Here is a 144,179-nt window from a genome sequence, read left to right on the forward strand (position 1 = left end):
ATTGGACCAAGGTTAGAGTTACAATGTATGGCTTCGGTACGGACTTGCGTAGTGCGTAGCACGTCGAGTCGTAGCAACAGAGCCTCGAAATATGGAAAAAAATAACAAAACCGTTAAGTGGATGCTGACACGCAATAATGTGTTATCCCACATGCATTTTGCAATAAGATGTCAACTCAAAAATTTGACGATTAAAGTTGACATTTTATTGCAAAACTGATGTGGAATAAGACATTATTGCGTATCACGTAATAGGTATGTTTTCAATTAAGATCATTTACTTACTTACTCGTAAATTATTTAATTTTCAGTTATTACTCTCCAGCTTATACCTCTAGAGTTTCATGGAATCGCCTTATTGCATGTAGCTTAATAGGGCGATTAAATGAAATGATTTTCTTTAATAATTGATACGGTTTCTTTTCCTTTGCGATAGTTTGGAAAACTTCTTCGTTTCTTTTCCTTTGCGATAGTTTAGAGAACTTCTTCGTTTCTTTTCTTTGCGATAGTTTAGAGAACTTCTTCGTTTCTTTTCTTTGCGATAGTTTAGAGAACTTCTTCGTTTCTTTTCCTTTGCGATAGTTTAGAGAACTTCTTCGTCTCTTTTCTTTGCGATAGTTTAGAGAACTTCTTCGTTTCTTTTCTTTGCGATAGTTTAGAGAACTTCTTCGTTTCTTTTCTTTGCGATAGTTTAGAGAACTTCGTCGTTTCTTTTCCTTTGCGATAGTTTAGAGAACTTCTTCGTTTCTTTTCCTTTGCGATAGTTTAGAGAACTTCTTCGTTTCTTTTCTTTGCGATAGTTTAGAGAACTTCTTCGTTTCTTTTCTTTGCGATAGTTTAGAGAACTTCTTCGTTTCTTTTCCTTTGCGATAGTTTAGAGAACTTCTTCGTTTCTTTTCCTTTGCGATAGTTTAGAGAACTTCTTCGTTTCTTTTCCTTTGCGATAGTTTAGAGAACTACTTCGTTTCTTTTCCTTTGCGATAGTTTAGAGAACTTCTTCGTTTCTTTTCCTTTGCGATAGTTTAGAGAACTTTTTCGTTTCTTTTCCTTTGCGATAGTTTAATGAACTTCTTCGTTTCTTTTCCTTTGCGATAGTTTAGAGAACTTCTTCGTTTCTTTCTTTGCGATAGTTTAGAGAACTTCTTCGTAGAACGGTGCACCGTTGGTACCACAATATTTATATCCGATTACCTAGTTTGCCGTCGTTTTATAGTTTACCTCCCCGCTTACGATGCGATGCGACGCGGCCACCTAGATTCCGGCGTTGAGCGCGCGATGCTCTTGCTCGCTACTGGAACGTTGAACGTCGCTAAATTCCTTCTTTGTGCATTGTTAGTCTGCTATTATGTACTTACTTAGTTAGTCTGCTATTATTACATGTACTATTTTCTAGAAATTTTCGTAGTCGATAACTGCATGGTTCCTTCCGTTTTAATGTAGATATTTGAAATTATGTTTTTCTTACTTTGGTACTTATTAGTTTTATAAGCAAAATGGTGATCTTGTTGATTCCACAAGCGCGTAAGTAGCGAGTGGTACGATTGTTTGAAAATAACAAGAAACACAATTTTTGATAGTAGATTACATACTTGGGTCAGTAAAGTAAGAACATTTCTCAGATCAATGATCACATGTAATTGTCGGCTGAGGCGGAGCCAAGGGCAACAAACGTGTGATCCGAGCCTTTTATATTTACTGGCCAAGCTGTTCGATTAACCTGGGAAGCGGTAGCTTCGTTTAGCGCAGCGGCCTTAAATTTGACGCTTTTCGACCGGAGGACTCAAAATTAATTAAACACTATTTTTTTTTATTAGTGCGTTTTCACATTATACGATCCGATATCGGATGCAGGAAGGATTTCAAAGGCAAAAATCAAAGATGGCGGTTTTAATATATGGGATATCTGTCTTACATCCGATATCGGATCGGATAATGTGAAAACGCACTTAGGGTTCAGTACCAAAAAGTTACAAAAGGAACCCTTACGGCGCCGCTCTGTCCGTTTGTCTGTCTGTCACATCTCTAAATATCTCGAGAACTACTTATGCTATCGACTTGAAATTTGGAATAGTTATGAACATTGTTAACCTGTATAAATTGAAAGTATTATTTTTTAAATTTATTAATATACATTTTAGAATATGGCCAAAATGAAAGGGGGGCAAATATCAAGTTACCTAGGTCATGTGGGGTATCGTTAGAAAGAGCTCAAACTGTACATATCAAAACTATTTTTTATATTTTTTTAGTGAAAAAAAAAAGAATTATGAACGAAAATGTAAAAATAAATACCGCCCCTCCCCCTTTCTTTCCAAAGTTTACCAACGAAAAATCTTAATCAAGAAGGGTATCAAGAACGGTGTGTAAACTGTGCAATTCATTAACTTTTAACCGCCGCACCCAAATCTCAAGGAAGGTGGTTCTCAATTCGTCTGTATTTTTAACCGCCTTCCAAATCTCAAAGGAAGGGGTTATCAAGTCGTCTGTATGTTTTTTTTTTTTTAATGTTTGTTCCTCGATATCTCCGTCGTTACTGCACCGATTTTGAAAATTTTTTTTTTGATTGAATGTATATGCATACAGATTGGTCCCATTTTTCTCAGAATCCAGTTCTGATGATGGGATCCTGGAGAAATCGAGGGAACTTCTCAAATCTGAAAGGCATACATATGGTGATTTTTGTGTTTTTAAAGGAACAGCATGCATTTACGTACGGAACAGTGACATTTGGTGCAGTGGAACTCCTGATGATGGTCAGAATGGAACTACTCAAATCTGAACGGCACACTTATAGTGACTTTGGTATTTTTATAAGAACAGCATGCACTTACGTCCAGAACAGTGATATTTGGTGCAGTGGAATTGCTGATGATGGTCAGAACGGAACTCCTCAAATCTGAACGGCACACTTATAGTGACTTTGGTATTTTTATAAGAACAGCATGCACTTACGTCCAGAACAGTGACATTTGGTGCAGTGGAACTGCTGATGAAGAGTGAGCCGCCCCTGGTTAGAGTTCCGTTCTGATAATCATTCTCATCTGTAAGTACTTCAGAATCATCCAGATTTCAAAATTGGTTCAGAAATGACGGAGATATCGAATAACAAACATTAAAAAATATACCTCAGACGAATTGATAACATAATCCAACATTTGAAAGTATTTATCACCAGAACCCCAAAGGAAGGCGGTTTTTTTTTCTTAAAAATTATTTTTTTGTTTTTTATTTTATTTTTGTTAATGTTTGTTCCTCGATATCTCCGTCATTACTGCACCGATTTTGAAATTTTTTTTTTGATTGAATGTATATGCATACAGATTGGTCCCATTTTTCTCAGAATCCAGTTCTGATGATGGGATCCTGGAGAAATCGAGGGAACTCCTCAAATCTGAAAGGCATACATATGGTGATTTTTGTGTTTTTAAAGGAACAGCATGCATTTACGTACGGAACAGTGACATTTGGTGCAGTGGAACTCCTGATGATGGTCATAATGGAACTCCTCAAATCTGAACGGCACACTTATAGTGACTTTGGTATTTTTATAAGAACAGCATGCACTTACGTCCAGAACAGTGACATTTGGTGCAGTGGAACTGCTGATGATGGTCAGAACGGAACTCCTCAAATCTGAACGGCACACTTATAGTGACTTTGGTATTTTTATAAGAACAGCATGCACTTACGTCCAGAACAGTGACATTTGATGCAGTGGATCTGCTGATGGAGAGTGAGCCGCCCCGGTTAGAGTTCCGTTCTGATAATCATTCTCATCTGTAAGTACTTCAGAATCATCCAAATTTCAAAATTGGTTCAGAAATGACGGAGATATCGAATAACAAACATTAAAAAATATACAGACGAATTGATAACATAATCCAACGTTTGAAAGTATTTATCACCAGAAGCCCAAAGGAAGGCGGTTTTTTTTTCTTAAAAATTATTTTTATGCTTGTTCCACGATACGAGGTGCGGTCCAAGTGTCTCCGGCCCGACAAATATGGCGAAAGAGTTTAAAAAAAGTATGGATATCATTGTGTTCGTCATTTATTCCACTTTTTTGGTGTATAGTTTCTTTAGGTGTCTGTTGGCTGTAGGCTTTTTTTACGGTGTTTAGTGCTAGTTTAGTGCCCAAACTTTTATCGTGCTTACAGCGAGATGAGTGAAAAACCGTGAGTTCATGAAACTTGAGACCAGCATAAGGTAACTGTCCCATATTACGGGAACTTAAGACGTTTCCTACTTTGAGTGAGGATTGTAAAAAAAATGCGAAGTTTCTAGTCGTGTTAATTATTTTATTTTAAGGATAAGTCTTCTACGATGGATTTAAGACACAATTTTGTATCGTAACTTCTAATTTATAAAAATTACCGTTGTTTTACTTAACCCTTAGTTTGCCCATTATTCCGGGATACAATTTTGGTATGGCTTCAATTCCGGGAGTCGTTGTACGTAATTACGGGATACCTTTAAAGTCCACGTTGTTGAAGCATAATGTAAAAAAACGAATTCAAAATATTGTTTACATAAATATATAAATGCACATATCGTTTTGATAGTTGCTTATACAGAGTGTATTTTTTATAATTGGCAAATGTTTTCATGGGTTGGGGTGGGATGGGAAATATGATATTTTACGGTATAACTATTTATTGTATGATATAATGACAGGGTGTTATAAGTTTTACTGTCTGTCTAAGGCGTCGCTTTCGAATGGATGTACCGATTTAGATTAGTTTTTTTCGTTTGAAAGCTGAATTAGTCGAGAGTGTTCTTAGGCATGTTTGGTGAAAAACGCTTTACAATGTCGGGTTTTTTTTTCAAAATTTAATTTTAATCCAGAAGCTATTGCCGGTTATAAAACTTGCACGGTACTCGTGAAAATTTCAGTTTTTTGGTACTGGTGATCACTGAGCTACACCGTATACATATATGGTGGTGATACGTTATTCAAGTATGTATATATAAATAACTAGTACTCAATAAATAAATATTATAGGCCGTTCTTACACAGATTGACTGTCCGACGAATTTGTACTATTTTATATTTATATATGTCTATCCTATTATATATTATCCTCATCTAAATTTTAGCTTTATAGTACTAATAATAATTGAGCTAAATCGTAGATGGACAGACTGACTTACGGACAAACCAATATGCGGTGTAAAGATTTTTAGCTAACTAAGGAAGTTTAAAAACATAATAGTCGGGTCTCTATACCTTATTTTGTTTTTATATTTTAATACACTTTATATAGGCATACCGGAATAAGATACACTCATATAAAGTCGTGTACTTAATTACGGCAGTCAAAACGAAGGCTATATTAAAAGACAAACAAGATTTTTTTCTTAGTACATTGGAAGATTATATAACAATTATACTCAAAACATCGAAATAAGTAACCTTTGTGCTTTAATTTTGTGAAATAAAACAAATTTAATGTCGATGTCACACTCCAATATTTCGCACGTATTACTCAACGAGTATACATTTCGTACTCAATTATGAGACTAAAATCTAAAAAATATATGTACCGTAATTATGTCACTATAATCTGTAATCTTTACTCAATATAAATACATCAAATATATAAATATACTTCACCGCAAATAGTAATAAAACATAAAAACATTGCGGACTGTGTTTCCGTTATTCCGTGATACTCCCGCAATTATGTACACCGCGTCAAAATGGTGTACATTATTCCGGGAGCGGGTATTTTTATTAAAATATGCTTTAAATTAATTTGAAAAGATGATATAAATGTATTTTAATAACTATAAGACAATTATGATACAAATTTAATATAAATAAACTTACCCGCATCACAGTAAACCCTTAAGAAGTTCCGCTGCCGCGTTAAGCTCACCGTCAAACACGCCCATAGAAACCACTGCGTGATTACGACTGACGCGTTTGGAGGTACCTCACGGCTTCAAAAGATACGACAGATATTCGAAAATCGACTTTTTCGGTTCTATTTGATCTATAGTTAATAAAATACTGCCTTAAATTAAGATTTTACTGATAGTTTCCTTATTTTGCGACAAAAACCAAAGTATCCCGGAATAATGTACCACATTTTACTATCCCGGAATAGTGTACAGTTACCTTACACACCGCGTAGCGAGTTTTATGAATGCAATTGCTACTGTAGATGAAACCATGGTTATGTAAGACGATACTCTATACAAAAGAAAATTAATGGAGTGACAACGTCATGGTGAAAAGGCGCCTAGAACCACCTCGGTCACAAAATGCACGAAAAAAGATAAAGGCTACGGTATTCTAGGGTTATCACGAAATTCTAACGATTTACATAAAAGAAGGGTAGACTACGGTAAATAGCAGATACTACGCAATATTTTTTGTCCACTTACGATAGGAGATTATGCAGAATAGTCTTTAAAAACTTAGCAGAGGCACAAAGGCATCTCCGCGACGATTTCCCCGTTCACGCTGCTTCATTTTACAAGGTTGCTATGACTAAAAGTGTTTTCAAAAAATTCGGCACCTACCTTATATTCGAGATGTGACCCCAAGTGATTTACATATGGTGATTTTTGTGTTTTTATAAGAACAGCATGCATTTACGTACGGAACAGTGACATTTGTTGCAGTGGAACTGCTGATGATGGTCAGAACGGAACTCCTCAAATCTGAACGGCACGCTTATAGTGACTTTGGTATTTTTATAAGAACAGCATGCACTTACATCCAGAACAGTGACATTAGGTGCAGTGGAACTGCTGATGAAGATCAGAACGGAACTCCTCAAATCTGAACGGCACGCTTATAATTACTTTGGTATTTTTATAAGAACAGCTTGCGTTTACTTTCAGAACAGTGACATTTGGTGCAGTGGAACTTCTGATGATGATCAGAACGGAACTCCTCAAATCTGAACGGCATACTTATAGTGACTTTCGTATTATTATAATAACAACATGCATTTACGTATGTTCAGAATAGTGACATTTTTTTGTTAGGAGATTTGTTATATAGTTATTTGTTTTACAAGGGGGCAAAGTTGTTGTATAACCGCACGTGTCAAAATTGAAACCCAAGCTAGCGAAAGATTCCAATATTAATAGTGGAATCTTGAGCGTTGTGAGGGTTTCAAGGCACGAAGGTTAAACAAACTTTGCCACCGAGTGAAACACAAAATTTTCACTACACCAACACGAACAAAATACAGACTATGAAACATCAAACTAAAATCGATGTATTCAATATTTATAATTCAAAAACATCATGTACAGGTAAATTTTACCAGCCAGCAGCCAGCTCAAGATATCAAGTTAAAATTTATATGAAATTACTTTGCACTCTTGTGGATAAAATGAAATTTTGCTATCTGTTTTCGAATAGCAAAGTAAGCCTGTACCAGTTGGTGTGGTGAAAATATCTTTGTTATGCTTTACATATTGAGTTTTCAAGTCAAATTCTGTCAAGCTCGATTTCTTTATATATGTAATCAGATATCGGATTCATAAGGAATTGAGGAAACTCCTCAAACCTTAACGGTATACGTATATTCATTAAATTTGTGTTTCCATCAAATAATCAAAGATTTATATTAAAAGCAGTTTTAAAAATTACCTACACATTTCTACATAATCCAACATTCGCAAGTACCTTTCACCAGAACCCCAAAAGCGGCGGTTTTTTTTCTTAAAAATTATCTTAATAAAGCCTGTACATAATGTTGCAGCTTTTAATACTCATCGCCGTGTCTATGATTGTTTTCATTGCCTTCAACTTTTCGATATTTGAACCGAACAACAGGATTTCGTCATGGAAACAACTAAAATTTGACACACTCCATATTTGTTTACCGTCGGTCGTTTAGGTACCGCGAGAGCCCGACAATGACGCGACAGTTGCCTGCTACTTCCTACCTACCACAGTAAGTGTTCATTTCCTCACCGAGCGAAAATAATCTGATGTCATGAAGATTAGCTTAATGTGACATACAATAACCACATTGTTTTAGGTTTTCTACTAATAGATTACGAATTAATACTTACTTTGGTGAGAGAGTAAGTAGGTTGTATCTAATTATTTATTGTATTTAAAGTTATCAATTCGACATACTTAACTAATACGATTAATCCGCTATTTATTACTACCTCTATGCATTGGGTCAATCAATTAAAGTCGCGTTCATATCTGATCGATGCTTACCCCGCGTGACGTCATACAGCACTCATATTGATTTTTCACCCCTACTTTTCTCTCCGCTGTGGTCCTGGTGCGTGTGATGGAGGAGAAAAGCGCGCGTCCGCGAAAAACTCGATACGAGTCGGGAAAGCGAGTACCCGGCACGTAACCTTTGATTGAGTTTGATGAAATATTTATAGTTTAGGTCTACTTGTCTAGGTAGGTAGGAAAGTAATTTGTATTTTAGAAATATAAATTATAAAGTGGCTGCGGTTAGAGCCGTTAGGATTTGTCTCGAATCGAATGTCAGTGCAGCTATAGAATGTACAAAATAGTAGACTAAGTAAGTAGAGTGCACGCTATTTGTATACTTTTTTCACTGTTTCTAATTTACTAGAACACCTTGCCCGCTCCTTGTCAATTAATATTTTAGCCCGTCCGCCTACGAGCTGAGCCGGCTCGCTCGTCACCATTTTCCTTCCTCGAGTTAATCTGTCCGCTACCGCCCGCCGAGTTTGGTCGCCTGGTAGATCAACTCCACATTATCCGACATTATCCCACTCACTTAATAAGCCAAATGGAAAATAAAAAAATAATAATCGTACTATCCGTATGTCTATCATACGCTTTGGGTTACAATTATAATTTAAATTACTATCCTTACTTTCCAAATAATAATTTCTGCAATGATTTGTCCCCTTATTACGGAAATATAAGTTTGGATTTTATTTCCGGAGTTTGGTATGGTGTCGAAAAAATACCTCATAATAAAGGTGAATACAAAATAGACTACACTAAAGAGTGTTTCTACATTGATATAAAGGAGGAGAATGTACAGGTCAGTAAATATTACTATATACCTACACTTTATGTTCTTCCTTGTTTGCATGGACAGCATTACTTATACCTGCATGTAAACAACTCATATCACATGACATATTCACAACACATGTGAACTATAAATACCGTTTCATCACACTCGCGCAGTAAATGTTCAATTGCACACATGCGGAGCGGGAGTTATAGAATAACCTTTTTTCCGAGGGAGTTATGAAATCGTACGTTACGTCGTGTACGTTAGCAATATTTAAGTTCCGCCCCACGTTGCACAATTTACTATTATCCAAGCAACTTTAAAAAGTTTAGCCATTCATACTACATGACATGACACATGACATGAGACACTGCGAATACCTATTTTTTAGTAGGTAGTAACCTAACATGACTGTAATATTCTGTCAGCACTATAATGTATCGAGTAAGTTGATTAGGTATTGATATATTTGTTATTAACGATACAAGTACGGAAAGTAGGATGTTGCAACAACTGGTGATAAGTAATTAAATCTAAAATGAGCCGAGAGTAATAATGTTCTAAATCGACACGAGTCGCGAAAAGTGCGTGATCACTAGTGCAGAAAAGTAGCATCATATCATATGAACTTTACTATGTACCAGCTATTTACTGTGCTGTGTAATAATATCATTATAATTCCATATTAGCAAATCGTTTTGACAGTAAAAATATTCTGATTTGATTAGTATTCAGGAAAGTAGCCTAAGATTTAAATTAACAATTTAGGTAAAAGTATCGATACTATGAAACGGGGGAGTTAAAGACTGTATCGTTAAGTATGAGGACAACTTTGAGTAGCCGTATTTATTTGCTATTATATTTTTTTCTTAAAACAAGACATAGGCTTAATAAGGCACATAATAAGGGTCACATTTTGTCCTAGAAACTCGACGTAAAGCAAGTGGTTTAGACAGTAGGTATTGACTTAATCCTCCCGAGTAACAATTACGATTCCGGACAAATGCTACTAGAAAATTCACAAAGTGCGTAAAAAACGATACGATTGCGAAAAAAAATTGTACTGTGTGAACATGATCCACAAAGCAGAATATCTGGACATAGTCTAGCCATAGTTATTTTTAAGAAATAAAGTTCAGGATCTGTGTATGGCGGCCATTTAGAGAATGTGGCATGGTGCTTCCTCTAACTCCGACTTTGATGTCGAATTTAACTATCATACACTGTTTATATCGATTTGGTTTAGGCACTGTTCAAACACCGTGAATGTCAATTAGACTTTGGCCTATGGCTAATTTTTTTATCTGTTTCTCTCATCCTGCTTGCATCAAAAATTTACGACAATCCGGAACGTTGCTCAAAATAGCGTTTTTTTTAATTATATAAATTCACCGCATTTATTCTGCAAGTACCCAATTGAAAAACCATGAAGAGGACTCTTAAAGAATATATTTTGGCAGCATATTAACCTTTGTTTGTTGAAATCGTGCAAACAGTCATTGAAATATTCTCAAATTAAGCCAGATAGGGGTTGTCCGAAATTTATTTGCTAGACCTTAATGAAAGTACCATAAAGTCTCTAAAATAAAATAAAAATTAGACCTTCTTATATCAAATAGTGCTTACCAATACCTTCAGATCATACTCTCGGAACATAATAATATAAAATTATGCACATGTCAACATTTAGACGAGGTTTGTTTTGTCCTTATACTTATCGATACAGTCCTTAAATACAATAAATGAATTTAAACATCAAATCTTAAGACGATACAGGAGGGGTCAATTCTCCATACAAACGCTCTCGACTATTGCCTCCCTGGTTTTTGAAGATAGAGCAATGATTTTTTCAACACAGATTAATATTATTTTTATCTGTGTCGATGTCGGACCGTTTTGATTGTTTTTGATATTCTTATTTTTTTCACAGAATATATAATAGTACAAGTACAGAAGGCTCACTCCTTTGATGTTCACAAAACGCCGCCATTCTAAATTCTTACCTAAATTAACAAACGGACCGCACGCGTGCAGACGACATTGAATTCTATTGCGCCGCGCGAAGGTCGTCGCCACTGAATGGGCCGCGAATTCGCGGCCGCCGGCATGTACTTGTAGCGTGGCGAAAGGATCGCGGAGTGAGCCGCCCCTGTTTTTTTCTACTCCCAAACTGTTATTCATCATTTACAGGGTCGTGCATAGAGCCAGCGTCCGCCGGCTTTCCGCGCATGCGCACAGTATCGAAAAAACTGAAAACGTATTGTTTGGCTCTGTAACCATGGCAACGCATTGTTATAACGATACTGCGCGCGTGCGCGGTAAGGCTTTGGGCAGCTGAGCTGACAGTGCAAACCTTTGCGTCAAGATACAGGAAACAGTGTAAATTTTTCACGAAAGTTATTCAAGAAAACTATTACCTACCCAGGATTCATAAACGTTAATTAAAGTTATCAAGCCGATAAAGTTCGTTTGTCCCTTTCTATCACACCAATACGTCGGAAAGGGACAAACGAACTTTATCGGCTTGATAACTTTAGTGAACGTTTATGAATAAGGGGGTTAAAAACTAAGTGCATGGTCGTAGAAAAAGTATTGTATGCAACGGTGTTTAACTGAGTCAAAAAATACTCGTGGCTTTTCGGCTTCGCCTCAAATTGTTACCCACGCCACTCGTCTTTTTTAACCTCCTTTAAACGCTCGTTGCATGAAATACTATTAAAGACGCTAGAACCCATCAAAAATTTCCAAAAAACGGCGTTTCAATAACGCTATGGCGCAAAAAAGGTGTGGTATTCAAAATTGGTGACAATTAGCCAAAAAAACTCCGACACAGATTATTTCATTGTTATTCAGATTCTCAAATTTCGTTACGATACGAGAGCGGATCCTCGATTTTAAAGATTTTTTTCGCAAAATCTTTTAACTTAGTTGTTCTTAATGGACATTTTTTTCGATAAATCTAGTTAATAACACTAGTATATTAAACTAGAATTGCCAAATTGAAAGGGGGGCTCCTTTCTATTTTAGCATCCTAGTAAGTTGCATTTTATCCACATTTGGGGCAACTTTTGATTTGTTTGGGCTGGTAGAGTTGACTTTTGGAAAACCGACCAAGATGGTTCTGTATGCCATCCATGCAAGATTGTATTATAAGTCAAGTACAATTCTAATGGTCACGGACCATAGCCACGAACAGATAGACAATAATGGTTTTTTTTCGACCTCCTTGACTAAGGAAACCTAAAATCAGGGTTTACCAGAGCAAATATACTCGTAAATCTTAGAAGCACTGAGTTAAATAACTGAGTAGGTAACTAGTAATGTAGACCAATTTACATAAATATTTGAAGTCACTTATTTTGTTTTGCACCCTTAGTTAAGTATATAGGACATATCGTCACTACTTTGAAAAAATCTCGTATCTCACTGCTACTCAAAGTCGAAACGCAGTAAATCTATATGCATCCGCATATATAGTTACTACATTTGTCTTTTCACTGACAGACTAATACGAGGATACGAGTCTTTTTCAAAGTAGTGATGATGTAGGTATTTAGGATTATGGAAATCGGCTTCAGCTTAAAATATTCAAGGGGGTCTCACGATGTGCCAGTGAGTTAATCAGGACATGTGTGTTCGGGCCGGCTACCCTAATTACCGCCGGGGTCAGGAGTCAGGACATGCAGTTCACAGCCGGGCCTGCGGTGTCATCCTGGCCCGTGGGCGGTGTGTTAATTACCATCGCACAAATTACATTAACTACTCATTGTTCTACAAATTTTGTAAACCGCCTTGTGCCTATTATGTTCTTGTTAAATTCATAGAGCTCTTTGACTGCTTACGCCTATGCTTATGCTTGCGCAGCGAATGTAATACCATAGAATAGAACTCAATACATAGTTATTAAAGTCGACTTTACTTTATACGTATTAGGTAAGATAACTAAATAAGCTCTTTAATAAGCTTATAATAAGCTCTTTTTCCTGTGTGTTGTATTATTTTCTGGTACAATAAAGTGTTTTACTACTACTACTATAACTACTTGCACGATGAGGTTTACATTTTATGTACTTTGGTTGTAATATTTTATTTTATTTTATTATTTTATTATATTTTAGAAACATACAGTATTTGTAAATTTAAATGTTTTTGCATGAATGAATTACGTTTAGAGAATCCTATACACTATTCTTTTTTATATGATTCATTTCTTTAGTGGGTAAAAAACTATGCAGATATTTGTACTTAAATATTATTTTATAATTAGCACACCTATGTAATATTAGTACCTACCCGTCAGACCTACCTTCCAAATCTTCCAATCTACCCCTTTTCTAAAATAGGTACGAAATTAAATTCACAATGGATTTTCATATATATCTAACCTTAGTGCATATACTCATATGTAAAATTATTTAGTCTGGTATTGAGTAGTGTTAATTTGTCTTGTAGCCGACTCCTCCCACGTACCCGCCGCTGGCGTACCCGTACCTCAGCACGAGTTACGGGTTCAACCAGCCGGAGCCCTACCGCATGCGGTACTTCGTCGTCGAATGGCACGAGGGCCTGTTCCGCAGCGACTACCATGTCAAAGTCAACACTTCGCACATGGGCTTCTGGATATCGAATGTACCCAGCACAGGTAAGCTGTGTGGATGTAAAACGTGCCTTCCTAAGGGTGTACAGTAGGCCTGCACCTACTACATAGTTCCATTCGTTAGTTTACGGCCGTAAACGCAAACTGAGGTTACTACCGTTCCTCTGAAAATGATTAGGAATACATATTAGATTATACTAGTAGTATCACAGATACAATATTTTTTCATGTATTTTCCTACCCCCAGTCCCGCACTTCGCTCCCTTTCAATTGCATATAAATAGAAATTAATAGAATAGGTTGGCGTGCGAGATATTATATTACACACATACATGTTATACTTAAATAGTGACGTAATAGTTACAATTACTTAATAAGTACATGAACAGAAGTACATATGTACTTCAAGTTTCTAGCAAAGAGTAAAATGCCCTTTATCGTTCTATATGTTTTCTTAAATATGTATAACAAAATAATACATTACTGAAATGTCTAATAGCCAAGCATACTTTAAGACGATACGATACAGGTCAATTCTCCATACAAACGCTCTCGACTATTTCCTCCCTGGTTTTTGAAGATAGAGCAATGATTTTTTCAACACAGATTATTATTATTATTTGTATCTGTGTCGGACCGTTTTGATTTTTTTGCTATTTTTATTTTAAAAGACGCCAGAGCCAATCAAAAATTTCTAAAAACGGCCTTTTACAATATGGCTCAAAAAAGGTGTGATACTCAAGATCGGTAACAATTAGCCAAAAAATCTAAACGGTCCGACACAGATTATTTCATGGTTATTCAGATTCTCAACTTTCGTTCCGTTTAAATAAGTTTTGAAGGAGGAAACAGTCGAGAGCGGAACCTCGATTTTAAAGATTTTTTCGCAATATCTTTTAACTAAGTTGTATTTTAGCATTTTCGCTCCAGTAGCGTCTTAAAGCAGGTAGAGTTGTAAATCAATGTGTGATGGCATCATGGCACCGATGTCTGATTTCTCTAGGGTCCTAGCTGACGCGAAACATTTTCCACTGACTGACTTAAGTAGGGCTCAACCACGTAGTGATTAAGTGCGTCAGGCACTTGCAGGTGTAGACATGCGAATTAATCTCATAAACTAATTTAATCTAATTTCGCTTCGCTAAGTTAGCTTTATTAAATTATGCATATATTATGACAGTTTTCCTGTAAAAAATATGCTATTAATTGGATATTATTTTATTTATGATTAATATTTCCTTTATTTATCTCTTTTCTTAGATTAGGTTTTTTACAATATGAGTATAAAAGTAAAATAAAATAAAACACTTACAAAACAATATAAAACATATAAACACATTATAAAAAACCTAACCTAGGGTGCCGCCAGCAGCGGGGCAGGGCCCAAGCTGCCGGTGGTTAGGGCTGCAGAGAGAGGAACCGTCGGACTATCCGCGCTGTGTCCAAAATCACCGCCTTCTGCATCTGGCCCTTGATCCAACCACCGAGCGAGAGTCTCTTAAGATGTTGGTCGAGACTCTTCGCTATGAGACCGTTCGCTGAAACGACTATCGGGACAATGATCGTTGAATCAACATCCCACATGGTGGTTATCGCGTAAGTCTAGGTACTTACTGGACTTGTCCTTCTCGGCTTTCACGAGATTCTCATCATGGGGGATGGTGATGTCAACGAGCACGGCCCGGCGTTGCGGTCGATCTATTATCACAATGTCAGGCTTATTGGCTACAATAGTCCTGTCAGTGATAATAGATCGATCCCAATAGAGCGTGGCACGGCCATTTTCAAGAACTGGCGCAGGTAAGTACTTGTAGTACGGTACTTCGCGGTCCACAAGGCCGTATTGAAGAGCAAGCTGCTGGTGAATGATCCGGGCTACGAGATTATGCCTGTGCAAGTACTCACCGTTAGCAAGATGAGAACAACCGGAAATGATATGCCTGAGTGATTCTCCGGGACGGCGGCATGCCCGACAAATGTCTACCGTGCCGTCCTTCAGGATATATTTCCGGTAGTTGTTCGTCATCATAACTTCGTCCGCAATTGCACAGGCAAAACCCTCAGTTTCTCCGAAGAGGTCCCCGAATCGTAACCAGTTCACCGATGCGAGCAGGTCTACATCGGGTCCCGTGAGGGCCTTGTAGAACCGCCCGTGTAGCTGCTTGCTCTCCCATACCGCCTTGCGGTCCGCAGCACTTAGTACCACAGGTTTGCGCCAGTTCTCTTTCGCCAAGGAGAGCGGCGTGAGGTTTCCGTCCACTGCCACCACATCACGATGCATCCCACACTCGTTGTTAAGGAAGTAATTCCTGAGATTGTACACCTCACGGTTGTGGAGATATTAATACGATATGATTATTAACACGATCCTTCTTTTCCAGCCGTAGAAAACATGTACCGTTATTTCGGCGGAGTAATTCAGGTGCTAAAGGTGGCTAATAACCACTTGGTGCTGAACTTCTGCAAGACGATGCCCTATCGAGAGTTCTACAGCGTCGTGTTCTCGAGGAACGAGAACCAGCTCACGCCCGAGGACCTGTCCAGCATCCACAGCATCTTCACCACCAAACATCTGTCCACTTCGGCCTTGAAGCGAGTATGCGACAACTCAGGGACGATGATTCAATTCTCGGTGGTTATGTTACTATTTACCAGTTTGTTAATATGGAGGTCTGATGCATAGATAATGCCACTATATGTACCTACTATTATTGTCGTTGTACAGTCTGAGTCCAAGAATTTATATGAAGCATTTTGTATATCCCATGTATTTTTTTATACCTATCTATTTTACATATTCATTGCGGCCATTGCAATAGTCTTTTTGACAAAACAGTCAGATTGTGGCAGACTGTATGTTCGTTGGTTTAAGGAAAAGCTCTTAATGTAAGTACTAGTAAGTAGGTACTACTTTGCTCCAATAATTGCTCTAGTTGATGGAAAATATGAATATTAATAAACAGTTTTGAAACTCCAGTTGGTATGTATAAGTACTTACATACTACAAAAACATTTTTAGGTAATGTAAATTATTCATATATTTTGCGATTACATATATTTATAATTGTTTATAACAGATGTGTTTTATTTTGACTATTTTCCCAGTTAAATATTTAAAAAAACCTGATATATGAAATAGAATAAACTCGTGTTATTTCAGTTAAATATTTCTTACCTAGGTATTCAGTTTTATGCAGATACAAGTAGGTACTAAGTAGTTTGCAGCGTCTCAGCGCGACAGTAACGATGTAATTTCATTAGCCGAAATTCGAAGAATTGATTTCATGACTATTAGATCAAGAGCCCAGGGTGGCTAGACGAATGGCACAATCGCTCACGAAACGCTCACGAAACGAAGCGCTAGTAGATATCTATCTCTATCGCGCTTGCGTATTGGCGCGACAGAGCCAGCGGCGTATCGCTTTCGTTTGGCGTCGGAGAAATGCCATTCGGCTACGGGGCCAGGCCCGCCAGACCTTCCTCAAATTCTCAAGGATGAAACTTTGGGACAATGTAGAGTTCACATCGGCGTTTAATGTGTGCATATTTTCTAGTTCGGCCCATTGGCCAATTTTTTGCTATCAAGTGATGAAGGTGAAAAAAAAAGTGCTTACTTTCCTGAAATTCTCAAGGCTGATTTTTATATATGTGTTAGAGCACGTTGTTAGAAATTGGTAATCATCAATGCCAGACCGTTTCCGCCGGCCATAACTTTTACCAGACGCGACAAAGTTGGCAAAAAACGACTCTAACTTACCTCATTTTCTCAAGCCTGATTTTGATATATGATACGCAGGGACCTATAACTACTTAGACCGTTTGTAAGCAGCCAGACCAATCGGATGGACCCAACCATCCGCCAGACCGACTTAAAGTTTCGATATGAGCATTAGTAGAATTGAAATATTCCGGGTCTATAAAAGCTAAAAACTTGAATTTTCTACATTAAGCTACGTGTATATTGTATACTTGACGTAATAAGCGACTTTCAAAAATTTTACTTCTAAGGAAATAAAAAAATGAAAGTTTATATGTGGTGCAAGATTAATTTTAAGCTATGAATTTTATTTACACTGCGTAAGTAGGTACATGTGTATTTTATTATAAATATAACTTTTACCAGACGCGACAAAGTTGGCAAAAAACGACTCTAACTTACTTACCTCATTTTCTCAAGCCTGATTTTGGTATATGATACGCAGGGACCTGTAACCATACCGTTTGTAAGCAGCCAGACCGATCGGATGGACCCAACCATCCGCCAGACCGACTTAAAGTTTCGATATGAGCATTAGTAGAATTGAAATATTCCGGGTCATTAAGCTACGTGTATATTGTATACTTGACGTAATAAGCGACTTTCAAAAATTTTACTTCTAAGGAAATAAAAAAATGAAAGTTTATATGTGGTGCAAGATTAATTTTAAGCTATGAATTTTATTTACCCTGCGTAAGTACATGTGTATTTTATTATAAATTTAAAGAAGAAAAGTAAATTAAATTTTTTTTTTTCGGTCGTCGAACAAGGTGGTTTAAAATTAGTTTTAAGATCGATCCTTTTTAATTTGTGGGCGAGGGACCTCACACTATGTATAAAGGCACTATGTGTATGTTGCATATAATGTCAAATCCCTCGCATACTACAAAAGTTACTCAATTCAATTCTACTAATGCTCATATCGAAACTTTAAGTCGGTCTGGCGGATGGTTGGGTCCATCCGATTGGTCTGGCTGCTTACAAATTGACCGGTTACAGGTCACTGCGTATCATATACCAAAATCAGGCTTGAGAAAATGAGGTAAGTAAGTTAGAGTCGTTTTTTGCCAACTTTGTCGCGTCTGGTAAAAGTTATATTTATAATAAAATACACATGTACCTACTTACGCAGTGTAAATAAAAGTCATAGCTTAAAATTAATCTTGCACCACATATAAACTTTCATTTTTTTATTTCCTTAGAAGTAAAATTTTTGAAAGTCGCTTATTACGTCAAGTATATAATATACACGTAGCTTAATGTAGAAAATTCAAGTTTTTAGCTTTTATAGACCCGGAATATTTCAATTCTACTAATGCTCATATCGAAACTTTAAGTCGGTCTGGCGGATGGTTGGGTCCATCCGATTGGTCTGGCTGCTTACAAACGGTCTAGTTACAGGTCCCTGCGTATCATATATCAAAATCAGGCTTGAGAAAATGAGGTAAGTTAGAGTCGTTCTATGCCAACTTTGTCGCGTCTGGTAAAAGTTATGGCCGGCGGAAACGGTCTGGCATTGATGATAACCAATTTCTAACAACGTGCTCTAACACATATATAAAAATCAGCCTTGAGAATTTAAGGAAAGTAAGCACTTTTTTTTTCACCTTCATCACTTGATAGCAAAAAATTGGCCGATGGGCCGAACTAGAAAATATGCACACATTAACCGCCGATATGAACTCTACATTGTCCCAAAGTTTCATCCTTGAGAATTTGAGGAAGGTCTGGCGGGCCTGGGCTCTGGGTCTATATACATAATTGTACATATAAGGACTGTATCGTTAAGTATAAGGACAAAACAAACCTCGTCTAAATGTTGACATGTGCATAATTTTGTATTATTATGTTCCGAGAGTATGATCTTAAGGTATTGGTAAGTACTATTTGATATAAGAAGGTCTGATATTTTTTTTATTTTAGGGACTTTATGGTACTTTCATTAAGGTCTAGCAAATAAATTTCGGACAACCCCTATCTGGCTTAATTTGAGAATATTTCAATGACTCTTTGTACGATTTCAACAAACAAAGGTTAATATGCTGCCAAAATATATTCTTTAAGAGTCGTCTCCATGGTTTTTCCAATTGGGTACTTGTTGAATAAATGCGGCGAATTTATATAATTATAAAAAACGCAATTTTGAGCAACGTTCCGGATTGCCGTAAATTTTTGATGCTAGCAGGATGAGAGAAACAGATAAAAAAATTAGCCATAGGCCAAAGTCTAATTGACATTCATGGTGTTTGAACAGTGCTTAAACCAGATCGATATAAACAATGTATGATAGTCAAATTCGACATCAAAGTCGGAGTTAGAGTAAGCACCATGCCACATTCTCGAAATGGCCGCTATACACAGATCCTGAACTATATTTTTTTTAAATAACAGTGGCTAGACTATGTCCAGATATTCTGCTTTGTGGATCATGTGTCGTTGAGGTTCGCACCATACAATTTTTTTTCGCAATCGTATCGTCTTTTACGCACTTTGTGAATTTTCTAGTAGCATTTGTCCGGAATCGTAATTGGTACTCGGGAGGATTAAGTCAATACTGTCTAAACCATATGCTTTACGTCGAGTTTCTAGGACAAAATGTGTACCTTATTATGTGCCTTATTAAGCCCATGGCTTGTTATAAGAAAAAAATATAATAGCAAATAAATACGGCTACTCAAAGTTGTCTTCATACTTAACGATACAGTCTTTACCTACATATACAAATAATATCGTATCAGGATACGTAGCCGAATGGCACAAACGCTCACGAAACGAAACGCTAGTAGATATCTATCTCTATCGCTCTAGTTTGCATATTGGCGTGGCAGAGCCAGACTACCTTTCGCGGCGTTTCGTTTTCGTTTCGCGTCGCAGAAATGCCATTCGGCTACGGCACCAGATATGTAACATATTATTACAGGTGACCGTACATGATTCCCGAGTGAAGAGGATTACGTATAATTCTGAGGCTAATGAGATTAATGAGGAAATCAAATGTGAACTATCCTCCCAGGTGGAAATAATATTGCCATGTATGTAATACTCGTAATGCATGTCATGCATAATGTTTTCCACTGTATCTATGAGGACATTATTACATATATCAGTACCTATTATATAGTTATAAATATGAATTATGCAAAATGGTCTTAAAACAGAAAAGTGCAATTTCATATTTTCTAGCTGGGAAGAAATGATCATTTGGCGGGGAAGAAAAGTCCCGTTTCCGAATAATAAATAAACCGCCGCTTTTAGGGTTCTGGTGTAAGGGACTTGCGAATGTTGAATTATGTAGAGATGTAGATATTTCTTAAAACCCCACTTTCCTAAAATGGGGGGTGAAAGTGTGTATGGGGAATTCTATAATTTTCGAATTTAAAGCGAGCGAAGCCGCGGGCAAAAGCTAGTAGGTACATATAGGTAGGTACATTAAATAAAAAAAATTCAAAATCGATCCAGCAACGACGGAGATATCGAGTAACAAACATAAAAAAAAACAAAAAAAAAACTTCCTTGAGATTTATAGGCCCTTATTGGGACCGTGCGCGACGACAACGCCACGTGACAGGTGACCATTATGGACAATATTGTCGCCGCGGTCAAGCGAGAAGTAAGTAAATATTGTGAAAAAAATTTATGAAATCTTGTGTTATTTTACTATATTGGACAATTTTGGACGATGGTGGTTATAACATTATCGCCAATAACATTAAATTGTTATTTTCAGTGAGAAAGTAACAAACTGGTGACTAAAACGGGGTTTCGTGGGTCACTTACGAAATCATTTTCCAACCCGAGATGATGAATAATTGCAAGAAATTGGTGCTAGCTGGGCATTTTATAGATATTGAAGACATTATTCCACCACTTGTACTTATGTGCAATAAAGTATAAATAAATCATTGGCTTTTGAAATTGTTGATCAGTTCACTGTTATGCTATGTCATTTTCATAACTGTAGACCGTATTATTTTATAAATATCATTTACGGGGTACAGGGTTTATTGTAAAATAAAAACAAACTCTATAATAACATTGAATTACAATATACATTACAAAATTTGTTTCATTTACTTGAAAATATTGGAAGTTTACCAGATATCACATCAAATATGTAATCATCAATGCGATGAGATAAGTTATCAGGAATTTTATTTAAAATGTTATAAGCCCTCAGTGGATGGACTGCTTCTGCTTCTATTGCTCTCGTGCTTCTTCGTCCCATTGAAACCTCGATATTTACGCATTTTCGTCAATCCGTTTCGATTTGTACACAGGAGCACACATGAGAAAACAACTCAAATGATTTAGGAACATAACTGGGATTGGCAGAATTTTACGTTTATACTAATTTCTAATATTTGTATATATGTCGCAGGGAAATGGCCAAAACAGAGATTTGATCAAATCTCTAAGGGACATGATCAAATCACGCAAGATGCCAAAATAGCGAATCCATTTCATCATTTATCTAGAAAATTTCAGTCATTTGACTAAATCCCTGACTTTGTTTAGTGAAATCACAAAATCGGCCAATAGACATGGCACACATGTTCTATTATTTTAGGGAGATTAAACAATTCATCACTTTAAAGCAAAAATTAATCCTCCGTATAATTAGGTCCACCTTGTGTATAACCTCGTTCTGTACTAAGTTTATCCTCATTTGGTCTCATTTCATATGTAAGTTTTACACAATTAGTACATTTTAAGACGTGGCGTATTAACTTGCGTACGATGTAGTCAGCAATGTATGTACGATTGCATCGCGTCACAACGGTAACAGATTCGTTTTTGTGGTCTTTTTCTATTATCTTTGAAAATAGAAGCTTGATCCGACTCTGTTTTCTGCTAGATACCTACATGTAGGTCTGTGTCATACACGACGTCAAAAATGACGAAAATGTCCGTCATGTTAATGCATATTTTTCTACTAATAATATTTCGAAACTCGGTATATCTAACCCGTTTTATTGCCTTCAGTGAATATAACATAGGCAGTGTATATAATTGCTATCAGGCCAATTCTCTATCTGTGTTTACTAGTGGCTTCGGGTCAGTTTTACGCCAGAACGTTCTGCCGATGCCGGTTAATCCAATGGGTAATATTTATTCCGACATGATACGTTTAGCAAATAACAATGATGATGATAAATCAAATGGACAAGAAGCGGAAAAACAAGAAGAACAGGAACCCGAGCCTCAGCAGGAGGAAAGGAGTCGTATCCCGACGTATGACGAGTACGCGAGGTTCAGAGACTCGAGCCGGCCTCCGGACAGCCATTACGGGCCGAGTCCGTTCCGGCGGTCGCGGGGCTCTAGAGACGGGCTTAATGAGTACATTGTTCTGTATGAGATATGTATTTATCTTATCATAGCTTAGTATCTATTTGCTTATTTCTAAATTAACTAATAATGCTATTAAAGTAGGTAAGACAAGTCCTATGATATTGTTAACCATTGTATCGAACTGAGGATGGATGGATATTCTTTTTGCGAAGGTCTGTGGGCAAATGAGAGACTGGGTATATCCCAGGTGGCACTCAGGGACTCAGGTGGCAGCAAGCCCCATCCGTCGCCCAACTTATCATTTTAGGAAATTTAGGACATCAAAAAAAATAAGCTAAGTAGGTACATGGTTGATTTGACTACGGTTCGATTCATTGTTAAACAAGCACTTGGAACAGTTATAACTTATAGTTTTAATACTACGGCATACGAGTAATAAGTATTTTATTGTTAGGATAACTTTATAACAACCGTTTTAGTCAAGTATGATCATACATATCGTCACTACTTTAAAAAAAACTTGTATCTTCGTCTGTCAATGAAAAGAAAATTGTAGTAAGTATGTATGAAATGCATATAGACTTACTGCGTTTTAACTTTGAGGAGCAGCGTGAGATACGAGATTTTTTTAAAGTAGTGAAGATATATGTTCTATTTTATCGGACGGTTTATCTTAAACTAGTATATATATTTATAAATAAGCAAGCAACTATCTGCAATAAAAAGATACTGGAGCTGAAAGTATAATACTTACGTGTTTTTTTTTCTGGAATATGCACCTACAGTCTCATTTATTTATATAGATAATTATGCGTACTAAAAAAGACACAGTGTGCGTAACCGAATGCATAAACGCTCACGAAACGCTCACGATAATATCTCTTTCGTAGCTATCTATCTCTATCGCTCTTGCATATTGGCGCGACAGAGCCAGACTACGTTTCTGCGGCGTTTCGCATTGCAGAAATGCCATTCGCTACGGGGCCTGCGGGCCGATTTTTGAGTCTCACGCGTTCGAATTCAGAAAATTGTCACTGAAAATAATAGGCAAGTCACCGTTTTCAACCGGTATTTTAGTGACAAAATCCCGTATGCGAGATTCAAAAATCGCCCTCCGGGTCTGTTCATATCATACTTGCGAAGACGAAATTCGTAACTTGTGTTGATTTCGGTCGTGGTTTAATTCATCGCCACTCGTTCTTACTTAGATAATTACTTTACTTTTGTCCGCCTGTGTGTAGTGTAGGTGTAAGTTACCGAACGCGACTGTATCTTTAGTTAAGTAGACATCCTGGGAGAGGGTCTACCTCCCAACTCTAACTTCAAGATGAAATACGATGTTGAAATATATTATTTTCCTTTTCCATCAAATCTCAAAATATCCATATCACGAAAATACTCCATGTAACAACGAAGCAAACCGACTATTCCCTTCACGATTATCCAATATAAAATTTTACCGTAGTCACCAATTTAAATTGAAACGCAAGCAATAATTCGTGTCTAGACTCATCATTACGTGAATCATGGTGCTATTTTTCATTTAATTAAGTAGGAAATAGATCACGCATAAATGAGTCGGGTGCTGCACAAATTGCGTAATGACTAGAGTAGGCGGAGGACCACTACCTGTGGTACTAGAGTCTGGCTAATGAAAGTTGAACCCAGTATTTTTTTAAAACAGCAACTCTGGATGTCATATCATCGATTGTCATCTGTCAGTGTGACTGTCACTCTAACGAATTTCGGTAAAAGTTAACAGCGAAATCTATAAATAATAATGAATAACACCATAAAAATTAGTAAAATAAGTGCTGTAAATAAATTAGAAATAATAAAAAAGAAACCATGCTATCAATGTGTTGCCAGCTCCAATTTTTTTGAAATTGCCACGTTTTTTCGGGATCAACTTTCATTAGCCAGACTCTAGGTCGCTAATTGCTCCAGGCGTCCCGGATACTCGTCTCGCTCCACACGCTCACTGTGTCCCGCGAGATCATGTTCGGCTCACTGTTTTGCTTCGCTATACTAGCGCTAGCGGGAGCGGAATCCTTCTGTAGTGACAGCGTGCGGTGGTCGCACCGGGTGAACATAGTCAACGCTTACGGGGTGTGGCACGGCGTAGCCTTCGCGCAGCACACCCCTGACATGACGAATAAGCCCCTGGAAGTGGGCTGCGTCACCCTGTATATCAGCGATGCTACTGGCGATTACCAATTCGATTGGCTCGATTGGAGCGTGAGTACATTCTTGTTTTTAACACAATTCAGTACCTAATTTGTAAAAATTTAGCAAATTAATATAGCGATTGATGCCTACGGTCTTAATTGCTTAGTCAGCATCGTAGTTCTCAATATTTTTATAGATGTTTTTCTCGTGACCTCCATTTTGCTAATATTATGTATTGTTTCACATAATATTATAATAACAAACAGGTACGAGACGGTATCCAAGAATGTCTTTATTCTAATTAGGTACTTATTTATTTTAGCAAGAATTCGTAGAAGAAGTATTAAGTCCTATTCTGTTTTAATTGGTAATCTGAAAACGTATAATATAGCATCCTACACTCGAGAACTATTCCCAATCGACAGGCGAGGCAAAGGTACAACGCCAGCAACTGGTGGTCCCTCAACCCGTGGGGCTCCACGCCGGGCCCGTGGTACCAGTCGCGCCGGCGCCGGGACCTGTTCCAGCAGCGGCGCATCCGGGTGCTGTGGGACGAGGACGGCGAGACCATGGAGCAGACCTACGACTACTCGCCCGAGGACCCGGGCCTGTGGACCATCGAGCAGTGGAGGCCGGGGGAGAGGGAGCTCAGAGCCAGGGGTGTAGGTTAGTACTACTGGTGGTCTCTCAACCCGTGGACTTGTATGGTACCGGTCGAACCGACGCCGTGACCTGTTCCATTGTTAAAGAATGAACATCTAATAAAGGTTATGTCAGAGATGAGGATGTCCTCTAATTCACTACGCTCAGATACACATCGTGGTTTAATTAGCTGTTTTGTTTCTAAGTACTATCATGTATTATGAATGAAATTCATCTTTGTAGTTAGTGCTATTTATATGAATTACTAGCTTTTGCCCGCGGCTTCGTTCGCGTTAGAAAGAGACAAAAAGTAGCCTATCTCCACCCAAAAAATCACGTCGATTCGTCGCTCCGTTTTGTCGTGAAAGACGGTCAAACAAACAGACACACACACTTTCCCATTTATAATATTAGTATGGATAAAGCAATTGTATACAATAAAGACTGAACCGTGATTAGTTACAGGATAATTAGGATTGAGATAGCAGTCACTTCACCGAGCATCATACAAACTTTGATGTACCTACGAGTGGCAATGGCAAACCTTTCATTGCTAATCCCATTCTCATCACGATAGAGTTATACCTAAAGTACATAATGCGTATTTACAATTTAGGTTAGTTTACGCAGGGCAGGGAAGACATGCGCACGTTGGTAAACGTGACAGTTGTTTGCGTAGTTGGCACTTACTGCCTAGCGCCTAGTTAAGTAAGTACGTAGTATTAAAGTTCTTGAAGTTCATGTCAACATTGCTTACACGAGCAAATCGGACTGATTTGTTACTCGTACGTAATACTTAATGTAATTTATGTATGACCTTCTTGTCCCTACAGGTAAAGAGGCATGAACGTGGAAACCCACGCTAAATGCCGTTTAAATATTATAATAATAAAAAACTAACACTAGAAAATTATACAAATTTTGCGGGTTTACATGTTACGTTGAAGTGGTTCAGCCTACGTAGCTCAACATCAATTAATTAACGGTAATTAATTACTACAATTTGTTATTAAAGTTTTCCCTGAATTCAGGATTAGGCCTACATACCTAATATTAGGGTAGGGATATCATCATGATCGTTTAATCATCCATTTATAAGCAGATTTTACTTTTTTTCAGATTTATGGTATCCCGATGATCCCCCAAGGCACCCCGAAGTGATCCGCCTGTTAAAGTTAACCCCCGATGAGATGATAATCAACCACTGTACCGAGCTGGGGGTGGGTGGGATATTCTCGTTGATCCTGCGGAGGTTTCCAGTCAAAGTCAGGCACTGGGAGAGGGTCGAATGGCAAAAGTTCCTCATGAGCTACGGGCTTAGCGACCCGTATCGGTACTTATCGGTGTGTGCGGCTTGTACTCCTGTTACGTCTCTTCTTTGCTTCATTGCCGCTGCAACTTTGTTAAGATTACTTTAAGTTATTGTATTTGTGTTACTTGTATGACTGTAAAGTGGTCAAATACGTTGGATCAGTTGGCTCGTATTTCGATTCATAATATGAACACCAATTCTTACTGATATGTAATTGGCAAAGTGATACGTAACAGATTTTATTAGTTTGATCGATCGCGTCAATTGGCTTTTATGACCCACTGACCTGACGATGAAAATCAAAATAGGTTTGTAGTGGAGTCAGAACTTTGCAAAAATACGACCAGCAAAACCGATTCAATTATTATGAGTATTAAACTCTTGTAATAATCCGAGTATTAAGATTAAATACAAGAGTTTAAAAATTGCTCTTTTATTTTTCACCATACCAACTGATAATTGATAAAGACACTTTTCATTCTTCAAAAACGGATAGTAAACTACTTTTTGAATTCTTGTGGATAAAATGCAACTTTCTTATCCCTTTTACCAGTTGGGGTAATGGTAATAATTATTTTATTGATATAATCGTTGCATTAAATAATACATATATGTTTTGTCAGATAATTTGGAATGAGGAGGCACACTGACATTGTATCCCGCCAGGTGGCGCCTGTGCAAGTGCCTAGGCATGTCACTGTCATTCATATAATGTGAGAGACAGAAAAAAAGACAAAAACATCATCTTCTCGCTCTCACGTCTCATTCATTATCTGTGAAATGGACTAATAAGTGCGTTTTCACATTTATCCGATCCAATACCGGATGTCGGAAGGATTCCAAAGACAAAAATCAAAGATGGCGGCTTTAATGTATGGGATATCGGTCCTACATCCGATATCGGTATAATGTGAAAACCCACAAAGGTGGCGCCATCTGTCATAAGTCATAACTCATAACCTTTGAGTGTGCCTCCTCATTGTCGAAGTACAATACGGAGAGGGAGGCGATTATGGGGTAATCAACGTACTTTACCGAATTGCTACCAGACCTGGTAATGTTGACTAATATGAAGGTGTATCTAGTCCATAAGAAATAAATTATTAAATAGATTAAACAAAATGTTGTTATTTTATTTCAATTAATAGGTATAGGTACCTACTTTTCCCACTGATGAATTAAAATACCTAGTAAAAGTAGTAAAAAAATATTATATCGGTAAATTGTTCATGTACTTACAAAACAAATTATTTAATATAATCCATTTTTATCAATATTTCTCAAAAACAATCGCTAACAAGCACTTTCATCGTTTCATTGCACTTAGAGTACCTACGCTTTCATTATTTTTTAATTTTATTTTTCTATTTGGAAAAACCCAGATTATTAACAGGCAAATTATTAAAACTGCCTAGCTCGAATTTCTAATAGGAGATCTGTGTGCGTAGACGAATGCACAAACGTTCACGATATAATATATCTTTCGTACTTAGCAATCTATCTCTATCGCTCTTGCATATTGGCGCGACAGAGCCAGACTGAATTGCCATTCGGCTACGGGGCCTGTGAATTGTGATCGTGACCTTGATCGTGACAATCGCAAAGACGCGTGATTTACCTCGTAATGTCTTGTAATAAAGGTTAGATTTGACAAATCTACTCCATATGGGGCCAGTTACATCAACCACATGACAGACACATCATCGTCACGCAGCAGATGTCTATGGAGCTTCCCATACAATAAAATTTTACGAATGCTTTAACGGTGACAGACGGTTTGATGCAACCGGCCCAATAGTATGGTTATTTAGCATGATCAACTTATATGTATAAAATTTGTATGAAAATTGCATCCCAGTATGCAATGTTTCAACCCCCTGAACCCTCTCCCTCCCCGTCCCTGCTTCATTAATTTCAGATCGAGGGTAAGCCTTCTAAGGCCGTTTTCGCCGCGCAGCAGCAAGGGATCTAGTAGCTGCCCTCACTGACCCCAAAAGAAAATACAACTCTTAAAGACAGCCATGAAAGTAATGTTATTATATTTCCCTAATGATAAAAGTACCTGAAAAATGCAAATTATCATAAATAAACAACCTAATCTTCTATGAGGTAATCCATACTTCCATACTTATAATTATTATAAATAGGAAAGTATGTGTGTCTGTTTGTTTGTCCGTCTTTCACGGCAAAACGGAGCAACGAATTGACGTGATTTTTTAAGTGGAGATAGTTGAAGGGACGGAGAGTGACATAGGCTAATTTTCGTCTCTTTCTAAAGCGAGCGAAGCCGACGGCAAAAGCTAGTAAGTAATATAGGTGCATGAGGTATTTGTGTGGATTTAAAAAATCCTCTTCTAGGATTAATTAAAACATATTTATATTTCTCTTAAAAATAAGGGATGGTTCATGCCCTAAGTATCTACATTTTAGTATTTTAAATTATACATACATACTTATATAAAGCCTGACCAGGCAGGAAATTATGGTCGCGCGATAAATGATAAAACATCTGACCGTCCCTATCGCACTTACTAATAGTGCGATAGGGACGGCCTGATATTTTATCGTCTATCGCGCGACCATGCTACCCGTGCAGAAAGATATATGACAATTGTCAGGAGGGCGCTGTTATTCTGATGTATGGAGTGACAGTTCAGTTTAGTATAAAGAAAATAGTTCTAATGAAATTCCGCAACATGGCGAGTAGTCATATCGTCACTACTTTAAAAAAACCGGCCAAGAGCGTGTCGGGCCACGCTCAGTGTAGGGTTCCGTAGTTTTCCGTATTTTTCTCAAAAACTACTGAACCTATCAAGTTCAAAACAATTTTCCTAGAAAGTCTTTATAAAGTTCTACTTTTGTGATTTTTTTCATATTTTTTAAACATATGGTTCAAAAGTTAGAGGGGGGGGGGACGCACTTTTTTTTCTTTTAGGAGCGATTATTTCCGAAAATATTAATACTATCAAAAAACGATCTTAGTAAACCCTTATTCATTTTTAAATACCTATCCAACAACATATCACACGTTGGGGTTGGAATGAAAAAAAATATCAGCCCCCACTTTACATGTAGGGGGGGTACCCTAATAAAACATTTTTTTCAATTTTTTATTTTTGCACTTTGTTGGCGTGATTGATATACATATTGGTACCAAATTTCAGCTTTCTAGTGCTAACGGTTACTGAGATTATCCGCGGACGGACGGACGGACGGACGGACAGACAGACATGGCGAAACTATAAGGGTTCCTAGTTGACTACGGAACCCTAAAAAACTTGTATCTTCGTCTGTCAATGAAAAGAAAATTGTAGTAAGTATGTATGGAATGCATATAGACTTACTGCGTTTTAACTTTGAGGAACAGCGTGAGATACGAGATTTTTTAAAAGTAGTGACGATATACTTCTGTGTTTGTTTACGGCAGCGTTCTTGTGACTCACGTCTTACTATTATATATACTTGTGCAGTTCAAAGGTAAATACCTATTTATTCAAACCCGGTGTCGTAATGAACGTTAACAAGAGTGTTTATGAAGATGAACACGTGACCCCTGACTCTGCCACACCGGACACAGGGTCACTCGGACATCAGAGGATCATAGCTAACCAACTAATCATATTCAATTGTACCATTTAACAGTCTTAGTAATTATGGAGAGGCCTTAGTAAGCAAAATTACCACCTACATCCTGCTAAGCAGGTCACCCGGCTTGACCTCTAGCCTGGTTTCAAGATGTTGTTTCCGTGGCTAGGCGTATAGTCATCATATACCTACATACCTACTAAATATTTGTATTTTCTTATGCGAACTGCCAAGGAGTAAGGAGTGGGATTCCTTGTCTGCGGCTATATTAGCGAGCCCATCTTCTTCTTCTTCCTTCTATTAATGGCAGTATTATGGCCAAACGCCCATCTTCTGGGCGAGCTCACTCCATCGTAGGCCATGTCTTTGCCTTTGGCTAGTCTGTGGCCAAGCCCATTTATAATTTAAAAAAAAATCATTGTAATAAGTATCATCTTAAATTTGCTCTTATTGACTCAATTTTTTGACACAACTTGCTAAGCTAAATCCTAATTGCGTTTTCACATTATCCGATCCGATATCAGATGTAGGACCGATATCCCATATATTTAAGCCGCTATCTTTGATTTTGGCGTTTAAAATCCTTCTGTGAAATCGCACTGCGAGTGGTGCGGACGCTACTTAGATTTTACAAAAGCGCCTACCATGACTAGAATCTCGCTCCAAGGAAATTAATTATAGGGGCACAAGGTCTTGATAATTTATGACTTACCTACTTAATATTTTTTTATTTTTAACCTTTTTTAATTAACAACAGTAATTATCTAATTATGTTTGCGTACGCATAATTTATATTTATCTGCAGCTATTTTATCTGTTTGGATTGAGAACATTGTTTTTGTGATAAAACTGCGAACACGACGACCTTCTGAAAACTGTACGATTGCACATCAATAGTCAGCAGCGGCATTTACCTACAGTTATGTAATATTGTAATCTGCAACGTTTCTCAAATCATGTATTATGATATTTGTTATTAGATAAATTAATACAGTGTACCTATTTATAATTTATGTGACGTTTTCAAGTAATAAGCACCAAATTTTCCCTTACCATAAGGACGACATTTGCTTGTAGTGCTATACGCAAACTGTTTGAGCGTAGTGGGGTATCTTGTGCTTAAAACCGACACATATTATTTTCTTTATTTTATCGCATGACTGATAAGGTTTCACATAGACTGCGTAGTTTTTTGTTTTACAAGGGGGCAAAGTTGTTTAACCGCACGTGCCAATGATATTGATACCCGAGAGAAGATTCCACAATTAAGAATGTGGAAAATCTTGAGAGTTGCGAGGGTTTCAAGGCACGTAGGTTAAATTAATTTTGTCATCGAGTGAAACACAAAATTTTCACCGCACCAACACGAGGAAAATATGTATTACTTAACTGTAATTACGCTCGAATCACACATAATATAATCTAATTCATCAATTTAAATTCTACCAGACAGCTTTGGTCGTCAAGTTAAACTTTATATGAAATTACCTACTTTGCACTTTTGTAGACTAGTGACAACTTTATCACTCGTTTTTATAATAACTTTATTAAGTTGTTACTTATTAGTATCAAGAAAGTCTTTACCAGTTGGTGTGGTGAAATATTTTTTTATAATTTTAAAATATGTATGTTGAGTTGTCATTACAATACAGACAAATAATTAATTTGTTCTTAAATCGACGGTAATTTTTTGCCTATTTTCTTAAATAACTTGATGATTACCTAAGTACTTACTACTAAAAAATATTAAAAAAATATTTTTGAAATACTTATAATAAACTCTTTCATTTGATATGTAACACAATATAGTTCAAAAAACTCTGATTTTTAATTTTCACTTTTACCCCCCAAAAGTGGCCCCTATAATTAAATTTTCTTAATTTAAATTACATGTCCGTCTTTGGGTTTACCTACATATGCGTGCCAAATTTCAAGTTAATCGGTTCAGTAGTTTCGGAGAAAATTGGCTGTGACGACGGACAGACAGACGCACGAGTGATCCTCTAAGGGTTCCGTTTTTCCTTTTTGAGGTACGGAACCCTAATCATGTAAATAATTAAGAAACCTAATAGCATTTTTATTTAGGTAAGTATCCCTGTTTTTTTAGACAGCACCCTGGCTTACGCTTTGATGGCCAATTTGTTTGTAATTACATGCAATGTATAAAAAATTTTTTTTTTCCCCTTACTAGCTCGGAAACACGTGTTTTGTCCTTTAATACCAGCGGGTAAAAACGCATTTTATCCACTAGTGGGTAAAGTAATTTGACCTTGAATAAAGTCAAATTAACTGCTTTAAAATTGATAAAAGTAGGTGAATCTAGTAATAAAGATGATTTACCACCTGTGGAACTATGGAAGCGGTTATAAACTCATTTTTTGCCTATAGTGAGGGGAAAAGTTTTGTGTTACATCGGGTGCAAATGTTTCGCAAGTTCAGGATTACTCGCTTCGCTCGTGGTTCAACTATAGAATCCTTTCACAATGCTCGTTTTTCAATTCCACACTCGGCGTTAAAATACAACTTTGCCCCCTTGTATAACAAATAACTATTTCAATCTTCATGAGTATGTAATTAAATAAGTATGTGTCACTTATAGGTAGGATACTTATGCTTACATTTCCCAGATAGGCGGGCACGATCATTCAATACCAGGCTTAATTTATATTTTAAGAAGACTCATATCCGTGAATTACCGTGAGTTCCCGAGTTCGTTATTATCACTCCACCCACGACTGTCATCAAGCTTAGTTAATTTACATGCTACTCGGAGAGCGGTCTCATACAGTCACACATTATATTGACCACTAACTATCACGCGACGTGGTCCACGCGCCGAACATTTCTCAAATATTTTTGGAAAAAAAATGCTTTCCATATTAATAATTAGTGCATTACTTAGCGCAGTCAAATGCGCAAGCTACCAACGAGACGACAGCAGCTATTCAACTTACTCAACCGCCTCCAGTTTGTACGACGAATATGGACAGAGAAATTTAAATTTTGGAGATGATATAGCGGGGGTACCGGGCGGTACCAGGTACCCTAGTTCTTACCTAGATTCCTCCTCTCCCGGTTACAACGGTGTGCTTCAAGGGCCGAACAATAATCTGTACCCGGGGTATAGCACCCCGCGGTATGCGCCGGGCTATGATAATTACGGTCAAAGCTACGGCCAAAACTATGGACCTAGCTACGGACAGAACTACGGACAGAACTACGGACAGAACTACGGTCAAGGCTACGGACAGAGCTTCGGACAACAGGGATTCAGTTCGTATGAGTTTCCGTTTGTGAGGAACAACAGGGATTATTGCATAAATAGAGCGCCGCAGACCGGCATCTGGGTGGAGCGGCTGATGGGCATGTGGTACGGCGTGGAGCTGGTGCAGCACCTGGCCGGCGACACGAGGGTCGACTATGGCAGGACTTGCATCGTCATACACATTTCGGAGCCGAAAGACAGGGTAAGTCACCAATAGTCACCATAAGCCATCGTTGTCACATTTTTAGCGTAGTATCTTTAATAAAATTGTTCTGTTAAATGTTTACTTACAAATATTTTGGTAGTTTTGGTTATACCTACTCTTTTTTCATTTTGTGGCCTCTCAAGGCACGTACAATTTTAAAACAATAGTGGAAGCAGTCATTCTTCGAGACATTAGTGCTTATTTTCATATGCAAATCACAATGATTTTTCCAAATACATTAATTACAATTTAATCGAAAATTAGAACACCTGTTAATTTCCGATTTAAACATACAGTATGTACATTCAGAAAATTATTCCACAAGAAGTTCCTAAATATCATTGTAGTCGTATGTTACCATTATGATTCGAATTTTGACTCACCTCATTGAAATTAAGTAGTAGGAGCGTGAGGCCACCTCTTGACCCGAATGAATACAGAGCTAAAAACAAATTTTGGGCGTATACCTACCTACTGGTAAACGTTAAAATATTGAAAATACTGACCCAATTTTTCTCCTATATTTGTATTTCATTTAAGTATTCGGTACCAAATAATATTCAATATGGAACTGTATGTGTATGTGTAGGTACAGTACCGGCCAATAATACTTATATCTCATTTATGTTTTTCTGTCTAAATATATATATAAGTATCTACTACTTACTTTCACCTTTCACCTCACAAATTTTTAGGTAGATTAGTTTGTTCTTATTCTTACCGTAAAGGTAGCGATGAAAACAATTGGCCTCATGTGATGATTTATTGTATTATATTTTTTTTTACATTGCATATTGAAATGCTTTAGTAATATGCCGTGTTTTATATTTAATTGCATGATGAATTTAACAAAATTAATAGCAATACGTCGCTTTACATGCTCATACAAAAAAAAATCACATAATTATGTGATATAATGATAATTATTGGCCGGTACTGTAAACACGTACTTGTACCAAAATTGAAATAGCTTTTAATAAAGTAGCACTTTAAATGTAGGCCAGATAAATCTCTGAGTATTATGAAACAGAACGAAATATACAAGCGTACATGCATCGCAATTCGCAACACACGCTCACAAGTCGACGTGCGGCCAAATAGGGTAACAATGACAATTAGAATTCATTCACATCTTGATCATGCGAGCCGCTCATTGCTTGCACTGTAGACTTCAGAATGTCTCAGTAGGTACCTATACATCCCATTCCATAATAGTTCTACATTACCCTACAAGTGCGGAAAAGACGGAATTAGAAACGGGTAATAATAGTACATTGTGGATTCAGGGCAGAAAGTGACGGATTACGAATGAGAGGCTGTTTGAAGCCATCCGCCTTCGGCGTCGGGCTTTAATAACTCGAGTTTGTAATCCTTCAGTCGCCCGTGATATACACAATGTTTTTCATCACACTCGCAAAGTAATAACCAAATTTTAAACTGTATTGAAATACCTACGCTGACATTTCGAACATTCGTCCGCCATCTTGTAATTTCCTTTTTAAAATAAAAAAAATACAACCAAAGCGCGAACGATTTAAATTACATTCCTACTTCACGTATTCAGAATGTCCCAGCTTTCAAAATATATTTTTAGGAATCTGTTGGAGGTTTCAGTATGTACATACATATTTAGTTTCCCGTAATGTTCGTATTTTCCGGAACGTGCCATACTGAACATAACTAGGTAAGCCAAGCGGTAAAGATTCTCACTTCAGAGTTCTCTAGTCAATCGTAGGTAAATATTAATTATAGGAACCGTTGGGTGAGACGGTCTCACCCAACCAGTCATATTACTGCGGCGAATTAAAAAGGCACAAGGTACTTCTACATCTATTAAAGCGTCGTAGGGTCAAATGATAACATCAAATTGAGAGGAGCAGGCGCGCGCGCTTCGACTGTCAGTTGAGTTGCGATCGACGGACTTCAACCAGACATATGTTCGCGTACGCTAACACTTATAAAACTTCAACTGATTGTACCTACACCTGTATAGTATAACCGAGTGAATGATAAACAGTGATAGTGAAAAAAAATGAATTTTAATGTCGCTCTACAATTAGCGTCATTATTTTTAAATGTAGTGTTTATATTAGGTAATGAAACTAAAGAATTTGTTGTTACTTGTCATAACGAACACTTGTATGATGATTTAGACATAAGTGAGATATTAGGGAAGTGGTACGCGGTCGAAGTGTACCGGCATTTATCGCGACAGGGAGTTTACGTTTTGAATAAGTGTCCTGTGGTTACGATACTGAGGGTACGTAGAGTCTTACAGCGTAGCGTATGCTTTAATATAAAACATATTTATAAAACTATTTAATAACACTTCATTGCGTGAACACACTGTGAATTATTTAATTCATAAAGTCTCCATACTCTCCATGCATCTCATGCGTAATTTTAGAACAACACGGGATGTAATCGCGTAAACACTTACGTCTACCCGTGACCACGAACATAATGTGATGTTCGAAACGTCGGGCCAAATATAAATGTAAGTGTTTACGCGATTAAGTCCCGTTTTGTTCTAAAATTATGAGTGCAAATCGTGTTAGTCTAAATCAATATCTCATGCGTTTCGGTAAAGTTTACAAAACAAAATGAGATGAAGATTATTTACTAACTAAGTTGTAGGTACTCTGCTATTATACTTTATTGATTCAATATCATATATTTTTAAACGTCAATTCTACCTGTCAGCTTTAAGCATCCAGTTAAACTTTACACTCTTTTAGACAATAGTGTCAACTTTGTCATTCGATTTTAAAGTGGGTGTGTATGGGTGCAATTAGTTAATGTTCCGACGTTAAAGTATTTCCCTATAATTACCGCGCGCAGATCTATTTTGCCGCGCCGCAGCCGAGAGATGATAGGGATTGCAAGCCGGTCTTGCCGTCTTGCGGATCCGGTTAGCTGGCCGGATCTGGCACTTTTTAGGTGTTGCCGGTAAGGTAAGTATGCAAGAATGAAAAAGATGTAGATTTAGGATTTTATTGTAATGATTTAGATTTTAAATTTTGCTTTTACAGTGAGATTAATATGATAATGGTACGGTCAACCAATTTGAATCCTAGACCACTCTATGTAGAATCCTGAAATATAGACACCTTGTTTTATTTGCCATAGAAGTCACCTTGACGTTTACTGTGAAAAGGTTCTACAGTGCCCTAGGATTCAAATTAGTTGACTGTTCACTTACGCCGTGTCTTGCGTGGGCGACGGTCGCGCTACCGCCGCGCGACAGTCGCCGTCGCGTCTCATACTTCCATATCGATAAGGTTTGATTTCGTATGCGTCGCATCGCCGTCGCGCGACCATCGCGCGACCGTCGCCCACGCAAGTCACGGCATTATTATTATTGCATTGTTGAAATATTCAATAAAAAAAATTAAAAAAAATTAGAAAAATCTAACCTTTCTTTATCTTACCTACAAAAAACCGGATTATGACTAAAATCCGTCTAGAACCGAAACCGTTTGGGTTTTGAAAATCAGTCCGATTTGCAATCCCTAGTGTCGATACGTGTTCGGAGCGCGGGCGCGGCATCCGGGTGATTTGGCTAATCAACTCCCTGCTTCCCATCCGCTGCGCACTTGCTCAGACCGCGGGGCTTCCCTCGCATGTCTGCGGTTACAGGTGCAGTTACCATGAGTAGGGACCCAGTATGTGCAGTGTGCAGGTAGTTGTTAGGAAGCCGAGTACCTAAGAAGGAAACTTTCGAGCGGGAGTAGTGAACAATTTTTTTTATGCTTAATGGAAATATCTATGTACGATTAAATGTTTTAATAGCAAAGCGGACCCCAGGCTCCCATGAGCCATGGCGAATGCCGGGATAACTCAAGGAGGATGATGATGATGATAAACATTTTATCTTTTGTACTAACTTTTTCGACTTACTAAAAAAATAGATGATCGATAGTTATTTGTTTTACAAGGGGGCAAAGTTGTTGTTTAACCGCGCGTGCCAATATTGATACCCGAGCAGGCGAAAGATTCCAATATTGAACCGCGAGCGTAGCGAGTGGTTCAAAAAGTGGAATCTTGAGCGTTGCGAGGGTTTCAAGGCACGAAGGTTAAACAAACTTTGCCACCGAGTGAAACACAAAATTTTTCACCACACCGCACCGATACGAACAAAGTACTGACTATAAAATATCAAACTAAATCAAATCCATCAATCTATTCAATATTTATGATTCAAAATCATCATTTATGGGCGGTTCTCAGGGATGACGTTCGGTGCCTGATTTCGGTGCTGATTTTTATTTACTACTTTATTGATATGTCAGTCAATTTACTAAAATCTAGCCTAAATATAAAAAAATATTGGTGGTGGAGGCCTCCATTAGAACCTAATAGTTTGTAAGAAATCTGACATTTTAAAATCACCGAAATTATGTATGGGCACTGTAATCAATTTGCCCCACCGAATTCAATTTTTTACACATTATTCCACATTTCAACTTAATATATAACTTATTATTCAATTTAATGATATTTTTCATTTTAATTTGATGAAATGTCATATAAAAAGGCTCATAATCACGCAATTTTACTAAATTTAACATGGTAATATGCTAGTCATTATCAAGTAGAGAGTTTTGTACCCATAGAGTGGCTTAATTTGCTTAGAAACATAGTTCTATATTTTTACTAGGTATTTTTACTATTTAAGTATGAAATATTAGAAAATAATGGACATTTAATCAGTTTACAACGTGGCAATCGAAGTCGGTGGTCACTTTTTTTGATATCGGTGGTCAAAAAATCCACCGAAACCACGGAAATCAACTCCACTGATATCAAATTTTATAGCTTTTTTGGAGATAACTGCAATAGCATGCATGATACAGAGGAGATGATATAATGATGTAATAACATACTTTCAAGGATTTGTTAGTACCTTACATAACGACAAATGGACCTAAACTGTGGGAGTAAATTGATCCACCGAATCTTAAAAAACATGGGACCAAACCCAGCGAACGACTGAGAAACCTTCAAAAAGTCCCCTTTATAAAACGGTACTTCATCTCCTCTATACTGAATGGTTAAAACATAGCTAAAACTAACTATATTTGTGCTACTACGTCTCTGATATACTAATTTGTAAGAGTAATGTCATGTTTAAAAAATTACACCGAAATCAGTCACTAGCCCAGGACACATGGTAAATTTGTCTTTACTCGATGAGTTTAGCTAACATATTATTTTTATACAGAAAACATGATAGGTTAACTAATACCTTATACGTGAATATCTATAACAACTGCGATCAACAACTCCATTTTGAGTTATGATTTTTTGTTTTGCAAATTCTGAGTGCGGGACACGCCCACCGACGGTCATTTTTCGCATTTAATATTTTATTACTCATATCATACAAATAATAAATAAATAATGTTAAGGTGTACCAAATAGAACAGAGGCTAAAGATTATGCCTGATTTAATTCAGATTTTTAGAACAGTCCGTTCTGACGTTTTTTGCCTCGGACACGTAAAAACGCGTCTCCTGAGAAATGCCCTTATAGGTAAATTCTACCAGCCAGCTTAAGACATTAAGTTAAAATTTGTATGAAATTACTTTGTACTCTTGTGGATAAAATGTAATTTTGCTATCTGTTTTCGAATAGTAAAGTAAGCCTTCAGCAATTGGTGTGGTGAAAATAATTTTAGTATTCAGCTCTCCTATTAATTTATAGTACATACGTATAAGTTCCAAATCTTCTCGTGCTTACATTTTGTTTCTTAATACAATCCGTTTAGATTGATTTGGTACTTACAGTCTCATATTAAGGATATTGATAAGAATTAATTTTGAGGACAGAGACCGAATGTAAGGTCGGGACCTTTCCTCCTACGCGTTGAGTCACGGGTGGCATTGAGGAGGTTAACTGGCTAACCCACTTCCCACTTTATCCCCGCCATCCACCACTTGCGCGCTTAATTACATTGATTGCACAATAAATGCTTTGAGGGAAACGGGAAAATGCACTTAAGAATGAAGTACCAGTAATGGTGCAGTTTACTGATTAGAAATAGGTCGTTTAAAGAAAGGGCTCTTTTTCTTAGCTTCACGCCAATTGATTATATGAACCTACCTAATGTGATTAATCGATATATTCTAACAGGGCGGCGGCTCAGCGACAGAGGCCATTACCCTCGTTCTGGGTCTTTTCTGATGCAAAGGCTGTCTATTGCAATTCAGCGTGAGAAAGCATCGAGTGTGATGGGCACCTTTGCACCTGAGAAGGCCCGGAACGATTTTGTGAATAGGGTTTAGTTTTATAGTAATGTTAGTTTTAATACCTAGAGAACTACTATGTTAATTAGTATTTTTAAGTTAGTTTTACATGTAAGCGATGTCTTTTGAATAAAGTTATATTTCATTCTAACACGTTGAAAACTATATACTTATTATGAATTATGATTAATATGAAGCTGCTTTACCTTTATGAATTATGTTTACCATAAAAAAAAAACTATATCGCTCCTTACAATCATATACAGAGTGGGGCCTGTAACAAAGGCGTAAAATTGAACTGTATGCTATTCTCCTTATAGTATCAACATTTGTTCAGTGACTTTTAAAAATTATGAAGTCTTTAAATTTTTAATTTTTCATACAAAATAAATATTAGCTTCAATGGACGCCATTATTCTTGTCATTGACGTTGGCTGTCACAAAGAGCATTGAATCACTACGCTTTAGACTTAACAGAATTCGCAATACATTACCTCTTAGAAAAAACTTTCAAGGTGATAAAAATCAAAATACAAGTTATTTTTAAAAGTCGCCGAACAAATGTTGATCAGTATAAGGAGAATAGCCTAGAGTTCAATTCTTCGCCTTTGTTACAGGCCCCACTCTGTATATCATATATACTCACGCCTGTATTCGCAATTTGGGTAGGCGGAGCACATAAAACTGTTCGTTTCAGTGCCACTTTTGGCAATTAAGGGTTTTAGTGCCACTTTTGGCAATTAATTGTGATAGTGCAGTGATACGTTGCCAGCGCGTCGCTCACACCACAATGTCTCACAGCCCACAGTCGACTTCTATGATCCAACGGGAGGAAAAACGGGTTGTGAAATTCTTATCCCATCACCAAACGGGACGGGGTTCAGATACCAACGATCTAGGTACTGTAGGTAGGTAGTATATTAGAGTAGAGATAGAGAATATAGAGATATTTATTTGCTTCCAAATACACATGAAATTTTACATGGGTTAGTAGGGTCTTGCAAAAAATAATTTATTTCTTATGTTTAATAGCAAATAAAGAATTCTTTAATTGCAGGAGCTATCAAGCTAATATCGGTTTAATTCCACGACTGTCACGTTCATGCCGCAGTCGATTAGTCTTACATGAATTACATGATGCTTGCGCGCGACGGCTGCGGCTCGTGATCGATGATCTTGAACCCTCATTACTGACTAGACTATAACATACTAAATCATAATGTATACGAGTACGTATCACATTACGATATACAGACATTAAAATAGGCTTCTATGACCACGAAGGTGATAAAGGTACATACTTAAATACGTACACATCGATGTTTCCCATGCGCTATGATATGGGGTTCTTCAAGAAGCAGGTATTCAGGGTTCTCAAAGGTCGGCAACGCATAAGTGGCTCCCCTCACTCCCCTGATGTGGCTTATGTCCATGGGCGGCGATGACTGCTTCCCGTCAGGCGGCTCGTCTGCTCGTTTGCCGCCTATTTCATAAAAAAATATCCCTAATGATATCCGCTACGTGTATCCCTTGCCTTTAGATTAAAATGTCTAAAAGGACCTCTGTGCTGTTGGCTTCGGCCCCCACACATGCCTCCCAAAAGTCCGGGACTCCATGGTCCCGAGATATGGTAAGACATATCCCTAATACTTGAAATTATCAATATCCCTAATTGTCCTAAAACGGACTGACCGTGACCGCACTGATGTGGACTGTAGGTGCTAGGTACTTGTACAACTACAGTATGTACATTCGTACTTATGTGTAAGCATTAATGTTTGACTGTCGCATAGTAGAATATAGCTGATTCAGACATTTCAGACGGACTGACCATTTCAGCACCCATGAAAATATTTAATTGGCAACTGATGAATGTATAGAGTGAACGTTTGTCTGCAGATCCATTCACATAGGCAGTTGCACCACGTGGAGGCGCTGAACGCGCAGTTCCGGCAGATGTACCGACACCTGCGCCTCGTGTGGGACGAGGAGGGCCAGACCGTGGAGTACGCGCTCTACTTCAACAACAACTCGGCCGGCTACTGGCAGGCCTTCGGCGGACAAAACGGTAACTTTATGTTTGGATTACGATTATTGTCTTGCGTGGGACGAGCATACGACGTCTGGATTACTATTTATTCCAGTGTTCATCTCGCTCAAGACAGTGATTTTTCCACTTTTAACTTGATTCTATGCTTAGGTAGCATCGCTTGGAGAGTGACATAGGCTACTTTTTGTTTCTTTCTAACCCCCCACTTCCCCCTAAAGGGCGGCTTGTTTGGCGCATTCCGCAATTTTCCAATTTAACGCGAGCGAAGCCGCGGGCAAAAGCTAGTTTATTATAAGATGATTTTAAGTAACGTGGCATTAATATTGAAGGGTTTTTCTTGAGGGGTAAGATGTCAAAATAATCAGATAATGAAGCCCGTAAGTGCTTTCTATCTTATCCCGCAAGAAAAACTGTTTTGTGGTTGACTGTGCACTAAAAGAAAAAGTCGCATGCAAATTTTGTGTCTCTTTTAAATTTTTCTATGAGCACAGCAAAAGTGCAATGCAGTATACAATACAAGGTCTAAGCGAATATCAGCATGCCTTTTCCTCTGATCGATCTCACTGAATAATTGAGGTGGCGCAGTGAAATAGCTCCGCTAGATACTTATCCTATTATAAGTAATCAAGTGGCAGTGCATTTTCTAACTGTTATCGATCGACCCTTTAATAAATTATCCATAATAAATGTACGTTTATTACGCTTACGCTGAGGCGAATAATTTCATTAAAAATGTACCTTTGTGCTTTGTCTATAGCCTAGGAACCATCCGGTCTTGCTACTACTGGGAAAATAACTTAATTCTATAACAGTACTTTTTATGTCACCAAAAATTAAGTTTGGTAATTTGAAATAGTTTTTTTAGTTAAGCCACCAAAATTTTTGACAAAAAACGTATAATAGAATAAAAAAAAAATTATTTTAATTCACTAAAAATCAGGCGAAAATGGAATCAGGACTTTTGTTTTAAATTCGACTACTTTAATTTATGACCTTTATAACACATTAAGAAACCGCCTATTTTTGTGAATGATACTTCGTAGTAGCAAAAAGCGGACTAATTAAATCAGTTATGACACAAGCAATAAAAGGACAAGTGAAGTTATGGTTGTTTTGTATATACATTATGTGTTGAAACACTATGAAAACTGAAACCACCCCAAAAACAAGACGGATGTTCAATATTTTACTAGCTCGGAATAACATTCACGGCAAAAATTACATAAGCAAAAAAATTGGAACAGACTTTTCGTTAGGATCATAATAAAGAAGAATAAAAATTAATCCACCTTTAAATGCTCGCCAAGAAGCGCTAAAACCACATACGTACGTACTGAAATAAGTATTTTCATATTCTTCTTGCCTACAAACTCTCTACCATTGACGATGTAATTTCCTGCATTATTTCAAAAGTGACTCATGTGTTCAACCGCATTTTCATTATATCATGGTATAATAATATATTTCGTCGCCACTACTATCGCTTAAATAGCTCAGGTTGTACTAGCGTAACGTAAAATGACGGACGGTCCTGGTTTTTTGGTTTTTATTTTTATTTTATTTTTCTTTTACCGCCTTTTTACCCCCTTTATTTAAAATATTGTTTTTTTAGGGTTCCGTAGTCAACTAGGAACCCTTATAGTTTCGCCATGTCTGTCTGTCCGTCCGTCCGTCCGTCCGTCCGTCCGTCCGTCCGTCCGTCCGTCCGTCCGTCCGTCCGTCCGTCCGCGGATAATTTCAGTAACCGTAAGCACTAGAAAGCTGAAATTTGGTACCTATATGTATATCAATCACGCCAACAAAGTGCAAAAATAAAAAATGGGAAAAAATGTTTCATTAGGGTACCCCCCCTACATGCAAAGTGGGGGCTGATATTTTTTTTCATTCCAACTCCAACGTGTGATATATTGTTGGATAGGTATTTAAAAATAAGTGCGTCCCCCCCCCCTCTAACTTTTGAACCATATGTTTAAAAAATATGAAAAAAATCACCAAAGTAGAACTTTGTAAAGACTTTCTAGGAAAATTGTTTTGAACTTGATAGGTTCAGTAGTTTTTGAGAAAAATACGAAAAACTACGGAACCCTACACTGAGCGTGGCCCGACACGCTCTTGCCCGGTTTTTTTTTGTTGTATATAACATTTTATTTAATGCTGTGAGTAATTTAGGTACAGTCAAGATATTTAATTCCCTAGCCATTTTAAAATGTTATTAGACACATGTAATGCAATAAGGTCGAAAACTGTATTTCAGTATTAGTATTGATTAAAGGTAACCTAAGGTTCAACATCGTTCCTCCCCGCAACCGCAATACTCTGTCTTAGCTAACCATCGCTAGACGTTATGCCCTTGTAATAAGGATTACAAATGTACAGTGACAGTTGTCCGGTATGACTCATAGATTTATATATTATTAAGCTAGATTGAGTTGTTAGGCCAAAAAGTGTGTCCACATGAGAGGGTAAAGTTGGGGCTGGTGTCCCTCTCGCACTTATTGCCACTGTCAAAATTATTTGAATGACGTCATCACTGTCATTATTTGGGGATACCAGTCAATATTCAAAGTTACTACCAAATCTACTAATACCGAAATTAAAGGTTTTTTTAATTGCGCAAATCTTTGGTTTTATGGCTTCATAATAATGACTTACCAATTCGCTACAAGGTATTAATATCCTTGCCTCGATATAATACAAAAATAATTTAAGAAGTTTATTAACTTAGTTATCATACAGGTAAAAACACTACTACTATAGTAATCTCTTTAACACTGGTCACACGTGTGAGAGGGACACCAGCCCCAACTTTGACCCTCTCATGTGGATACACTTTTACTATCCTAATAAGAACGTTTTTCTGCACCGGTGATAAAGTTCAATTTATTATGGCAAAAAAAGTGTGAGCTCAGTCCCTATTGAAAGTCCATGGTATGACTCAATGAAAAATTGGCTAAATAGTAATCGGAAAACAAGCAAAAAGGGTAGAATATATTTCTATAAGTTATTTCGTTGGATTACATTACAAAATGAATGTATAATACTCGTTGTAATTGTATAGATTTAAATAAATAATTTTATTAGTTCAAATTAATGACCGTCAAGGAACAAAAACTAATTGAGTCGCTATTAGACCGTTTTCACATTATCCGATCCGATAACGGATGTCGGAAGGATATCAATAGAAGAATCCAAGATTCCGCCTGTAATGTATGGGATATCGGTCCGACATCCGATATCGGTTCGGATAATGCGAAAACGCACTTAGGTCTACATTTTACACTTTTGAAAACCAAGATTAATTAGAGTCAGTTGTATGGTCGGTATGTAGTGTAAATAAAAAGTCGAAAAGTAGTAGGTTGTTTCTATACTTTTTGCTATGTATTTTATATTTCAATAGGCAGGCTTCTGTACCCATATTACAGTACTTTCAATATGTGCTATCCTATAATTAAATTCGGACACTCGCGTAGACACTTCTAATATTATTTGAATGGCATTACCAACATTAAATCTCCTTTTGAAAATAAATTTTAAAGAATATCCCACTATCAGATCAGAGCCACTGGTATTTAATTTAAAACAAATGCCTATAATAAATAAATCCGATTAACCTTTGGGTTGTCTGCTGTCGAATTTAATTATTTTCATAGAAAATATTTTAATTTGTATCCTTCCAGCTCGAGATTCTTGGAAGCCCTGTAAATTTTTCTTTGTGACAACTAGATATGACATGTCAGGAAATTTACACATACATACATTACATACATTTATTGTAATAAACGTAGTACAAGTGACCAAGATAAAGATAATACAGTAGGGTATTTTTAAAGTTTATGTAATGAAGAAGTAAAATTGCGGCCTTTTTTAGGTATTTCTATACTTATTATATATTGGTAGCGGCTCCATTCGTTCAATATTCGTTCGCAATTCATTTTGACATTTAAGTCATTTGAGCATATTATGACAAAAGGTATTTTGATAAAGAGTTTTTAGTGTGTCACAGTTCTATTTGCAATTTTGATACTTAGGTCTTTATACACTAAGTTGGTTATGGCATGAACGATTTTTTTCCTAAGCAGATAAGAAGTTAACGTTATTAGCATCAACAAGAATGGTATAAATGCAATTTAGACCCAGATTTTTAAAACATTTTTGTTATGAATTGTGCGTCCTTGTATTTAATGTCATTGCAGTAGCTTGTACTTATCAACTTATAATATAAATAAAACATAAAAAAAATGAATTAAAAAAGCTGTAATATCCGCACCTACGTATGCGACGACTGAGATTTGAACCCGTGACCTGTGGCTTGTAAGTCTAACGATAATCGCCGGGGCTATACCTGGCCGTGACATATGGGTCGAAATTAGACTTTGCATAGCTTTCGCGTGTTTGTAACAAGCGTTGCTTCAACGATTCTGAAGAATGGAAGAATACATTTCACAAGATGACGGAGATCTGTCAAATAGTAGAAGAGAAAAACGTGAGATAGATGTATGTACTGACAAGTATATACTCTTTTCGACGACTGTCAAATCGCATGCCTAAAATAAATATGTAATTTTTTAAATTACTTTGGACTTTATTATCGATGGGAAACGTCTGTTTTTAATCTACCTGAAATATTACTTATGTAGAAATAGGCATGTAATGAGGAGGAACACTCAAAGGATACGACAGATGGCGCCACCCTATTAGTCCGTGAGACGTGAGAGCGAGAAGCTGATAATTATGTTTTTTTCTCTCTCTCTCACATATGAATGACAGTGACATGCCTAGACTCTTGCATAGGCGCCGCCTGGCGGGGTAAAATGTCAGTGTGCCTCCTCATTTACGTTAATGTGTAATAGAAGAACAGAATAAAAAAAGCATGCGACACGGCTCATCACCTACTCTCGGCCCAGTTCCACTGGCGTGGTGGTTTGCCATATGAATTCCTAAATGTAAGACACTAAGGTCCAAACCAAACCACGCAAAAAATGTAAATATATTATTAAATTAAAGTATTAAATAAAGGTCAAACTTATTGGGTGGATTATCATGCTGTTAATATTGTTAAATAGGGACAGTAAAAGTCAACCTCGTACTATTATCTGTCCCTAATTTGCCCGGTCAAATATTTAGATTTTTTTATTTCCATATAAATATATTGGTGGTTTTTATATGCTAAATATCTGAAATATTATGTGCTATTCATTTCTGCTTAAAAATATCTGTTGTTATATTTGCTCTAGAGCACGTTAGAAAAAATTCAAAAATTCTATATCATTAAAAAAAGTCTTATTTCCCGTCATATATTTAGGTGGCTTCGGGTTGTAAACCTTAAAACTGATTTTTTTTTACATGTGTCCACCATTAAATTACTGTGAGGTATTTTGCCGAAAGAAAACGCTTATTTTTTGGGCGTAGTTTTTTTTAATATCTTCCATTCCAAACTATTGGTGGATTCGAAAATATAGGTTTTTTAAATTGCGATTAAACGCTGTATATGAAAAAAAACTACTGTTGTAGAATTATTTTCAAAAATATCGCACCGTTCTTAGGCTACTAGTAGGTACTATGATTACACAAATACACATTAGGTATGTAACGTAAAATCGGGGAGCTGCAGCTTTAGCTTTTAGGGGTTTGGTTTTTAGAATTCATTTGGTGCAATTTTATTATTATTCTCTTTATTTATTTTAATTCTTAGGCTAGGTTTGTTATAATATGACTATAAAAGTAAAATACAAAACCACATACAAAACAATACAAAATATATAAACACATTATAAAAAACCTAACCTAGGGTGCCGCCAGCAGCGGGGCAGGGCCCAAGCTGCCGGTGGTTAGGGCTGCAGAGAGAGGAACCGTCGGACTATCCGCGCCGTGTCCAAGATCACCGCCTTCTGCATCTGACCCTTGATCCAACCACCTAGCGAGAGTCTCTCGAGATGTTGGTCGAGACTCTTCGCTATGAGACCGTTCGCTGAAACGACTATCGGGACAATGATCGTCGAATCAACATCCCACATGGCGGTTATCTCGTAAGCCAAGTCTAGGTACTTACTGGACTTGTCCTTCTCGGCTTTCACGAGATTCTCATCATGGGGGATAGTGATGTCGACGAGCACGGCCCGGCGTTGCGATCGATCTATTATTATTATATTTATTATGTTTACATTATGCTTTACATATTGTCATACTTATTCACGATATGGACTATCATTTTGTGACTCTGATTTGGGTCAAAGACTCCCGAGTTTACGGTGGTCCATTTGCTTTTGTTAACGGTCTATCAATTCGGTTTATAAGTCTATCATTCTGGGCATTCGCAAGCAGGTTGAATGGAAAGGGCGCATGTATGCCACTAGTGTTGCATTGCTCAACAGCGAATAGCTTGGCGTTGTTTTGTTTAATCAATAATTTTAAGGCACTTCCTGTAAGCACAAAAGCAACGCAAATGTCATGTCTAAAATTGGTTCAATCAATCTAAAAATAATACACAATCATAATATTGTCACTACTTTTAAAAAAACTTGTATCTTCGTCTGTCAATGAAAAGAAAATTGTAGTAAGTATGTATGGAATGCATATAGACTTAATGCGTTTTAACTTTGAAGAGCAGCGTGAGATACGAGATTTTTTTCAAAGTAGTGACGAATATTGAATGTACTAATTTGTTGACAGGTTCATTGAGCCAGCGCAGCACATACCGTCAGTTCACCGGCACCGTGCAAGTGCTGAAGGCGGTGAACGACCACCTGGTGCTAAACTTCTGCCAGGAAGGGTCGAACGGGCAGTCGGCGGAGCTGTACTCCGTGCTGTTCTCGCGGGACCCGCTCAGCATGACGCGCTGGGAGGTGGAGTCGGTGCACAGCCTGCTGCAGAACAAGAACCTGTCGGTGGCCTCCCGGCGGATGGTCTGCGGCAACGGCGCCGAAGCGCCCGCCTACAGCGTCCTGCTCTCATTCCTTACCTGCTTATTCGCGTACATTGTGTGTTCCTCGTAATCGATCCGTAATAATAAGTAGTCCAAAGTTGAGAATTCTATGGATTTATTCTACATACACGTAATATATTTACTTACTTAAATATCCTTTTAGCTCAAAAAAGGGTTTGTTAAGACTCCGAGTGCTCCGATTACATTTTTAATATATCTCTACCAAGTTTTTATTTCTACTATTATATTACTCGAATTTAAATGTATATCTAATTAAGAACTATCCCTAGTTATTTTTTTTTAATACTACGTCGGTGGCAAACAAGCATACGGCCCGCCTGATGTAAAGCGGTCACCGTAACCTATGGACGCCTGCAACTCAAACAGTGTCACATGCGCGTTGCCACCCCATTAGAAACTTGTACATTCCCTTTTGCTGTGTTAAGTACACAGCAAAAAGGAGTGTACAAGTTTCCAAGGAGGGTTCGGGTTGCCGACAACTGAAAGGACAATAGACGGAACAAGTTAGTAATTAGTGATAGGTATGTAGATAGCAAGTAGGTAGGCATTATATTAACTCCTCCACCACAATATTAAAATTATCAATAATACTATACCAACTCGATGTTTAATACTTATTACTACATAAGTATATTTTATGTTTTGTTAAATTATAAGTTATGAAAAACACATACCTAAGATTAAGTGAAGAAAAACTCATGAGATAAGATCAAATTATTAAGTAGCCTTTTTGTCCGAATAGGATAGCGTTTAGGATTATTTGATACTTACCATATAACATTTAGGCAGGCACGAAGGAATGTTACTTCTGATCTTCCGAAAATGGAGAAGCACATGCATTGCTATTCACAAGTCTAGATAATTTAAATTTTCAACTGCCTTATTTTAACGGCATATAGTAGAATATTGCTTGAACGTAATATCTCCCACGTGTAGGTGGATAGGTATCTCCAAGTACGAAGCCAAATAGTTCCGTGTCTCCCTCGCGTAGTCGATGACGTCATCGCCGCCCCGGCAGGCGCGGGGGAGTGGGGTGAGGCGGACTGACTTGTATACAATATATCTGTATTATCTTGATAATTAGTGATTGGAAAATGAGCAAAGCCACACAGACTTACTGGGAAAGAAGAGATAGCAGGAAATCTGTCGCCGGGCGATGGCTGTTTCGATTAATTCATTAACCCTTAAATGCATGGCGATGTATATGTCGCAGGGAAATGGCCAAAACCGAGATTTGATCAAATCTCTAAGGGATTTGATCAAATCACGCAGGATGTCAAAATGGCGAATCCATTTCATCATTTCTCTAGAAAATTTCAGTCATTTGACTAAATCCCTGACTCTGTTTAGTGATATCACAAAATCGGCTAATAGACACGCCACGTTTTGTCATTTCACTAGATTTGTTTAGGGATTTGATAAAATCCCTGAACAACGACAGTGAGTTGACGAAACGAACTCAAAAAGTCAACTAGTTTTAACATTTCCCTAAACAAATTTAGGGAAATGATAAAGTCTCAACTGGTGATTTGATCAAATGTCTAAACTGGTTTCGTGAAATGACAAAACCAATAATCTAATATATCCAATTAGATTTATTAGACTCTTGCCTTTGTCACTTGATTTGATTGAATCCTTAACTAGATTAGTGAAGTGGTTTTTTGAGAGTTTTTGGTTTTCTATAAATAAGAAAAAAATAGAATAAGTGAAGAAACAAAGCTAAAAATGTTTCATTTTAAATTATTTTCATATTTATTAAAACATTTTGTTTTTTCACTGAACTTGTTTAGCGAAATGATAAAACTAGTTGACTTTATAAGCTCGTTTCGTCAACTTACTGACGTGGTTCAGGGATTTTATCAAATCCCTAAACAAATCTAGTGAAATAACAAAACGTGGCGTGTTTGTTGGTCGATTTTGTGATTTCACTAAACAGAGTAAGGGATTTAGTCAAATGACTGAAATTTTCTAGAGAAATGATAAAATGGATTCACCATTTTGACATCCTGCGTGATTTGATCATATCCCTTAGTGATTTGATGAAATCTCTGTTTTGACCATTTCCCTGCGACATATATATGCATCATATATTTGATGGCCCGTGGCTCGATATGTAGCTATCCAAAATCACATTTATTGCTTAATTATTATTCATTATTTATTATTATTTAATGATAACCTAGCAACGGACAAACACGTTTACTAAGAATTTTTATTCTTAAACCATTACTATTTCTCACTTTTCATGGATTACCTGCTTCAGCAAGCTTAAATTTCTGAGGACAACGTGCCACCAAACCTTCGTGCTTCTACCGCAGCCCGAGCACCCAAAATACTGCCTCGCAAGACTTAGCGCGGTTTGACAGATACATGTCATACAATAAATGTTTACAAACACGAAATATTTTTAGTTAATACATTTATAAATCATCTTGTTGTGCGGATTGCGTGTAACGAAAATTGTTCTAGTGTTTTGTGTTACATTAAAAACGACGTCTACTATGAATACTATGATGTACTTTCACGTACGAAATAGGCATCTCAGAACTCAGAACCGGCCTTAATGAAACCGTACCGTACCAGAAGATCGCTTCAGGATCGTTCGCCCTCATTTTGTAACTTTTATACGCTTTTGTAAGTTTTGTACTTAGTTTAATTATTGGGTTGGCACAAAAGTAATGACACACTCTACAAAACTCTATACATTTCCTTTCTTAAGTTAATTGTTTTCGATAATATTCTAGTATGTTGTAGAACATTCTAGGTACTTCTAATGTGATAGTATCTAGTATTTATATAAATAAGATTTGGCCTATTTAACATCTAACACTGATTCAGTATAAAAATCGACCTTAAATTTTTTTTTTATTATTTTTCTCAGAGTCAGAAAACAATCCAACAATCCATTTTTAGCACTAGAATAAAATAAGTCGAAGTTGGTTAACTTCACTTAAAATTTAATTTTCAATTTTGATCCGAACCGAGGCTAAGCCGCAATAAGATAACCACAAAATTAAAATTTCGAAAAAAACCCCGACCGCGACATAGTAGACCGATTTTCATGAAACATGGCTAAGAACACTCCCGACTAACTCAGCTTTCAGACAAAAAAAAACTAAATCTAAATCGGTTCATCCGTTCGGGAGCTACGATGCCACAGACAGACACACACACAGACAGACAGACAAACAGACAGACAGACACGTCAAACTTATAACACCCCATCGTTTTTGCGTCGAGGGTTAAAAATAGGAACCTACATGGGTCATTTTCCATACAACAGCAGTTCTCGAAAAGTTTGTACAAAAATTAAGGGAAAAGTTAAATTTGTTTTTATTAATTCCTATTTTGTTACCAAGATTTTGTTGATGAATTGAGATTTTATTAAGTTTTATTTCGTCATTAAGGTTCTCTAGTATCTATATTTTCTTAATTATAACAATTATCCTGTATATATCTTACAAAAGTCGAATTATATTACTAAATGTTGGTAACAAAATAGGATCAATATAAATTTGCTGACGTGGCATTGTACAAAGTTGACGGGAATTGCTGACAAACGATCTCGACTATTTCCTTCCTGGTTTTTGAAGATAGAGCAACGATTTTTTCAACACAGATTATTATTATTTTTATCTGAGTCGGACCGTTTTGATTTTTTTATATTCTTATTTTTAAAGACGCTAGAGCCTATCAAAAATTTCGAAAATCGGCCTTATTGATTATGGCGCAAAAAAAGGTGTGGTATTCAAAATTAGTAACAATTAGCCAAAAAACTAAAGGGTCCGACACAAATTATTTCATTGTTATTCAGATTCTCAAATTTCGTTACGATTGATTAAGTTTTGAAGGAGGAAACTGTCGAGAGCGGAACCTCGATTTTAAAGATTTTTTCGCAATATCTTTTAACTGATTTGTTCTGAATGGACAATTTTTTTTCGATAAATCTAGTTAATATAATATAAACATTAGTATATTTAACTAAAATTCCCTAAATGAAAGGAGGGCTCCTTTCCATTTTAGCATTTTCGCTCCTGTAGCGTCTTTGGACATCTAATCTTCTGTTAGAAAAGACGATTAATCTAACAGCTTAAGGGCGAGCGCGCCAAGGTCGAGTCGCGCCACTCCTGTGCAAGGCCTCACTGAGGCTTGGACCCAGAATAGCCAGCGAAACATACTTTCCGGTTCTCTACGCCCCCCTAACCACGATGCCTCAGCCACAGGGAATGGTGAACTAGGAAGTATACGTAACATAAACATAAACGAAAACATGTCGCAGTGAACAGTCTACTACTTTATTGCAAGTTAATACAAATGTAATCATATTGATTCTAAATACAGAACATGCTAATTGATTTGTTTTTCTAACATGGCGGATAATTCTGGTTAGGTACCTAGTCGCATTTCCCAGGCAGTAATTTGACAATGGACTTGGGATCAGAATAAACAAAATTATCTTGACTATCAAATGTTATCCCAAACACGTTGCGTACGTGTACTATTTCTTCTAGAGAATGGTTCGTTTTATTAGTAGCATAAATGGAATGGTTGCTACAAAAGTAAGCATTTCCCGTGTTATCCAATGCTGCGCCGCGGAAAAGTTTGATGTCGGAGTACAGATGGCGCTCGCTGGAGCCTTCTTTGATCCCGTAGAGACCGCTGTCGGTTGTCATAAACTGATCACCATGTTTGTCGATAACATATTGATAAATTTTGTCCTTTATATGATGTTCATGAATTTGGCCCGGTTCTGTTTCATTTTTCTTCTTGTATACGTACAATTTTTGTGAAGGATAATCAATGAAGTAAAGATGTTTGTGAAAGAACATATACCAAATATTATGACCGCTAACAATCTTCTCAAGCCTATCGTTGTCTTTCGGGTGATATTTGTAAATGCCCTTGCTGCCGCCCAGGTAGACGTGGTGGTTTTCCTCGTCCACGGCTGATGCGAACCCATTAAGAACACCTTTTATAGAAGTCACATTATTCTCACCCTTTTTTATGTAGCCGATTTCAAAGGTGTCTTCTTCATTTTTCCCAACATTGTAGCTGAAGAAGATTTTATGTTCATTTTTGTACATGGACAGCTGGTAGGGTCGGTTGATTCCGGTAGCTAAAACTTCTTTCTTGTGAATCTTGCCACGAACGGAGATGGTTTTACATTTTGATTTGTGCTCTTCAGCGGTAACTATGGCCACGAGGGCGAAGAGTAGGAATAGTTTCATCGTGGCAACGCGAGCAGAATGAAGCTGTCTGCGGAGGCACTGGCGCTAGCGGCGGCGAGCCGCGGCTGCGGCCCCGCTGCTATCGGCGCGGTGTTGGCTCACGTTCGCTAGATAACATGTGATCACATTACCTTTGGACATATGGTATTAGGGGGCGTATTTTTGAGCTTATTGCAACTGAGCGAAAAAATAACATCAAAACAAAAGTACTTATTAGAAATGTATTAACATAAAATCATTTTCGGTGAATATTTGACTAGTTAAGTAGGTAAGTATAACTAACAATAGTAACAATGCACAAATTTCTGAACTCAAAATTTCCGATATTAGAAGTAGGTTACTGTAACTTTGTACAATGCCACGTCAGCAAATTTTAATTGAATTTTGTTACCAACATTTAAATTAAGCTGTTATTTAAGAAAAATAGATACTCTTCGATATTAAAATCTTGGTAACAAAATGTACAAAGTTGACGGGAATTGCTGGTATAGGTATCTCAATGTTCTCAACAGTTGACGATCGCTTCATTTGAGGCGTTTCACAACTCATCAAATGCCATAGGATTTATTTAGTTCTAAAGATTGGCAATAAATGTGCGAATAACCGAATAATACCTAGAACTTTCCATAAGACCATTCGCAATTTTAGACACTTTTTTCCGGTATTGCTAGGTAATTACTTAACTAAGGGGGCGAAAGCAGAAGTTCGTGTCATAATTTAGTACCTACATTTTTTACCTTACAACGGTGCTGACAGCAGCTGGTAAACGTTGATGCTCGATCAGAAACTGAGGTACCGGGAGTGCATACCCGTAAGAAAATGTACACGAATCAGAACGAAACGACACGACGTTCTCGCTCTAGCTACGTGAGGGGTGAGTCCACCCTCTTACGTATTTAACACCCCCCCGATCCGGTCACATAGTTCGCGATAGGCAGATTGTTGTCTCTCTCTTTCCGCGTATTTATTATTCTGGCATATTCGTAGGACTAACCAAAAACGAACTAAGTAGGTAATATTAAAAACAAAGTTAATATTTACACACTTTATAGGCGACAATAATATTCTAATAATATAATTGAATATAATTTTAGTATTTTTTTATTATCGTTCGAAATGATAAAGGACCGAGGTAAAAAGAACCGAAAACTGAAAATAAATTAAAAAAAAACATTCAGTCGAATTGAGAACCTCCTCCTTTTTTTGAAGTCGGTTAAAAATACAGCATTTTTTCTAATTATAATAGGTAATTTATAAAATTCATAGTACCTACACTACACACTTAGCTTGGTACCTATTAGATTCATCACAAACTACTTGAAGCTCTTTACCAAGGTACTCGTACTTCTAAATAAAATAATGTTTCACGGTGATGTCGGTGATAGTTATTTTTATCAAAGCGGTTTCAGGTTAACATTTTACACGAGCGTACGCGTACGCGAAATATAAGGACAAACAGCACGCGTATAACTTAAAACCTATATGTAAATATAATCATTATAGGGAAATGTTATACGCGTGTAATCTAGTAACGACAAAAGGACCGCAAGTCTCAAACTAGTGTTGTATTTTAATCCAGCCTTAATTATGGCATTTTATGTATGACATTGTTGTTGATGTGGGTGCAAAATCATTCATTATCAGACCACAATATGGACTAAGAGCCCATAGCCGCCAGACCTTTTTCATTTTCTCAAGGATGAAACTTTGGGATAATGTAGAGTTGGGATCGACGTTTAATGTCTGCATATTAATTACCTAGTTCGGCCCGACGGCAATTTTTTTGCTAAAAGGTTTTTTTAAAACACTAACTTTCCTTAAATTCTCAAGGCTGATTTTTATATATGTGATAGAGAAGACTGCAATGATTGGATAATCATTATTTCCTAACTAATATTTACGCAGGCCGTAGCTTGAGAAATTAGGGTAAGTTAGAGAGACTTTCAAGCGTCTGGTAAAAGTTACGGCCGGCGGAAATGGTCAGGAAATGATGATTATCAAATCCTTACTCATCAGCAACAAAATCAGCCTTGAGAATTTAAGGAAAGTTAGTGTTTTAAAAAAAAAAACCTTATAGCAAAAAAATGGCCGACGTGCCGAACTAGGTAATATGCAGACGTTGAACGTCGATACGAACTCCACGTTGTTCCAAAGTTTCATCCTTGAGCAAATGAGGAAGGTCTGGTGGCTCTGGGTGAATAACAGTCATTGATTCTACAAAATCACCGAAATCAAGTTATAAAGGGGGCCACGTGACAACGCCAGCCGAGGTCGACGTTACTAGGATAACATAAGTACTCAACAAGTTGATAGATTTCTCTACACAGGAGCTATCTATTCGGGTGCTGGAGTCAGACGATCATCTTAGTTTCATGGTTTCCCAGTCTAAGTAGAAGAATATTTGCTCATTTAAAATAAACAGGCACATATTGATGTTAACTTCTGTAATAACAATAACTCCTAACAAGCACAATAAGAACTTACCAGCTAATTTCATAAAAATTAAAATATATCGTATAAAATTTAATTAACTAGAAATAGCCGTTTAAAGCTAATAATTTCACTAAACTTCACATGCACCAGTTGAAGATAACGCTACTGTTCCCGTGAAAAACGTGACACCGTCCTTACACTCGCAACTTTTCTGTAAAAATAACAATCCTGTTAAACAATGTATAAATTAGTTTCAATTAGTTATATTTTAGTTTTGTATAGTTATTTTTAAGTTTTTGTCGAATATTGTGTAATGTATGTATTGTGTAAATTTACTGAAATGTATAACTATGTGGGTATATGAATTTCGATTGCCCCCTATCCGTTTTTAAGGGGCAATAACATTGGTATACATTGATCAAGTCACGTAAGGGGCATTCCACGAGAATGTCGCTTACGGCATGCAAATCTTCTAATACTTCTGAAGACGCTAAGAAAGCGAAGTTATGTCTGTCAACCTTTCAAGACTTGGTTAACAAATTGGCAGTATTTTCTCGTGCTTTACGGATTTGATTGAAGTAGCTGCCATACAAGGCAAAAGCATGTCGTAAGCGACTTTCTCGTGGAATGCCCCATAATTTTACTATTATCATATTCATTAACTTCATCATACGTTAACACCTTCGCTTAAGTTAGCTCGCAATTAACCACTACACTTCGTATAAGGTCTACCCTGACACCGTAGCGAACGTGTTAACTATGGTGTGGAATAACGATACTTACAGACATATTATCCACCGGTGGACATGGTTCAATATTCTCGTAGAAATGAACCTTTTCGAGATTGTACCTAAGAATGTCTTCAGTAGACTTTCTATCAGTATAATTATTTGTCGTAGACACTAGTCCTTTGTTGTTCCTTTTGACTAGCAAGTTATCCAAATGAACGTTCTCTAAGATAGCTGAGCTTCCAAAAATAGCGTTCTCTAGATACGAGCAGTAGTCAACGCTTACTCTATCTTTACTTATTATTTGATTGTTATCCAGATCATTATGATATTTGTTATTATTTAAATGCTCTTCGTCTGCTCGACATAAGTAGTTTTGGTACAGGCCAGCATTATGGCCGTTGGAGTTTGACCGATTTCTCTTTCGTATTTCAAATAAAGTGTTCGTAACAAATTCAAATTTAAGTATGTGAACAATTGTTTCTGCAACACTGGCCGACCCGCTTTTGTTTGGGTTTTTGTGTTTAATACAGAGCCGTTTAGGCGTCGACGTATCGTAAGGATAATACGAACCTGAAACAAAAATACTGCAATTAACAAAAAGTGTTAGACATAGTCATTTTAAGTAGGTAGCTTCTTTAGAGCTCAGTTCATTGGACAAGGGGTAGTTACACATTAGGGTAGAAGGCAAAGTAGACATCGAGTTAATAGGATTAATATAGCTTCGGGATCTTTAAAATCATACAAAGCCATTAAAGATCCCAAATCGGTAACCTTCACCGCAGGTCTTCGGGCGCAAAAGTGGCCGCCTGCGCGTGCAGAAGTGGCCGCTGCTCCAGGTGCTGGCGGAGCGGGCGAGTACTCACAGCCTCTCTCGGAGCGGGAGCAGGGCGTGAGCAGCGGCGAGGTGTCGAGCCGGCAGTCGGGCGCGCTGCGCGTGCAGAAGTGACCGCTGCTCCAGGTGCTGGCGGAGCGGGCGAGTACTCACAGCCTCTCTCGGAGCGGGAGCAGGGCGTGAGCAGCGGCGAGGTGTCGAGCCGGCTGTCGGGCGCGCTGCGCGTGCAGAAGTGGCCGCTGCTCCAGGTGCTAGCGGAGCGGGCGAGTACTCACAGCCTCTCTCGGAGCGGGAGCAGGGCGTGAGCAGCGGCGAGGTGTCGAGCCGGCTGTCGGGCGCGCTGCGCGTGCAGAAGTGGCCGCTGCTCCAGGTGCTAGCGGAGCGGGCGAGTACTCACAGCCTCTCTCGGAGCGGGAGCAGCGGCGAGGTGTCGAGCCGGCTGTCGGGCGCGCTGCGCGTGCAGAAGTGGCCGCTGCTCCAGGTGCTAGCGGAGCGGGCGAGTACTCACAGCCTCTCTCGGAGCGGGAGCAGGGCGTGAGCAGCGGCGAGGTGTCGAGCCGGCTGTCGGGCGTGCTGCGCGTGCAGAAGTGGCCGCTGCTCCACGTGTTAGCGGAGCGGGCGAGTACTCACAGCCTCTCTCGGAGCGGGAGCAGGGCGTGAGCAGCGGCGAGTTGTCGAGCCGGCTGTCGGGCGCGCTGCGCGTGCAGAAGTGGCCGCTGCTCCACGTGCTAGCGGAGCGGGCGAGTACTCACAGCCTCTCTCGGAGCGGGAGCAGGGCGTGAGCAGCGGCGAGGTGTCGAGCCGGCTGTCGGGCGCGCTGCGCGTGCAGAAGTGGCCGCTGCTCCACGTGGAGTCAGAGTGCGGCAGGGACTCGGAGCACGACGCTCCCATAGCCCACTTCGATGACTCGCGCAGCGAGAAGAAGGCTAGCGCGATTACTGCCTGAAAATATAACAATAACTTAGTAGGGATATGACACTACTTTTGACCTTCAGTCAGTTGACACGTTATTTTTGATGCCTAACTGACTAACCCATCTGAAACGTGTATACTATGTATGGGTATAGGGTCCGTACCACTATGAAACAAGCGACAGCGCAGATGGTAGCGCTGAGCGCGAACCCGTAGCGCTCGGTGAGCGCGCCGCCCAGCGCCGGCCCCGAGACCTCGCCCAGCGAGTAGCAGCACGACCACACGCCCGCCACGGCGCTGTAAGTCGCCAGCGCCTCGGGACACCCACCTTCGTAGCTGAAAATAATACACATCATTTAACATGTCTGACTCACTGGGTAGGTAGGTAACGGTGATCGGGTCTGATATGAAGCCAGCTCAGCCTGCAGCCCATTGGTCCTGGGTTTCAGACCTTAGTACGGATGATTTAGCTGTATCACGTAGATATGGTATGGTGAGCATGGATATTTAATTATTATGCCCTGGTAGTCTGCAGAGAACATACTTGATATATTTAGTCTAACTAACATTTATCTCCATGCTTCAGTTTATATATTTAAACTATAACTAACTAGCTTTTGCCCGCGGCTTCGCTCGCATTAGAAAGAGACAAAAACCGGCCAAGAGCGTGTCGGGCCACGCTCAGTGTAGGGTTCCGTAGTTTTTCGTATTTTTCTCAAAAACTACTGAACCTCTCAAGTTCAAAACAATTTTCCTAGAAAGTCTTTTTAAAGTTCTACATTTGTGATTTTTTTCATATTTTTTAAACATATGGTTCAAAAGTTAGAGGGGGGGGAACGCACTTTTTTTTCCTTTAGGAGCGATTATTTCCAAAAATATTAATATTATCAAAAAACAATATTAGGAAACCCTTATTCATTTTTAAATACCTATCCAACAATATATCACACTTTGGGGTTAAAATGAAAAAAAATATCAGCCCCCACTTTACATGTAGGGGGGGTACCCTAATAAAACATTTTTTCGATTTTTTATTTTTGCACTTTGTAGGCGTGATTGATATACATATTGGTACAAAATTTCAGCTTTCTAGTGCGTTAAAATTAAGAGCGCTTTCAAAAAATCTGCTTGCTCGCATTTCGACGCCGGCGGCGCTGGCGCATTTCGACGCCGGCGGCGCCTGCGCCTGTGTGCAGACGCACACTATAACCAGAAGCATAACGATTGTAGCCTGCGGTACAGACATAGCGTGCGATCCTCTTCGAACCAACCTTACGTGCGGCTAGAGCGAAAGGGATAGCATTCATGGTCGGTACCGCCACGCCGTCAGTAGCGTTGCGGACTAACCATTATTGATACTTGCGTAAAAACACCACCATATATATTACATATTTGCATACATGATTTCGTGCATAAATACTTGACCTTTTAGTTTAATTATTAAACTTATCACAGTTTTTTTTATTAAAACGTGTGTAGCCTTGGAAGAAATAAATTAAAAAACTTTTATAATATAATAAATTGTGTATATAATATTGTCTTCTGTCACCGCGATAGTTACTCATGAAATAAATTTATGGAATCAGATTATATCGCGTATAATGAATATAATCCGTTTTCTTAGTTTTATTTCATTTTGTATATGATATGTTTTCTAGGTTCTTTTCGGTGAAGGAAAACATCGTGAGGAAACCGGACTTATTCCAATAAGGTCTAGTTTACCCTTTGGGTTGAAAGGTCAGATGGCAGTCGCTTTCGTAAAAACTAGTGCCTACGCCAAATCTTGGGATTAGTTGTCAAAGTGGACCGCAGGCTCCCATGAGCCGTGGCAAATGCCGGGATAACGCAAGGAAGATGATGATGTTTTCTAGGTACATATATATAATGGAACTAAGATCGGTTTTCTTTAATTTTAAGTAGTTTTTTTTATATTTAAAATGTGTTTTTAGGGTTTCGTAGTCAACTAGGAACCCTTATAGTTTCGCCATGTCTGTCTGTCTGTCCCTCCGTCCGTCCGTCCGTCCGCGGATAATCTCAGTGACCGTTAGAACTAGAGAGCTGAAATTTGGTACCAATATGTATATCAGTCACGCCGACAAAGTGCAAAAATAAAAAGTGGAAAAAATGTTTTATTAGGGTACCCCCCTACACGTAAAGTAGGGAGTGATTTTTTTTTTCATTTCAACCCTAACGTATGATTTATTGTTGGATAGGTATTTAAAAATGAATTACTGAAATCGTTTTTTGATAATATTAATATTTTCGGGAATAATCGCTCCTAAAGGAAAAAAAGTGTGTCCCCCCTCTAACTTTTTAACCATATATTTAAAAAATATTTAAAAATCACAAAAGTAGAACTTTATAAACTTTCTAGGAAAACTGTTTTGAACTTGATAGGTTCTGTAGTTTTTGAAAAATATGGAAAACTACGGAAGAGCCGAGCGGCTATTTACCAACGCGGCTTTAAAAACCGGCCGAGAGCGTGTCGGGCCACGCTCAGTGTAGGCACTGAGCGTGACCCGACACGCTCTCGGCCGGTTTTTAAATATTATGTTGTTTTAATTGCATGGAGCACAGGAAGGTCCACATCTATGTATTAGTTTTTTGTAAGGAAATACAACTACGCTACGCCTACCTGCTTTAGTTGACTGTTGACACACTGAGACAGTGGATGCGCCAGAGTATAAAAGAGTGATTACCATCTCTTGTCAAAGATCTTCTTGAGACGAATCAAACGAACCCAAACACGAAGTGGTTTCAAGACCTGGTCGTGGAATACTCTTGACTACCTTCCAGCTTCATCATCAGATCCTGGGTACCATCTCTTGTCAAAGATCTTATTGAGACGAATCAAACGAGCCCAAACACAGAAGAGTTTCAAGACCTGGTTGTTGAATACTCTTGACTACCTTCCGGCTTCACCATCAGATCCTGGGTACCGTCTCTTGTCAAAGATCTTGTTGAGACGAACCAAACGAGCCCAAACACGGAGTGGTTTCAAGACCTGGTTGATGAATTCTCTTGACTACCTTCCAGCTTCATCATCAGATCCTAGGTACCATCTCTTGTCAAAGATCTTGTTGAGACGAACCAAACGAGCCCAAACACGAAATGGTTTCAAGACCTGGTTGATGAGAACTCATGACTACCTTCCGGCTTCATCATCAGATCCTGGGTACCATCACCTCTTGTCAAAGATCTTGTTGAGGCAAATCAAACGAGCCCAAACACGAAATGGTTTCAAGACCTGGTTGATGAGAACTTATGACTACCTTCCGGCTTCATCATCAGATCCTGGGTACCATCACCTCTTGTCAAAGATCTTGTTGAGGCGAATCAAACGAGCCCAAACACGAAATGGTTTCAAGACCTGGTTGATGAGAACTCATGACTACCATCTGACTTCATCATCAGATCCTGAGTACCATCTATTGTCAAAGATTTTGTTGAGACGAGTCAGTAACCTAAAATGATATTCAATAATAAATAATACTTACTAAAAATATTAGTCAAGTTAATTAGTTAGTTACCAAAGTCGTCAACCCAAGGATCAAAGTTTTCGGTCGCAGTATACATGCAACAGTACAGCCAAACACGCACACAAGTGCGGTTTTGGACACGGCGGGTGCCGCACACAATGACAAAATAACTTCGCGATCGTCGAGCCGCGTGCGGAGCGGACTAACATACGTCCTGCCTCTACAAGCTCTGCCGCGGTACTGACATCGCAAGCGCGCGTAACCGGTAATAAGGAGGCATTTTTAAAAAATCGTCAAAAATATTAAATTGCAATTAATAGAAAACTTTTGCATAAAATCTGTTTGAGTAAGCGTTGCAGATTATTTTTATATTAAAACTACTTCAAAAACACGTAAGTTTTCGAAGAAATTGACACTTATTCTGAGGTGATTTCTGAAACAAATTGGATTCATCATATCCTCATTTACTCTATTCTAAAGCCTTATAACAAAGAAGTAGTCTCAGATGATTGTAGTACAGGATATACATAATACAAATTTACCACTTGAAGCATTCAAAACTATCCAAATTTTACAAATTAGACGGACTAAGTCAGCACTTTTCGCGGGTTTTCCTAAACATGCACCAGAAAAAAAATCATAATTAATTAAGTGAGTTAGTTTTTAAAAATCCAGTCTCACAACATGTAAGTTAAGAAGATGTCCTAATCGAATCCTGAACTTAATAAGTCTTTTAGATGACGGAAAGTGTAGCATTTTGCCGACTAAAACTATCAATTTTACATTATTACGACGTTTTCGTTGAATGCCCTCTAAAGCTAGGAACATACTACGCAGTATGTTCCTAGCTTTACGACGGACGTCCGCGTAGTATGTTCCTAGCTTTATAGTTGACTAAGTGTCAAAGACTATCCAACACTGAAAAGTCAGCACTTATAGTTTAGTCTGTGGTGTCCTAATTGACAGATTGAAGTCGACGAGTAGAAAAAAATATTAAAAGTGTACTTACATTGAACTTGTTAGAACTCCTTGGAATGTGGGTAGAAGCGTTAATGCCACCGATATGCTCAGAATCGAGAGCGCCACCAAATCGAGCCACAGAACAGACCTAAACAATCATTAGTTATAAGGTACAGCGGGACAAATCTCGACAGGGGGGGAAATGCAACTGGTCCATTTTTTCCATGTTTTACAATGTTTGCATTATTAAATAGAGTGTCCACCGGTTATATATGTATATGGTAGGCGAGGTCAGTGGATACATCTATAACTCAACATCATAGTGTAATAATGGAAAAATGGATTAGTTACAATTGCCCCCCAGTCGAGATTTGTCCCGCTGTACCTTAAGTTAATGTTTTTGCATTTTATTATGAAATATGGACTTGTTATACACGTTAGACTTCCGTGAGACATATTCAAATAATTAATTGAGATACGGTTGTACTCACGTTATTATATCGCTATTGCTGCGACATGTTTCGGGCCAATTCGGAGGCCCCTCTTCAGGCGTATACGCTCCTATACGCCTGAAGAGGGGCCTCCGAATTGGCCCGAAACATGTCGCAGCAATAGCGATATAATAACGTGAGTACAACCGTATCTCAATTAATTATATGGACTTGTTGTTCTAATCCTAATTAATCTAACCTGTGTGGTGACGGGTTAAGAATTTCACCACCCTCTTTCTTCCCGTGGGTGTCGTGGAAGGCGACTGTGGGTTAAATTGTGGCGTAGGCGAAGAGGCTGGCAACCTGTCACGGCAATGTCATAGTTTTCGTTTTCTTTCAACCCCTTATTTGCCAAGAGTGACGTTGAAGCTTTAGTAGTTTCATGTGCTCTGCCTACCCCTTTATGGGATACAGGCGTGATTGTATGTATGTATGTATACTGTCTTCTAATCAACGCACACACAACAAGTTGTAAATCGAGGATGCTTCGTAGCTTATCGTTATCTTTCTCTATCACTCTTCCGCATTGGTGCGACAGAGCCGATTGCGTTTCGAACGGGAGCGTTCACGATTGTGACTTTCGGTAGGTTGACTGAACAAGATACTCGTATCTAATATACGTACGAATAGTTAAGTGGAACTTATTTCGGTGTATGGCGCAGGTATATTTAAATTAGGGTTTCCCCAAACCTATTATCGACGCAGAATCTGATAGCCGACCAAAAATCGCTCGTTAGACGCAGCCGTACGCATGTTGTATGCTTGAGGAGCTGTCGGAGGAGCTATATTCGGCGTCGATATGTTTGAGGAGACCCTTAGTGTTTGTGTTAGATGGGTCGCTTACGTTGGAAGACCGGGAATGTAGGGGCAGGGCCCCAGCAGCAGCAAGCCGACGGTGATCAAGAACAACCCCCAAATCATCATGCACCAGTGGTTGTGTACCCTGGAAAAAATGATGAATTAACAATGTGTTTCCATGATTCTGAAACATTTCCAAATTAAAATTAATATTAGGTATCTACAACTTATATAATCAAATACTTAATAACTTTGCAGCAAATATCAAATACGTTCAAAATTCATTCAATACGGAGTTAGCTGCTTTGCTTCAATTCAAAGTGTTCAAACCATGGGGTAAACCTTGTACCACTGAATTTTTTGGAAGTTATGATTACACGCGGGTCGCTTTTCGGTGAAGAAAAACATCGAGTGTCGTGAAGAAACTGAACTACTCCCAATAGGACCTAGGTTGAATTCTGGGTATTAAATAGTTGTCGAAGCAGACCCCAGAGCATGAATCCTGGCAAAAATGCCGGGACGACGACGGTAAGTAAGTAACAAAGGCTTAACGTTTGATTTTGTACTGCTAGAAGTACTTACCGATCCGCCACCCATCCCCAGATGGGGCTAAATATTCCATAAAGACTCGAGAACAGCAGGAACACGAGTCCGATCTGGTTGGTGGTGAGCCCCAGCTGCCGCATGTGGGGCTCCAGCGTGGGGTGGAGGAAGGCCCACGTGTTGGTCGCCACTATCACCAGCTCCGTCACGGAATGTCAACACCACAGCCATTAAACACCGACTGTTTCGCATACCGATCCGCCACCCATCCCCAGATGGGGCTCAATATTCCATATAGACTCGAGAACAGCAGGAACACGAGTCCTATCTGGTTGGTGGTGAGTCCCAGCTGCTGCATGTGGGGCTCCAGCGTGGGGTCGAGGAAGGCCCACGTGTTGGTCGCCACTATCACTATACAGCCATTAAACACCGACTGTTTCGCTTACCGATCCGCCACCCATCCCCAGATGGGGCTAAATATTCCATAAAGACTCGAGAACAGCAGGAACACGAGTCCGATCTGGTTGGTGGTGAGCCCCAGCTGCCGCATGTGGGGCTCCAGCGTGGGGTCGAGGAAGGCCCACGTGTTGGACGCCACCACTATCACCAGCCCCGTCACGATGATCGACGGGATCTTGAACAGCCCCATCACAGAGGCGGATTTCGATCCGGTCACTATTTCTGAAAGATTATTAAGAAGATACAGGAGGGGTCAATTCACCATACAAACGCTCTCGACTATTTCCTCCCCGGTTTTTGAAGATAGAACAATGATTTTTTCAACACAGATTATTATTATTTTTATCTATGTCAGTCAGACTGTTTTGATTTTTTTGATATTGTTATTTTTAAAGACGCTAGAGCCCATCATAAATTTCCAAAAACGGCCTTATTGATTATGTCGCATATGAATGAATGAATGAATGATTTATTCACAAGAACATACATATAAGATACAGATACAGAGCATGCACTTATATACTATATTCTGCCATTCGGCATGTGAAATTCGATTGTATTCATGCAAGAAACAGAAGTCCTGAGCTACGTTTTCGTGCACAAACACAGGTTTGACATAAACTGCTGTCATTTATGCCAAATAACAGTTGATACCAAATCTAATATGTATTAAAACTTAAAACTAAAAAAATCGTCTAGGGAATAAAAGCAACAATCACACAATAACTTATACAGTTTGTTTTTGAAATCCGTATAAGTAAGGGTCTTTAAATATGCTGGAATTTTATTAAATATTCTAATACCCATAATGTAGGCACTTTTCCTTCTTACTAGTAGATTATGCGATGGCACTGTCATTTGGAATTGCCTTACAGGTCTATTGACAACATTTTTTACAGCAGGAAACAAGTCTGGGACATTTTATTTTGATAAATCTAGGTAATAACACTAGTATATTTAACTAAAATTCCCAAATTGAAAGTGGGGTTATTTTAGCATTTTCGCTCCTGTAGCGTCTTAAAAATTAGCATTAGCACACATGGAAAGCAATAAAAACCAAGGAATATCGAGCGCGCCATTATGCATTATGCAAGCATTAGTCATTCGGAATAAAATTTACTGGTATGAGTAGGTACTTCGCAGTTCGCACCCGTTTTTGGAAATGAAACGGAATAAACACATAAAACTTTGTTCCAATTTAATGTGGTTTGAATTTAATCGAACTAAATTAGTCCTAGATATAAGACTTTGGGCCGTACGATGACAGAATTCAATTCTAAAAGTCTGTTGTTACCGCACAGATTCTAACAATAAAGGAGAAATCAATATACCTTCACAGTCGGTGAGTAACAGGCAGTTGACGGGTACTATCAAAACCATGATAATTCCAATACTGTAAAATGGAAGTCCGAAGCCTCCGATCTAACTGAAACAATTGATACACATTTTAGACAAGATATACACCTACCATATATTTATTTTATTATACGTTAGAAATACAAGTAATGTGAACAAATCAGCAATTCCCGTCAACTTTGTACAAAAATTAAGGGAAAAGTTAAATTTGTTTTTATTAATTCCTATTTAATTATATTACTAAATGTTGGTAACAAAATAGGATCAATTAAAATTTGCTGACGTGGCATTGTACAAAGTTGACGGGAATTGCTGAAATAATAGGTACAAGAGTAGCCCACTTGCACCAATCACTTAACTCAGTGTTAGTGGACTGTCAACTGTCAAATTCCATATAAAATGGTTGGTTTATTAATCATTATTAAAAAGGAACACAATGGTAAATAATATCTGTCAAACCGTTATCGGGAAAAAAAAAGTAAATTAACCAGTAATGTAGGAAACTCTAGGCCTAGATTTATATTTCTTTTTGTAAACCGTATTTGTAAATGGCTGTTCGTTTTCTAAATAAACTAAAAAAAAAACTCTAAATTTCAATTTAGTGATAAACTACCTAGTTTAATAAGTGGTTATAAGGGGTGCGCCAAAGTTCATATAAAATTGGTATATAGATTATTGGTAGTTCGAAAATGTTTCTCATACAATTTTACATTATAATGATCATTACTTATAACAATTTTATGTTAATAACTATCGTAACTTCGAATGACTTATGTTCATAATGTCATTTATCATAAATACATTTTATACTAATGTTAATGCTTATATATATACTTATTGGTCATAACGATTGCAAGTAATATAATTTATCGTTATATTATTGTTAACAGAACAAAAATCACATGTGCAGTTAGGTGCGACGACGAGCGTAGCGAGGAGGAGCGTGTTAGGTTGACCGTGATCAAACCAGAAACGACTTTTTAATGCAAATTGTATATGTCATTGTAAAAGCTCCAAACGCGCTTCTATGAATGGCGCAAACTTTTCATAGAACTTCTCCAAATTTTTTTTAAATAATTGTATGATGAATGATTTTCTTAAACACAAAATTATGAATGTTATTAAATATTTGTATAGAATTTATGATTAAAAATTTTCGGCTAAATGATTATTATGAACAGTGATAGTAGTACAATTGATAATAATGAAACAAAATTATGATAAGTAAAATTATGAGAAATGATCATTCGGAGCACAAATCGGTATAAACAATAATTTTATAACAAATAATTTTATATGAGCCAATATGGACCCGGTTATAAGATTTATAAGATTTTCCATTACATGAGAATGGTATCCAAAGAAAATGAGGACTAGATTTGTATGCTCAAGTGGCTTTATCATAAAATGGTGACTCGTATATTCATACCGAATAGAGTAGACTCCCAATAGCGGGGCCCACGGACATGCCGATGCCCACGAAGGTCTCCAGGATGCCCGGGACTGAGCCGATGGACTCCGGGAATACGTTGACCACGAACACGTAACTCGCCGTGGAATACGCATTGACTCCTGGCGGGGTAAACACCACCAACTACTTACTAACAGAGGTGGCTCGTGTATTCATACCGAATAGAGTAGACTCCCAATAGCGGGGCCCACGGACATGCCGATGCCCACGAAGGTCTCCAGGATGCCCAGGACTGAGCCAATAGATTCCGGGAACACATTGACCACGAACACGTAACTCGCTGTGGAGTAAGCGCTGGCCCCGAGCGCGGCCGCGCCCCGCACCGCGAAACATAGCACCGTAAACACCACCGAATCCTCCACTAGTACTAGACACCTGGAAATATAGTAAACACACCCTGTAATGCGGTATGATACTATGACAACAAACAAACTCTTTAAAATGAGTACCTACTTACTTATCATACCTACGTCTGTTATTAAAAACAGGCCCCGTAGCCGAATGGCATATTTGCGACGCGAAACGAAAACGAAACGCCGCGAAAGGTAGTCTGGCCACATCTCGGACACTGGCATCAAATATATGAAAGAGGCGCGTTCCTAGCACACATTCACGCGTACCATGCTTGTATGAGTGAGACATGACAGGTCGACTGTTCGCGTTTTTGACAGGCGGTAACTGTGAGGTCACCGAGAGGGGGTGGGCGGCACCTTGAGCGGGGTGCGGGAGTGGCCATACTGTACGATAATACTCTTTATTATACTGTGGTCTGGCTCTGTCGCGCCAATAAGCAAGAGCGATAGAGATAGACAGTTATTGACATGTTTAGCTAGGCTGTTAATGTTAATTTAAGGAATAAATAAATAAAGAAATAAATAAAGATATTATCGTGAGCGTTTGTGCATTCGGCTAATTACGTGCACTGGCAACTTTCCGTCAATATGATAATAGGTGCGTTGGCCAAAATGACAATTTGATTTGCAGACCATTTTATTTGCAGAGCAGCCATTAATTTGGTGGATAGCGTGAAGGACTTGATTCACTTGATAAATCAAGATAGTTTTTTTTTTTCAAAGTGATTTGAAATCATCAAGTCTTATGTTTGAGTTTTGTTCGGTACTTACGACTGACTTATCAAGTTCCTTACGCTATGCACGGAATTTATCTGCGTAATTAATATGAGAAATACTTATTTTTAATCGAATTCTAAATAAGAGAAACGATCTTTGCCCAGCAATGTGCAGATATAAAATTAAATAGTAAGACATCAAATAATGTAAATAAACCACTATAGGAACGTACATTTAGCTTACCATGTCAAATCATAATTAAGTATGTCGTTAAGTTCCAACTTTGCCGTTGTCGTGTTTTTTTTTAGTTTGAATATGTAGACTTTTGACCATAGCTGGGCACCGTTAATAAAATAGTTAACTTCGATAATCGTTAATCCGGCCGTTACTTAAAAAGTTAACTTCGTTAATCGTTAAAGCGATACATTTCGGTAGATTTAACGGAAGTTAAAGTTAATCGATAATCCGTAACACGTCATAAAAATAGGACTCCACTGTAGGTATTATGTATTTCTATTTACTAAGTATCCACCAAAAACCATTAAAACCTGTGACACCATTCGGTAAAAAACCGAAATGTAATAATTACGGTCTCTTCGGGCTTTACCGCCGTTGGTTGGGTAAATCCTAGGTTTTACTTCGGATTGGTAATTATTGGGTCATTCATGCGGTCGCGATCGTGGTGCGTCGGTTCTTTAGATTGAGATGACAACTCGATGTTGTGGGCCACGATAACTTGGTAGAGTAATCTAAGGCCCGCGCCGGACTCTAACTCGATGCGTCGGTTGCGCGATTTGTCTGTCATGTCTGATGATTGCACTCTATTCCCAGGTTAGTGATCGATCTAGCACGCCTAATAAGATTTCGAAGATCTCGAATAAGTGATCTAAAGTCGCCAATTGGTCTTTAGACTGTTTATAACCGACGGATCTGCTTTTACCGATAAAACCTAGGTTTTTCCGTACTATGTGCTTTTACAGTAGCAGTAAGAACGTGGTTTTCGCGGCGCAGCGAGCCGCTTGGGGTGCTGGATTAACGATTAACGAACTCTATGAAATTTAACGGAAGTTAACGAATCCGTTAACATTTTTTAAAGTTAACTTAAAAGTTAATCCGTTAATCGAAATATTAACTTCGTGAATTAACGATTAACGGATTAACGAGTTAATGCCCAGCTATGCTTTTGACCACGATCACACCTGATGGTAAGTGATGATGCGGTCTACGGCGGATCACGATAACCTATGAGATACTTATTGACTTTAAGAAATTTAAGAAATATCTCCAGACTTACCCAAACAAAACATTACAGAAGCCGGCGACGAACATCCCCGCCGTGAACATGAACTTCGCTCCCACTATCGGCAGCTGCAATCATTCAACACTCGCTAATGAGCCTTGCTCAAACAAACTAAACTTACCACGAACTTTGCACGGAAAACGTCTATTACTGACATTGTATTGGAAGGGTACAAAGGTAAATGATCAAACCAAATGTGTTCGATTTTCTCTGCCGAATGTTAAACCAATCGATACAAAAATACTTTTGAATGATGAATGCTTAGAGATGGTAGATACAACACTGTTTCTTGGTTTAACATTGGACAAAAATCTACAATGGAGTCCTCATATAAGGAAACTAGCAAGCAAATTAAGTTCAGCCGCATACGCCGTTAGGAGAATCAGGCAACTGACTAATGTTGAGACAGCTCGCCTAGTGTATCATAGTTATTTTCACAGTGTAATGTCATACGGTATTCTGGTTTGGGGCAAAGCAGCTGACATACAGACTATCTTTGTATTACAAAAGAGAGCCATTCGTTCTGTTTACAACTTAGGAACACGTGAATCAGTAAGAAAACTCTTCAAAGAAATTAATATCTTAACTGTAGCTTCCCAATACATTTATGATAGTATAATTTATGTTGTTAAGAATTTAGACTGTTTCACTAAGAATTCAGATATCCATAATTATAACACTAGAAACAAAAATAAGCTTGCCATAAAGAAGTTTCGTGTCCGTAAAGTACAGAAGTCATTTGTTGGGCAATGCATTCATTTTTATAATAAGTTACCTGACACTGCTTTGAGTTTACCCCTCCCAGCTCTTAAGAACTACTTAAAAAAACCGGCCAAGAGCGTGTCGGGCCACGCTCAGTGTAGGGTTCCGTAGTTTTCCGTATTTTTCTCAAAAAGTACTGAACCTATCAAGTTCAAAACAATTTTCCTAGAAAGTCTTTATAAAGTTCTACTTTTGTGATTTTTTTCATATTTTTTAAACTTATGGTTCAAAAGTTAGAGGGGGGGGGACGCACTTAATTTTCTTTTAGGTGCGATTATTTCCGAGAATATTAATATTATCAAAAAACGATCTTAGTAAACCCTTACTCATTTTTAAATACCTATCCAACAATATATCACACGTTGGGGTTGGAATAAAAAAAAATATCAGCCCCCACTTTACATGTAGGGGGGGTACCCTAATAAAACATTTTTTTCCATTTTTTATTTTTGCACTTTGTTGGCGTGATTGATATACATATTGGTACCAAATTTCAGCTTTCTAGTGCTAACGGTTACTGAGATTATCCGCGGACGGACGGACGGACGGACGGACAGACAGACATGGCGAAATTATAAGGGTTCCTAGTTGACTACGGAACCCTAAAAATCATTGATGTTAAAGGCTTATTACAGAGTCGAGGACTATTTGACAGACAAACATACATGGCCCGAACCAGAAACTACAAAAAACGAATAGCAATTAAAATAATTGTATTATGTATAGAGGACACAGTTCAGATAAGAAAGCACATCAAATATTTTATATTTTATGTTGTGTAGGTAAATTACATATTTAATGATATTGAGATTCATATTATCTTTTTTCTTCTGTGACAATTTGATATGTTTTCTCTGAAGAAGAACGACCCCACTGAGCATGAAACTTACAATAACTTGCAGTAAGTTTACATACCTCACATTTGTAAGTTTAGAATGTAAGGTCGGAGAAATATGACAACAACATTCAACTTATTGGTAATTTGAAACTTTCAGAAAATTAGTAGTGCTATATTATTGTAACATGACAAATGAAAACTAATATTATAATATTGCAAGGATGTTTTGATCACAAGTTATTTAAATGTTCATTTATTACATTGCTGCAACAAGGTATTAGCTATATTACATATGCAACGTTACAGCAACATTAACTTTTAAACATCAAGTTTTCAATGTTACTTAAATGTCTAAACTTAAAGTTTCCCAAATGTTCAAAATCAATATTACTGCAATTGACCACTTGAAATATTGGTTTTATGCAGTTGCTGCAATATCACAAATTAAGATTACTTCAATAAAACCTTTTGATATAACCGGTATATTTATTTTGTAACATTACAGGTAATTATAAATACAATGTCACAGCAATTGTTTTTTTTTAAGAATTAATTTCTCAATGTTGCACCAATTTTAAATAATAACGTTTATTAAACATTTAACATCAATATTACAGTCATTGACCGTTTTAAATATATTTTTTATAATTTTGCTGCGTTATCACAAATTGATATTTCCTTTAATGAATCTATTTTAGAATCTATAAATATTACCCGTATCAAAATAGCATAACATCAGGGCAAATTATAAACACAATAGATGTTTTAAGCTAAGTATATTAGATTTTTCAGATTGTTTTTTTACTGCTCGGTGGGTAGGTATTAAGGGTAAGTTACATCAAGGACGAATTTCATTTCGAAACCCCTATACGTTTTGAAAGACCTATGTTGGATATCCAACGACTCCATCACGAACCACTCAATAGATTCATCCCACAGAATTTAGTTCTGTGATTCATCCCCAGCATGCAGTTTACTAGTCTCACGCGGCCCGTCCGCGCGGATCGCGACCAATTTATATGATGATGTTGTCGTCCGCGCGGACCCGGTCCATGCCACTCTAAGTCTAAACCGCTCCCTGAAGTTAACAGTGTTAACTTAACACATAAATCCAGTGCGGATCGCTCCGCGCGGTCGGCCCGCGTGACGTAAAACCAGCCTAATCCGAGGGTGAAGCTAGGAACATACTACGCGGACGTCCGTCGTAAATCGACCGCGGACGGGAATCTGGACAATGAAATTACACATAACCGTGCAAACTATCGGTCGACGGACGTGGACGTGGCCTTGAGCGCATGGACGTCCGATCGAAATCTGGCTCGCTGGATGTTTTGTTCCGTGCACACTGATCGGTCGCGGTCGCGGTCGATTTACGACGGACGTCCGCGTAGTATGTTCCTAGCTTGACGCTGTAGGTACGAGTATAACGACGTTAGTGCGTTTTCACATTATCCATTCCGATATCGGATGTATTGAACCGCTATTCCATTCATTACTGGCGACATCTTGGATTTTTTCCATTAAAATCCTTCCGACATCCGATATTCGGATCGGATAATGTGAAAACGGCCTTACGTGTGCTCCCTGGCAGGCATTAAGTATAGTCGAGCGATAAACGATGATGTTTTTTATCATTTATCGCGCGACCATACTTGCCTCCCCACCATAGCGGCGTGTACATCAGTGGGGTTCGGGCCAAGCCACGTACAGACCACATAATATTATATATTATATTGTGGAACTGGTAAAGCTAGGAACATATTATGGCTCTCTACCGCGGACGCGATCTGGATAAAGCTAGGAACATACTACGCGGACGTCCGTCGTAAATCGACCGCGACCGCGACCGATCAGTGTGCACGGAACAAAACATCCAGATTTCGATCGGACGTCCATGCGCTCAAGGCCACGTCCACGTCCGTCGACCGATAGTTTGCTGGGTGAGGTGTATATTCATTGTCCAGATCCTCGTCCGCGGTCGATTTACGACGGACGTCCGCGTAGTGTGTTCCTAGCTTCATGAATATACACTGAAGCTAGGAGCATACTACGCGGACGTCCGTCGTAAATCGACCGCGACCGCGACCGATCAGTGTGCACGGTCACCAAAACATCCAGCGAGCCAGATTTCGATCGGACGTCCATGCGCTCAATGCCATGTCCACGTCCGTCGACCGATAGTTTGCACGGTTAAGTGTATATTCATTGTGCAGTCCAGATCCCCGTCCGCGGTCGATTTACGACGGACGTCCGCGTAGTATGTTCCTAGATTGAATTGTGCAAACTATCGGTTGTCGGTCGTGCACGTGCGATCGCGGACGTCAGCGCAATATATTCCTAGCTTCATTGTGTGATGGCGTTCCCTTAGGGCCACTTGTACCACCTGCTTAAGTCAAGGTTAGTGGACTGTCAAATTCCATATAAAATGGTGGGTTAAGGTTAACCTCGGATTTTCGGTGGTGCAAGTGACCCTTACTGTCATTTAGGTTCAGGTTCCCAATAGTCGGCACTCTTATAAGATGGTGAAGTGTAATGTTCAGGCCTGGCTAATCAGAACAACAACAGTGTTTCCAATAGGATTTATTAAGACAACACAGAGCTATACACAAGTTTAGACGTTTAGAATATGAATTTATATTTTCGTTAGTCAGACACACAAACACTGCTTATTCAAGAACAACTACGAACAATATATCTAATCTTATAATTAAATCTTAAAACCCTAAAGACTAAAACTAACACAAGCAGGTTATAACTAAATATAAAAAACCCCCCTCAGATCCCCTGCCTCTGGCATAGACCCAAGAATGCTTGCGGCGTTTCCCCTTTGCACCGCCAGACTCAACCTCTGAGCAAAGAAGGAACCGGCTCTTTGGTCCCCGAGACACCAATAAGGCGTTCCGACACCTTTTTAATAAAATTTTTGGACAACTTTAGAAAAATAGTCTTTATGTATTAATGTAGTCTAGTAACACTAATGCCATAGGTGAGTGGTATATCTTGTACACTGTCTTTGCTTACACTGAACTGCACTTTCACTATTGGACGTGATGGTAGCGGGTGTACCAAAGACAGTATTATAGTTGAGATTTTATTTGTTGAATTTATTTAGTCTTCACATTAACAACTCTTTCTCTAAGGCCCACATGCCCTTATAAATTTATATAGATCCTGTGGTTGAACAATGATGGTACTGAATTTGAAGTCTTCTGTTTGTGATGGTTCTACCTGATTATTACAAATATACTCTTGCCAGGGAGGCTCACTCAACTTTTCTTTCATACATTCCGGCAGCCGCAAGTCCTGGCTTAGAGTTTGATGACCGTCTCCCTGCACAATAGAACTCAAAGTTGCATGCAGTCCGTTGACAGGTTGATGACAGTGCAGAGCCTTCTGTACTTGTACTTTTATAATTATGTGCTCTTGCTTCTGTCTCAGAACTTGCTTCCTTCAAATGATGGGAGGATCCACTGCAAAATAGAAGAGGTAGATTAAGTAACAATAAATAATTATTATATTATTAGACCTGTGGCCCGTCTTTCGAGAAACGGGCCCCTGTGCCCTGTTTATCAAAACTTACAAGTCTACAAGTTCACAAGTTACACATTACAAGCAAATTTTCACAAGTACGTGTAAATTGCGTTTATCAAAAAAAATTACAAGATTTGTAAAATTACACACTTGTAAATTTTTAATTGTAAATTCTAAAATCAAATTCATGTACTCGTACCGCTACCATATTCTTTCCCCGTCATGTCACTTTTTTTTGTTTTTAAGTGGTTGTAGTCTAGTTAAATACATGGCTGAATAGTATATATAACGTCTGTGCCTGACATATCAAAAAAAATACGAATTCCCTTGTGTGAAGAGAACGAAACAAAACGAAAGAACGTGTATCGTACGAAATTTTCCTGCACATGGCCATTTACATTTTTGACATAGTCACGTATGAGCTTAATTGATATAATTCGACAAATTCTATTCGTTACAAGCGGATTTTTTTAATGAGGTTTTCACATCACTCTAGGGAAAGTTGAACTTTTCCTTCAAGGACTTCATGTTGTCAGTATAAAATATTAACAAAACGAAAAAAGTTTGTACATAATATAAAGTATAAAAAAGTGTCGGTTAGGTGCGTATTTATTACATTTATTATACATTTATTTATTTATTTAAACTTTCTTGCACAAACAAAACAAAAATGTACAAATGGCGGACTTAATGCCTAACGGCTCTACCAGTCAACCATCACTCATAAGTGATGTGGAAATCTGCACATGGTAGCAAAATTATTTCCACCTTGTGTTAACTCTTGAATCCCTCGCTATGCTCAGGATTCAATTTACGCTCTCGCTGTGAATATGTAATTTTGCTCCCTTCTAACATTATCCACTATATTTATTAGTATGAACATGACTCTTATAAATCTAAGTTCCGTGGCCACTCGAATGATTTAGCCACAATTTGAAAGAAAATCTAATTAAAAACACCAACCAACCGACACTTGTGAACTTGTAATACAGAATAGAGAGTCTCCGGACACTCTAAGGTTTTTGAGTCATTTTTTACAAGTTGTAACTTACAAGTAATATTTTGATAAACAAAATCACGAATACACGTGTAAAAATATACTTGTAAAATTAAAAACGTCACTTGTAACTTGTAGTCTACAAGTGAAGTTTTGATAAACACATTCTTGTAATAATGAATATTTTTATAGGCAAAATGCTTGTAATACAAGGCTTGTAAGTTTTGATAAACAGGGCACTGGTATTTAGCAATATAAACAATTCATACTAAAAGAAAGAATATGGTTTATACTTACGTACGGTTTTCTTTGGTGGACAAACAACAGGTGTTTCTTTAGCTTTCCAGAATGGTGAATTTACCAATACTGAAACAAGTCTTCTTCTTGTTCTTTGATTCTTTCCACTTCATGTAGGGCTAGGGTCGGCTATCCTAATTCTACGGCGCCAGGACGCTCTGTTCTGGGTTGTCGGGTCGGGCAGGTTTTCCTCTCAGGACATCAAAGAGAATTTATAGGCCGGCAACAGACAGTCATAAAAATGCATAATCTTAGAAAAGATTTGTATGCAAACTGACAATTCAAACTGACACTGACAGATCTGTATAATCACTACATTTTGAGTTACGTTTTGATCCACATAAAATTTCATAATATATTTTAAAAAGTATTTTTGTGTCATTAATAATTGTTGTAGAAAGAATATACATTTAAAGTGAATCGATACTAAATACAATGTGATGGTAAAATATGCACTTTAAATACTTTTTAACTTTCTAGAGTGTAAAATCTGAAAATGAGTTACATGGTTTCACATATTCCGTCAATCGAAACGAAACGTCAAGGAGTTTTTGTTATGCTGACAGCACCGACAGCACTGTAACGTAATTATAGCACGACCAGTGTTACACTGGTCAAAAAGAGAAATAAAAAAACAAAGTGTGATGTAAAGCTGCATTTTTGGTATGTTATTTGGGGTCCTTGGAGGAATGTAGGACTATATTTTGCAAGCAAAAAAATGGTGTGCTAACTTCGTAATTTAAAAAAAAAAGTAAAAAAATCAGACTTTTTTTGGTATTTGCCGTTCTATTAAAAAACTATGCATTTTTGGTCAAAAGTTGCTTTGTAATGTTGAAAGCGCATTAAATTCCAAACAGATTGACATCTTTTTTATCACTGTCCGTCAAATATTTTTTGAGATATGAAGCGTCAAAAAAGAGCATTTTTCCCCTTTCTATGAAAATATTCGTTTTGCTAATATTTTGAGACAGATATCAGCAAAACAGCTCAGGCTATTACATAAATTGTAAAATAAAAATGTAGAAAATTTCACTAGCTTTCATGTAAGACCAAAAGTGTGCCAGTTATTTAAAAAAATAGGATTATATCGTAAGTCTAGTATAACTGGATCAGAAATAATCGGTGGATGGTAATGGCCAAATGGGATAGTTTACATATATTTACAGGAGGTGTAGCGGAGAATGAATTATTATTATTTGGGGGCTGTTCAAGTATTACTCAGACACATATTTGCGTATAACAAATCAACATTTATTTAGTCAGTTTACGGTCAAAAAGACCTCCTTGGCGGAAAAAAATATTTACGAGTAGAAAACCCTAATTAATTGAATCAGATTGTTCTGAAATTGTTCTTGTACGGACTGGTTTTTAAAGCATATCACTGAGGGTCAATAACATCGATGCAATCTCACGAGCGTTGTCGTGGACGTGCCCGAATCATAGTATTCTCCATTTCACGAAATATCAGTACGTAGTATGTGTTGTATTGCACGCGCAGGTCTTTCACCGCCGCGCAGGTGTAGTCGGACCATAACTCGACAGTATACACGCTTGTACAAAAACTGAGGAACAGCTGTCTTTTTACGCTGTCACTAGTTCACTACATTTGGCGAATCTTGTAGCCAACATGTTTGCCCTTACTGCGGTGGCTCGCCTCTGCCTTTCTATGTCCTCCTGGTCTTTTAAACTGGACAAGATGTGACCAAGATATTTGACTTCGTGTACTCTCCGCAATTGAACTCCATCAAGCAAAAGAGGTGGTACATATGTGTGGGCATATGTGCTGCCTCCATGAGCATAAATTCAGACTTGTCCGGATTGTATCTCATGTTATGCTGGCTGGCGTATCTCTCGCATTCTGCAAGTATCTTATTACGCATAGCTCCCACAGATGGTGCTAGTAGGACCATATCGTCTGCATATACGATGTGATTTATCATTTGCCCATTTATGGAGCAGCCAACCTCGGTACTGGTCAAAGCCTGCGAAAGCCCATCCATGTACACGCTGAAGAGAGCCGGAGACATACTGCCTCCTTGTCTCACGCCACAGTTTAGCCCGCTGGCTGTGGACAGAGTTGACTTCCATCTTACTACGTTCTTCTGCTGGGAATACCACTTCTCCAGTATCTTAATAATTGGCGTGGGCGCTTTCCGTTCCCGTAGTTTATTCCACAGCAATTGGTGGTCAAATGCAACTCAAGTGGACTTTCTATCACTACAGGAGTTGTGCCATCAAGATGCAGAACCAGGACCCTCAAAAAGGAAAAAGTAAAATGTAACTAATTCTGTTTTATTTTTCTAATTTCCTAAACTTCAAAATTTTACTGTATTTTATTTCTTCATTAGTAATAGTCAAATCGATGCAAAGTTAGCTTAGACAATTTTTTCAGATAAACGGATATCAAAGAAAGTAAGATCGAATAGATAGCACTTTCATTACTTTCAACCTAAAACTTTTAGCGTAAACTATTTTATACCTTAACCAATCTACCAGGCTTCTCTATTTATAATTTTTTTTTGTTTACCAAAGTAACCATTCGTCTTACTGACCTTTATTTGCACTAAAACTAAAGCAAAATAAATTTTATACAATGTTATATTGCAATGTTATAACATATCATGAAGTATTTTGCAGATATTTGTCCAAAAATATTGGCAAAACGCTACATTTTATAAATGCGTCAAAAATTAACCTTTTTTGACGCTTCATATCTCGAAAACTATTTGACGGACATTGATAAAAAAGATGTCGAACTGTTTAAAATTTAATGCGCTTTCAACATTACAAAACAACTTTTGACCAAAAACGCATAGTTTTTTAATAAAAAATAAAAACCAAAAAAAGTCCGATTTTTTTACTTTTTTTTTTTAATTACGAAGTTAGCACACTTTTTTTTTGCTTGCAAAATATAGTCTTACATTCCCCCAAGGACTTCAAATAACGTACCAAAAATCCAGCTTTACATCACACTTTGTTTTTTTAGCCGATTTTCATGTAAGATTTGACCGGTGTATGTTGTCAGTTCAGAGATTTTTCTCCGATTTGCTGAGAATTTGAGCCTCTAGCGGAGATCAGATACAATCGGAAAATTTCGGAGATTATGAAAAGGTCTCTAATTTTTTGAAGTTAAACCGCTCGGTAAACCTGAATGCATGAATTAAAGATATCAAAATATTCTCAATGTTCTGTGCATTTCTGATATAAAAGCGTTAAGTAATTAAAAGTATTAATTCACTATAAACATTTTTTTTTGTTTAAAGACGGTCAACCAAATCTCGGCAGTAAAAAAGCCGGCAAATTAGAAAAATGTATCCTAAACATTGAAGTTGGATGAACGGAATCATCGAGGAGCCATAACACTTAAATTGACCGTCTCGAAAGCCTGCTGGCGTCCACCGTCTGAAAAATTCATAATCTGAATTTGGATTTGTATGACAGATCTAGTGCAAGGATTTCCATACAATTCGCAACTGTCCGTGTTATTTTTTAATATTATGTTTTTTTTTCAGATCGATCTGACAGATTGCGAATAATATGAATTTTCATTGCACTCGATCTGATTTCATTTTTTTTATACTACGTCGGTGGCAAACAAGCATACGGTCCGCCTGATGGAAAGTGGTTACCGTAACCTATGGACGCCTGCAACTCAAAGAGTGTCACATGCGCGTTGCCACCCCATTAGAAACTTTTGTACACTCCCCTTTGCTGTGTTAAGTATAAGTACACAGCAAAAAGGAGTGCACAAGTTCAAAGGAGGGTTTGGGTTGCCAACGACTCAAAAGACAATAGACGGAACAAATTATTTCCTTAAGTCCTCCCGTGGTCAGCACCCCGCACCCTCGTTGAGCTCTGGGAGCCTTACTCACCGGCAGGAACACAACACTATGAGTAGGGTCTAGTGCTATTTGGCTGCGGTCTTCTGTTAGGCGGAGGTACTTCCCCAGTTGGGCTCTGCTCTAGCTTCGAGCGAAACGATATCCGTGTGCCCTACCACAGAAAGCGGAATATCATTCGCTATGCCCTACCTCCTAGCGCTAATATTATGATTTTTTAAGATTATGAAATGAAGACTGTATGCATAACTGACAGTTCAAACGTACACTGACAGATTTGTCAGTGTCAGCATACAAATCTTTTTTCAGATTATGATTTTTTCAGACTGTCTCTTTCAGACTCTGTTGCCGTTCTTAGTGCCCTTAGTGGATGCCAGGCTTAAGGCGGAATCGAACTGTGTCGAATCGAGTTCTCATATGCGATTCGACGCGTCGCTGATGGACGCTGTTTAATAAGAAATGCATATGAGAGATCGCTCACGAAGCAACGCAACTTTTCATACAAATACGTAAGTTGCCGAGCAACTTCGACGACCGTGGGCGAGCCGCGCACCCTTAACAGATATGTTGTAAATAAAAATAAAAAAATTCAGCTCTGTAGGTGACGCATTCATAGCACAGGCACTAGTTTTCATGTAAAACCAATTAAACTTGAACTCATTATTTTTATGACTTAGATACTACAGTGACAGCTTAAAAAAACTACTTGCTAGAAATCTGCCTATTCAGCTGCATGTATAAATTAAGGCACACCACGCCACAGTGTGGAAAAAAAGGTTTATATGCAACCTTTTTTTTTTGTATGCAACCTGTCAGTTCAATCTGAAAATTCTGTCAGTATGAACTGACAGGTTGGATGCAAATCTTTTTAAGATTATGAATTTCTCAGAGTGTCTATGGCGTGCCTAAGACTAGGGAATGCAATAACCAACCAAATTTCATAACCGGTTACAATTTTTTATTATGTGAAGAATAACATTAAGTGTTCACATAAAAAAAAAAACACTCACGATATTTTGTACCCATAGGAACTTGAAAATATTATAGAGAATAGAGAATTTATTTGCATACCTCATTCATTCTGTACACCCATAGGCCCACATACATATGTACATACATGGACCCTGATACGGGTGTAGCAAAGTGTAAATGTGTCACTTATTAATATAAATATCTAGGTGACCGAGCTTCGCTTGGTTCTGTTTCGTATCATTGACATGTGTCGCCATCTAGTTCAAAAATGAATAGTACCTACATCGAGCGAAAGAATTCTCAGCCTTAACAACACAACTACTCCACACGAGATGGCGCGCGTTTCGCCATTAAAACTCAAATAGTGTATTTTTCTATTCATTTTAGCCTTGACCTGTGTCGCCATCTAGTGTTTGCAATAAATAGTACTTACATCGACCGAAAGAATTCTGTCTTAACAGTACAACTACTGCACATGAGATGGCGCGCGAAGAAAACGCATGAAAACTCGAAAATTCGCGTTTTCCGGACCTAAGGATAAGTTAGACCGATTTTTCACCCCCAAAAACCCCCACATAACAAATTTCAGCGAAATCTTTAGAGCGGTTTCCGAGATCGTCAGTATAAATAAATATATAAATACAAGAATTGTTCGTTTAAAAGTATAAGATTGTATTATATTCCATGTACGGGCAGAAAGTTTCAATTTCTAACTAAACGTAATGTACTCGTATAGCCTTCCCATCAGTTGCTCATACCAAGCGCCCCAGTCTTATAAGATGTGCTTGAATTTGATATAATTATTATTGTTGCACAGCTCAGCACATAATATGTGCAGTGCAGTGCATTCCAACTTTCATTATCATTTAATATGTTATCTTTTATTCGAGATACCGTTAGTACAAACTCCGTGTTAAAAAAAAATTGAATAAAGAATAAATATGGAAAAATTATAAGTATCAAAACTATTTGTCAGTTATTTCTTAATTGCATTGCATGCATATTTTACGTAACGTACTTCTTTAAATATACTTACTAATAAATGAGACTAATTACTAGGAAATCAAATCAAAATAGACAATTTCGTATTAAATACATATTAAATACCACACAAATAAATGAAATAAATACCTCGTTCTCAAAGTATTGCTTTTATAAAATTTTGTAAGGATTGTAGCGAAAACGAAAAAGTAGCGGTAAAACATTTAAGTTGGTAACCCTGACGCCCCTTGTGACGCCACGACAAGCGAGCTGCGAGTACGCCACCAGTCCGCCATCTTTCTTACCTTTTTGATTGTTGACTTGTAAATTTTGTAATTAGTTTTTGCCGACGTCCACCGTGCCGTTTTTTAAGTAATTTTTGGTATTTTACAAATTGTGTTACTTTAGTGGACACGTGGAGACATGGACGCTGACTGTTGGAAGAATTCTTCAATTCAGACTGGCGCAAAGAGCTATCAGGGCGCGATGCCAGGAATTTCATTGCGAGACAGAATTCGAAATGAGGATATTCGCCAACGCAATAAAGTTACCGACATTGCAAAAAGGATTAACTCAAGTGGGAATGGACCGGCTATATTTTTCGCAGAGATGACGATCAATGGGGTCGCCTAGTATTGCTGTGGAGACCTAGCCTGGGTGGCCGAGGTGGCGGGAAACCACGAGCAGATGGTCGGATGACATCAAAAAACGGCAGGGCCCACCTGGCACTGGCACAGAACCGCCACATATAGAACGGAGTGGAAACCCACGGAATGCAGACCAGGATCATATAGTAAGTATTTTGTTTCTTAAGTTTTGTATGGATTCTTTGAATGAAATGAGTTCTATCGAGTTAACTGCACTTTGCGTTAGGCGTCCATGTGTTTTATTCTTAGCGCCAGGCAGGCAAGCATGGGATGGCCTAATGTTTTATCATTTATCGCACGACCATGTTTGCCTGCCAGTTCTGGTTATTTATTGATTTAGGTCGAGTTTGTTTGTTTGGTTTAGTTTTTAGTTATTTAAGAAATAAAATGCCCTAGGTATGCTGATCTAGGCGCAACCGTAGGAGTGAAGAATCTAACGTTATCCTGTTAATTAGATTATATGAGATAGATTAGATATAGAATAAATTTTATGGTATGAGGAGAAAACCATTCAAATCTAATTGAAACTAACTACTTCTACTTGTGTAAATATATTAATGATGCTGATTTATTCAACTAATTTTATGTTTTCAGCTTTAGGTATGAGTTTGTTACTTTTGCTCATAATAACATGGAGTATGTCACAGCTGCTCCACGGGCTGCATTGAAGGGCAACAGGAGCGAAAATGGAAAGGAGCTCCCCCTTTCAATTAGAGAATCTTAGGTAATATACTATTGTTCTTTATTTGCATACCATATAATTTTTACAATATGTACATATTTGGACCCTGAAAAGGGTATAGCAAAAATCTCTTACTAGTTTGTGTTATTAACTAGATTTATAGTATAAAAATTGAGGTTCCACTCTCAACTGTTTCCTCCTCTAAAACTTAATCAATCAGGATGAAATTTGAGGATTTGAATGATAATGAAATAATCTGTGTCGTACCGTTTGGTTTTTTTTGGCTAATTGTTGACCCATTTTGACTATCCTACGACAGTCCGACACATATATAAACGATAATAAATATAATAATCTGTGTTGAAAAAACCAGGAGGAAATAGTCGAGAGCTTTTGTATGGAGAATTGACCCCTGCTGTAGTAAATCGCCCGTTTCTGCTGAAGTAATTATGGATTGAATAACACTGACTCTCTTTTCTCTTTTTAGGATATGCTAAGGCAAACAGAAGGAGGCAAGGAACGGGACTGCATCAATTGCTGTTGGGAACCAATCTTGTGGGATGACTTCTGGACAGGGAAAAACAATTTCATCATCTACCCTAATACTGACGAATGTTCTAAAACGTAAGTACTTATGAACCCTTCATAAAGGGCAATGTCCATCTTTTATTACAAGCTTTTATTCAACTTGCCTTGTTAGTGTGTTAGTTTGGGTCAAAACGTAGAAGCTAAATTTGACCCACTTCCCGGTTTCCGATTGAGCTGAAATTTTGCATGCATATGTAAATCATGTGACAATGCAATATTATGGTATCATGGAGCTGATCTGATGATGGAGCAGAAAGGTGGTCATAGGAACTTTGTTATGAAACGTCGTATCCCCATTGAGTAAAAGGGGTTTTTAGAAACATCTCGGAGAGCAGTAGACAACTGTTGAAAGAAAGGTACAGTCGGCAATAAAAAAGCTTGTGCCAAAAAAGACGTTTTTGCAAAAGACTTATTCATATGCGTTTAGTCCAAATTGATTTAAAATAATATATCTAAAGGTTTCCTAACATTTTATAAATTTTACAGGTGCTGTAAGGCAGACATTTCCAAATGTAACGGAGGAAAGTTTCGAGACATGTAATGGTTTCAACACGCTGCTGAGACCCAACTCAAGAGACGTCAGTTTGTACTGTTTTGTCCATTCTCTATTGGGCATGCTTGTATGGAGAGGTATATATATTGGAGTACAGACATGGTGTTTGGTATGAGTATTATATACATCCTCTTGAGTCAAAGAGGACCGGTAGCCACTTTGAACTCCGTGTCCGAAAGGGTCAAAGTATGGAGCTCCCGGTACTCAGAAAAAAATTCTGGCCTATTAGTTTTGAACTTTCGAGTCAAGTTTGGTGTCATTTTTATGTAAACTGTTCGCTTCATTTTTAAATTGAAGAAGATTAAAAATCACAGTAATATTATTAAGGCAAAAGTTTGTGAGCATACTGTGTTTGTTACTTCCTCACGCCACGCCCAAGTGCCTTAACAAATATTATTTATAAAATTAAGTATGGAGGAAGTAAGATATACCCTAAGTTAACACGTCGCTTCTTCTTGATCGTGGGTAACACTCGGGGCGCAGTATAATGATTATTAAAAATCTTTATGCTGTCCCCTATGCTGCGATGGCGATCGTTGCAGTACTTTCAATATTTTTTTTACATCAAATATTAGAATCATCAAAGATTACTAATAAAATAGGCTTTTTAAAAATATTTTTTAAAAATCATGATTAGTATAAAAATATGGAAATATGAGGATTTGTTTGCATTTCGTGGCTACTAAAAATTCATTATATTAAATATTGTGCTATATTTTGCTATGGAACCCTAAAAAAGTAGTTACATAAAACTGACACTAAAATTGACTCAAAAGCTCAAACTAATCGGCCAGAATTTTTTTCTGAGCAGCAGGAGCTCCATACTTTGACCCCCTCTCCCCCCTTCGGACACGGAGTTCAAAGTGGCTACCGGTCTTGTTTGACTCGGGAGGACGTGTATAATACCCATACCAAACGCCAATGCCCTACTCAAAAATTCACCTTTTCCCAATAGAGAATGGACTGTGTTAGACAGACGACAGTGCATGTTACACGGTAAATTTTACTAGAAGACCAAATTTATAAGTTCCTTAGTTATTCTATTTTTAACTAAATAAGTTCTTGTACTATAAGCAATCGGAATAGGCAGAGTAGATATATTTATTTTTAAACGAAATGACTTCCTTGCGATAGTATTTTTTCAGTACAGATGGTGTTTTTTTTTACGCACTAGTGCGAGAAGTGGTTCATTATACGCCAGGTCTAAACTTCGGAGGCTCATCTGTACTGAAAAACGTCGTACGATACACGTGCGAAAAGGAAATTCGTAACTCGTGTCGATTTAAAACACTCCCTTCGGTCGTGTTTTAATTTATCGCTACTCGTTTCGAACTTCCTTTTTTACGCACTTGTATCGTAATGTACTATTTTGCCATATTGGAATCTTTCGCTTGCTCGAGTATCAATATTGGCACGTGCAGTTAAACAATAACTTTGCCCCCTTGTAAAACAATTAACTATTTTTTCAGTACAGATGGTGGTTTTTTTACGCACTAGTGCGAGAAGTGGTTCATTATATGCCAGGTCGAAACTTCGGACTCCGAAGTCTCGTTCGGAGGCTCATCTGTACTGAAAAACGTCGTAAGATACTATTTTAACAGCCTATATTGTGTCCCACAGCTGAGCAAAGGCCTCCCTAGCACACTCAACGAAGCCTACCTCATCGGAATTAATTCGTGTATAAGCGAATTTTGGTATAATTGTAGGGAATGGTGTCTTAATCCACATTCTCAAAGTACTCGGGGGTTTGGGTGGAGATAACGGGTAGAGGGGGAGTGGAAAAAGTCCCTTTTTTTAGTTTTTCGTGAATACTTCTTAAACTGTGCCACGTAGCAAAAAATGTTTCAAGACACAAGTAATCTTCAGAAAATTCTCTACAAAGAAAAATATGTTCACTTTTTATCTGGGATCATGAAATATGGATAGGAAAAGATGGACAGGGAAGATTTTTTTTTATAATGCAAGTGTGATGAAAAACATTGTGCGTTACTCGGGAAGTATGAATATTACTAACTCGACTCTTTAAATCGCTCCAGCAAGCCAACTTACTCTCGTTAGTACAATTTACTATTATTGTCCGTCTTTTCCCCTCCATACTACCATTACCACCCCGACCCAAGAGTACTTTGAGTACGTGAATTAAGACACCATTCTCTACAACTATGCCAAAATTCGCTTATACACGAATTATTTCCCCCGACAGGCAGTTAAAAGTTGGGCGTGCTACCCTGTTTTCCGCCACTCGTCACGGTTTTTAAATTTCTTTAATTAACTATTTATCTGTTAAAAAGTTAGTGGACATTAGTTTAACGTTTTTTTTTAATATTTTATTTTCGAGTTAGGTCAGTTTGCAGTGTATTTTGACCTATTTAGAACTATATTAATAGGCTAGTTTCCTACTAGTCAAATCAGCTTCTTTTTATGAACTGTCAAAACGATTTGCTAATATGGAATTACTATGAAATACTGAGGAGTGACGTCACGGTCAATTCATTTACTTTATATCTTTCTCTTTGACTTATTAAATAAAAATTGTGTTTAAAAATAACTACTGTCCATATTTTTCTTCTAATTATGTGGTGCTTTATTTCGTGCACTGCATAAAATATTTTATTTTAACTATAGGAAACTAGCCTATTACGGTAGGTTCCCGGGACGTTAGTTACGCAAAAAAAAATGTCGTAAGGAAATCTACTTTTTATATGTTCTACCAAGTGTAGGTAAATGTACTCTGCCTATTCCGATCACTGACTATAAAGCTTATTAAAACTCCATCGAGACTAGACTTCAATTTAAAGTGTACCCAGGTATTGGCTGTTGTATTTATTTATATCTGAATGTTTTTCATGTTATGTAATGTAAATGTTTATCATGTATTTCAGTCTGAAAGTTTAAACATATTATTATGTATATTTCATGTGCTGTGGCTAGTGACGTGTATAAGAGCCCTTGTCGCCTACTTGCTGAATAAATGTTTGTATTTTGTATTTATGATTTAAAAAACATGTTTTCATGAAAACTTATGTGCGTATTAGTTAAGAGGAAACAGGAATAGTAATTTCTTCATACAAATATTCTCGACTGTATCTTTCATTGGTTTTTTTTAAGTTAGAGCTTGGTTTTTAGTGCATTCCACGAGAATATCCTTTACGAAATACGTATATAAGGCAGCTATTCCAATCAAGTCAGTGAAGCTCGAGAAAATACTCTTAAGTCATGAAAGATGGTCAGGCACAAAATCGCTTTCTTAGCGTTGTCAGAAGTATTAGAATAATTGTATTTTGTACAGGACATTCTCGTGGAATGCCCCTTTTACCAATACTTCATATTGTGTCTGACTGTTTTGCTTCTTTTGATTTTATTTTGACACAGCTGCAAAGATAGGCGTGGTACCTATTCAAATCTGACATCGACTGTCCAAAAAACTAAACAGTCCGACACAGACAATCATTATCATCCAGATTTAAACATTTGATTACGATTGGTTAGGTTTTGGAGAACGAAACAGTGGAGAACAAAACCTTGATTTTTTCGATTTTTTAGGCACTAAATAATAGTAGTAGTATTCACGCACACTGTTTTAAAATGTGTTTGTGTGTATTATAGTAGATATGTCATTGTCAATTCAAATATGTAACACCATTAGTATAAATAAGTATTATCATTGTACATTAGTATGGTGCTGGTTTGGTCTGAAGGGTTAAAAGAAAAAAATGAAATAAATTATGTTGGCTGTATATCCATGTTTTTGTTTTATAAACATCAATGATTTTTGTGTGTGGTATTTTTAAAGTTTGACTTTATTTGTTTCTAGTTATTAAGCTGCACACGAACAGCAGCGAGCCTGGGCGAGCCCGCCCGCCCGCCCAGGCTCGCTGCGGTCCGCACGCAGCTCGCAGAGCACCTTGCGTGCATTTGTATTTGCGACGTCCTATCAACCACAAAAATTAATTTCCCTGCAATATCCCTATGAAATGTTGTGCGAACGATTCACGAGTTACTTTCTCATGACGTGCAATTAGCAAGTTCTAGCAATATTATTTTTTGACTAAACTAGTAAGTTGCCAGTGATTTATTGACACAACATACCAAATGGGACGTATTATTAAGCAATAATATAATTTATTGAAATTAATTTCCATAGAGTACCTAGTCTGTTCATATTCTTTGATGAATACTTTTGCATGTTAAATTGTATCTTGTTATTTAATGCATGTTAATTATAAGATGTAATGTTTTGAAAAGAAGTTGCCCGCCGAGTTTCTTGCCGGTCCCATAGTGGATACCCCCCTCCCAACTGAGGGGGGACTGAAATCTTCTCGAGGCTGAGGCGTAGGGTTAGAGCCGGCGTAGCTTTCTTTGACGTTCATATGCGCATTGTAATATGCCTACTTGAAAAATAAATATTTCATTTTCATTTTCATTTTCATTTCATTTCATTTTCAATGTTTGCGTGTTCCTAAACAAAATTAACCACAGTGTCGCATAAGCATACGAGTAATAAGGACGTTAGGTAATTCGTATAAAGAATAGAACAAAAGTCGTCCTTTTGGTAAGCGACGACATGGTTACTCTTTATTTGAAAACGACACATTTCTTCTAGAGAAACGACGCGGATATTTTTCTTTCGATCCCATGTCTATTCTCGCATGTATATAAATGGCCAAAAAACGGAACTTACTTAGTCTTCAATTAATCGATTCAATAAAGTAGTGTTAAAGATTAAAATACTTATAAATAAAATACCTACCTTGTTCTTTATAAATATCATTTCTTGTAAAATTATATTGAAACTTATAGCCAAGATCAAAATGGGTAATTTTGGTGGTTTTTATCCCAGTGGTTTTTATCTTCTATTTTTAAATTTTCAACATTTTTTGCTTTATTTGTATCTAATTTGGAATGCTTCGCTTAGTGGCTTATTATTATTACTAATGCAATGGGTACTATTTTGTCGACAATTTATGTTTTAACTTTTATTCTATGAGTATTGATAACAACTTTACCTCTTATTTTTTACACAAAATATTATTTATTAGTACCTACTCTCATGTAAAAACGTAGTTTTTTAATGCACTTTGCTCTTACCTCCTAAGTCCCAATGTCCTATAAGAAAAATTATATCAACATTTGGACTTTAATGAAATCAATACTAGAAAAAATATCCCGGGACGTAGGAGGTTAAAAACCTCAATTCGAGACTAGGTAATTCGAAAATAATACTTACGCATTTTCCCATAAACGGCGAAGTTACGAACATAACTATAGCATAAAAGCTGAAGACGAGTCCGCAGACTGTGTCCGAGAGGCCCTTGGCCTTGGCCTCGCCGGGGAAGAAGGGCGCCATGACGCTGATGGAGCAGAAGCTCATGAAGTCCACCAGCGCCAGTGACGCCAGCGTCAGCCGCTGCCGCCGAGTCAGCCGCCGCATGGCGCCCGGCCGTGGCCGAGTTTGCGTCCGCACTAGTCTGAAAACATTATTTATTACATTATTACAATGTTGACGTGTTGAGTTCGGGAGAAAATGACGTCAGCACCGAAGACATATTTTCGTTACTGTAGTGTTTATGGGTGTATGGAAAGTTCTCAAAATGCGGAAATGTCATTCTTTAGAATTCCTAGACACCCAGAAAAGTAAGTGGTTGTTATATATTTGCAGTGTTAGGTACATTATTGCTTGTAAATGGCTTTTAAAGCTAGAATGTCAACCAATTGGAACCTTAGGCCACTGTAAGACTATGTCATAGTGACGTTATAATTCCGATTGTAAGAAATCTTTTACTGATTGTTATTTTGACATGGTTGTAGAGTGACCTAGGGTTCCAATTGGTTGACTGTACATCATCTATGCCCTACATCACAGTGCCTTAGTGTAAACTGTAATGCTGTGTCACTTTTAGATTTTTTGATCTGTGGCTACAATTTTTACTCGATAATTTCTTGCAGAAAATGGCATCCAATGTGTGAAGAAAGTGAAAAGCGCATCAAAATGGTTACTTATTAGAAAATAAAATTACATATATTAATATACCTAGTTAGGTACATACACGTTCCGTGACGTTTAAATTGAATAACGTAATAAAAACAAATGTATTTGCTATGGGCAGTATACTTCCGACTACTGTAGAATATTGTGTTCGAACTTGGAGTACATTTTAAAACATCACCCTCGCTCCACAAAACCTTTATGGGGCTTTAGGTTGATAAGGGTAACCGCACTGTGTAGCATGCAGGGGTGTTGTTATGGTAATAAAACTAATAAATTGACGACTACAGTCGCCAGCAATATCATGTCACTATTCGAAGGTCGCAAACGTGGTATGTAACATATTGGTGACTGTATATACATATGTATGTATATGGATTAAGGTACAGCGGGGAAAATCTCGACTGGGGGGCCATTGTAACGGATCCATTTTTTTCCATTCTTACACTATGATGTTGACTTCTACATGTATCCACTGAACACGCCTACCATTATAAACGGTAGACACTCTATTTAATAATGCAAACATTGTAAAACATGGAAAAAATGGACCAGTTACATTTGTCCCCCAGTCGGGATTTGCCCCGCTGTACCTTACCTAACAAATACCTACATAACAAATAGGTTATCGTTTGACTACCTACAACTTTATCACATATTTCATAAAGTACCGCGAAAATTAGCACTTTTCATGCTGAAATAACAATTCTAACACGTAGGTATGTTACCTTAAGGTAACTAATAAGTATGTTCCCTAAAAATCAAGTAACATTAAACGAAGCCCCCAGGCACATCGGAGTAGCGCGGCTTGATTTGTCGATGAAACCTAGAATTCTCAATATGCTCAATTGTATCCAATTAGGCAAAACAATGAGTATCGAGTCCTAAGAGACGTAGTTGTTTTGATTCCTGCTTGTTAACGAACAAGCTTATAGTATATGCTACAAATGTATAGTATATACCTACTAAAATAATCACCGATATCTACGAGTGTATAATAACTATTAAGCAATAACCTACAGTAGACGAACGATTTTAGTCACACAGGTAATAATATCAATATTGATGTTCTACGTAAGAGGACCTTCTACTAATTTATTGTTTAACTGTTATCTTACAGATATCAGTGTGCTCACAGACACGTGCGATAATAAGAGCAAGGAGCATTTAACTTCTGTTACCTAGATATACCTAGTTTTATATGTAGGTGATATTGATTTTTACACTGCAGAACAAAACACAATTCGCGATAAATCGATTCACGCTACATGTTTGGCTTCTCACGTGGCCAAAACAACGTATGCAACTGCATTAAATTATCAACGCACGTTTATAGCAAACATTTACGAGAGTCGTTACGTAGCTCCAATTCTAGCTTCAAATGTTATAAATATGAAGAGTTAGGAAATAATAAATTAATAGAGGATTTCTTTCACAAAATCAGATGCATTTTCCAGCTTAAAGTAGAAAGGCTAAACTGGTCACTAAATCATATTATCTAAACCCCAGCGTTTACACAATCCACTTAAAAATTAGGTACTACCCATCAGGGTTGTTTGGCTATCAACAAGTCAAAGACCTGCAGGCCTGCACTTGGGTATTTGAGGGAGGCTGATGTTAATATATGTTTTGAAGCCTACTAATTAGAGCAGCTAACTGCTAATAACACTTAGTAATGAATTATTGCCACAAATTGTGAGTAATGTGTAAAAGAGCATTAATTTACCTTTCTCGTAATATTCTAATGTCGGAGCTGACGTCGTCCGGCGGGGCGGCCGACCAGGACTGCGCTCTGCGGCGCCCCGCGGCCGGCGGCGACACTCGGCGCCGCTCCCACATGCTGACCGCCACTTCGGAAGACTTCATCGAATCGGCGGCAGAACCCAACGTGTTGGTTGACGATCCTTTACCACTACGCATACCACCATCGTTTTTATCGGCACTTCTAGTTCGCTCTATTAATGGTGACCTCTCGTCAGGTTTGTTATCCATTTCGAAAACGTTCGTCTCGATTCGAGAGTGATCACACAATACCGGAAAGTGAATTTATGGAGCGTAAGAAATGTAATGGCAGGCAAATTGTAAACAAATCACGTTATCAGTGTCAATATACCGAGTGGCTAGGGTTGCACGCGGGCGCGTTGCTCGGCTGGCGCTGGCGTACCTATCAATACGTATCGATATCTTATCGCGTGTAAATAGGAGCCGTAAGTTTCCGAAAGAAGTGGAACACTTGTTGTATTCCAGTGTTGAGGAAACATTACACAAAACATTTGCGTTCTACCCACATTTTGATTCGATTTATAAAAACTATCGATTTTTTTGTCCTACATTTCAAAACATTGATAAAGCTTTTCCTTGGGTAACATAAATAACGTATGTATTTCCCATATAGAGGTATAGTAGACGTACACCCCGCTCAAATCAGAATTTTCTAAGGCAAAAATATTTTTTCAGTAATATCTAATTCTAGAATAAAAGAATAATGCTGAGGGCATTTTAAACAAATTCTACTATGTACCTACATAATAGAACCGGAAACTGATTAAACGAGTAGTCAATACCGAACGTCCAATTTGTGTTGCTCGTATTTCAGAAATACGAGTAGGTAGCATTTCTCATTTTGCACATATTGTCGAGTAATGAAAAAACCAGCCCTCGATTCGCTCCAAATACAAGTAGTCCAAATACGATAATCATCTCGACGTTAGACAACCCTGAGCTATATTAACATTAAGTTATTCGTAATTTAGTTAGGGTATTACATGCTTGTTAATTGGCATTAGCTGCATAAGTAACTAAAATAAAAATAGTTTCTATGTCGTCTCAAGGCAAGGTTGCATCCGGTGTGGGTACCTATTAGGGTGTGCAAACCGGTTAACCGGTTAACCGAAAAACCGGTTAACCGAGACTTTTTGGCCTCTGTTAAAAACCGGTTTTTATAGTCTCTAACCGGTTAATAACCGAAACTGTATTAATTTCTCAAAATTTGGAAAATTAGGCATTAAAAGGTTCAAAAATACGTAATTATTTAATGTTTTGTAATAATAAAGATTTATTCATTACGTTTCATTGACAACATTATTATCTGTAATGATTTTTTTTTAAAAATTAGTCCCGAGTCTACTCAATTATACCTACATTTTATACAATACAGTAGAGTCCGGTTAGTATATTACGACTCCGCATAGACCTAACGTCCAACCTCTTACAACGACATAAGCACAGGTATTTATTTGGTTTTCGTATGTGATAGTATGAAAGTACATCCGTTTATTACGACTCCGATTTTAACGACCAGCCGCTTTTTACGACACATTTTAATAAATAATAATAAATAAATAAATATTAGGGACACCTTATACACAGATCAACTTAGCCCCAAACTAAGCAAAGCTTGTACTATGGGTGCTAAGCGACGATATACATACTTAAATAGATAAATACATACTTATATACATAGAAAACATCCATGACTCAGGAACAAATATCTGTGCTCATCACACAAATAAATGCCCTTACCGGGATTCGAACCCAGGACCGCGGCTTAGCAGACAGGGTCACTACCGACTGAGCCAGACTGGTCGTCATTATACACAGAATCCGTCCGTCAAGTCCGATTGCAACGACGAGCGACAACGTTTTTAGTTTTACTAGTAAATTGAGGAGACAAAGCTACTTCCACCCAAGCACGGCCCCCTGTCTTGCCTACAACAAGTAGCAAAATTACATTGTGGCCACGTAACTTTTTGGAGTATTGCTTTTAAAATTTTAACAATTTGTTCGCTTCAGGACTAATCTTACCTCTATAAGCTAAATAGAACCCAATTTGTATTTTTCGATTGCGTATAAACTAGCTTTACTTACAAATGATGAGCAAGCACGCATACTAAAAAGGACTTTTCTAACTAAACAAGTCTCAATAGTATGACATCCGGTTAGTACGACGTAATATCAGCGGTCCCTTGAGCGTCGTTGTAACTGGAGTCTACCGTATATTTCAAACTATATTTTTTAAAAGAAAGGTAAAATGGAGATCTTGGTTTTCTTACATCAATTGCTTGTATTACTAGATTTACTAGGGGCTTTGGGAGCTGTAGACCTTCGCGACATGCCTAGAATACGCAACTGACGAATCACATTCAAACCACACAAGTCCTCAAAACCGGTTAATAACCGGTTAACCGGTTTTGAATGAAAAGTTTCGGTTATTAACCGGTTTTTTAAGTTAACCGGTTTTTGCATACCCTAGTACCTATCCTCTTGAGTCCTGGTGCACGCGTACGAACTTTTACAGGAATTAAAAAAATATATTGGGGACACCTTACACAGATCAACTTAGCCCCAAACTAAGCAAAGCTTGTACTATGGGTGCTAAGCGACGATATACATACTTAAATAGATAAATACATACATATATACATAGAAAACATCCATGACTCAGGAACAAATATCTGTGCTCATCGCACAAATAAATACCCTTACCGGGATTTGAACCCAGGACCGCGGCTTAGCAGGCAGGGTCACTACCGACTGAGCCAGACCGGTCATCAAAAAGAAAGTTATAAATTCAAAAGCACAAAAATTGGCCAGGAATCAACGAGGCTATATGCTGGTACCTTCGGCGCAGCTTCAGCAGTCGCCACAGGTGAATATTCGTTGATGGGTGTTGATGGTCGACCAAATGCTTCATACCGCTGGCTGGTTCCTTTGATAGTTATAACTCAGCCCGCCTATAATAGCACGAGTAAGTGCGTTTTCACATTATCCGATCCGATATCGGATGTCGGACCGATATCCCATACATTACACGCGCCATCTTGGATTTTTTCCATTGAAATCCTTCCGACATCCGATATCGGATCGGATAATGTGAAAACGGTCTAAAACAACGTATCCGGCCTATGTGGGGGGGCAATGTAGGGGTATATGTATTTCTCTCTACTTTAAAAAAGAAAACTAGTGTACTATGGACGAGATTCATTGACCAAGGGTTGGAAGTGGGAATCATTTTTTTTTTTGATTTTATGTTGCCCGGTCTAGCGGAGATGTTTTAAGAATGCTGATCATCGGTCCTGGCGGTTGGTTTTGCGTTTTTCCAGCGCAACTGTGAAGTTGTGCTGGTAAAACCAAGGGATGGTTACTGGTTTGTTGGTTCATTTGGCAGTGGGGAATTTTCCGAATGGTTCGGATGCCACACTGGTTTTAGTGTTGCGTGGGTTCGAAATAATATAAAATTCAAAATTTAAGGATGTTTTAGAGGGATGGTTTTTTTGGTATGGTTTTGTGAGGTTGTAAGTTTTGGCATTGCTTTTGGCAATATTTCGTAACCTGCGGCATCACAGGTTTACTTTTGTGTGTTTCTCCCATACTCGGTATGGTCGAGGTGTGTTCGTTTCTTTTCTTATTTTCATTTCTTTTGTGACACATTGTTAGTTTAGTCGCTGAGGACAGCGAGCGTTTTACCCTTGGTAAAACGCTACAGCAGGGAGAGGGGTATTGTGACATTGCACATTTTAGCTTAACAATTTAACAACGGCAGTTTTAAATTTGTCCCGAACGTAATTACTTTTTGCGCATAGCAAAGCCTTTATGTGATCTAGCAACTGGATCGATACTGGATGACAGTTCGATTATCCAATCAGAATCAGCTGTCAACAAAGGGTGTTGCCAGAATACAAATATGCACAAATTTTCAGAATATTTAATTATTTAGAATTAACAATTTAAATGTAATTAATAAATCAGAAAATAGTCACTTTATTGTTGGAAAATTATATGGAATTTTGTGCACTAGGATTTTCAGTTGGTTGAAATTTATTTCTGCAGAGGACTGCTGAGGTGGTCATTTTAGATGTTATCCCCAAGCCTCTCAAGGTCGTTAGGGCTCCTGAGATCATTTCCTGCACTTGCTAGCTGTCTCCGGTCCTGTTCAGGCCTCCAGTGCCTGCTTTTATTTATCGAGTTTCATCTTCGATCCAAAAAGTGATCAGATTGATGGAGTGCTGGCGGTCAATCCTTGTGTAGCCTAAGGGCATTCTGGAGGAATATTTTCCCACCATGAATTGTAAGTAGAATATTATGGGTGTATCAGGTTGATCACATTATTGATCCTTGCCTCAGTTTAATTTGACCACGTGTGTCTATTTCCAGTCTTCTGGTGGACTATGTGGAGGGAAGGGTCGTCAGAGCTGAGAAAATGAGCTCTCTCAAGTTCCAGCTGGTAAGGAAATCAGAATAGTAATTGTCCACATTTAATAGGTTAGACCACATTCACTTTTCTAATGATGTCTTGTTTTCCTTTTCAGCTGACTGGAAATTAAAACTATATTTACAATTACAATTACAACTAAATCTGTGTTTAGGTCTACTCCAGGTTATACTGGTTATACAGACATTCAAGTAATGTCTTCTTATAAAGGGGGCCGGTTTGTCCGGCAACTCCAATTTTACCACAAGCGTCGAATGGTGCGATAGCTTGCTTCCGGGGTCGAGCCTATCCAGGCGAAGAAGATGCTCTCAACTTGCTGATGCGTCGGTTGCGGTGGTGCTTCATTGTGTCACAGCGCCTGGGGCGACCAGCTTCAGCTCGCAGAAGGAGGGCTTACCCATTGTATTAGCGGTAACTTCTGGCTTGAAGGTTGGTGTCATTTTCTTTCTTCCTGGAAGGCAAGATTACTTAGTTTAGTTAAGAAGAATTCCTATTATCTATGTTGGCACTGGTAACTAGGGACTAACAGAACTTAGGAACGCTTGTAAATCATTTAGAATGGGTGTTGATGGTCGACCAAATGCTTCATACCGCTGGCTGGTTCCTTTGATAGTTATAACTCAGCCCGCCTATAATAGCACGAGTAAGTGCGTTTTCACATTATCCGATCCGATATCGGATGTCGGACCGATATCCCATACATTACACGCGCCATCTTGGATTTTTTCCATTGAAATCCTTCCGACATCCGATATCGGATCGGATAATGTGAAAACGGTCTAAAACAACGTATCCGGCCTATGTGGGGGGGCAATGTATGGGTATATGTATTTCTCTCTACTTTAAAAAAGAAAACTAGTGTACTATGGACGAGATTCATTGACCCGAGTGACAGTGTAGGTACTGGAAGGTCTACGGTGTAACTCAATTTGCATTTTGTAGATATATCCGGAAGTTCTCTACGGGTCGCAATTCTCAACCGATTCTTGTGAAATTTTGGAATCAGATTATATGATGTTTGGTCGATAATTTTTATGAAAAGATTCTAATGCGAGTGTCTTGATTGTGATAATGTTTTGAATTCACTTTTGCGTTTTCATGTCGCTAAGGTACACTGAGCTACTAGTATTTACCTACTACACAGAATTTTCGCGTTTTAAATTTCAGTAGCAGTGTGGGCTACGAGAGTTTTTACTTGACAACTTTATGTACTTATCCTTACTTAGTAATGATATTTAAATAGTTACCAGCACTAATATTATCTGCCATTGGTCTTGGGGTCTAATGATCCCGAATTTAGTATTAAAGTATATTTTTTGCGTTATACTTTCATCGCTATAGTGAGGGGTAAAGTATTTTACTTCTCGCGTGTTGAAATACTCGCCAAGTTCAGGATACTATTCACGATCCACTCGCTACCGCTCGTGGTTCAACTATATAATCCTTTCCCTTACTCGTTTTTCAATTCCGCACTCGACGTTAAAATACAACTTTGCACCCTTTTTTAACAAATACATATTATGTGACCTTTATTGTGACATTGGGCGGAAGTATGAATATTGCTAACGAGAGTAAGTTAAATCACGACGGCTTGCCGGAGAGTCCCGAGTTTGCAATATTATTAACGCCCCGAGTTTCAAATAATGTTTTTCATCACACTTGCAATATAAAAAATACCTATGTAAAAAGAAAATATACGGTACTAGAAATTTCACAACTCCCTAGAGAATACGATTTTTCAAAAACTCTCGCTCCGCCTGCGTGCAATTGCACATTAAATTTACTGTTACAGTGTGATGAAAATCAAATTGTTTTATGGAATACATTTGTAATCTTTTTATGTAATAGGGGCATTCCACGAGAATGTCGCTTACGAAATGCTTTTGCCTTGTATGGCAGCTATTTCAATAAAATCTGTAAAGCTCGAGAAAATACTGCAAATTTGTTAACCAAGTCATGAAAGGTTGTCAGACACAACATCTTAGCGTCTTCAGAAGTATTAGAAGAATTGTATTTCGTAAGCAAAATTCTTGTGGAATGCCCCAATATGGGTATTTGTATAAATAATACACTAAAATAAATGACGCCGATCAAAGAAAAAGTCTAGCGGCAAAGAGGATCGAGTATTAATAGAGCAAAGTAAAATGTGTAATCACAGTGCATAGACTGCCATCTCTCGACACAGGCTTGAAACTTTTGAACCTCAGTTTTGACAATTTGGCCCATATTGTTAGCTTGCTGTGTTAAAATATCAAATATTAATATTAGCGCCATCTAGCCGAGCGTTCCCCAAAGGTGTAACGCCATCTAGGCCACCGTACCTTTTTCTCTAGGACTTTGAGGTACGTTTTTTTCTTAGAATTTATCCGTCTATACGAAGTTACATGTCTTTGCTAGCGGTAATGACAGCGGTACACGTCTTACATTGTATTGGGACCGTGCGCGACGACACGCCACGTGACAGGTGACCATTATGGACAATATTGTCGCCGCTGTCAAGCGAGAAGTAAACATTGTGAAAAAATTAATGAAAGCTTGTGCTATTTTACTATATTAGACAAGTTTGGACGATGGTGGTTACAACATTATCGCCAATAACATTTAAATTGTTGTTTTCAGTGAGAAATTAACAAACTGGTGACTAAAACGGGGTTTCGTGCCATCGCTCACGAAATCATTTTCCAACCTAAGACGATGAATAAAGACAAGAAATTGGTGCTAGCTGTGCATTTTCTAGAGTTGAAGACTTTTTTCCACCATTTGTACCTATGTGCAATAAAGTATAAATAAATCATTGGCTTTTGAAATTGTTGATCAGTTCACTGCTATGCTATGTCATTTTCATAGGCTAACTATCATAGGTATTATAAATATAATTTTCACCACACCAACTGGTAAAGGCTTTCTTTGCTATTCAAAAACAGATAGCAAAATCGCATTTTATCCACAAAGGGGTAAAGTAATTTCATACAAATTTTAACTCCTTGTCTTAATCTGGGTGCTAGATTTTACCTATAAATGATGATTTTGAATCATAAATATTGAATAATTGATGGATTTGATTTATTTTGATGTTTTATAGTCGGTATTTTGTTCGTGTTGGTGTGGTGAAAAATGTTGTGTTTCACTCGGTGGCAAAGTTTGTTTAACCTTCGTGCCTTGATACCCTCGCAACGCTCAAGATTGCACTTTTTGAACCACTCGCTACGCTCGCGGTTCAATATTGGAATCTTTCGCTTGCTCAGATATCAATATTGGCACGTGCGGTTAAACAACTACTTTGCCCCCTTGTAAAACAAATAACTATTACAGGGTACAGGGTTTATTGTAAAATAAAAACAAACTAGCTATAATTTCAATTTTTCAATTTCAATTTATTTAATAAAATATAAAAATGTACCATTACAGGGGCCTTACCATGATCTCTTAACGCGATTCAGTTTAGGACCTAAACTGAACTGCGTCGCTATTTCCTACCACGACATTGTTATTGCGATCAAATTTCGACCGAGCGAGCGATAAGCGTCCCAGCCGTTTCATTCACTCATCTCAAGTGTATTTCGTACCATGACATGCCACTTGAGCCTAAACTGAATCGCAGGAATGTCAAATTTAGCGATTCATAAAAAGTTACTCACTTACCGCATTATTCTGAATCGCTTTGTTGTAACACTAGCGATACTAAATAGTTTTGTGTTTTTTTATAAGGAGTAGGAGATGGAAAATATAACTAAAGCTAGTTTCATCACCTGATTAATTTATTATTTTGGTTTTTCGATCCTTACCGATTCGATAATAAAATATAAAGTTTTATGATTTTGTTTAGTAATATTTACGGACCAACTATTCGAACTAACTACACGTTTTTACAATTTTAGAGTGCCCTATGATCTCGCAACTTTCGCAAAAACGCAAATCAAAAAGAGCGAGAAAAAGTCTGATCCTTTTTTAGTCGATATGCAAGGAGTCATGTTAACACTTACGACAAACTACTTATGCCTAGAACTAGGATGGCTAAGGAATCAACTAGGTCTAGCATAACTTAGCGATATACATTAAATTTAGACACGAGTGAGCTACCTACAAATACTAATGACTTACGTATTTGTTAAAATATCATTCAAACACTGCGAGTTCTATAGCCGAGCACAGCACTTCAAATACATAAATAAAAACTTTATTATTAATTACCTACTAGTCAAGGGCGCGATGTTCTAAACATAAGCTTTAACGAACTGTCATTAATGTCATTATATATATTTTTATCATTTATTTACAGTTTTGTTCAAAAAGACACGATATTTTACACAAAATCATTGTAATTATTGTGAATTTTACGTTTAAATATTTTAAATGTTTCTTTTTCCAGTTTCAAGAATAAAATAAAATTAAAAATTAGTAATCGTTCCTGGTTTTCGAACGATCAAACGTCACAAGGGGAAAACGAGATAGATTTATACGATTCCTATAGCGTCATCCTTTTCTTGTCAAAACGATTCAGTTGCGAACCAGAGACAATATCGGTCTTTCATTCACTTGTACGCGGTTCAGTTTCGACTCTGAACATTGGAGGTCATGGTAGCAAATTGAGACGCTCAGTTTAGGCACCTAAACTGAACTGCTCTGCGTTTGAATCGTTTTTAAAAAGATCGTGGTAAGGCTGCAGGAGACCTAAATCATTACATTTCTTAAAGTAAAGTACATACAGCTTATTTAACAAAATAACATTAATGATAAATACATTTAAATAGAATTCAGTACGACGAACATGTAAAATAATAATAATAAAAATAAAATAAAAGCACAGTAAATTAATATTAGGTCAGATTTTCGCATATCTTCAAACATTCACTCTCAACAACCGTCCAGCCATCCGCATTTCGAACAAAAGCACGAGCGCGTTCATCGCTCGGCAAACTGGCGAGTTGCGCCGCGAGACCGTGCGAGCGGGAAGGACCGCGAAGAGGCGCAGGCGGTCGGCGCGGAACCGTGCGCGCCCGTCCGGGACGAATAGGCGGCACGCCTCACCAACTAACTCAGGGCAGTCAAGACTACCTCGCAGGATACGGAGGACTGTCACCAGCTGGTCGAACAGTCTCCGTGTCGCCAGTGCGTTATATCCCAGCGTGCCCTGTAAGTAAGCTGTCGGATACATGAAAGGGTAGTATCCGTACAATTTCTTATAGAGAGTACGCAAAAAACACTTCTGAACCTTCTCGATCATCAATGCATAGGTTGTTTCGTATGGATTCCATACACACGCACTTGCTTCCAGTTTGGATCGTACAAGAGCAGTGTAAAGAATTTTAAACACTCCTACATGCGTAAACTCTTTGCAGTTGCGTGTAACAAACCCCAGGCGCTTGAAACCTTCCGTCACCAAAGATCGTATGTGGTCATGGAACGTAAGCCCAGGATCAAATACCACACCCAAGTCCTTCATAGAATGAGTGCGGGAGAGCGGCTCGCTATCAATGAAATAGGTCGCGGGTATTTCCTGCCTAGCTCGGGTGAAACTCATAATGTAACACTTGGCTACATTAAGATAGAGGCGGTTTTTAACACGCCATCGATGTATCGCATCCAGGTTACGTTGCATGTCCCGGCAGTCTATCGGGTCTCTGATATTTACCATAACTTTTATGTCATCAGCATATAACATCAGTTTACCAGAGACCAGACAGCCAGCCAGATCATTTACCATTATGGTAAAGAGAAAGGGGCCTAGCAAGGATCCTTGGCTAACACCTGATCTCGTAGGATACAGGTCAGAGTCGAAACAACCTAGCCGAACGAATTGTTTACGATCCTTCAGGTAGCTAGCAAACAGTTTTAGGAGTGATGGGTCGAAGCCCACCACTGACAGCTTCTCTAGGAGGATATCATTGTCGACTTGGTCAAACGCCTTCCTGAAATCAAGGTATACAACATCAACTTGGCATCCTTCATCCAGTTTTTCCGAGACGTGGTTTACGAGACTGAGCAGGTTTGTATTGACGGAGCGCCCTTTCCTGAACCCATGCTGCGCATCATTTAAATAAGGGTCAACTAAGGTGTACAATTTCGAGTGTAGGACACTCTCGAACACCTTAGCAAAAGAGCTCAGAATGGCAATGGGACGATAATTTTCGGCTCGCGACTTTTCACCTGACTTTCGAATCGGTGTCACTCTTTGAGGTTTTCCAACTAAGAGGGTAGGTGCCAGACTTAAGCGCCAGATTGAACACGTGGGCTAGAAGGCTCGCAAGTAGGGATTTAAAGGCCTTGATTATGAACGCGGGCACGTTATCAGGACCAAGCGCACAATTCGGTTTCAACTTATCAATTGCCAGACTCACCTCATACTCAGTAAAACCAGAGATACTTATAAGGTTTTGACTACCAGCAGCTCCCGCTGTTTCTGCACTTAGTTTTGGCTCACGGGAGAGAAACACAGTACTGAAATAGTCTGCAAACGCACCTGCTGCCGCTTGTCCACTAAACATACGGTCCCCATACGTAATATTGGACTCGAAACCGCCCTTGGTTCGCAAGTTCGATACGTGTTGCCAAAAGGATCTTGGATTAGTTTTCAGACGCTGCTGAATGTTACTGATGTAGACACCGTACGCGGCAGAAACTCTTTTTTTTATATCCGCCCTAAGCTGACTATACTGAGTATAAATATACGAGTCACCGGTAACTTTCCAGCGTTTATGCAAGTCAGCTTTCCTTTTTAGGTCCTTGATGACATCCGCGGAAAACCAGGTTGGGTACACTCTGCTGTTAGTCTTTCTACTACGACACTTTTTGGGAACGCATGCATCGAAACAGTTGTACAATAATTCATACAACCGCTCGACCGCCCCGTTCACGCACTTTTCAGCCAGCACAGGACTCCAATCAACCTTAGAGACTCGGTCGTATAACATAGGAAAATCCGCTTTGGAAAAGTTCCAGTCCGTGATCGGGTTGATGTTGCTAGGTTCAACCGTTATCGCTCCTCCAGGTTGCACCGGTGTAACAGTAATCTCGAGAGGGGGATGATAGACATCGGCATGCTCTACTAAGCCTTCAGATGCTGCGCATACACTCACAGCTCCTGAACATTCAGAAACAAGTACCACATCCAATTTACTTCCCTTACCATTAACTATGTCGTTATATTCAGCTAAATTACAAAATGTCAAAAAATAGTTATAATAATTATTTACATTTAAAGTAGCACTATTTAAATTGAGATCTCCCAAGACAATAGTATTGGTATTATTTGTTACAGTAGTACAATCTTCCACTTTACAAAACCACGTCATGTATTCAGAATCCCCAGCACTGGGTTTGATATAAACTACACATATTAAAAACTCAACACCATTCACCGCAATCGTAACTTTTAATTATAGTATACATTACAAAAACTTGTTTCATTTACTTGAAAATATTGAAGGTTTAGCAGATATCACATCAAATACCTATGTAATCATCAATGCGATGAAATAAGTTCTCAGGAATTTTATTTAAAATGTGATAAGCCTTCAGCGGATGGACTACTTCTGCTTTTATTGTTCTCGTGCTCCTTCGTCCGATTGAACAACATGAGCACACTTAAGGAAACAAATAAAATTATTTTGGAACATAACTGGGATTGGCTTCCACGTCGGCTTTTCTACCTCCAATAAAATTTGCACTATAAATTCAATTCAATACTTGTATCAAAAGATTACGCACTTTTAAGTAAAACTTCAGAGGTTGGACGACACTTTTCTTCTTACGGCAACTATTCACTTAAACGGTGGTTACGTTTCCACCACGGTCTTGGAAATAGCTAAAATTTAGTCGATATTTTTCTTGGAGTTATTACAATTCACCATAATAAATTTTACTAGGCCCATATTAAATTTATCTCAAAAACGCTATGTAAATGTTTACAGCAATATGGATTTGACAGCGTAAGTCAGCGACTAAGATGTCAATTTTGGCCGTAGTGAGCGCTGTGATCGTTTTAGCTACCCCCTCCATCCGCTTTGCACCCTGCCAATAACATAAAATGCGAATCAATAAATTGTATGTCACACCCATTTATGTTTATGGAGATAAGGATTCTAAATTTAAATTAATTAACACTACATAAGTTTATTAATTTTACTACTTACACCAAACAATATTATATTCTTTGATTTATATACGTATTTTAAAACCTGAGCGTTGCGATGACGTAAAAATAATACGATATTGTAGAAGGGCCTCTACGTATTGGCTTCGGCTCCGCGAATGCATCCCAAAGGTCCGGAATACCGAATGGTTTCCGTGATGGGATTGTACAGGGCGCGGTAAACTTTAGACCATTGGGTGCGGTGGTGGGGGCAAGTTCGCGCATCGTACACATACGAGCAAAAATACTACCTAATAAGAAAAATCGCTTGTGCACAGCACGGGAAGCATGGTCGCGCAATAGACGATAAAATAGCAGGCCGTCCCTATCGCACTATTTGTAAGTGCGATAGGGACGGCCTGATATTTTATCGTCTATCGCGCGACCATGCTTCCCGTGCATAAAAAGTCCATAAAAAGCCCTTTCGGAGATAACACGTTTTGTCATCTTCAAAAAAAGTTACCTGCACACTGCAAACTGTTTAATAAATTTGAACCTTATTGCTATCATGATAGTTGCTTTTTAACTACACTGAGACTTTGGCACGTGCTGTGGAAACGGGAGCTAACCGCGGCGAATAATAAGAAACAAAGGCCTTTCTTTAACAGATTAGGGCAAAACCGAAAAGCTCATCTCAGAAAATTCATACTATAAGCACGCACTATAGTCGATAATTTAAGTGCAAACTCTTTCCAGTGCGTTAATATATTTGGGTGAATCAACTTTTTCTTGCCTGCTATTTTTTTTTTATTATTATAAATGGGCTTACTCTTGACCACAGACTATTATTATTAGGCTATTGCCATGGTTACGATCCCCTGAGTCACGCTGGCTTTATGCTAAATTATGCTACTGAAATTATGCAAGCATGCATGTAGGTAGTCCATGTTTGTTGGTGGCAAATTAAGGAAACGCCTTGTTAACACCATAAAAATGCATTTTTGCAGGGGATCGTAACCATAGCAATAACAGACAAGAAAAACCGGCCAAGGGCGTGTCGGGCCACGCTCAGTGTAGGGTTCCGTAGTTTTTCGTATTTTTCTCAAAAACTACTGAACCTATCAAGTTCAAAACAATTTTCCTAGAAAGTCTTTACAAAGTTCTACTTTGGTGATTTTTTTCGTATTTTTTAAACATATGGTTCAAAAGTTAGAGGGGGGGGGACGCACTTTTTTTCCTTTAAGAGCGATTATTTCCGAAACTATTAATATTATCAAAAAATGATTTTAGTAAACCCTTATTCATTTTTAAATACCTATCCAACAATATATCACACGTTGGGGTTGGAATGAAAAAAAATATCAGCCCCCACTTTGCATGTAGGGGGGGTACCCTAATAAAACATTTTTTCCCATTTTTTATTTTTGCACTTTGTTGGCGTGATTGATATACATATTGGTACCAAATTTTAGCTTTCTAGTGCTTACGGTTACTGAGATTATCCGCGGACGGACGGACGGACGGACGGACGGACGGACGGACGGACAGACAGACATGGCGAAACTATAAGGGTTCCTAGTTGACTACGGAACCCTAAAAAGTTGATTCACCCATTTTATACTGACAACATAAAGTTCTTGTCCTTGAACAAAAAAGTACCACTTAGATCCCCCTAACAGGGAAGAAAAGGCCCCTTTCCAAAAAGATGACGTGAAAATGTTTGGGGCGATGGGGCTTTCACAATCGCTGCTAATTTATCTTGGCATGGCTAAAACTATCTTCTCGATTTAATCAGTAGGTACGCAAACTTCCTGGATATAGGTAAATAGATAAGTATCCATACTAATATTATAAATGGGAAAGTGTGTGTGTCTGTTTGTTTGTCCGTCTTTCACGGCAAAACGGAGCGACGAATTGACGTGATTTTTAAATAGAGATAGTTTAAGGGATAAAGAGTGACATAGGCTACTTTTGGCCTCTTTATAACCCCCCCACTTCCCTAAAATGGGAGATGAAAGTTCGTATGGATCATTCCGCAATTTGCGAGCGAAGCCACGGGTAAAAGCTAGTAGGGTATAATATAATAATACTTGCCTACCTAAAAAAAAGACTTCTAAAATTCTGGGGATGCAATAAAACAATTTACTTCGAAGTAAAATCATTTATTAAATAACGCGTTTAAAACTTGATTACCTACATTGGTAATTAAATTCACAACAGTATAAAAAAGTATACAGAATATGACGTTAGCACGGCCACGAACTTTCATTGTTAAACTTTTAGGGTTTCAGTTATTTATAACTTATTTGTAAGTTACACTTACTCTCACTCAGTTATTTATAACTTATTTATAACCCCTACGCAAAAGGATAGAAGTTACAGGTTTGACGACAAGGGGCCCATTTCTCAAATCTGAAAGTTACAAGTGGAATCTCTTTCCAACTTGTCATATTAGACATTGACAACCACTTGTAAATTGTAACTTGTAGCTTCGAGAAATGGGCCCAAGGTCGGCCAGTCTGTGTCTATCCATTGTAGCTCTTGCGAATGGCCCAATTTGGATACATTTTATAAGGTCCGCGAGTTTGCTTGCGGTTGTTCTTGAGTAAATTTGAACGATACATGAAAAGGTAAGGAAGACAATCAACACTTTTACCAAATAACGCAACGCTTTTTAGTATAGTAGGTACCTATATGTTTTAAGAGATTTGCGTAAATATTTCAAATTATATAGGTACCACCCAATAGGAAGCTAATACTATACAGCATACGGTACTAGATTTAATTATCAATATTAAATAAGCGTCGAACTGGTGTCCAGGATTTCGGAGAATTTCAGGTTTATTAGATGGTCTACCAAACCTTGGCACTATTGTTATTGTACGATTTATAAAGTTATACATGTGTAAAATCTGAGTATTACCAAATAACCCCAAACAGCCCAATAAAAGTCCTTGACTCTACAACGTCGTAATGCAATTTAGCTTCGAAACCATTCGATAACGTTTTCAGAACTATGGCTGATGATAGTGATGATGCTGACTTGAAACGTTGCATCACAAGAATCCTACACATCAAAACAACTAATTAAATTGAGTATGAGCGCAAGTTATTCAAATAAGAAGAACTTAATAAGTAATGGTGCCGAAGCTTTTGTTGAAGAAAATACACTGTGTCAATTACTTACGGGTGTTACAGATTAGCTATGTTTACGCGCGTTACTTTCCATACATTTGATCTACGCGCGCTATAACATTATACTGACACCGCCCTAAATGTCTCGGCGAATCAACTTTTTCATAGCTGCTAGTTGTCATGGTTACGTACAATCGCCTGGGTCATTTTTCGATATCCCCGTCTTATGAATTAAAATTACCAAATATTTACACAGACAGAATAACATAACAACCCAAAAAAGTTGATCCGGACATCAGTAACATAATTAAACAAGGTAAATAAATGCAAACAGAAATATCCTTAAATTACTAAAAAGAAACAAGAAAGATTGCAGAAATTTCTTGAGTGATTTGTAATATGTATGTGACTTTCCATAGGCTCCATAGAGAAGGGTTCATAATATTCTTATGCAATCTATGGAGGCATAGGCTTCTTTTAGGTGTGGGACGCCACATGTCTTGGGATTCATGTAGAAGGTTAGTATGGCGACAAGCAGTTTTACTGATAGTTTTAGAACGAGTAGCAAACAGAGGAACTGGCAATGCAACACATCGAACTTAGTTCGCTGTAGGTCCTGACGTTTTCTCGTGCGTAATTCCCAAACAACGTGATTGTTCTCATTGCCCATAACTTCAATATTGTAGGTCATTTGTGATAACCCAATAAACAGCATTATTATGAAATTTCATTAAACGATGTCGCCAAACGATTTATAGTTTAATCAACAAATCATAATTCTTATACAACCACATATTTTTAAACAACATCGTAAGGCACGTATTGCACTTCAATAATAGGTGATGCAAATCATAATGAAAAATGTTACCTATTTATTTTGTCAATAAATACTACAGGTCTATTCACAAGAGCTAGCACGAATGGAACGAATGATCGAATGAAAATGTATATACGACTGCTCGCGGCTTCGCTCGCGTTGAATTCGAAAATGCTTCATACTAACTTCCACTCCCCGTTTTAGGGAAGTGGAGAAAGAGACAAATAGTAGCCTATGTCACTCTCCATCCGTTCAACTATCTCCACTTAAAAAATCACGTCAATTCGAGTGACGACCGTGAAAGACAGACAAACAAACAGACTCAGACTTTCCCATTTATAATATTGGTATGGATATGTGTGACAGATTATCCCATAAAATGGCGGATATAGTTACGATTGCATGGCGATACAGATGTCAATAATGCAATCAAAGTTTGTTTATTCCATTCGTGCCAGATTTCATGCAACGACCTTGTTAAACACTGATGTTGCATGTCCATGACAGAATACCACAGAAAAAGAAAACATCTATTGTTTTTATTTTACTTTACATTTGTTTTTTCTTCATAGCAAACAATGAGGCACACTGACATTTTATTCCGTCAGGCGGCGCCTGTGCACGTGCCTAGGCATGTCACTGTCATTCGTATGTGAGAGAGAGAAAGAAAATATCATCTTCTCGCTGTCACGTATGAAATTTTTTATCTGTGCAATGGACTAATAGGGTGGCGCCACCTGTCATAACATAATTTGAGTGTGCCTCCTCATTGTGTATAGAATCTTGCCGCGATCATGCGTGGACCCCAAATCACATAGGGATTTTTGCACAAAAGAAAACGGTAAAAAAAGCTGATTAAATAAAATAAGTAACTTATATTAGTCATACTATAATTATAAATATACGACTACTTCGTATTTTTATTTTAACAGTGTTCATTTCTCAGCATACTGCCATATGATCACAGAACTAAATCAAGATTGATTTAGTTCTGTGCATATGATTATAGCAAGACATCGAATGTAGAGTGAACTGCGAAAGTGCATACACACCTTATGAATGAATTCCGTTACAATTTTACAAAGCATTTTTGCAGTTGTGTGTACCTGTGTTTGTAGTTGTACTACTGATTAGATTGTTATTAATGATAATTATATTCTATTTAAGAATAATATTTAGGTATTATAGGTACACGTTTAACTATTCATATAGCTTTCAAGGATATCTGTTCTAGTTTAGGTCGTTAAAGACATTACATCACATACAAGTAACTACAATAAATATATATTTATTCCCTTTCAATGTAAATATTCATCATATATTTAAATATCATATTTAGTATGTATACTAACAATAATATGTAAACAGTGTAACAGCAGCAGTAATATTGAACCAAACATTCAGAAGTAAAAGATTAATTTGAAGTATCTATGTTAACAAGTTTGAAAGAAAGATTGTGGCTAGTCGTAGGACATCAGAAGAGCATTTTTAACACTTTCGAAGAGGAAGTCAGGCAGACAGGAGGCATTCTTGATTGTTCGTGATGTAAGACACAGATCTTCATAAGTTCATATTGGCGACACGATTAAATATTTCTATAAATTGTCTGATTTAGGCGTTAGATTTTACAAATACTTAAGGAGTTTAATTTTAATGATAAAAACATGAAAACGTAAACAATACATATGTCAACAAAAATACGTCAAATAAAGTTGTTTAACAACGGGATCGCAACAAACAGCAATAAATATTAACGAGCGACTAGCAAGAGACACGTCGCTATCAGTAAACGCAACGCACGAGCACTACGGCGTTTCGATATTAGTTGTACTTAGTATCTGGAAGCATACGGAGAGTAGAAGTAGAAGGGCGAATCAATTTTTTGACCAACTCAAATCTGTCCGCACATTCTTAACATTGTAAAATTACACGCTGAAATAATGAATTTAAAACCCCTGAAAATTAGTTAGATCCAATAAACTGAATCTTTGTTCATTAGAAGTTCGATTTCTTGGTAACTCGAAAGACATTTTGAGTAATGCCAGAGAGAGCAAAAATGTCGGTCAAAAAGTAGATTCGCCCAGAAGTGGGTACTAACGGGGGCAGGCGCCGCGCGATCATAACCGGAGCTGAGCCAACTCCTTGAGCAACGCTGCCTCGGTCTCTATCTTGGCCTTCTGGTTGATCTCGAGAGGTTTGCCTGCGGCTTTCTGTTGCTTCAGCTTCTCAATGTCACTCAGTTTCTGAAATATTGCACAAGGGACGATTATTTCCGAAATAAATCTAGTAGATGTACAATGACATATGTTTTAGCCCTGACGCGACCCGCTGACTATCACTTTGCCGGAGAGCTACGATATGACAGTTATTTGGCACTTTATGTTTTTACTTCTAACTGACAGGTCCCTACCTTCTGGCGAACTGACTCATTGAGCCCTTTAAGAACATGTTACGATAAGATACATTCATAATTTAGACACATAAAACAGACAGGACTAAAGAAAACCTAAAAGTATCAGGAACTGAGCAAACTTCTAATCCAGTAGCGGCTAATATTAAGAACGTTCAAAAGTTATTTAAAATGCAAACTGCTACTACGGAATCTGCTTGAAGAATGAGTAGTAAAACCAACCTTATTAATATTCTTAATTTTCTTGTCCTTCTCCGGGTCGCCGGTGGAGACGAAGGCCGGGCGTGCGGACGCGACGCCCTCGGCGGGCGGCGGTGCTTCGCTGGACGCCTTCTCTTCCGCGTTACGCACTTTGCGGGCTTCGCGCTTCTGCTTCTGTTTTAGAGCTTGCTTCGATGGAGCCGCTGTGGTCATATAAGAACATTTTCGAGTAAGCACAATAGTACATTACATCAGAGGCCGGGAAAATGAGGATTCCCGGCCAAGTGGGTATAAGTATCCAGGTCACACAAAAATTAAAAAAAAGTGACATGACAGTACTGACAGCTTACTTAAAAAAGTTACTTTGCAGGCCTAGGCCTAAAAAATAATATGAAATCCCTTTACAGTCCTCTCGAATTGTTGCGCCCAAAAAGCGATACTTCCCAGCCCATTTTAAGGAACGTAAAGACAATTTTTCATTGCATGTTTGAGAAAAACTTTTATACATGATAGGTAGAAAATGGTCTCCCACAAATTAGAACTCCTCAAACTTTTCCTAAATTGGCACTAACTGTAATCGTAAACGTTGGTTAGTTACGTTTACGACTAATTTTAGTAATTTTTACAACTTGTGCTAATGCAAGTTTCACTGTTATATTATTAGGTGAGTAACTATTAAATGATTAACGGTGCAACTCACCGAGCGAGAATTTAAAGTGTTATATTACATTCTTTGTGTAGATATGCTACGTACGTACATCCGTTTTTGTGATTATACTGATTATCATGGAAACATATCTCGCAATTAATATCGCAAGTAACATACACGTAAGTAATACAAGCTGTCGTTTCGAACGAGCAAAGAGTTCGGAATATCGGGATTGTACTACATAAGATTTTTTAAGAACATTAGTGAATCGCCTACATTTACACATAAATAGCTACAGGCCCCAGTACTGGTAAACAAAACAAAGGTCCGTTCGAAATGCATATAATGGTTCTCGGTTCATATTTGACTAAAATTTGACATGGGGATGGGTTTATGTCATACATAAAGAACCAAGCAGAAATAATTTTAATTTTATGCATATTAAAAAATAACTACATAATTAATTTGTTGTTATGAAGTAACAACCTACATATGAAAATAATAATTATGTCGTAGGTACACGTATTCCGCTATAATAAGTATTTTTATGGCTAGATAAATTCAATTTATAACTAAAGTCAGTTCAACCTTACTTGTCCAATATAGTAAACAAACGAAACGTCAAATATGGTCAAAGACAATTACTAGTGATTGGAAGTGTCGGTAAAATTATGTATTAACGATAATTTCGCTGCTGACGTTATCAGAGGATTTTCAATTTTACGTCACACAATATCGATGTTAAAACCAAAATTTATTTTTCGTCACATTTGCAATAATCCTGTGAAAAAAGCTTGTCTCACTTTCGCTTTCTTCAGAAACATGATTAAAATCGGATCATGGCTCTCGGAGTCATCGGTGAACATAAGTACATAAAACATAAATACGAAACTGAATACAGAACCTCCTCCTTCTAGGTAAAGAAGTCGGTTAAAAATCTGATACCTACACTATTGTAGTTAATATCAACGCATGTTTTCCAAGCTATACAAACTCAAACGTTAATATCGATCATTTACAACGATAAGTTGTCATCGCAACATGGACAATCTAGACTTCGTAATGTCAGGAGTTTTTTTTATGTCATCCGTTGGTAATTACAATTATTGATGAAAATCGTTTTAGAAATGATATGATTCAGTGGTTTTTTGATTGATTTCAATACTTTGTGAGTTTATTTAAGTGTATAATAACATTTTAAGTGATGGTTAATGTGTAATTCCAGAGAAAATTGAGATAATGTTTTCCAGCAGTGTTTGTTTACATGACTGGACAAGTAAGGCTGAACTGAGTGTAAGTTGTATGAAGTCTCGGCCGAATAGTTTCGGCCGGCCGTCCATAGTCTCCGTTAGACCTTACTATTTTCATTGTGAGTTGTGAACGAAAAGAAAATACAATATAGTGTTTACCGTTAACATCTTCCCCAGGGCGATGTGGCTTCTCATGCTCGTGCAGCGTGAATGTGGAGGGCCTGTTGCGCGCGCCGGGCGGGCGGTAGGCGGCGGCGGGCGCGGGCGCGGCGGCGGCGATGCCGCGCGGCGCCGTGCGGGACAGCTCGCTCTTCGGGTATGAGCCCGGCTGCCAGCCGATGGACAGCAGGTTCTCTTTCTCTACGCATGCGCGCTGGTGCATTAGCACGCCGGTGTAGTGCCAGATCTTGTACCTGAAATATACACGTTATATTTTGAATTTAACAGTGCAAAAAAATTGGGTTTTTTATTTTTGTCTCCCATTATACCAATAATTAACTGAAACTACTTAACATTCGTAATGTACAGCCGCTGCTCGCCTAAAGTGCTTAGACCAATATCGTGACCGACAGTCAGTGGTGTCTTACCCGCTGCGTGAGCCTCGGGTAGGTGGTGGCGGTGAGAAAGGTCTCGCCGCGCGCGTCCCACTGCAGGCTGGTGGTGTCGGGCGCGGCGCACTTTCCGAGCCGCTTGAAGCGCTCACCGAGTCTCCCGTCCCTATGTTGTATAACCCGTCTAACAGCACACGTGTGGCAGTCTTACCCGTTGCCCTGCGTGAGCCGCGGGTAGGTGGTGGCTGTGAGAAAGGTCTCGCCGCGCGCGTCCCACTGCAGGCTGGTGGTGTCGGGCGCGGCGCACTTTCCGAGCCGCTTGAAGCGCTCACCGAGTCTCCCGTCCCTATGTTGTACAACCCGTCTAACAGCACACGTGTGGCAGTCTTACCCGTTGCCCTGCGTGAGCCGCGGGTAGGTGGTGGCTGTGAGGAAGGTCTCGCCGCGCGGGTCCCACTGCAGGCTGGTGGTGTCGGGCGCGGCGCACTTGCCGAGCCGCTTGAAGCGCTCACCGAGTCTACCGTCCCTATGTTGTACAACACGTCTAACAGCACACGTGTGGCAGTCTTACCCGTTGCCCTGCGTGAGCCGCGGGTAGGTGGTGGCTGTGAGGAAGGTCTCGCCGCGCGGGTCCCACTGCAGGCTGGTGGTGTCGGGCGCGGCGCACTTGCCGAGCCGCTTGAAGCCGCGCGGGTCCCACACCTCCACGTGGCCTGTGCCGATGTTACCGAACCCACCCAGCAGGACATGTGTGAATGAGTTAAAGGTACTACTTATTCAATAGAATAGCTACAAATCCCGAGCTTCACATCGTAGTTATACCGGTTTATAATAGAGGGTTTGAATGAAAACTAGTCTTAAAAGTGAAATTTTGAAGGTTAACTGTGGCAGGTTATTTAGATCCCGAGCTTAACAATGTTTATGTACTTAAGCCTTCAGGGCGTGTAGTTTAATGCTAAATTGTTCGCGCGCGAACAAAATGTTAATCAAATTGAACAAAAAGCGACTGAGCCATTGGCGCCGCAATCGTTACTACTGACAGCTTCGCTCGGCGCTTACTTTTTTTTTAGCAAAAGGACCTCTTAGCCAGATGCACAAACTTACTACTCGTAAGGCCGTTTTCACATTATCTGATCCGATATCGGATGTCGGACCGACATCCTACACCCGATAAACGCTTCCGATAGTGTCGGATGTCGGTCCGATAAAACGCATTTGTTCCAAATCAATGAAGTATGATTTTGTATCACAAAATATTTAAAAAATGTTTTATATTTAATAATTATAAGCACTATATCCTAAATATTATATTGTAAAATTAAAATAACGAGCATAAAAAATACTCAGAGTGTCAGGCAAAATAAATAATTTTACATTCAACTATATCTACTAAAAGATGAAAAAACTAGTATCCGCAATTCGGACCGATGCATTACAACCTTTTTTTCCATGGAAATTGTCAACTATTTTGAATTTCGATCATTAGCAGCTAGACGCCATTTTTGTCACGCATACTACTACAAACGTATACATACATTATATACGCACACAAACAAATATTATCGGCCGACAACTGGCGGGGGCTCCGGCATGCCAAAAAATGTCGGAAGCGTCCTGCCGATATCGGCAGTTCGATGGTGCCTCGGACAAAAATGTTGTAGGAAAGTGCCATCGGCATTAAATCCGCAATTTTTGCGTTTTATATCGTTTTTTAGTAATAGTGATCTATTAAATACATAAATGAAGACCTGGAAGCGCATAAATCTTACATTTTACATCCTTCCTACATCCGATATCGGATCGGATAATGTGAAAATGGCCTAAGATGCGCTCTTATTAACTAACAATGGAGATATCTTTAAACGTTTACCCGCTTGACTAGGCACTAAACAATAAACTAAGACGCCTGCAAATACGGAAAATTCAACTTAACAATTAGAAAAAAATAAAAAGGATATGATTCCCGTCAGGAGCATAATAGATGGTGTTCCAGGCTCCCGTGCCGAACTCGAAGAGGGGGTCACACTTGGCGTTGAAGAGCGTAGCTTTGGCCGGCGCGTGCCCGTACACTGCCAGCCACTCGTTCCAGTTGCCGGGGTTCCACGCGATCGCGTGGATCGGACCCTCCTTGTCTGGAAATATACACTAGCGTCTAGATGTTCAGTTGAGGCACATACAGGGGCCCATTTCTCGAAGCTACAAGTTACAATTTACAAGTGGTTGTCAATGTCTAATATGACAAGTTGGAAAGAGACTTGCGCTTGTAACTTGTAACTTTCAGTTTTGAGAAATGTGTAGATGCCCCTGTAGTGCCAAATGTTTATCACGCAAACTCACGAACGTGTCATGCTATGTATTTCAATCAGTCCCAGTACAAGGCGTACTAACACTGACTGAACTTGCACGGCAAATATGACGGAAAACTATTATGCACTACATCTGTACGTAACGAACCAATACTTTTTTAAATCGTCGATAAACACAGTGCCATCTGGTGAGCTAGACATCCATCGAAAAATCGTTTGCGCTGCGGGTTATAATTAGGTAAAAGTGCAATGTTGTAAGTGTTATAAGTTTTTAATATTCATACTTAGTTTACTTTCTTGTACATTTCCCTAAAACTAAACCTAAAAGTACATACTAAAAAAAAAAAAAAACACACACACACACACACCTACAACTCAAAAACACCCTGCAAGTCGCCACCAACAAATCCCTAATGTATCAAGAAAACTAACGAAACAAGACAAATGTGCACACACGACATACCTACGATAGCACAACTGCTTATTTCTGACCTTATTTTCTTCTTGGTGACATGACCATAATATACTTCAGTTTACAAATTGGTGCGCTACAGTGTTTTATAATACGAAAGCATATCTACTCACTAAAGACCATGTTGCCCGCATTTCCCTTTACGTCACCGTATGAGAGTGACTGTTTTCCGTAGTACGAACCACCTGTTTTGTCCACCTAAAATGTAACGAATTAATTTGAAAACATGATTTATGAACACAAGTATTGCAGAATTTGTATTATTTAAATGTATATGACATTCTTGGATATGTGTAACTAAGCTCACTTCTACAGAATCAACGCCGACTTACGTCAGTTTGCGTCAACGTGAAGATGTTGGTGCCGCGGCGATTCCAGTAGAACGCGGCTTTATCTGCCTGGAAACAAGTCCTGCTCACCAAAGCCTTCTCTAATTCAAAGTTTGGGTATTGAAGCACTTTCCAAACTGAAGGTTGCCCTGATTTTCCTGTAAAAATAGGTTATAATTTAACACATATCTTCATATCTTCCCAATAGGAGGTCTAATTTGCGTGCTACTAATAAATCTCATTTGTAAACTGAAAGAGCTGGCTTATTATTGTATTGTATTGAGAGAGTTTATTTCAAAGAATATGTGATGTTCTTAAGTGAAAGGTATCACAACATCGCTCAGAGTAACGATGAAATTTACTTGTACAGCATATTTATTGACAGGTCAAAGTGTCAAATTCGAAATAGAGAAAAAAACTTTGATGTTTTACCCAGTGTAAATATTGAAAAGTAATAAGTCGGAGCCGCGCTTGGGGCAATGCTGAAACAGTTGAGCTTCTCTGCATTAATAGTGTGGCTGTAGCGTTCGAAGTTGCCATCTTCATAAATCAGTACTCGATTCCCGGCTTGTATGGCAAATATCTTTTCGTCTGCTGACCACTTTGGTTCCCTAAGAAAAGTAATAAGAGTATTGAGATTAAGAAACACCGTTTGATAGGATGTAATGAGTATTCTTTAATACTTATTATTTAATACTCATTAAAGACATAATTAAATAAATAAAAAGAACACTTACCACCCACTTTGTAGTTTCTGTGTAAAAGATGCAACTATAGCTTTCTTTGCAATGTTATAAACATGCAAGTTTGGTTTTCCCTACAATCAAAACAATTTCATAAATAGTAGAAACCTCCAATTATCAATCATGTAGTATAGAGATACACATGTTCTTCACAATCCTTTACCATCTTATTTTTAGTCTGTCTCAGAATAAAAAGGTTTTTTAAGTGACAGTATTACTTTTCAGAAATCCATGTTATTCACAATATTTAAACAGTTGAGTTTTCTTTAATCTTTTATTTTAGTGCAGTATTTTTACTACATACATATAACAATATAGTTATGGAGAATGGCTCTAATTTCCAGTAACTCAAATTTCCCACCAAAGTGGTACCTCCATCTCAGCAACAGTGCCGGACTATTTAGGTTGCTCTGTACAGCTGTAAGCTACATGCAAAACATATCTTTGTTACTATCAATTAATTAGCAAGGATTACTTACTTGAGGATTATCTTTATTCATGAGAAACATTTCCCAAGCCATGAAGTAGCTGTCCAGAGGGGAAAACAACATATCCTTGATATTTCCCTCCACCGCTCCTACTACAGACCAGTCTGAACATTTCACTATTTCAGCTCTGCAATCATTTAATCATAAAGTAAATATACACAGCAACTTGAGAAGATGTAAAACAACAAGCAGTCCTATCAATAGACAACCTTTAGGTTGCAGCACTTTATAACTTTTAGCAATGTCAGGAAGTGTAAAAAATACTACACATAAAAAACATACATATAATTTATGATACAAATTACACTTAATGTATGATACAATTTGAAGTTTATTAACAATTGAAAATACAGACCTTTTATCAGTGCGGTAAGCCAGGTAGCCGCCTTTAGGGCTGAATATGAGGCTGCGAATGTTGGTTGTAGTTTCATCGCGAAGAGTTTTTTCAGCATATGGCTCTTTAAATTCCACTAAGAATATATTTTTGTTTGTTAAACCTGAAAAAGAAACTAACTCACTAACTCGAAAAACAATTATACTAGTACCTTTTAAAGCATAATATGCTCAGGTTATTTTTTAAAGTAGTCATGCTGTAAACTTCCAACCGGACATAAAATTCTCTTCTAAAACATTTCGACAAGATTATATTTTAACATGTACCTGCAATATTAGGTAAGGTGCCCATTCTAAAATACCTCTACTTAAGGAGTAAAATATACAAAACCAAATTAAGTAACGAAATCGAACTTAAAGGTTATCTTACTGTAACATATTCTTAATTTATATTTTAGTTCATTTCGTTGCAGAAATGCAGGCAGATTTTGACATTGACATGACACTGACAGTATCATAGACAAATTTCTTTTTTTTTTTGAGCTATTAGATTACAGAAAAAAATAGCTGGCTATAATTCATAATCTTAAAAAAGACTTGTATGAAATCTGTCAGATCAATCTGAAAATTCATAATCTTAAAAAATAAGAGTGTGTGTGGACAGTAGCGAAATTTTATGGAACTCCGTGCACCCGATCTGATATTTGTAAATTTATGATTTTTTCAGATTATGAATTTTAAGACTGTCTGTTGCCGGCCCTAAAATTCATAATCTTAAAAAAGATTTTAATGCAACCTGTCAGTTCAAACTGACAGCATTTTCAGATCGAACAGCATTTTCAGATTGAACTGACAGATTGCATACAAGTCTTATTTTAAGATTATGACATAATCTATTTATTTTTAAGACTGTCTTTGCCGTGCCTTACAAAAATCAGATCGAGTGCACGGAGTTCCATACAATTTCACGACTTTTTTTAAGACTATGAATTTTCAGATTAATCTGAGAAATTGCATACAAGTATTTTTCAGACTGAATTGAATCAGCATGAATTTTTCAGACTGTCTTAAGGCCGGCAACAGACAGTCTTAATTTTCATAATCGTAAAAAATCATAATGTTATAAAATAAGATTGACTGCCTTGCCATACACAGTGTACGGATTCCCATACAATTTCGCAACTGTCCACACACAGTTTTTTAAGATTATGATTTAATTCAGATTGATCTGACAGATTGCGAATAATTTGAATTTTAAGAATGTGTGTGGCAAGGCAGTCAATCTTATTTTATAAGATTATGATTTTTTAAGATTATGAATTTTTAAGACTGTCTGTGGGAAGCCTAAGGCTCCCCACAGACAGTCTTAAAAATTCATAATCTTAAAAAAAACTTGTATGCAAATTGACAGTTCAAACTGTCAGTCAATCTGTCAGTGTCAGTTTGAACTGTCAATTTGCATACAAGTTTTTTTTAAGATTATGAATTTTTAAGACTGTCTGTGGGGAGCATAAGACTACTTCAAAGAGTAGTATAATTTGACTATATTTATACTTCCGTTTTCTGACAAAGTGGGTGCGTCTGAGTATACCATCAGACTAATGCTATTTTATTTTTCGTGTGGTAACATTAAGAGTAATCAATAAGTCAAATACTAAAAATGGCGTCGTGTAGCGCTCAAACTGCTTTTTAGTCATGACATATACTAATTATTGATTTAGAGCGTGATTCTTAAACATATAAAGTTCTAATACAGCTTATATAATAATGAAATGAAATCTGTCTAGGCTGTTTACTAATTCAATGTTCTCAAGCAAACAACATATACTAATTATTGATTTAACGTGATTCTTAAACTCTAATACCTTATATAATAATAAAATGAAACCTGTCTAGGCTGTTTACTAATTCAATGTTCTCAAGCAAACAACATCTTCGGAAACGTACTCCCGAAAATGGTACTGACCGAGAAGAGTTTTTATCATTGTTAGTGGACGAGTATTTGAATTCTAATTCGTATGGTAAATAATCTGTCCGTTTATGGTCTCTTTCTATACATGCAATATTTAACACATATAATTTTTCTTATATATAATTTTCAGATGCGAAGTGCCAAGTGTTAGCTAATTTGGCTAATTTTGGGTACGATCCTGTGAATTATGATTACATCCGACGAGTTGGTGTCCTGGATATTTTTCTGTATGTTTTGAAGAATGAATCTGACATAACTTTGCTTCACTTCGCCTGTGCAGGAATTTGCAACTTGTGCATAGGTAAATATCAAAACGAATATGTGAACCTCTTATTATTATGCCTTTCATCTTTACCAAGGTCATTAATATTAAGACTATCTGCAAAAAGCTTTGTGTTTATCTTTTGATCCAGAGATTTCAGTGACAGGGATCTACTTAAAACGTATTTGGTATGTGTACTGCAGTTTGTCGTGTCCTGATATAGTTGCAATCATAAGTCTGTGTGGCTCTACAATTCATTAAATTTTTAATGACTGATGTAAGTGGTTGGGATCCCACAGCCTAGCTGTTAGATGCTGTATTTCGGGTTTTGTGGATAAGGTAACTACAAAATTTACTTAGAAATAACATTAACTTGTTTACCCTACAATATATGTGTATAAGGTCAGTGTCCATAAGGTAGTGAAGTTGTATATTCAGAACATACACCATACACCAGATGATTTGAGACGAGTCCCTCAAAGCCACATAACCTGAATGTGTGGGTCAGTAGACTGTCTCGGCCACCTTAGATTTTCTGTGTTCATTGGATTACTAGAGAACATTACAAAACGAAAACTTCTGAATAGGGAATAAGTTATTCTATTAAGAATAGATACCTATTTTTATATTTCAACTAACTCCATGAGATCAGCCTTATGTCTATTATGGCAGTTATAAGATAAAGAATACATTAATAGACTTTTTGGTACAGTAATGGATGAAGAATTATTTGCAATGCAAAATATTGTCACTACTTTTTAAAAAACTTGTATCTTCGTCTGTCAATGATAAGAAAATTGTAGTAAGTATGTATGGAATGCATATAGACTTACTGCATTTTAACTTTGAGGAGCAGCGTGAGATACGAGATTTTTCCAAAGTAGTGACGATATAGCAAATTGCATTTGCTGCGAATTTTAAAAACCATTTATATTCTTAGTACCTACTGTGCTATTTGTTCATTACATTTTATTTTACTCCTTACCAAAATGTTTATACTTTATGTTTACTGCATGGCAGATTGATATAATATATCTTATGTATTTTTTTTTCTGTAAACAGCTATTGCGAACTATAATTTGGTATGAAGTGTCCTCTATTTGCTTTAGCAGTGCCTTACTATGTATAATTTAAAATTCTCTGGGACGGACTTGAGTAACTTAAAAATATACCTATCGGTATGACCGGATTGAGCAGTACTAAAATAAATATTGTACTACTTTGTACAGTTGAGTTCATAAATATGTGTACATTTTTCACCTTATTGCATTGAGTTAAGGTGAAGAAATGTACACATATTTATGAACTCGACTGTATGCATGTATGTTTTTAGTAAATACCTATGTATGTTTATGTGCAAATCTACAAATAACACTAGCTTCCTTGAATTAAGTAAATCCATGCTGACCCAAAAGTGACCCCCTCTGCATTGAACAGCAAAGTCGCTAAGCGAAAAGTTATGCTGGTAGCGTGCGTGACAGAGTGGCGCTGATTGTCACAAATACACGTCATCTTATGGCCATGTCCAATATTAATGATAGCACTATTTGACATGATGCCGGGAGGACTTACGGAACTAACTTGTTCCGTATATTGTCCTTTAGAGTCGTCGGCAACCCGAACCCTCCTTGGAACTTGTACAGTCCTTTTTGCTGTGTACTTAACACAGCAAAAGGGAATGTACAAGTTTCTAATGGGGTGGCAACGCGCATGTGACACTGTTTGCGTTGCATGCGTTCATAGGTTACGGTGACCGCTTTCCATCAGGCGGACCGTATGCTTGTTTGCCACCGACGTAGTATAAAAAAAAATGCCAACTTCCACTTTTCATCATCGTACCGCTCGCCATCGACAGGGCGCTCGTCCACACACCTTGCAACCTAAATGGTCGCGCACCATGCGGATTCAAAGGAATTTCCTCCCGCGGACGCTCGGTTGTGGAATGAGCTCCCTGCCGAGATATTTTCGATGAACTACAGTATGGGGTTCTTCATAAAAGGAGTGTACAAGTTTTTAATGGGTCGGCAACGCGCATGTGACACTCCTTCAGGCGTCCATAGGTTACGGTAACCGCTTTCCATCAGGCGGACTGTATACTTGTAAAAATAGCAGCAGCCGTTGAAACTAATTTGACTCCATCAAATTTAACACGGAAAAGCCACAAAACAGCATGTGTCGTGCACATAGTAGGGTGGAGCGAAAAAACACTTTTCTGGAATTAGCAAACCTAATAGTTATCATTCAATGCCCCTTAGTCTATGAAACCTATGTGCAAAATTTCTGCTTTTTAAATCAACATCTTCAGCCTCCGCATTAGGTTTGAAATTTTGAAAATCTCATACAAACCTGAAAATTCAACTTCCAGATAAAAATTTTTTTTCGGCAACATTATGTTCAGTATACATTATTGATACATATTATTACAAGAAACTACCAAAAGTTGCGAAAATAGCGTTAAAAATCGCCAATTTTCAGTATTTTAGCGGCTATTTTGGCCAATGTACTGAAACTAGGCAAACTTTGGCGATTTTTGACGCTATTTTCGCAAATTTTGGTAATTTCTTGTAATAATATGTATCAATAATGTATATTGTATACTGAACATAATACTGTCGAAAAATTTTTTTTATCTGAAAGTTGAATTTTCAGGTTTGTATGAGTTTTTCAAAATTTCAAACCTAATGCGGAGGCTGAAGATGTTGATTTAAAAAGCTGAAAATTTGCACAAAGGCTTCATAGACTAAGGGGCATTGATTGATAACTATTAGATTTGCTAATTCCAGAAAAGTGTTTTTTCGCTCCACCCTAGCACATAGCCAATATAAAAAAAAAAAAGATATAATAAATAAAATAAAATATTATAGGACATTCTTTCTTTTGCCGTGAAGGACGGACAAACAAACAGACACGCACACTTTCCCATTTATAATGTTAGTATTGATTATGATTTATTGATAAGTTTGCGATGCCAATTAAGATGTTGATAGAACTTTAATTTTTTTTAAAGATATGTGTATCAATATAAAATAATAAATAAATACCATAGGACATTCTTACCCAGATTGACTTATTCCCACGGTAAGCTTAAGATGGCTTGTATTGCAGGTACTCAGACTCATATAGAGGTATATATAATATATAAATACTTATATACATAGAAAACATCCATGACGACCATGACTCGGGAACAAATGTGAGTGTGCGCGGGAAAACGTCCCACTTTGTCGATTGCTATAAAGCCTCTTTGTCAGTTTATTCATATAAAGATACAAGTAAATCTCGCCTTAATGTTAACCGACAAAGTGGGGCGTTTTACTAAACACATTCACTAATATCTGTGCTCATCACGAATAAATGCCCTTACCGGGATTCGAAACCGGGACCGCGGCGTAGCAGGCAGGATCACTACGCGCTAGGCCCGGCCGGTCATAATAAACTAATAATGTAATTTATATGTGTGTTGAGGTCTAGTAGAAGCGAAGGTTTCATTTTTGCCGTCGTTCCGAACCTGTTTTTTTTTCTGGTAGCCTGGTTCTACACCCTCTACATTAATGTGAACCTATCTGAATCCATTAATAGATTAGTTGATTTGCTTATTTTCAGATCATCTGAATGCAGAATACATTTTGGTAAATGCTGGATTGAAACCAATTATCGACCGATTAGGAAGCCAACACAGTGAAACTGTTGCTGACACAATAACAATATTAATCAGTTTATACAACAAGGAGACAGAAGCTGATATTAAAACTGCAGAAGTAATACAGCGCATGCACAATTTAACAAAATCAGATGACAAAAGACTTGTAAATTTGGCTTCTTTGTTCCTCACCAATACTCATAATTAGAATCATGGCAATAAGTTAAATAACAACCCTCAAGATGTTGTCAAACAGATTTCCGTTTCTAGTTGCAAACAACAAAAATTACCAGAAAATTTGTAAAATACACACGACATCGTTCAGCAGTACAGCTTTCAAAGCCGGCGATAAAATTCGAATACAAAAGACGCTTACTCAGAAGGATCTCGATGCATTCTCTAATCTGACAAGTGACCACAATCCGCTGCACAAGAACAACGGCAACAAGCGGCCCATCGTGCACGGAGCGCTGCTCAACGGGCTGGTGGCGGGGCTCATCGGCACGCACCTGCCAGGCCCCGGCACCGTGCTCGTCTCGCAGACCATGAAGTTTCCCAACAAATGCTTCGTTGGTGAGAAGCTGACTATAAGTGTAGAACTGGTGGATGTTAGAAAGATCCTCAAAGTGAAGTTCTTCTGTATTGTTGAAGAGGAAAAGAAGGTTGTGTTCGAGGGTGAGGCTAAACTCATGCTAGCCAAAGACTGTTAATTTTTTTTACGTAACTAAGCAAGAAAATAAACTAATGTACATGATAAGATAATATAAATATTGTTATTTTTCCATACAAGCGAATTAGTCTTAAAGTACCAGTTTTCTCACTCTCAAGTACCTGAGATTGCGGCAATGAAGCTTTTTACAAATTTTAATCGGTTTTTCACGAAAATCACGAACGAATTACCTTAATGAAACAATCGGGGAACTGAATAAATAAACTCTTCCAAATTCTATTAATATTTTGACAATTGATATGTGAACGTTCGTCTAAGAAATGAACGTTCAAGAATACTTCACCACACAAATATAATATTATCAGTATTATGCACAAATGTTATGTTACACTAATAACAATACCATGTTGGTTACATTACTAGCAAGACAGCATCACTTGTATGGATACTTCCGTTGATAATCATCCTTTAGTCCTTCATATAATGATTAGATTTTAATAAAGTTTATATATATGTTTAAGCTTTGATTACTATTTCGATATATTATAATGCATGTAAGCGAAAATCTATAATATGAAATGTGATTTTAATATAATAAAAACTATAGTGTGCCAATAAATAGGTTCTAACTCTTGGTTAGATTATGAACTCTTGTGAAGTACAATTTAGGAATTATTCTACTATAATTAGAATGTAAGTCCCTGATTTAAATACTTATCTCTAAAAAGTTCATCTGAAAGTCCATTATAGTCGGTGATTATAGTCAATAACTTGTTAAGACTGATAGTCTCTAATTTATAATTTGTATTCACATTTAGACATCATTAATTGAAAAGGATTCAATCGTTTTTACGTTTACCGCTAACTGAACGGTATCTTACCGATATGTTTTCAACTTTCAAATGATAATTTCTTACGCTGAACGTATGTTTTTATGCGACTGTTTATTCGCGATATGGACGCCCATAGCAAGCCGCGCGAGTAAAGTTGTAAGTGAAATCCGCAACGCGCGCCCGCGTCTCTCATCGGCGATGTTGCATTTATTTATTGTCTTGACTGTACTATCACGTTTTTCACGGAAAATGGCTAGTTCAAAACACGGGCCAGATGAAATAGTTTGCCACAAATTTGTTTTGCACTGGTTGGTGGCTAATAACTAAAAACACTAGCTTTTTATTATGTCAGTTATGCAAGGGGATGTATGTAAATAGTTGATTAAGGATTATATAATCTCCAACACATTAGTAGCGGATACTATTGTATTTTCTATACACATGCATGACAAATTTCTGAAACTTGAAATTATAAATTAGGGTTCCTAGTTTGACTACGAAACTCTGAATGTACATCCTAATTCTAGATATGTTATACGTTATATGTGAAGGTACCTATGCTAGAATGTTGGATTACTGAACGCATCAATTATAAAAGCAACATTTACTTGCTGATTATCTATAAGATATCTACTTTTAAACATACAATCTTTCTGATTAATTATTGTAACCTGATTCCTGGGGATATTCTCTAAAGGAATAAAAAAACGAAACTAACATTATTGTTTGATGTGCCTCGGTAAGAATAATAAACAAAACGCTGGCAAATATTTGGGTAAGATTGTTTTTAGTCACCATTGAAACAACAGAAAAATATTACCAGTAGGTAGTTTAACGGTTTATCACAGGTCGCTTGAATAACTAATGTGCAATTTTAACTGATATTACTTTGTCTTTTAACTCAGTACAACAAACAAGTACCTACCTACAGTCAACCCTAAAGAATGTGTCGGAATATTACTCGTTTTTATATTAAACTATTTTTAAACTAATAGTTATTTGAGCATTTACCACTACATAATATATTTAAAAATAAAATAAAGTCTTCTTTCAGCAATATATCCTATCTGTGATATTTTAGGTACTTTCCCTTCATGTCCCATATTCTTGGGACACCCTGTATAGTTTGAGACTAAACCTTGGTAGTCTTTGACATTAGCTTACGATTTGTGACGACCGCTAATCGGTTGTTGTGATCCGGAGTTGAGGTCAAATCCCCAATTGATCTATTATTAATTTTAGGAAAGTACATTTTGCATTATATTGAGCTAATATCATATGTATTTCATTTTACTATCACATTTACACGTAAGTAAGACTGTGCCGAATGGCTGCTAGTTAGCCCTACAATAAGAGCTATATTATAATAGCCGTTATGCTCGGAGAGATGTCGCTGCCGCTAATCGACAGTAAGACGTGCAATCATTTTTGATTTGTTTTGTTGTTTATTTATTTATCCATGCAATGATTATATTATAAAGTACGATTTTGTATTATCTTTGTGCCTTGTTGAGTTTCAGTTGACTTTCATTAAACATTTTCCTTGTTAGTACGTAGTTGTATAATTTTTGTCTTGGCCATAAGCTTTTACCTATTTAGATTCCTTATTAAATTTATAATGAATTAACGATCATCTACAGTAATAGTAAATACCTAGGTTTCTTTAAAAAAACAAGTTCCAACTTAAAATTAGATACTACATGTTAAATGATTGAATGATAATAATATTATATTATAAGTGTTAATTACACTTAGTTAAATGATTCACGGTTAGTTTCATAAGACTTATATTGACCGGGATATAAACCATGATTACCTTTTTGATTTTTATTGAGGTCCCGATATGTCTTAATTACACTTTTTGTACCTACATAGAAACAAACACTCGAGTAACAGAGTATTTAATAAGGTGCATTAGGGTAATTCCGAAAGTCGTCTAATTTCCATCATATCAAGATTCCCCTTTCGGAATTACCAGAGCATTTCTGTCATTCGGAATTATCCTAAAGCACCTTACATCAAACTTAATGCGAATCATTCATATGTTGAGATTATGAAGTTTTTATCATAATTCTTTACAGTAGGTATACTTGCCTACTTGGGAAAGTAAACTTTAAAAGTACCTATGGGTAGTTTGTATGCCACGCTTAATTGTGATTCTAGTTAAATGTGTAAGTATTTTTTTAATGCGACTCTTTGTATGTGACCTTATGTGGACAATGGCAACAGAGAGGTAGAATATTATTTGCCCTCTAATTGATGAGATGGGTCGATTTAGTCGATTATAAGACTAAATTGCCTCAGTTGAAATAGGTACTTACAGTACACGTGAGGGGAATTAGCTGACATTCGTGTTTTTGTATCAATAAGTGTCTTCAACCGATTATCTTCGGATCACGTACCTACGTGAAATCGGCATCTCGTGCACGCACGTTTTGCTCGCCCGGTGGCTGAGGCTGCAGTTTTTTATCGCATCTGCCCTGGAGATATGGCTTCGCACGCATGCTTATAAAGTCCTAGAAGACCTAAGAATTAAGTAACGAGTTCTCGGCGAACCAGTGAACAGTAATGTGAAGTTCAAGTCCAGTGCTTGTGAAGTGTAATACTTAGTCGAGGTATGTGGTAGTTATACTTAATTATTTCTGCAGTTACCTTATATGATTATTTAGGTTGAGAGAAAGGGACACAGCTATAGCAGTTACATACTCTCTATCGAACGGCTTTAGCACGTCATGGTGGTTGCAGTGATGTCTTTGTGGAATTCTCGGTGATAAGTGAATTTAAATTTTATGAACACTTCCCGTTTAGTAAGTAGTATAGAAAAATACTATTAAAATAAAGCTGAAGTGCACAAGTTTTCAGTGAAAAAGCTCTGATAATAATTATCTAATGCCCATTTTACCACGTTGTATAGGTAAGTGGAAATACCTAATTATAAATGTAATTTTCTTTTTTTTTACTCCTTTGAATAGACAAAGCGGACTCTAGGTCCTTATGAGCTGTGATCATGGTATAGCGTGGGGTGGGGTCAATGACAGGAAAATGATCGAAAGGGGACGGTCGGTTCTCCATACAATAGTTATTTGTTATACAAGGGGGCAAAGTTGTATTTTAACGCCGAGTGTGGAATTGAAAAACGAGCAAGTGAAAGGATTCTATAGTTGAACCACGAGCGAAGCGAGTGGTTCGAGAATAGAATCCTGAACTTGCGAGTTTTTTAACACACGAGAAGTAAAATACATTTGCACCCGAGTGTAACACAAAACTTTTCCCCTCACTATAGCGAGGAAACTACGACACAAAAAATGCGTTTGTCACTGCTTCCAGTAGTTCCACAGGTGGTAAATCATCTGTATTACTAGATTCACCTACTTTTATCAATTTTAAAGCAGTTAATTTGACTTTATTCAAGGTCAAATTACTTTACCTACTAGTGGATAAAATGCGTTTTTACCCTCTGGTATTAAAGGACAAAACACGTGTTTTCGAGCTAGTGAGGGGAAAACTACTTAGTCATCATTTTCCTGGGCCATATAGTCATACTTGTTATGGAGAATTTTTGGCCAAAAGCTGCACTTTTAGATGGAAGCAAGCCGCTTTGCATGGTGATAGTAGATATCAAAGTAAACGATTTTTTCCGAGGATATCGAAATTTCATCCCTTAGGAAGCCGAGCGTAGCGAGGTGTTTTATGAAAATGAAAAAAAAATTATATCTTTTTATTGTATCGTCCGATTTTGACAAAACGTATCTCAAATGAAAGGTATTGCTTTATGTAATTAAAAAAAATGGAAAAAATATATTATAAAAAAAAGTAAAAAAAAAAATAAAAAAAAGTCAATTTACGTCTCGCACTGAATAATTTCAAAGAATGACAGGCAAAATGTACAATTTCGATAAATGAGTTTTTTTAAATCAAAGACAGATAAATTCATAGTTGAAAACTAAAGATCGCATCGAAATCGGATTTGCATTTTTTAAGATACAAGTTTCCAAAGTTGGGAAAATTTGCTTTATATGGCCACTTTGAAATTCCTTTGCCAGAAAGTCAGAAATAATATATTTTTCTTTCACAGAAAAGTACATAGTGACAGTACACATCAAAATAAAATAAAAAATTCCGAGGATATCATAATTTAATCACTTAGGATGACGAGCGAAGCGAGGTCTGTTACGAAAACCGAAAAAAAAATCTATTTTTTTTGTACGTCGTCCGATTTTGACAAAACATGTTTCAATTGAAAGGTATTGCTTTATGTAACTTAAAAAAAATATTTAAAAAATATAAGAAAAAAATTGTAAGATTAAAAAAAAAACGTATATTTTCGTATCACACTGAATAACTGCAAAAACGGTAGAAATAATGTACGATGTCGAGATGTAAGTTTTTAATATTAAAGACAAATAAATTCATGATTATAAACTAAAAACCGAATCGAAATCGGATCAGTAGTTTTTAAGATACAAGTTGCCAAAGTTGGCTTAGTTTGTTTATATGGTCGCTTATAAATTCCTTAGCTAGAAAGTCAGAAACATTGTAATTTTCTTACAGTTAAAAGTATGAATTGGTAAAAGACGTCATAATAAACGATTATTTCCGAGGATATAAAAATTTCATCCCTTCGAAAGCCGAGCGTAGCGAGGTCTGTTACGAAAAACAAAAAAAAAAATTATTGCATCGTCGTCTGATTTTGACAAAAAGTATGTCAGTTGAAAGAGATTCATTGATGTAACGTAAAAAAAAATAGAAAAAAAATCTCACAAAAAAAAAAGAAAAAAATTAAAAAATATATATAAACAAACTAAGCCAACTTTGGCAACTTGTATCATTAAAAACTACTGATCCGATTTCGATTCGGTTTTTAGTTTATAATCATGAATTTATTTGTTTTTAATTTTAAAAACTAACATCTCGAAATTGTACATTATTTCTACCGTTTTTTGCAGTTATTCAGTGTGATACGAAAATATAAGTTATTTTATTTTTTTTCTTACTTTTTTTTATAATATATTTTTTTCCAATATTTTTTTAAATTACATAAAGCAATAAGTACCTTTCATTTGAGATACGTTTTGTCATAATCGGACGATACAATAAAAAGGTATAATTTTTTTCATTTTCATAAAACACCTCGCTACGCTCGGCTTCCTAAGGGATGAAATTTCGATATCCTCGGAAAAAATCGTTTACTTTGATGTCTACTATCACCATGCAAAGCGGCTTGCTTCCATCTCAAAGTGCAGCTTTTTTTTCATAACTAGTATGACTAATAGTCAAATATTTTTAGACAATTTCACAGTGCCTTTTATTTGATTTGTTCAATAATGTTTGTATAATAATTTCGTGTTCGGGGCTGTCCTTTCACTTTGTACCTAGTGCTTGGTCCATAATGGTAAGTTGCTCAAATCTCTTCATTAAATAGAAGAGAGAAAATAATGTTATGATTTTCTTAGTTAACTATTTTTGTTGATAAAATAGGTAACTAAGAAAATCATAACAGAATAAGAATAAATAAGAATAAAATGTAGATCAATATAGTTCCAGCTATTACTGCGCTAGGATTTCTATGTCAAATGCGCAGATGCACAAGCAATTTTGTAAGCTACTAAATAATGAAGATGAAATAGTACATTACATCAGAGGCCGGGAAAATGAGGATTTCCGGCCAAGTGGGTATATACGGCCGAGCGAGCGTGCGAGCGAGGCCGGATAGGGATACGAGGCCGGGAATCCGATTTCACGCCGAGGCATGTATAGTGCTTTTCTCAAACATACAATGAAATAAAAAAAAAATGCTCTAAAGGACAATATTTTATTAAAAAAAGTTACTTTGCAGGCCTAGGCCTGAAAAATAATATGAAATCCCTTTACAGTCACAGTAAAGACAATATTTCATTGCATGTTTGAGAAAATTTAATTTTCTGGTATTTACAAGTCTGGCCAAAAAGAGTAAAAATTTAAAAGTGGCATCATTGCAGTGCCATCTCTTTCAAATCAATATGTGTGAGAAAACGGGACGACACTACGATGTTGCCACTTTTTAATTTTTACTCTTTGGTCAGTCTGTAGGTAGGTACATAGCCCAGGTGTAAAACATAATGTACCTATGTGGTTCCTCTCCAACAGAGACGTAGTACACGCAATGTGCGGCAACTGGTGGCTGGTTGTCCTGGCGGGTCTGTGCCTGGTGGCGGGCGCCGAGGCCCGGCGGAAGGCCAAGCGGGACGACTTCGAGACCGCCAAGTCCCTCGAGGACGCGGACTATGACGAGGACGTCGATGGGGTAAGGAATAACGTACTATAATGTGGATAGGCAGATAGATACACTATGTAGTAACCATTAATTTGAAACCCATTTCGATGGCTGCTACAGCTACGTATTTCGGGACAGAACTATTTCTGTGTAGGAACTCGAAGAACTGCGCTCGTGACAAATCAAACAGAGCTACAAACCGTACCGTATTTAGAGATTTCACTCGTAGCCAGCTCTTCCTAGATTCATGATTGTATTTCTGCAAAATATTAGTAGTAGGCACCTACAGGTAGGTAGGTACTTGGAAAACTTGGCTTTAAGAAATAACCGACAAGATGTTCGTTACAACTGAAGTGTGATGCGTCTAATGGTATAGACCCTACACGTGGTGGCCTAGACGTATTACATAAGCCTTCGTCAAGTTTTTAATAAAGTGTCAGAGCTAAGTTTAAGCTGGTTAATTTTGTAACTCAGTCTTCAGGAGACTATAAGGCTGGTTTAAGTATCACGCGGACCGACCGCGCAGAGCGATCCGCAGGGAGCGTTTTAGAGTGGCGCGGACGACAACATCAACTTCATACAAATTGGTCGCGCGGACGGTCCGCGTGACACTAAAACCAGCCTAACTATGAACCACTGTAACTTGCAGGTGGAGCCTTGTCAGTGCGGCGTGTTCATGTCGCAGCAAGTGGGCATCAAGGAGGGGCGGCGCGCCAGGCCGCGCGGGCCGCCGACGGGCGAGCCCGTAGTCACCTACGACACGGACGCACCCAGCCTGCCCTGCGGCTCCGCGGGCTTCAAGCACTGCATCAGCAAATGCCTCGACGTGGTGAGTTGCCATTACAACATGCATCCTTTAACGAACAAATATAACTGTGTGGATCGTGATCAAGTCCGAGGAAGAGGGAAGGGCGGGCCTTCAAGTGACGTGGACGTGGACGTGGTGTGTAGTCATTATAACATGATGTATTGTAGCGAGTGAGCATGATGTATTGGAGCTAGTCTACTAGCTAATTCTGTTCATGTAGATAGATATCAGTAAGATGGCATCACTGCATCTAGGTGCCTACATTTGGTGAGTAGCAAATGTAGCTATACGGAGCTTTAGGAATGTACCGATATCTAAGTACTAGATTCGAGTCGGTCGGATCAAACTACTTCAGGAAGACACTTCCAAAGCGTGTTACATGCCAAAGTGTGTCATTGGCATCATTAATGCCATTTCATTGCATTGTTAGTACCTATATCTGCATAGTAGTCATACAATGTTAGTACAGCCAACAAATTGGAACCCTAGGCCACTGTAGGACTATGTCATATAGTAACGTTATAAATCAGATTGTAAGAAATCTCTTACTGCTTGTCATTTTGACATGGTTGTTAGAGTGGCCTAGGGTTCCAATTGGTTGACTGTACCTATCATAATTTGTTCCGTTTGATGCTAATTATACTTAAGTGCCTACCTATTCGCCGCAACATTTTAAAAAGCTGTTTTTCGTATTTAAAACTGACGTTGACTGTACCTACTTGTTAGGTAGGTATAGCAGTTTAGTGCTTGGACTCTGATATATTAAATTATCATTCTTAAAATACTTATTCATTATTAGCATTTTTAGCGTGATCTGATATTGTTAACACAATTTTAGTTGGTATTTTTTTTGTAATGGAAGATTGAAAAATAATGAACGTGTTTTAAGTTTAACAGAACATTCATAATATATGATACTTAATATTTTATTGCGACGATTACAATACTTAATAATATGCATGTATAATGAAATGATTTACTATAACCTAACCACAAAATTAAAATTTTGAAAAAACCCCCGACCGAGACCTAGTGGACCGATTTTCTTGAAACATGGCTAAGAACACTCCCGACTAACTCAGCTTTCAGACAAAAAAAACTAAATCAAAATCGGTTCATCCGTTCGAGAGCTACGATGCCACAGACAGACACACACACAGACAAACAGACAGACAGACAGACAGACAGACAAACAGACAAACAGACAGACAGACAGACAGACATACACACAGACAGACACGTCAAACTTATAACACCCATCGTTTTTTGCGTCGGGGGTTAAAAACATACTTAAAACGGTCAGTTACACAGTTACAGAAAGTTACACCTACCTACCCTACCTACGTAACAATTAACAATTAAAATATATGTGATGTTCCGAGGCAAAAGGTACCTTAAACTAATAAGGCGTAAGAACCAGAGCGCGGCGGGCGTCACAAATATTTGAGCACTTCTGGCACCTTGCTTCAAATTTAGGATCAAAATCAGCATTCCTTTCAAAACCAGCTGTCCTTAATGCTTATTGTGTGATTAAATAACTAGTATTGATTCTTGCATACCCAAGTTGAAGTAATCACTTTTTAGAAAATCCCTTTCATAAAACTCGTCAACCCTCATTATCATTAACAGACTTTTAAAAACATTTTCCCCTTACTAGCTCGGAAACACGTGTTTTGTCCTTTAATACCAGCGGGTAAAAACGCATTTTATCCACTAGTGGGTAAAGTAATTTGACCTTGAATAAAGTCAAATTAACTGCTTTAAAATTGATAAAAGTAGGTGAATCTTGTAATAAAGATGATTTTGCGTTGTAGTTTCCTCGCTATAGTGAGGGGAAAAGTTTTGTGTTACACTCGGGTGCAAATGTATTTTACTTCTCGTGTGTTAAAAAACTCGCAAACTCAGGATTCTATTCTCGAACCACTCGCTTCGCTCGTGGTTCAACTATAGAATCCTTTCACTTGCTCGTTTTTCAATTCCACACTCGGCGTTAAAATACAACTTTGCCCCCTTGTATAACAAATTTTCATGTTTTATATAAATGAGTGGCTAGAGTGATCGTGAGTGTATTCGTGTAGAATGTAATCGTAATCCTTAATTCACGTACAGATTCTCAAGTACCTCCCCCGAGCGGGCCCCGTTATCTGCGGCGCGGTGGAGCGCGACGTGCACCGTGAGAAAGCGTTTCTTTTCATCAAGAACTGCGGCGGCGACTGGACTCCCACCAACTTCTCGGCCGGCAAGGAGTTCTGTTGCACGGACGGCCAGCACCACAAATGCTGACATTGCTGACTTATACTCCTGAACTCTGCCCTCCGGAACATCTAGCTCTACGCTTCAACGACATTTGTCTGTCTCGACCATTTACCGTCTCGTATTCCTATTACACGGATTAATTAGTAGTAATTAGAGTTCAATTCCTACTAATGGGGACTCGCGTTCCGATGTACGAAGGGTTACAATAATTTGACGAGATACAGAGGTTGGCGAATTTACAAAAATCGAGGTTTCTGTTAGACTTCTTACCGACGCATTTCCAACATTGTTCGATCCTTAAACTGTCGGGTGCTACTTTATAATTAGAATTTCACTATTTATTGTATGGTGTATGATGTGGAACTCTATTGATGGATGATAAAGTTTCATTGACAAATATGTAGAATATATTAAGGACTCTTGCCACGGCTCTCGTACGTGCTACCCTAGAGATATCTAGAAACATTTGTGAGCAATTAAATATCTATAAAACATAGTCAGTATTTAATTTTAGAATTTTAGATGAATAATAAGTGTACATCATTTATAAATAACATAATTGCGATAACTTTTGTACTTTACTAAGCTGTAAAACGTAGTATTTATAATATAAATGACGCAAAACATAGCAAATGGTATTTCATTCGTATGACGAACGTCCTTTCCATTGGTACCTCAAACTTCAAAGGTAGGAGAAGAGTGTAGTAAAATCAATCAGGTTACATTAATGTCATTTATAATTATTATGCGTATAAGTATGTATATTTAGGTACCTACTTTGTTTTATAAACCATACTCACATAGGCACAAACCGCACAAAAGAAAAAAACCGCATTGTCTATCACCAACAATAAATTGAATGGAAGTATCCCCTTATTTTCAGCATGCGCCGTATGCAAAAGGATGTCCTCTTTAAAGCAATAATTGTAACTCCCCTCAGTACCCGTATAAAGTGGATGCCCGCGCCAGGGAGTGCCTTATCCGTTAACCCGGTTTCACTATGGTGTCAATAGTTCCCTTATCAAGGGCTAGTGTTAAGTATTACGCACATGAAGTGGCTAGAGAGGGCGCGGGGCGGGGGCGGAGCGGGACGCGGGCTGACCCGGATCGCGCAGGGTGAAGAACCCCGCCACGTGCCACTTTCTAAAAAGAAACGCCCGCGCATCCTTGCGTGGATGACTGGATCACTGCTTCTCTATTACAAGACGGAGCGCAGCGCCCGACCGCCATCTTATCACATCGTTACCATTACGTTCCTTAACCATTATTATTTAAGAGTCAAGTCCAGTCAAAATTAAATTATTTTAATGAATGCATATAAGCTTAAAATGTAATTACTTAACCAATATATTTAGTTATTAACTGATAATTACCCTTGAAGAAGCGTAAAATTATATCTAAGTGCTTAAGTAGTTAATAATAAATGCAACCCTTAATTGCGTAAACGTCTATACTTAGTAAGTACCTACATCCTCGATATTGTAACTTTATGTGTCGGATTAATTGGAGAATGGAAATCTATGGAAGTGTTACGAAACAAAATTTTATAGGCTTTTAGTGCCCATAATAATGTTAATGTAATAATCCCATAATCAATAAATAATACCTAATCATATTCTGACCGTCAACAAAATCAACGATTGATGGTCGTTGATTTTGTTGACGGTCAGAAGATATTTATTGGTGAATCCTTAGAAGAGGATACCTAAGATGATTTAAAATAAGAATGTGTTTGTTCCATGCCTAAAATATTGGTATGCTCCTAGTGAAATAAGAACATTAAGGGCCACTTGCACCAACGAAAATGGAAGCTTAACCCATCATTTTATATGGAATTTGACAGACGCCCACTAACCCTGGGTAAAATGGTTGTTGCAAGTGGGCCTAAGAACGTTTGCATCTGAAATTTCAACAGAAATTCGTCGTTTTTCAGATGAAACATAAAAACCCTTAGTGCGATTTTCCCTTGTTCCTCGTAGATAACCAAGTTTTATAACTGGCTTTGTATGAGGAAAAAATATTCTTCTTTGCTTACCCGGTTTGGTAGTCTATAGTCTATACCGTGGGCCTCAGTCAATCTGTGTAAGAATGTCCTATAATATTTATTGATTATATAATTAGTTATAACGTTAATATAATATACGGATTTACATATTACTGCTAAGGTAAGTAAAAAGTTGTTAACAAGTAGGGCATCTAAAGTTTATCTATGTAGTATTGGAACAAAGACCTTTTGAACCTATTTTTGTTTTTCTCCATTCTAATAGCTGCAGGTAAGGAGTTGAGTAAGTAAGGTAATCGTTTGTTAACAAGTCTATCCCCATAGTAATTACTTACTCTGGGGACAGCATATTTACCTGCAGCTACAGATCTGCTGTCATGTTGATGGCTTATTTCATTTTTTATTATATGAGAGTAAAAACCCTACAAACGGATGTTAGAGCAGGAGGGCGGCTCTGGCGCTGGCGCTGGCGGTGGCGGGTTGCGCAAGGCATTACAAACATTACAATAACGCGACATTACGTGCGCCCTGCGCGCGCGCCGCCCCGCCCGCGCCCGCGCCGCTCGGCTCATGACCCCGCACCGATTCAGGGAACTCACGTGTCCGCCGCACTCATTAGCAATTTCAAACTCATCAACTTGCCTAGGGATGGGCATAATTTAAAGTTAGAGTCGTAAGAAAGAAGTTGGCACTATTGGCAGCGAATGTGACAGGCGCGATGCTAATGTTAGTTTATGTTAAACTTTTATGAAATATTTGTGACGTTGCACAGCACAGGTGAAGATACCTATCGAAATCGTTACCAACTTATCTTCGTCTGACTCAGATCATCAGCGCTTGATGCTCTAGGTAAGTATCGGTGGTTACGACCAAAGAATAGTATAATATAGTTACGACGCATTCTTATTTTAAAACGCAACCTACTTGCAATACAAAACTATTGGAATTAGGTTGTCAAATACTTATGAGGGCGTTTACCTTACCTCATAGAATAGGGAAGATGTAGACGTCAACATTTATGTCGAGAACGATTTAATAATGGACTGACAAAGCCCATACAAAAAGCGTACCCCTGAAATGTATGGGCATTTTAGGCTTAAAACTAGATGGCGCTGTTCGCAGCCTGGAAGTGGCCAAAATTATATTGTCCCCAAATATTTTTGCGAAATTATGCGTTACACACCACATGACACCCTAATCACCATAATTATGACAGTGGCACAATAGGTCAACCAACAGGTATACCGATGTATCTTACCTACCTATAATACGTATAAGTACCTAAATGCATTTTTTTATTATTTTTCACCACACCAACTGGTAAATGCTTACTTTGCTATTCGAAAAAAGATAGCAAAATTGCATTCTATCCACAAGAGTGCAAAGTAATTTCATACAAATTTTAACTTGATGTCTTACGGCGACAGTCGCGCGACCGTCGCCGTCGCGTCTCATACTTCCATATCGATAAGGTTTGATTTCGTATGCGTCGCATCGCCGTCGCACGACCATCGCGCGACCGTCGCCCACGCAAGCCACGGCGTTAAGCTGGTTGGTAGAATTTACCTATAAATGATAATTTTAAATCATAAATATTAAATAAATTGGTGGATTTGATTGAATTTGATTTTTTATAGTTCGTATTTTGATCGTGTTGGTGTGGTGAAAAATTTTGTGTTTCACTCGGTGGCAAAGTTTTTTTAACCTTGGTGCCTTGAAACCCTCGCAACGCTCAAGATTCCACTTTTTGAACCACTCACTACGCCCACGGTTCAATATTGGAATCTTTCGCTTGCTCGGGTATCAATATTAGCACGTGCGGTTAAACAACAACTTGGGCAACCCCTTGTAAAACAAATAACTATAAAAGGTTTCTAGTTTTGTCAAAACGTTCGTTGACATTTTTTACACACATTTTAACATTAAAATAATGTACTCGTTTGTTGAGCTGGGTATTAAAAAAATGTTTAAGGTATTCCCAAACAAGGATAATGATATTGATAACAATCACACGGCCTATAATGTGATAAAGTAGGTACAGTCAACAACACAGCTGTGAATACAAAGAGCCAAAAATATGTATGCACACCATAATGTACAGGCAATAAAGTTCTGGATACATAATTTTGGCACTTTGTCTGTATTCAAAGCTGTGTTGTTGACTGTACTCTGTGGGTATAACATGCACTGCCGCGCCGGTGCCTCCGCCGCCGGCAGCGCGTCCTCGGTTGCTGTGGCAACAGTGGCAACCATAGACACAATTAGTTATATTATACGCCTAAGTCCGTTGGTATTATACGCCTAAGTCCGTTTTCACATTATCCGATCCGATATCGGGTGTCGGAAATATTTCAATAGAAAAAATCCAAGATGGCGCCTGTAATGTATGGGATATCGGTTTGACATCCGATATCGGATCGGATAATGTGAAATCGCCCCTTGTTCCTCGTAGATAACCAAGTTTGATAACTGGCTTTGTATGAGGAAAAAATATTCTTCTTTGCTTACCCGGTTTGGAAACAAGAATTTATTTTTCCTCGTAGAAAACCTTTATTTTTTTCAGTTTTCTACGATGAATTTATTTTCTTCTTTGCTTACCCGGTTTGGAAACAAGAATTTATTTTTCTTCGTAGAAAACCATTATTATATGCGGTTTTCTACGAAGAATTTATTTTCTTCTTTGCTTACCCGGTTTGGAAACAAGAATTTATTTTTCCTCGTAGAAAACCATTATTTTATGCAGTTTTCTATGAAGAATTTTTTTTCTTCTTAGCTTACCCGGTTATGAAGTGGGATTTTTTTTCCTCATACAAAACCATTATTGTATGCAGTTTTCTACGAAGATTTTTTTTTCTTCTTAGCTTACCTGGTTATGAAAAGGATGGGTTTATTTTTCCTCATTGATAACCACTACCTACATATTTCTTGCAGTTTTCTAAAGAGAAAATTCTTTTTCACCACACCGACTGGTAAAGGCTCTCTTGATACTTCAAAAACAAATGGCAAAGTTGCATTTTATCTCAAGAGTGCAAAGTTATTCCTTACAAATCACAACTTGATGCCCCAAAGCTGGCTAGTAAAAGTAGTCGGTGTGGTGAAAAAGAATTTTCTCTTTAGAAAACTGCATGAAATATGTAGGTAGTGGTTATCAATGAGGCAAAATAAACCCATCCTTTTCATAACCAGGTAAGCTAAGAAGAAAAAAAATCTTCGTAGAAAACTGCATACAATAATGGTTTTGTATGAGGAAAAAAAATCCCATTTCATAACCGGGTAAGCTAAGAAGAAAAAAAATTCTTCATAGAAAACTGCATAAAATAATGGTTTTCTAAGAGGAAAAATAAATTCTTGTTTCCAAACCGGGTAAGCAAAGAAGAAAATAAATTCTTCGTAGAAAACCGCATATAATAATGGTTTTCTACGTGGAAAAATAAATTCTTGTTTCCAAACCGGGTAAGCAAAAAAGAATATTTTTTCACGATATATTGTATAGACTCGTGTATCCCACAGTCAAACTGTGTAAACAGTTTTGGGGGACATTGTATTTATTCTTATGTTCATTATGTAAGATGCTTATTCAATAAACAATAAATAAAATAATATAATATGTTGATTGACAGTGATTAACGTAGGTATACCTACAGTATACCATGTGTACCTACCGGAGTGCTCTTATGCTTCCATGAGAGGCTGAGACCAGAAGCATTTTTGGTTTTCAATTTAGTATCCTCAGTTTTATTCTATGTATTGTATGTAGGTACTACACTACAAGCACCTAGAAGTTCAAAATAGATACTAGGACAAAAGTCATCTTTCTAGGACTTTAGCAAATTGTACTTTAATTATTTAGTAACCTCTTATTATAATATTGCTCTCATCCTGCCTACCTATCCAAAGATAAGTAGAATTTATGATAGTATGTTCAATGTCTATGCCTATTTCTGTCTGATTGCTGTTGATTGTCATGAAGTGCCAATGTCAAAGAATCTCACTACTTTTCCCTCGATTTTTCCATAATTTTTAATAAAAAACTAAATAAGTTATATTAGAATTTGTATTGTGTTGAGTTATAATCAAAAATTTCAGTGTTTTTTATTCATTTTGGAAACTTGGGTACTACTCCGATGGCTAATGTCGACGAATTTTCAGTGAATGATTAGCCAATATTCTGTGCAACCACTTTGATAGACATGTCGTTGATGAGGGTAGTTTCTCGCCTCCCCTGTGCGCCAAGAAAACGGCCGCTGAGATATGCAAGTGATGCAACCCGCTCTGCTAGCAGTCTGCGTCGATCCGCTACGCGCGCTCCCGTTTAAGGTGCTCCTGGACAAGACGCGGAACATTTAGAGCCGTCCTCGAGAAATACGTGAGTGACCGTTTGAATATATTACATTTAATGTACACACATCATAAACCCATGCCTGTATTCAAAAAAGGGTTGGCACAGCACATGAACTGCTGAAATTTCAATTTAGGGTTTGGAATATAATATTATTATGATATTACAATGATAGGCAGCAAGCTGCTAGCCTGTATAGCCTACACCTTCCACACCCAAAGTCGACTTCTACGACATCTACGAGGAAAAAGGGTGGTGAAATTCTTAACCCGTATTGTTATGTGATGGCAGCTGTTATACCATACCCAATATTACCCAATCTATGTGAAAGATAGGAAATAATTATTTTATTAAAGAAAATACGAACCACATGCGTAATTACACCTTAAGATCAACAAAGACTGCCTATAAGCCGGTACCTCGCCAATAAAGACAAGCCCATCGCCTCGTTTAACAGCCCCACGTGATCTATACACACTTGTGCTTGGATATTATGACGTCCTTAGTTCGACGGAAAACTATAAAATGCATACATGGATGTTTTCCAACGGAGAGAGGGCGAGCACGCGGCGCGGGGGGCCGGGGGCGCGGGCGGGCCCGTCGACACACTTTCTGAAGGGCTCTAAAACTCCGGCTTTTGTGGCCGCCTTTATGAGCCATCTATTCGTGAACCTTTGATTTATCACTAACAGTTAAGACTTGCTGGACGTGTGTCGACAGCCCATGTTTTAAGTAATTAAGAAGACCGGTACTCACCTAAGGTATTAGACAAATTTAATGATCGGTGCCTTCCCTAAGTAAGCATATGCAGAGTTTCCTCTGCCTGCCTATATACCTTCCTGAGATTCCTGGGATGTTCATAAGTTAATACCAACGGGAAAGTGGCTATATAATTACGATAGGTACCTAATTTGAGGACAAGAAATAAATAATAGCTTAGTTCAGTATTTCTTCAAATTAACTCGTACTTAGTCACTCACTTTATGGGTTTGCCCTAAAATCTGCAAATGGAATAAGTTAATGTACCTACACCTACAAATAAAATAATATAAGTATGAGAGTATATTATACTCTCATCACCCTGTGAAGATATAGCCTATCAAGGAACCTTATAATAAATAATAATAAATAAATAAATAACCTTTTCCTATATTTACGAGTAAATTTTTTTTTACTATTAGCGAAAGTGTTCAGTGTGTTGTGAGTGTCTTACTGGAAATCAGAAATCATTACCACTTATAATTAATACAGTACCGCATAAAAGCTTAATTATTGTTACTTTTCTAGAAAGTTAATGTAAAAATCGTAATGTTTTGATGACGGCTTATTGACAATTTATTATTTATTACTCAATTAAATTCCCTTAAGAGGCGATACAGACGGACTCAACTCA

At 37.7% G+C, this 144,179-nt stretch overlaps 8 protein-coding genes and 1 long non-coding RNA gene across 12 annotated transcripts; 6 read left to right on the top strand and 3 right to left on the bottom strand.

Annotated features, from left to right (window-relative positions):
* Positions 1-8,682: 8,682 nt before the first annotated feature.
* LOC125240620 lies at positions 8,683-16,635 on the top strand. Its single transcript, XM_048148588.1, has 3 exons — positions 8,683-9,011; positions 13,440-13,629; positions 15,966-16,635. Exons 1-3 carry the CDS (start codon positions 8,751-8,753, stop codon positions 16,265-16,267), a joined length of 753 nt encoding a protein of 250 aa, XP_048004545.1. The 5' UTR covers positions 8,683-8,750; the 3' UTR covers positions 16,268-16,635.
* A 7,927-nt stretch (positions 16,636-24,562) lies between these two features.
* Positions 24,563-27,817, top strand: LOC125241536. The gene is made up of 3 exons (XM_048150064.1): positions 24,563-24,868; positions 25,225-25,465; positions 26,561-27,817. Exons 1-3 carry the CDS (start codon positions 24,629-24,631, stop codon positions 26,857-26,859), a joined length of 780 nt encoding a protein of 259 aa, XP_048006021.1. The 5' UTR covers positions 24,563-24,628; the 3' UTR covers positions 26,860-27,817.
* Positions 27,818-32,986: 5,169 nt separating this feature from the next.
* On the top strand, positions 32,987-49,250 carry LOC125241248. Its single transcript, XM_048149621.1, has 3 exons — positions 32,987-33,805; positions 41,956-42,124; positions 48,776-49,250. Exons 1-3 carry the CDS (start codon positions 33,206-33,208, stop codon positions 49,096-49,098), a joined length of 1,092 nt encoding a protein of 363 aa, XP_048005578.1. The 5' UTR covers positions 32,987-33,205; the 3' UTR covers positions 49,099-49,250.
* A 4,072-nt stretch (positions 49,251-53,322) lies between these two features.
* Positions 53,323-54,377, bottom strand: LOC125241192 (ommochrome-binding protein-like). The gene has a single exon (XM_048149551.1). The coding sequence runs from the start codon at positions 54,275-54,277 to the stop codon at positions 53,444-53,446; it is 834 nt and encodes a 277-aa protein (XP_048005508.1). The 5' UTR covers positions 54,278-54,377; the 3' UTR covers positions 53,323-53,443.
* A 2,329-nt stretch (positions 54,378-56,706) lies between these two features.
* On the bottom strand, positions 56,707-93,976 carry LOC125240813 (MFS-type transporter SLC18B1-like). Of its 2 annotated transcripts, none has more exons than XM_048148937.1 (12): positions 93,512-93,976; positions 91,027-91,267; positions 71,107-71,180; positions 68,901-69,117; positions 67,247-67,337; positions 65,903-66,137; positions 64,960-65,058; positions 63,674-63,772; positions 59,350-59,521; positions 59,026-59,215; positions 57,494-58,011; positions 56,707-56,921 (listed from the first exon to the last, which is right to left on the bottom strand). In XM_048148937.1, the coding sequence occupies exons 1-12, from the start codon at positions 93,775-93,777 to the stop codon at positions 56,841-56,843; spliced, it is 2,283 nt and encodes a 760-aa protein (XP_048004894.1). In that variant the 5' UTR covers positions 93,778-93,976; the 3' UTR covers positions 56,707-56,840. The 2 variants fall into 2 exon arrangements, with proteins under 2 accessions (XP_048004894.1, XP_048004895.1); XM_048148938.1 differs by lacking the exon at positions 93,512-93,976 and adding an exon at positions 92,977-93,038.
* Positions 83,616-86,751, top strand: LOC125240815. Its single transcript, XR_007178673.1, has 4 exons — positions 83,616-84,122; positions 84,571-84,700; positions 85,146-85,282; positions 85,733-86,751. It is a non-coding gene; the product is annotated as an uncharacterized LOC125240815 (long non-coding RNA).
* Positions 93,977-108,213: 14,237 nt separating the features above from the next.
* On the bottom strand, positions 108,214-120,220 carry LOC125241167 (eukaryotic translation initiation factor 2A). Of its 2 annotated transcripts, XM_048149512.1 has the most exons (13): positions 120,079-120,220; positions 119,774-119,915; positions 119,410-119,545; positions 118,925-119,004; positions 118,620-118,798; positions 118,191-118,345; positions 117,972-118,056; positions 117,039-117,212; positions 115,748-115,829; positions 115,472-115,567; positions 114,689-114,942; positions 112,652-112,833; positions 108,214-112,262 (listed from the first exon to the last, which is right to left on the bottom strand). In XM_048149512.1, the coding sequence occupies exons 1-13, from the start codon at positions 120,101-120,103 to the stop codon at positions 112,137-112,139; spliced, it is 1,716 nt and encodes a 571-aa protein (XP_048005469.1). In that variant the 5' UTR covers positions 120,104-120,220; the 3' UTR covers positions 108,214-112,136. The 2 variants fall into 2 exon arrangements, with proteins under 2 accessions (XP_048005469.1, XP_048005470.1); XM_048149513.1 differs by lacking the exon at positions 115,472-115,567 and having other exon boundaries at positions 115,652-115,829.
* A 1,408-nt stretch (positions 120,221-121,628) lies between these two features.
* LOC125241541 lies at positions 121,629-128,151 on the top strand. Its single transcript, XM_048150071.1, is given in 4 exon segments — positions 121,629-121,772; positions 121,854-122,024; positions 125,589-125,842; positions 125,844-128,151. Coding segments are annotated over 4 exon segments (1,026 nt in total). The 5' UTR covers positions 121,629-121,663; the 3' UTR covers positions 126,336-128,151.
* A 1,523-nt stretch (positions 128,152-129,674) lies between these two features.
* Positions 129,675-137,071, top strand: LOC125241737 (follicle cell protein 3C-1). 2 transcript variants are annotated; one of them, XM_048150351.1, is made up of 4 exons: positions 129,675-129,743; positions 133,255-133,411; positions 134,031-134,210; positions 136,299-137,071. In XM_048150351.1, the coding sequence occupies exons 2-4, from the start codon at positions 133,271-133,273 to the stop codon at positions 136,470-136,472; spliced, it is 495 nt and encodes a 164-aa protein (XP_048006308.1). In that variant the 5' UTR covers positions 129,675-129,743; positions 133,255-133,270; the 3' UTR covers positions 136,473-137,071. The 2 variants fall into 2 exon arrangements, with proteins under 2 accessions (XP_048006308.1, XP_048006309.1); XM_048150352.1 differs by lacking the exon at positions 129,675-129,743 and adding an exon at positions 129,938-130,042.
* The last annotated feature ends 7,108 nt before the right edge of the window (positions 137,072-144,179 follow it).

The sequence above is a fragment of the Leguminivora glycinivorella genome, chromosome Z (assembly GCF_023078275.1).
Source record: "Leguminivora glycinivorella isolate SPB_JAAS2020 chromosome Z, LegGlyc_1.1, whole genome shotgun sequence".
Lineage (NCBI taxonomy): Eukaryota > Metazoa > Arthropoda > Insecta > Lepidoptera > Tortricidae > Leguminivora > Leguminivora glycinivorella.

Excerpts from the sequence above, each read along its gene's own strand:
- LOC125240813 (XM_048148937.1), bottom strand. The coding sequence starts at position 93,777 with ATGGATAACAAACCTGACGAGAGGTCACCATTAATAGAGCGAACTAGA. Across the intron at positions 69,118-71,106 it reads TTCTGTAATGTTTTGTTTGG|GTGTCTAGTACTAGTGGAGG; the intron begins GTAAGTCTGGAG and ends CTATATTTCCAG. Across the intron at positions 65,059-65,902 it reads TGGGGATGGGTGGCGGATCG|GGTACACAACCACTGGTGCA; the intron begins GTAAGCGAAACA and ends CATTTTTTCCAG.
- LOC125241192 (XM_048149551.1), bottom strand. The coding sequence starts at position 54,277 with ATGAAACTATTCCTACTCTTCGCCCTCGTGGCCATAGTTACCGCTGAA.
- LOC125240620 (XM_048148588.1), top strand. The coding sequence starts at position 8,751 with ATGGAAAATAAAAAAATAATAATCGTACTATCCGTATGTCTATCATAC. Across the intron at positions 9,012-13,439 it reads TAAAGGAGGAGAATGTACAG|CCGACTCCTCCCACGTACCC; the intron begins GTCAGTAAATAT and ends TTTGTCTTGTAG. Across the intron at positions 13,630-15,965 it reads ATCGAATGTACCCAGCACAG|CCGTAGAAAACATGTACCGT; the intron begins GTAAGCTGTGTG and ends CTTCTTTTCCAG.
- LOC125241536 (XM_048150064.1), top strand. The coding sequence starts at position 24,629 with ATGTTCGGCTCACTGTTTTGCTTCGCTATACTAGCGCTAGCGGGAGCG. Across the intron at positions 24,869-25,224 it reads TCGATTGGCTCGATTGGAGC|GCGAGGCAAAGGTACAACGC; the intron begins GTGAGTACATTC and ends CCCAATCGACAG. Across the intron at positions 25,466-26,560 it reads GCTCAGAGCCAGGGGTGTAG|ATTTATGGTATCCCGATGAT; the intron begins GTTAGTACTACT and ends ACTTTTTTTCAG.
- LOC125241737 (XM_048150351.1), top strand. The coding sequence starts at position 133,271 with ATGTGCGGCAACTGGTGGCTGGTTGTCCTGGCGGGTCTGTGCCTGGTG. Across the intron at positions 133,412-134,030 it reads ATGACGAGGACGTCGATGGG|GTGGAGCCTTGTCAGTGCGG; the intron begins GTAAGGAATAAC and ends TGTAACTTGCAG. Across the intron at positions 134,211-136,298 it reads TCAGCAAATGCCTCGACGTG|ATTCTCAAGTACCTCCCCCG; the intron begins GTGAGTTGCCAT and ends ATTCACGTACAG.
- LOC125241167 (XM_048149512.1), bottom strand. The coding sequence starts at position 120,103 with ATGGGCACCTTACCTAATATTGCAG. Across the intron at positions 119,546-119,773 it reads GCTTACCGCACTGATAAAAG|AGCTGAAATAGTGAAATGTT; the intron begins GTCTGTATTTTC and ends AAATGATTGCAG. Across the intron at positions 114,943-115,471 it reads CGGCTCACGCAGGGCAACGG|GTACAAGATCTGGCACTACA; the intron begins GTAAGACTGCCA and ends TGTATATTTCAG.
- LOC125241248 (XM_048149621.1), top strand. The coding sequence starts at position 33,206 with ATGCTTTCCATATTAATAATTAGTGCATTACTTAGCGCAGTCAAATGC. Across the intron at positions 33,806-41,955 it reads TTTCGGAGCCGAAAGACAGG|ATCCATTCACATAGGCAGTT; the intron begins GTAAGTCACCAA and ends GTTTGTCTGCAG. Across the intron at positions 42,125-48,775 it reads GGCCTTCGGCGGACAAAACG|GTTCATTGAGCCAGCGCAGC; the intron begins GTAACTTTATGT and ends ATTTGTTGACAG.